We start from the raw sequence: 132,863 nt of genomic DNA on the forward strand, positions 1-132,863 counted from the left end.
GTGTTTGGGTGTAAAGTTCTGTAAATGTCTGTTAGGTCCATTTGATTCATGACCTCTGTCAGAGACATTGTTTCTTTGTTTAATTTCTGTTTTGTTGACCTGTCCTTTGTTGAGAGTGGGGTGTTGAAGTCTCCCACTATTAATGTGTGGGGATCTATATGTGCTTTAAATTTTATCAATGTTTCTTTCACAAATGTGGGTGCCCTTGTATTTGGGGCATAGATGCTCAGGATTGTGATGTCTTCTTGGTGGAATTTTCACTTGATGAGTATGAAGTGTCCTTCCCCATCTTTTTTGATTAATTTTGGTTGAAAGACTATTTTATCAGATATTAGAATGGCTATTCCTGCTTGCTTCTTGCGTCCATTTGCTTGAAAAGCCGTCTTCCATCCCTTTACCCTCAGGTAATGTCTATATTTGTGACTTAGGTATGTTTCTTGTATACAACAGATTGCTGGGTTTTGTTTACGCATCCATTCTGTTAGTCTGTATCTTTTTATTGGAGAATTAAGTCCATTGATATTGAGAGAGAGTAATGACCAGTGGCTGTTAGATCCTTTGAATTTGATGTTGGCTGTGGTCATACGGTTGTGTCCTTGGTTGCTTTTTGTTTTACTGTAGTGGAGTTATTTATTTCCTGTGTTTTCTTGAATGTAGCTAGCTTTCTTGGGTTGTATTTTCCCTTCCAGTGTCTTCTGTAATGCTGGATTTGTTTGTAGGTATTGTTGAAATTTGTTTTTGTCATTGAATATCTTGTTTTCTCCGTCTATGAGGACTGAGAGTTTTGCAGGGTATAGTAGCCTGGGCTGACATCTGTGTTCTCTTAGGGTCTGCATGATATCTGTCCAGGCCCTTCTGGCTTTCATAGTCTCTGTTGAAAAGTCAGGTGTGATTCTAATGGGTTTGCCATTATATGTTACTTGGCCTTTTTCTCTTGCAGCTTTTAGTATTTTTTCTTTGTTCTGTATACTTACGGTTTTGATTATTATGTGGCGGAAGGATTTTCTTTTCTGGTCTAATTTATTGGGTGTTCTATAGGCCTCTTGTATTCTTATTGGCCTCTCCTTTAAGTTGGGGAAATTTTCTTCAGTGATTTTGTTAAAAATATTTTCTGGGTCTTGGTGCAGGGAATCTTCTTTTTCCTCTATTCTTATTATTCTTAGGTTTTGTCTTTTTATGTTGTCTTGAATTTCTTGGACGGTCTGTGTCAGGAATTTTTTAGATTTCACATTTTCTTTGACAGATACATCTATTTCTTCCATTGTATCTTCTACACCTGAGATTCTTTCTTCCATTTCTTGTAGCGTATTGGTTATGCTAACCTCTGTAGTTCCTGCTTTCTTCCCTAAGTTCTTTCTCACCACACTTTCTTCCATTTTTTTTTTTTTAATTTTTCCAATTCTATCTTCAGGTCTTGAGCTATTTTGTTGGTTTCCTTCCCCTGTCTGACTGTATTTTCATGTTTTTCCGTCAATTCCTTCAGCTGTTTGTTTGAACAATCCACTGTTTCTTTTATTTCGTTCAGTAATTTAAGCATTTCCTCTCTAAAGGCCACATACTGTTTGGCTGCAGCTTCCTCTATTTCTTTTCATATTTTATTTGTTTCCTCTGTTATCATCTTCTTGAGCATAGAAGTTAGGTCGTCTCCTTGAACTTCATTTATGCTGGGGTGTCTATTTGCCCCTGGATAACTGGGTTCTGGGGATGCCATAATGCTCTGGCTTTTGTTGGTTGAACTTTTACGCTGTCCTCTATGGGCTATCTTAGTTGTTTGAATTTAGTTTCTGGTTGTTCCTGGACTGTTGTAGTGGAGAGAATCCCTTTGGCAGGAAGATGGTTTTTAAAAATATGGAACGCTTCACGAATTTGTGTGTCATCCTTGTGCAGGGGCCATGCTAATCTTCTCTGTATCGTTCCAATTTTAGTATATGTCCTGCTGAAGCGAGCCCGAATATGTACATATTAACAGGAATATGTTTCTGGATAACTGGATCAGCTGTTAAGAGTGCATACAGCTCTTGCACTGAAATATGAGTTCATTTCCTGACACACATATTGGGAAGCTCATATACATTGTTTACAGAAATGTCTTGTGTCCAAATCCGTAATTTATTAATTATTTATGCTAGCTCACAACCTTGTAAAATTATTGATACGCTTGAGTATGAGTTTTGTAAATGGAAGGATGCTTGAGCATCAATCAGCTACCCTTTATAATTAACATGTGGAAATTTACATAAGTTTGCATGCATGTGTGTGTTTACATATAAAAACACACATACATGCCTCTAACGATGAGCACTCAGTCATTCAATCACTGCATTATGAATGAACACAAACATCCAAATTCAATTCATCTAATTCTAGCTAAAGAATTATCTGACATTATGTGTACATTTGTATGTACATTTATATGTATATGTACATATACATATATGTAATTCTAAAGTATTGTTTCATTTCTGATTTAAAATCATCAAACATAACTAAAGACATGTTTTAGTATTTAACATGCTTGCCACATAAGCAGGGAAATGTGAATTTGATCATGATAAAATGATGGAAGAAATGTTGGGTGCAGAAAAATAGGCCTGTAATCCAAACTTTATGATCATGAAGACAGAGAGAAGGTATGTAATCCTGTCCACTGATTTCAGCAAAATCAGAAAGTAAAGGTTTCATAGAGATAAAAATAAAGTTGACAACTGAAGAAGAGAACCACAGTTGACTGGGACTTAAGAAGCACATGTGCTTATGTGCATGAACACCCACACACAAGCTCACAGTCACAATAGAGCTAAGGAATTAAAAATTCACAATTATTTTAAAAGTTCAAAGAATCATACCACAAACAATTTTTATAATTCTTTCTAAATAATTCTCTTCATATTAAATATTGAAAAATTTTCAGACCTGTTTGAAGTTGCTTGGCCATTGAATCAGAACTTCATTGATGAAAAAGCCTTGATCTTGTGCACTCTTGAAGACAAACTCTCCCACTTTAAGTAGTAATACATTTCGAAAACTATATGCAATAAAGTTTTGTATATCATACATTTCCATAATATTCGTATTCTCATCAAAGCTTATTTCATCTCCAGCAGCATTTTTTTTTCAATGCAGTTTATTCAGGAACATTGAACAATCCTCGGCCCCGGGGAAAGCCAGCCCACAGCTTAAATAGCCTCTGGGTAGCCAACCCAGGCGTGCCACGGGGGCAATGCAGATAGGTCCACATACATGGAAGCAAGCCAGATCCTCGGCCTTAGCCAAATGTGGAGTTGTTCGTGACAGAGAGCACTCACCATCGGGAAGGTGGAAGGCGGAAACCAGCTCCATCTTTAAGGCATAGCATTCCGCAGCTCTCTACAGTTCCCCCTTTTTGTTTTAGACACATCAGGCAAGAGTAGAGGTCTGATCTCTGATATTAGAAATAAATTGGGACTTTGTACAGATGTTCATTTAGGTGTCATCCACCCAAAGAGCATCAGACCCGTCCGATACCTTTTTCTCAGAGGCGGGACCTGGGGCATCAACCCGCATGCAATCAGACATGCTCTTCTCTGGGTCCAAAGCGGCTGACCCTGAGTGCAGTGCTTAGCCTCACATCCTGTGTGTCTAGTTTTATGTTGAGTTCTTTTATCCAGGTGGACTATAGTTTTCTGTAGGGTGAAAAGTACAGATGTATTTGCATTCTTCTACATGTAGACATCCAGCTAGACCAGCACCAATTCTTGAAGATGCTATCATTTTTCCATTGTATGGTGGTGTTTTCTTTGTCAAAAATCAAGAACCTGTAGGCATATGTGTTTATTTCTGGGTGTTCTTCTCGAGTCCACAGATCCAGCAGTATGTTTCTATGCCAGTACCAAGCCTTTTTTATTGCTGTTGCTCCATAGTACAGCTCAAAAACAGGGATGGAGATAGCTCCAGAAGATCTTTTATTGATTCTATTTCACCAAAGTCTATGAGTCTGTTTTTTTTTTTTTTTCAGGGTATTTAATCCCCTTGAGAATCCCAAAATTGAGAATTGTAAAACCCTGTTTACTATTGTTTGAGCCATAATACACACCTTTAATCTGAGAACTTTCTGTTAATTGTAAACCTATGATTACACTGTGGTTCACCTAGCCCTAGCACAGATCTTTATTCTGGGAGTCCTCTGTATCCTGGATCTAAACCTCAAGATTATAAAACATTCAGAAAGATGATCAGAACTAGGTTTGCAACCATATATATGTAATACAGAAATCAGCACTTGAATTACACAATAACCTTATGCCTAGGAAAAACATAGATAAGAAACCTGTGAGCTTCATATAACTCTTTTTATATTTTCATGTATACTGCAGATAATAATTACTTTACTCAGTTCATACACTGTTAAACAGCTAGTTTGTTCACCAAGGTTTTAATACTTTTAAAATAGTTCTGGATAGTATTATAGAATGCTTTCTAAACATACACTTAATTTTCAAGATTATACCAATTAAATTGTTTTGAATTCTGCTTTAATGACAATCTCTTTGAAACTCATCATGATATTCAAGGTCCTTGATCCTAACATTAGAGTTAAATTTTATTTCTTCCATGGTATAGAATTTTACCTTTCAAAATTATATAAGACATATATGTATTATATATATATACATGTATATATATATATATATATATATATATATATAGAGAGAGAGAGAGAGAGAGAGAGAAAGCAAGAGAGACAGAGAGAGAGAGAGTGCCTGGTTATTGTGTAATAAGTTGTTACTGCATTTTAATAATTGTCATGTTTCATCGGTCTTCTATGAGGAAGGCAACAGATACAAAGTTTGTAGAAATGTAGAAATCAGAATGCAGTCAATAATTATGGTGGCTTATTAAGTTGAACAAGTTAGGTTCTTTTTCTAAAGTCCATGACTTCACTCTCCTGGAGTACTTGGCTGGGTTTCTAATACCAGACATGTTTTCCATTTTCTTGGTTGAGTTTTAAGTTCCATTGAACAGATGTTAGTTACCACCAAACTATGAGTGCCGCTATGGAAACCATAGGGATATCTTGCCATGGTAATCACTGCTGTAGTTTATAGGTACAGCTGTGTAACACTGTTGGTTGCTTGCTGACATCATAAGCCCACATAAAAACATCCAGTCCTGTGAAATCTAGTCTGCATGCAGGAGGCTTTCAGGTCAAATCCAAGATGGATTCTCTGAGGCCTGTTTCTGAAGTTCATGTTGGCTTCAAAAAGTGGGGGCTTGCCTTCAAACTCTGGAATAGAATCAAAGGTCACAGCAGCAACCTAATGGTTTTTCACATGCTTTGGACACTGTTCATCTGAAAGAGAATTTTTTCCATGCATAGCACTGGTGCTTTTATTACATAGTAGTCTATGTCCTCTGTGGGGAGCATTGGCGGCCCATGTGTCATAACTTTTTTACAAACTATGTGTATGTTTATATAGACACATACACATGTCTTAGAGATGTCTTATTAATGAAATTCTTTCTGCCAGGGAATGGCCTGAACTTTCTCAAGGTCACTATAGCTATGCATTTTTCAGCCTTATTCATCTTTTCAAAAAGGCAACTCTTGGTTTCTCTCTTTAAATTGCATTTTCTTTAAATGCATCATAGATCTACTCTCTTATTATTATTTAGTCCCTAGTGTTTCTTAGTAATTACAAAGGTATTTTTTATTTTCTCAAGTTCTCTGTATTATTTACTTCCATAGAGAACATTGTCTCCTATAGCCCAGGCTTTTCTCCTGCAATGTAATTACAAATAGTCTTGAATACCAAGACCGGTGTCTGCCTCCTAGTGCTGAGAAGACAGTCCTGAAACTCCTTCCAGGCTGGGCCTTACTGGTCAATGCGAAGATAAATTAGGCCAGTGAATGAGACTTCCAAACATTCTGGCCTTTATTGGAGACTTACAAATGAAGAAGAAACTGTGTAAGAAGTGAGATAACTTATCAGTATTGGAGTTTTTGTATTCACAGCACTGAAAAGGATGGGCAAGAAGAGGGAGGAAGCTTTCATGCTTTGACAGTAGTTGACATTAACAATATGAAGTGAGGTAGTCAATCATAGATGATCAGTAAATGTCCTGATTAGACATTTGTGTGTTCTAGAGCACAGGCATTCAAGAATCAGAATAAAAAAATAACCTTCTGAAGAGGAAGACATGACTGCTCTAAATTGTGTATCACCTGGGTTTTTTGTTGTTGTTGTTTTGGTTGTTTGTTTGTTTGTTTTTGCTTTTCTCCCAGAGTTGTTTGATAACTACCAGGTGAAAAGTAGCTGCAGTTTCACTGACCCCACTGTGAAGTCACACAATAACAATTTCATTTGTTTTCCTAAAATTTCTCTTTAATTGTCAGCATTTTTGGCAGGCTTCCTCCTGTGGACAGATGGTTAACTGCACTGCAAGTTGAATACTGGGCTGTTCAAGCTATCCCACTTGATTTCAGGAGGAGGAGAAGTCCCTGCTCAGTGCTGGAAGACAGAAGGGTAGGCTATTAGACAACAGGCACAATTCTACTGACAAAGAAATCTCCGCAGATCTGGAAATGGTGTGGCCCTTATTCTCCACATATGTACCCAAAGTTCAAGTCATGGAACCAAGGTCCCTGCCGTGAGCATAGCTTCCTCCCTAAGCCAGGCCCTAGTTGCTCTTTGTAATTAGCAAACATGCATTCATTCCTCCTGGGCCAGGAAGCACTATGCTTTGTCTCTTCAGTACACTGTGAGCCTAGGGGAGGTGCCCAGGTCACTCTAGACTCACTGGCCAATCAGAACTTCCAGACCAGGCCTGTAATCAGAGGAAGAGGAAGGTTCTTCCGGGTGCCAGGTTTCAGGTTTTTTTAGGAAGCTGAGCTGGCTGGAATGTTGGGCGTGCTGTAGTCTGAGCTCAGCTGCTGGGTCCTGTGAGGGGATTTCAGGCGACTTCCAAAGAGGCGACATGGTGAGTGTGTGACCGCTGCCCCCAACATGGTGGTGGAGTAGGAGGCTGAGCAGCAGAAGCTGGTGTGGTTTTTCCTTCCTGGGCTGGATGGAATTCTGCAGCCATCAGCTGCTTGTGAGGTCCTTTGTCCTGGCCTTAGGAATGCTGAGCTGTCTTAGTCCCACATGTTACAAGTGGGATGGACTGTGACCAGACTGCATGTGGCGACCTGGGCACTGTTAAGACTCAAATCCGGGGACAAATGGCTGAGGGGCCTATTTAACAGTTCAGAGCAGAATTAGCTACCATTTTGCCCAGAATCCCCGAGTCCCTACCTGGTTACAGGACATGGCAGGCATACCTTGTGCTGTAGCCAAAGGCTCGGACCCTTAACCCACCTGCCCTTCTTTCTGTTATCTATCCAATTTGGTTACCTGCTCTATTTCATCTATTATTTACTGTCATAGTCTCATGGTTTGGCGTGCTCCTCTCCTCTCTCTCCTCACATGGCTCACAGGTGCCTTTCTCTCTATAATAAACTTTCTCCCCACCATATCTAGGAAGAGTCATGTCACTTAATTTAAATTTTTTTATTCACCTTCCATATTCCACTCCTTTCTTTCAAATCCATAGGTCCTTTAGGCTTCAGTTGTTGTTACTGTTTGTGTTGGATTGAGGGGTGCTGCAGGAATTCTCAGCTGTGAGGTAGAGATGACTGCATTGGACAGTGAGAGGGTAATTAAATGTGTACATGCAGGACCCTGTGACGTGTAAAATAAACATGTACCCTGGGAGAGTGGAAACATTTATTAAACTACTACTTTACCAGGCTAAGGCTCTGTCTGCCCCTAGGATGGAAGGGCAGAGCTGAGATTGTTTGTGCTGTGTGAGACACCTGATCTCTCATCCTCCAGTAGAGGATCTGCCAGAGTCCTGAGGCCCAAATGCCTGGTCTAAGCTAATGATGGACTCTGGGAAAACTTCACAACCTGGAAGGAGGAACAGTATAAATTACCTTGCAGAGTCTTTCCAAGATTCATCTCTGGTTCTTCTGTAGTGATGAATATGCAGGACCAGCAGCTATGCCATGGATATCATGGGGTTCGTTGTTGCCAGTCCCGGAAAAGCTGGTCTGCTGAGCTAGGAGAGTCCCATGTGTTAGAGGTGGGATGGACTTTGAGCCAGACTGGATGTTGTGACCTGGGCAGAGGTCCTTGCCCTGTCAGTCTTTCTGAGTGTGGATTCCCTGGAGAGGAGGAGACTCTGCAGCTCTGGCCTCTAAAAGGGACTTTCATTGTCCTGTTTTTGTTGTCCTTGAGGCTTAGTACTGTCTTCTGTGTGTCTTTCTGGGTCTGTGTTATTTCACTCAGGAAGATCTTGTTGCACCCATTTGCCTGCAGATTTCATGATTTTCAATGGCTGGGTAATATTCTTCTGTGTAAATATATCAGTTTCTTTCCCATTCTTCGGTTGAGAGGCATATAGGTTATTTCCAGTTTCTGGTTACTAGAAATGAAGCTGCTATTCACATCGTTGAGGAAATGTCCTTGTTGTATGTTGGAACATCTTTCATATGTATCCCCTGGAGTGGTATAGCTGGATCTTTAGGTATGTCTTTTCCCAGTTTTCTGAGAAAGTGCCAGATGGATTTCCAAAGTCGTTGTAAAAGTTTGCTCCCCTGCCAGCAATGGAGGACTGTTCCCCTTTCTGCACATCCTTGCCAGCATGTTTTGTCACTTCAGGTTTTGATCTTAGTTATTCTGACAGGTGTAAGATGGAGTCTCAAAGCTAATTTTGATTTGCATTTCCCTGATGAGTAAGGATGTTGAGCATTTCTTTAAGTGCTTATGCACCATTCACAAATTCTCTGCTGAGAGTTTTCTATCCCTGTGTCCCATTATTAATAGGATTATTTGGTTTGTTGGTGTTTAATTTCTTGAAATCTTTAATATGATTCTGGAAATTAGCCCTTTGTCAGACGGAGGATTGGTCAAGACCTTTTCTCAATCTGTAGATGGCCATCTCCTGGTAATAATAGTGCCCATTGCTTTACAAAAGCTTTTGAGATTCAAGATGTTCCATTTATTACTTGTAGATCTTAGAGTCTGCACTGCAGGTGTTCTGTTAGGAAGTTGTTTCTTGGACCAGTAAGTTCAAGGGTGTTACCCACTTTCTCCTCTGGCAGATTTTGGGAATCTAGCTTTATGTTTAAGTTGTTGATCCACTTGGTCCTGACTTTTGTGCAGGGTGAGGAGTATGGATCTCTTTGCATTTTTCTACATGTGGACATGTATTTGGAGCAGCACTATTTGTCGAAGACGCTGTGTTTTTCCATTGTATGGTTTTGGCTCCTTTGTCCAAAAGCAATTATGCATAGGTGTGTGGGTTTATTTCTGGGTCTTTGATTTGTTTCCATTGATCACCCAGCCTATTTCTATGCCAGTACCATGCAGTTTGTATTACTATTACTCTTAGTATATCTTGAAGTCAGGTATGGAGATACCTCCAGTAGTTCATCTCCAGACTTTGGAACAGTCTTACATCTGATGAAATATGTCCAGGAGAACCCAAATGGGTTTTGGCTTTCAGATGTAGCCTCACAGTAGTGGGTATTTCAATGTAAGGGCACAGGCACAGGTGACCTGAAGGTTGAGGCATGGGATTTTTTTTGGTAGCAAAAGTATTGCTTTGGAATGAAATGTGCAGGAATGCCACAATTTAAGCAATGGAAAGAACACGAAATGTGACAGTTTTTTTTCAACTAGGAATTATATTTGATATTACTGAGAGCAAAACTGTAAGCTTTCCTTTTTCAAATACCTACTTTATACTTGGTTCTTAAATACCTCTACCTCCCTTTCACTCACCACCCCTTGTTAGGAGAGAAAACAGTTAGTACAGACAAGGAATGCAGATTTCCATCTACTTAATGCTGATTAGGGTTCATTGGGTTCTTTAGTGCAATAACTGTCTTACTTGTGTGGATTCCAGAACCCCACTGAAACAGCAAACAACAAATGGCACTGTTTGTTTAAATCTCATTGATTTGGGTTTTTTTGGAAGAGCAGCCAGTGCTCCTAACCTAAGACATCTCTTCAGCCCTTTATTTGGATTCTTAAACCTATACCCCCCTTACAACCCTTATTCCTTCCAAAACCCCCAATTGGTAAAGGGGAGAGAATGCTAGAGGGGAAAGAAACAGAGGTCTCTTTAACTACTTCCTGTGGATTAGGGTGGTCAGGATCTTTGGGGCAATACCTCTTAGTCACCAGGATATCCAGCAGCCTATAAACCAGCAATGACAAACAGAGTAGCAGTGTGGGTGAACAGCATCAGGAAGAGCAGCAGCTTCTTTATTCTTCCAAGACCCAGTGTCCTCTCATGGCTCTGCATGTGTACCCTCTCCAGAAGACTCAAAACTAAACTATGTGCAGGTGGCAAAACCACAGCCCTGCTAGAGCACGAGACAATCATAAGTAACAGCTGTGGGCAAACTGAAGCAGCTTCTTGCTCCACACCTGGGGATAATAGAAAAAAAAATTCACATAACATGAGTGGGATTTTAAAGAAACAAAAATATTTAATACAATTGCTGATGCTATTAATTTGGATATTTCCTCTCTGTCTTTTATTTAGTTTAGGTAAGGGTTTATCTTGTTTGTTTTTCGCAAAGAACCAACCCTTTGTTTCATTGTTTCTTCATCTTCTCCTTCTACTTTATTGATTATAGGTGCAAGTGCTATTTTCTTTTGTGGGGATTTTGTTCTTAGTTTTCTGTTAGTTATCTCAAATTTCAGAAAGTGTGTTGGCAGAGTGTTACTTTTTTAATGACGTGCTTGACTAGTGTATTCATGGTGTTAGGCTTGCTGGGATGGTATGGAGTGGATGGTGCCATATGTGTTCTGTTGGAACACTCGGGAAGATCCTGAGAATTGAGAGTGATGTAACAAAGGTAGTGGAGAAGATCCCTGGTACACTGCCTTGGTCTCTATGCAAGCATGGCCTATGGTTTACCTGAAGACTTGGGAGTGGGATCCCGGAAGCAGAACAGAGAGTGAGAGTGTGTAATCCACGGGAGACTAGGACACAGGAAAGGGGAGCTGCCACTGCTGTTCTTTTGGAGTGCTAGGGGCATTGAGAATTGAGTCTTCAGTAACAGAGAGTGGAAAAGGTCCACAGAATCAAGTAGGAGAATATCATTGAACATTTATTTCTTCTTTGTGTGCTTCTTTGGAGGAAGGTATAAAAGGTTTTCTAGGAGGAAATTGTCTAGATTCCTTACTGGAGATTAGATTTGAGTGTCTATGATCTCAAACCAATTCCTTTTGTTTCTGTCTACTGTCTTATGATTGAAACTGATCATTCTGTTTCCTTCAGTGCTCACATGGTCTTCATTGTTATCCAGTCTTACTCTAAATCACAAGAAAGAGTCAAAGAAATTGCTATTCATTGCTAACCTATTTTGGTATCGTGAGGTTTTTACATTTTTAATTTTATTGTTTTTGAAGACCAAGTTTTTTTTGTGTTGATTTGGCTGTCCTAGATGTAGGAATGCAATCTATCCCAGCCTCAAACTTAGAAGTCCACCTCATATTGGCTCCAGAGGGCTATGATTCAATGTGGCCCAATATGCCTGGCAGTTTTTCTTTTGCTATGTTGGCTGATGTGGTATGCAGCTTTTTGTACATGTCAAGCATATGATACCATCCTGATTGATCTTCATCCATATCCACTCTTGAATTCTTTATTTTTATTTTTATTTTATTTATTTAGTTTTTATTAATATTTTTTTATTTTTTAATAATTTTATACATTCACTTGTATCCCAGCTGCATCCCACTACCTCTTTCCCTCCCAATCCTCCCCTCCCTCCCTCAACTTCTCCCTTCCCCCTTCTGAGTCCACTGAATTCTTATATTTGGCATAGAGTATATTCTGTTTCTCAGGATGTCTTGTATTCATAACATTAATACTGACTGAGATTTGTGAGTCATTGGATTGCAGGTGTGTCTCGTTCTTCCTGTCTCATGTATTTGTTTTGTTTTAACTGAGTGAATATGAGTAGTATTTTGTCTGTATGTGTTACTAGGCACCTCATATGTACATGATCCTAAAAATAGTCAGCAGATGGCCTCAGAATTTCAAAATTTGGAATAATGGGTAGTTGTGAGCCTCCATATAAGCACTGGCAATTGAGCCCAGTTGTTGGTAAGACAAACAAGAGCTTTTCATTGCTGATCCACCTCAACTGCCTTATGTTACTCATTTATGACCAACTATTCCAGGACTAATGTTTTCATCCATCCATTTGTACCTGTTTGAACAAGCATTCCCTTTTAGTAAGCTCTCATTAATATTACAGTTTAACCTCGGACACTTCAGGTTTATGGAAGATAGATACAGAAATATATTGAATAAATAATTCTTTGTGGGAACTTCAGATATATCACAGAGTTTGCAGTATTTTTTTTTATTTGAATGATTTTTTGTGGTGGATTCAGGTCTTAAATGTACCTCTGCATGTCATGAAACTTGTTTCAGAGACTAGGCTGGCCTTTGACTCAATGAGATACACATACCTCTGCCTCTTGAATGCTGGAATTAAAGTTATGAACCAGTACTTCCTGTTTGCCCCTGTTTTTAGGTAGTAATTTTGCATGCAATGTCTGTGATCTGTGTTCCGTAGTTTTCATCTATTTGCATGTCTTGCTTTCTTTACGTCTGTTAATTTTCATTTCTCTTGAAAGGCTGAATTCTATTCAAAGGTTGCCCAAATGAGGTGAACCTCCTCATTTAATTTCCTTTTAAAATGACTTGGTGAGTACATCGAAACTTCTGTGTCAGTAGATGTCAGGGAAGCACCAGAATTATATGAATATATTGTCAATGAAGTATACATTTACACTGTTGTCACCATTGTGCTTTCTGTTCTACTCATGTATGGGATCATTTAGAATTCAATTACCTATGCTGATGTGAATGTGAACTTCACTCGGGAAGAATGGGCCTTGCTGAATCCTTCCCAGAAGTGTCTCTACAAAGATGTGATGATAGAGACCTTCAAGCACCTTACAGCTATAGGTAAGACAGTGAGTTTTCTTTCTCTATTCAGGTAAATGGGACAACTGTTGTTACTGTTGACTTTTCTTATTGATGTTCTTATATAAGTTCACTTGGAATGAGGAAGAAAAAATCAGGCATGTTTCTAAGGTTCACTGAATATAGAAACTTAAATTTTGCCTAATTTTTAATCCTCTCTCATTGACTTTTTGGTCCATATTTCAGGCTACAATTGGGAAGAGCATAATACTGAAGAACATTATCGACTATCTACTAGATATGGAAGGTAATTACTCATGGAAGCTTATATAAATATGCCTATGAAAAATTTTTAAAGATGATTTATTTATTCATTATTTATATATTATTCTGCCTGCACATGTGCCTGCCCACCAGAAGAGGGCATGGGATTTCATTGTAGATGCTTGTGAGCCACCATGTGGTTTCAGGGAATTGAACTCAGGACCTCTGTAGGAACAGCCAGTGCTCTTAACCTCTGAGCCAGCTCCCCAGCGCTGAGAAAAAAAATTTAATATGTCCCAGAAATTTTAAAGAAAAGCAACTGTGGAAAATCAAACACCATTTTAAGAGTAGTAAGGAACATTAAATTCTCCCAAACTCATGTTCCTCACCGTAAGGTATATTATATTATTTATGTTTGCCAGGCATTTCAATGCAAAAGAAGACAGTGAAACCCTTGCTGAATAGATACTGCTGTACAAATGACATTTACTCAATCTAGAAATTATGATCTCTGAAAATGACTGCCCCTCTGTCTGCCACCCTAGGCCTGGGCAGGGCAGCTTCTAGGTTCCATACACTCTTTCTTTGGCCTAGAAGATTTTCTGTCCTTGAGAATTCCTGCTCAATCTGGCTTTTGTCCTGACCTCTAAATTGCTTTGTTTAGTCTCAAACTAACTCCATCAGTCTTTTCTAATCTTTAGCTCTTTTTTATTCTCTGCTTCATTTGATCTTCACCTTAGTTTTCTCTCTCCAACCTGCCTATTACTGCACAGTAAAACTCCCTTCTCTTTCCTGGTAGCGCCAGCCACTTTTGGGTGATTCATTTCCTCTCTCTTCTCATGAGAGATACATGTATCTTATGCAGTCAATTATTTTTCTGAATTTGTCACCTTTCCTGAAACTGAATGAGACAGCATTTTCAAATATGGGTGCTTCCTTCTACCAGCTGTTTTTACACCCATAGTTTGGGATTAAAAGCATGTACCACCATGCCTGAATCCAAGCTTTTCTTTACTGGACATTGCTCTATACCAGGCTGGCATTGAAGTCAGATCTGCTTTCCTCTGTCTCCTGGATTAAAGGCGTGTTTGTATTCTAGCCAGATCACATTGACATAGAAGGTATTTGAATGGGGTCTTTTGACAGAGCAGCCATGTTCTAAATTAAAATTCCTCTGTAAATGATAAATCATTAATCATATCCATGTTGAGATACTCTGTAGAAATCCCTATCTGTTGATCCTCTCTCGCCACTCATATTGTAAACAGCATACTCATAAAATAGGTGATAATTTTCTGTACAAAACCTACTGATGAGCAAATATTCCATAACAAAGGTTATGTTACTCAAATACCTGAAGCAAAGTTGTGAAGTTTAATCAGATGGAAATTATGAGGGTCAAGAATACTGTTGTGGAGGAACCATAATAACCATGTCTTTGAAGAACAAAAAGCAAAATTGTGTGTATGTGGAAATGTTTCATTTGTTGTTCTTCCGTTTTTATTTATATTTTAATATTAATTACTGTTTATTCACATTGTATCCCAGCTGTACCCCATTACCTCCAAATTCTCCCTCCCTTCTTCATATCCTCTCAATCCCCTCCTCAAGTTCACTGATATTTGAGTCCCTCCTCCTCTTCAGTTTGACCTTAGCTTGCCAGGTTTCATCAGGACAGGCTACATAGTCCTCCTTTGTGGCCTGCCAAGGTTGTTGTGCCTGCAGCAACGGTTAGTCAAAGAGCTAGTGACTGAGTTCATATCAGAGACAGTTCCTGTTCCTATTACTAGGGAATTTCACTTGGACACTGAGGTGTCATGGGCTATATCTGAACAGGGGTTCTAGGTTATATTTGTGAATTATTCTTGGTTGGAGTATTAGTCTTAGAAAAGACCCCTGTGCCTAAATATATTGATTCAGTTGTTCTCCCTGTGGAGCTCCTGTCCTCCCCTTGCTATCTTCCCCTTCATTCATAAAATTCCCTCCACTCTGCAGAGAATTGTTAAAGAGTATTTATTGTCTCCTCAATAGAAGTGATGATCGTGTAGATCTCCATCATTACCTCTGTGTAGAGATGCCTTTGGGAAGGATCCAGCAATGCCCACTTTTCCTGGTTGAGTTTTTCCAGATGCACATTATCATAGACTATTGCATTCTAAACTATCCTGTACATGTGTACAGTAGAAAGCATGATAGTGACAACACTATAAATTTATATTTGTTCATGTGTTCATTCATCCATTCATGATTAATAACGAATGAATTATGAACTCCTATCACCTTCGGAAAGTCTGCTCAAAAGAGAGGACTGTTAAAAATTAAACTAATAGACTTAATTAGATTTCCAAGCTCAATGAAAATATAGCCAAAGAAATCACATTACAAAAATCCATATGATTACTAGCCCTGTGGAAATTGTTGTGTTTATTTTGGTTCCCTTTATGAATGCAGTGTGATTACAACTATAGGAAAATTTATGAATGCAGTCCCTGTGTTAAAGCTGGCTCCTTCTAGTTCTTTTTAAATATGAAAAATCACTCATAGAAATGTGATGCTGTCAGTGAGCCATGTAATGAAGTTTCTTACCATCAAAGGTATCTTGTAAGGTACAGAAACCCACAATCAAGGGGGAAACTATGAATGTAAAGAAAGTGATAAGAGGTTAAGATGTAATTTCAGTTTATTATTAAACCAAATTGCAAACATAGTTTATACGGACATAAAGATTCATCAGTGGCTGGAGAGATGGCTCAGAGGTTAAGAGCACTGGCTGTTAATCCAAAAGTCCTGAATTCATTTTCCAGCCAACCACATAGTGGTTTGTAACCCTCTATACTACGATCTGGTGTCCTCATCTAGCATGCAGTCAGAACACAGTATAAATATTAAGTAAATAAATCTTTAAAAAAAGATTCATGAGGGTAAAGAATATGGTAAAGCTTACACATATCTGAATTATCTTTGCAGAAAGAAAATAATACATATTTATGACAAACCCTATGAATGTAAACAGTGTGGGAAAGCCTTTTCCCAACCTAGTAGTCTCCAACTGCATAAAAGAACACATAGTGGAGAGAAACCCTACAAATGTAATCAGTGTGGAAAAGCCTTTTCACGAAACGGACATCTCCAAGTACATAAAAGAACACATACTGGAGAGAAACCTTACAAATGTAATCAGTGTGGGAAAGCCTTTTCACACCCCAGTACTCTCCATTGCATAAAAGAACACATACTGGAGAGAAACCCTACGAATGTAATCAGTGTGGTAAAGCCTTTTCACGACATGGACATCTCCAAGTACATAAAAGAACACATACTGGAGAGAAACCCTACAAATGTAATCAATGTGGTAAAGCATTTGCATATTGTAGAAGTCTCCAAAGACATAAAAGAACACATACTGGAGAGAAATCCTACGAATGTAATCAGTGTGGTAAAGCCTTTTCAGAAATCGGTAATCTCAAACTACATAAAAGAACACATACTGGAGAGAAACCCTACAAATGTAGTCAGTGTGGTAAAGCCTTTTCACGACACGGACATCTCCAAGTACATAAAAGAACACATACTGGAGAGAAACCCTACAAATGTAATCAATGTGGTAAAGCCTTTGCATATTGTAGAAGTCTCCAAAGACATAAAAGAACACATACTGGAGAGAAACCCTACGAATGTAATCAGTGTTGGAAAGCCTTTTCAGATAACAGTACTCTCAAACTACATAAAAGAACACATAGTGGAGAGAAACCCTACGAATGTAATCAGTGTGGTAAAGCCTTTTCAAAAAAAGGAAATCTCCAAGTGCATAAAATAATACATACTAGAGTGAAACCCTACAAAAGTAATCAGTGTGGGAAAGACTTCACAACACGGACAACTCCAAAGGCATAAAAGAATACATCCTTGAGAGAAACCCCATGAATGTAATCTATGTGGTAAAGCCTTGGAACATTGGTGCAACCTTTACAGACATGAAAGAATTCATACTGGAGCCAAACCCTACGAATGTAATCAGTGTGAGAAAGCCTTTTCACAACACGGAAATCTCAAAAAGCATAAAAGAACACCTACTGAGGAGAAAACGTATGAATGTAATCAATGAGGGAAAGCCTTTCCATTTTGCTGCTACCTCCAGAGGCATGAAAGGATTCATACTGGAGAGAAACATTTTCAATGTAATCAAGGTGGTAAAGCCTTTTCACAATTCAGTAGTCTTCAAGTAAATAAAAGAACACATACTGGAGAGAACCTCTAAGAATGTAATCAGTATGGTAAAGCCTCTGCACATTGATATGATATCTGAAGGCATGAAAGATTTCATACTAGAAATAAACCATATGACTATAACTAGTAAAGCCTTTGCATGGCACAAATTTTCAAAGCCATAAAAGAAATCATACTCAAGAGAAATCCTTATGAATATATTTACTGTGATGAAGCCTTTGTAAATTTCTATAGGCTTCACTTTCATGAATGAAACATACTGAAGAGAAACTGTAAGAATGTGTCCATTTTGTTAACTCAGAGCTTTGTGTTTTGAACTATCCTGGAGATGTAATAAAGTGGTCTAATCATCCATCAACTGCATCTCACTACATAGCTTGATGTGATATGAATGTATACATAAGATTGGATTCTGTGAATCCATATGTTCTTCCGAATTATCCATATGTCATTTCATCTTAAAGTACTGCATTCTATAGGAAATATGTAATATAAAGGTTATAGATAAAGTAACAGAAAGGATATTTACTTAAAAAGAAACATTTCTAGTGTGTGTGTAAGGTTATTATGGGTTTTAGGCCATGACTGATATGTACAGAGTGGGAGACAAGTTTGTTGGAACTCCTTTGGCCTTCTTAATATGATGATTGAGGACTGATTGCCAGCTTTGGACACCAAAAGCCTTTCCTACAGCTCTGTTTCCCTGATGCTCAAATTAGATTAGTTGAGATATTACATCAATAAAATACTGTCTTCTTTTTACATTGTAAACATACTGTCATGTAATAATTGAGGGATTCAGGGCAATTTGAAGGATAAAATTTGTTTGAAAATGATAGTGTGCAGCCAGTTCTCCTAGGTGCTGAGCCATGTATTTGGCCCCATAAACGTGTCATGAATAGCCTTTTGAGGAGTGAAAGGTTAATCCTAACTTCATCTTTAACTCATCCCTGATGACCCAGAAGAAAGAGAAAATTGAGAGCATAAAAAGTAACTTAGGCTTGGTGCTGAAAGAAGTTTCTAATCCAATATCTTCACAAAAATATGGAAGTATCCAAAATTATCAGGATAGAGACTGAGACTACAAGTGTTTAAAAAGTGCATGACCACTTGACCAAAACCACCAGACTGAGTTTATCCCATACGTCGTAAATAGGCAGCAATGAGAGCCCACAAGGACACCTGCTTGAGATGATACCTAGTGTAAAAAGTGAAGAAGAATTTGAAGGCATGAAGACCAACTTTTCTGAAGTGGATTGTATTCTGCTTCCCTGATGCACACAAACATTCTCTTAGGAGCCCTGAGTGCTGAAGACTGCAGGTGCTGTGAAGGTTGTTGTCAGGGGAGCCTGAGATTCAAACAGATGTCCATAGAAGGCTAGAGAAATCAGGCATTTACAGAGACCTAAGAGACATGGAGAAGGAGATTTGGGTGTTAAAGAAAGGGAAGTAGATTTGGATGTTAAAGAAAGGATAAAATTCCCAGAGAGCAATTAATTCTAGGTCTGTACCTGAGCACAAGCTGCCTCCTACTGTAGTCTCTGTATCTACTCAGCTATGGTGGGTCAACTTTCCAGTTCTTTCACTCTTTCCTTGTCTTCTCAGATAATGTATATGTATGTCAGTCAGAATACCATATAGGCTACCAGTTGGTGGTCTCAAATTGATTTTAAATCTCTTTCCCCCATCTGTCATCACTGCAACCTCTCTGCGTGGCAGGAATAGGGATATTCTGAATGAACATTCCTATATCTCCCTTAGGTGAACATGTAATAAATCAATGGACTCTTTGAATTTCTAATCTGGTCTGGACTGTCATTGATGAAAAGACCTATTCCCCTAGATGAGATATTTTCTGCTCAATAGCATTATGTCATTCTTTGAATACCTTGCAGGAGAGAAATAAGCTGAGAATGAGGGATCAACTTATAGGCAGGAAGATTTTAATGTATGGCTTGGAGAGATTACTTAGTTGTGTATCTCTGCTCTCTAAATCTATTAAATCTAAAGGATGAACGTTTAACCATATGTTGTACTTCACACATAAGACAAGCTGCTGAGGTGCCTTTTTGACAGAAGGTTTTCTGGCTTCCAGGTTCTCCCAGGATCCTTCAGTCCCTACCTTCTAAAGGGTAAGATTGTTGTTCCCCACCTCCACCCTTAAATTTTCAGTCCAGTAGAATCGGTCTGCCCTCTCCCAGAGGTACCCAGATATTTTATTTTCTTCTATATGCTTTTCTTCTCTTTCTCTGTTTTCTGTTTGTTCTCTCTCTCTCTCTCTCTCTCTCTCTCTTTCTCTCTCTCTCTCTCTCCACCCTTCTCTTTGCCCACATTTAGGATTCCTCCATGGTAACTTCCATGGCCTTATTCCTTGGGAACTGGGAACCCTCTGAGAACTGTTTGCATAAGCTTGCAAGTAAATATTTACCATGTCTTCAATTAGCAAATATTACCTGTGGGAAGAAAGAAACAGCATAACATTATATAATCATCACTGGTCAAAATTTGTCACACTGAATAAATATGTGAATATGTTTCCAGTTTTTATTAATAATTTGTGTTTTAACCATTGTTTTTGATTTTTCCCTAGCCCCCTATATGAGGACTAGGGAAGGTGCATGGGGGAGATTGGGAGGCTGGCTGGAAATGGTCAGAATTGTAAGTGGATACAGCCCTGATACAAAGAAAATAAACTGTAATAAACAAATAGCTTAATTAAATGTATTTTCATTTTCAAACATTGTTTTCTCTCTTTTTTATTTGAAATAATAGTCTCACTATAAATTCTAGGCTGACCTTGAACTTAGTGTACATAATAGATCTGCTTACCTTGCCTCCCTAGTACCTGCAGGATAGTTGGGCATGGTCTACCTCAATAATTCAGTTTTTTCTGTGGGCTTATTGAGAGTAAATTGTTGGCTTCAAATGGTCATGGTAGGCAGCACACAGACTCTGTTCCTAAGTCCAGTAATGGAAAAAAAGCATTGTTCAGATGCAGTTGTTTGGCTTAAAATCCTCTCCTTTAAGTATAAAGAAAATTATTGTTTTTTTCTTTAACATTGCGATTTTATGACACATCAAAGTAGATTGGAGTTCTGTTCTTAATTCAACAGATAGTGAAAAGTAGCCTCACAGACATAAGGAGATTCTCAATATAGTTAAGTGTAACAACACATTACACTTGCCCCAACATTCTAGCAAATCACTGAGGTTAAAACCATCCAAGCCAGGCATGGTAACACAGTCCTGTAGTCATGGTGTTTAGAAAGAGAATGCAGAAAGTTCAAGATGACAAAGTAATCGATGGAAATATCCCAGGTCAATGGTATAATGGGAGGTCCACAGAACAAAGGGGACTGATTGGCTAAGACCAATGTCCATAGTCTTCCCCACAGCTCCAGAACATCAGGGCCATTCCAGCACCATGTGTTATCTAAGGAATTTGTCACCCTGTGCTTTCTAATGTTTCCTGTCCAAGATAGCTTACCTCAATTCAGGGTTAGACTCCTGTGGACATTGGAGACTAGAACTCCATCCAAGTTGTGGGATTAGCAGGGATACACTCCATAATTATATATCCTACATAAAGGGTTCAGCACAGAAACCTTAGACCTTATCCTCACAACCAATAGGAATAGAATTAGTTATATATATATATAATTAGTAATATATATATTACTACTAATGTAGTAATATATATATATTTGCAGGTCCACACTTATTCACACATTCTTTTTTAAGACATTGGAAGGAGAGAATTCAGAAAGGCATGGAGAAAAGAGAAGGAAGGGGAAATGGTGTAATATATTTTAATTAACATCTGTAGGAAAAGTTTTAAATAAATGGTGGCTGGAGATAGCATGGAAGATATCAGAACTGGGTGTTGTTACAGAAGACAAGTTCCATTTCAGATATCACTTCCTAGCCAGCAAATATCCTCTAAATGTGTTTCCATGGATCTGGTGCCCACTTTGGCCATTTCAAGTAGGGTACATCTACACATGAACACAAATCATCCGTATATCTGAAAGACATTTAAAGCTTAACAAAGTGGCTTTCTTAGGGTCAGAGTGCTCAGTGGTTTGAAGCAGTGATTGGTCTTCCAGATGACCTGGGTTTTATCCCAACAACCACATGGCATCTTACAGCTGTCTAGAACTCCAGGGTCCATCACTATCACAATACATCAATGCACATGAAATAAAAGGAATTTGAAAGGGAATTTTCTATATTGATGTCACAGTTCTGAGAAAGAAAGCAGACTTGGGTAGCTGCAATGAACTCCTTTTCCTTTATTGAGTCAATCTACCTAAAGGCAAAGGCAGCCTTATTCCGAGGTTAGACTACCTCTGCATAGCTGTCCATCTAAGAAGTGGTGTTAGGTGTCATTACCCTGATTTCTGTATTTGTGATCTCTCCCCTTGGTATGTGAGAGAATTGTGGCTTTGATGAATCTTGTTAATGTACCGTTTATATCATACATGATGAACTTAAAGGTACTTTTGCTCAGTATATCTCCACCTGCTTTTGGAGCTAGACTTGCAGTCTTCAATTTCTACTGAAATTGTTCTAAGTGTGATCTGTGCAGGGGGGATTCCAAGATGGTGGTGACCAATCTGCACTGTATTAGATGGGGCATAGCATTTGGTTGAGGCAAATTGGACGCAGGCCTCCAGGGCCATCTCCTTAGTTTGAAAGGAACAAACATTGGAGCTCCTGCACTTTCTGCATATCCAGCCAGTGAGGAGCCCCAGGTCAAGGAACCTCCACTCCAGCAACCAGACATCAGATGGTCCATGCTCCCCTCAAGGGAGCTTTAGTATTCCTGGAACAGTTATGGTCAATTGCATCCAGGCCCCTCCATGACTGTCTCCCAGGTCTGAGAGTAATAAACCATGGGGGCCCTAAACTTTAGGCTTATGCCAGTGACTGTGGACCCCCAGGCTTAGGGAACCTCCATTCTTGCAGCCACATATATGATACCTCCTGCTCCCCTTCAGGCATCTTCAGGATTCTTGGGACATTTGGGTATCAATAGATCTGGTACCCCTACAGCTGTTTCCCTGGTCTGACAGTCAGGAAACCTGGACCCCCAGCACTTGACAGATATGCCAGTGAATGGAGATCACCAGGTCCAGGCACTTTCCTCTCCAGCACCCAGACATTGGATCCCTCCTGGTCCCCTGAAAGCAGTATTGGGGTTCCTGGGGATGAGTTCCCAACATTGAAGCCACAGTTCACTGGTCACCCAGACCAGGCAAACAGTGGAAGCACCTGGATCATGGTGCTTCCCATAGGATGGCCAAGCCCAAATGAGTCTGAGTGACAGGGACACAAAGTATGACACAAAATCCCTTGCATTTTCTTCCACCTAACCCCCTCAATTAACCTCCTGTCTTCTGTGTCTGGCCTGCACCATCACCATCTCCAAGGACACCAAAGATCAGAGCCTTGTACTCTTTCCTTTTCCAGAAACTAGTGCCTTGCCTCGTCAGTGTGAAAATTACCAACTGAATCCACAGACATCAGCTCAACCTGCTCCCTGGCACCACTTCTGGTCAAGGACACCACCAAACACATCACTTACAGTCTTCTGATGGGATCACATACTGTTGCTGATCTTGACCCATCTAGATACCAACTTCCTGAAGAAATGAACATTCAGACTTCCCAAAAGATGATGCTGAATCCCATGCCCCATAGACCAACCCTACCCATTCATCTTAGTGATATATACACACAGACTAGGGTCACTTCCATACCCTTAACACATACATCATCCTAGGGATGGACACAGACCCAGTCACATGGACTGCTAGTGTGTTCTCTTTTTTAATGTTCCTTTGAAATATATACACCTTACCCTTGTTCATTCCAATGCTGATTTCTCTTCTCCCCTCCCCCAACTCTCTGGCTTCAATTTGGATATTGCATTGTGATATTTATTCTAAGCATCCTGTCTCAACTTTGTGTAAACAGGCCAAAATAAAGCAACTAGACACAATGTTGAGCAATGGGAGGAGTCAGAGGGCAGGAAAGTGGGGAGGAGCTAGAGGACAGTAAATGAGTGGGAGGAGAAAGTGTGAGAGGAGAGCTAAGGGAGGAGAGAGCTAGGGGAGAGATTTTGAAACTATGTGGAGATGTAATGGACCTAAGTTATCACTAAAAGCAAGTATAATGTGGTAAATCTAAATGTTAAGAAACTATGAAGGCATGGAGGTTTAGGATGGAGTAAATATTGCCCAGCACTGTGTTCTAGGTTAACTAAAGAAATCCCCGTGTCTGTGTGGTGATTTTCTTGCACAGCAGTTTAAGATTAACAGCCAGCCTGACTAAAAGATAATTAATAGTACATTTTAACAGCAACTTGCAACAAATGATGCCCAACTAATCTAAGTATCCACACCCTTTAAATCACACTTTCTCATAACTTGGTGGTTGTAATAAGCTCCCAGTGATAAAACCCAAACTTAAAACCTAAAAAGTCCCAGGTCAATTACTGTCTCTTTAAGAGATACTCTTAAACCAGCCAAGGAGCAAAGAATAGCCTCCTGTGGGCAGACCTGAGACTTCCATAACAAAACTGACTGCTGCAGCAGTTTAACTGAGGGGTAAACATGCATGGCTTCCTTATGTTGTGGCTGGCTCAGCTCAGCTCAGCTCAGCAGCCATGGTGGGAAGTAGAGGCATTGGAGGCAGAAAAACTTCTAGACAGAGTTTGGCCTGAACTGCATCTTAAATTTTTAAAAATGTCATGGCAGAGGGTGTTTTACCCGCTTTTGGCTTCATTTTGGCTGTCATAGTCATGGACCTAGTTACAATATGTTTAATTGTGATGGTTCTTCTCCTGCCTTCTCCAAGAAAGTTCAAGGAGAAAAATGGGAAAAAAAAACAAACAAAAAAACAAGGATTGGAATACTAAGTTACAGACAAGAAAAAGGGCACTCTTCCTAATAATTAGATTAATAAAAGCTAAAATTCAAAGCTCTCTGGCTGCAAGATACTTGTCAGCTCTTTCAGGTAAGGGTCCATCAATTCACTAAAACTTCAACTAAAATAACCAACTGAGCTTTGTTAGTTACAGCATAAATTGGCACAACTGAACCTAAACTTAAATTTCCTTGTCTCTTTGTTTGATTTTTATTTAAGGGCTTTGAGTTACAATGATAATGATTTGGATAAGGTAGTAAAGGCACATGCCTTTCTTCCCAACATGAAATAAAAAGAAACAGGCAAGTCTCTGAGTTCATGATCAAACTAATTTACATAATAAAAGCCAAGATGGCAACTCCTGCTGTTTAGCCACTTGCAGAGATACTCTAAGGTTCAAAATGACAAGATTTTCCTCTAGGTTACCATGTAAATTCTTTTTTCCTAATAATAGATGTTATGTACTTACTGATCTAAAGGTTGGATTCACATATATTTTAGGTTTATGTAAAGAGAGATAATGTCACACTGCTCTGGAAACTGCCTTATCCTTTTAAACATGAGATATTTTCACAGGGAAAAAATACTGGCCATGCTTATGTAAAAAAGACACAAGAGGCTTAAAGATGGCAAAGTACATGCCAACCTACTTTAGTCAAAAAAATGAAAAATTATATTCATATGTTTAAAAAAATAAAACTGTCCATCTCATATCAAAAAGATGGGAAGCCAAAGAATAGCCCAAACCAATGTAAAAACCCAGGTACAAGATGCTTAGGATATACTAAAATGCTAAGGGTAAGAGAGTTTATATGCTTAATGGTGAGAGTTTATATAAAGTGTGGCTATAAAGGCTGTCCACTCTGTATAAAAAAGGGGCAAGCTACAAAATAGCCATTATCAATGTAAAGCCCAGGTACCAGATGCCTAGGGTATGCTTAAATGCTTAAGGTAAGAGGGAGTTTATATAAAGTTTGGCTGTAAAGGCATAACTACCCATTCTGTATAAAAAAGGGAAAGGACACATAGCTACACCATCTAAAAAAATCTGGGGCTAAACTTCTAAACAGATACAAGCCACTTAATTTATGCTTATATTCTCAATTAAAAAGGAGTTTATATAAAGTTTACTTAAAACATGGGTTTTCTATTGATCAAGACAACCAGCTTCTCTCTGTAATGGGAGGATTTTCCAGGGAAATAGGTAGCAACTTGGCCTAATACAACAGGCATGCAAGAGCCCAAAAAGCTATTTTAACTTAGCCAACCTTGTTTTGATTTCAACAGGATAATGACTCTATGTTCAATAATAATGGTAATTTGAATTGCTCTGATCCCTTTACACGGGAACAACTCTAAAACTAACTGAGAGATTTAAAAAAATGTCTCTAGCCAGAAATTCAACAATACTTGGCCAATAAATCCTTGGCTAAAATGTCCGTAAAATATACTATTCTAATATTTTAATTTGCATAGATAGAATTGCCTTACAATTTAGTTGCATCCTACACATCTCATACATTCATAATTTTAGAACTCTATAATGCTTGTGTGAAATTATGTATTTGCAGAACAAAAGAAATGGACACCAGAGATGATGGATCAAACCTAACAGAATCATTCTTCAGCATGCTGAGACATTGACACATCTGTTCCAGCATCTTGCATGTCCCAGCATTCTGCTTGTTCCTGCCTCAACTGCTTCAACTGCTGTATCTCATCAAAGCCTGCTCACAAAAGAACATTGAAGAAAGCTACTAATCTTAATTGGTCCAGTATTTTAGACTGGTCCAAAGAGAACTTTTATTAAGCCTGAAATTTCTCAACATTCAAAGACTGGACCACAAATGTTATTGTTTGCTTAATTAACCATTTTTTTTCCCAATTTTACTTGGGCCCCCTACAGGATTTCTACATGTCCAAAATGTCAGCTAGAAGAAATCCATGAGAACAACGTCTGATTTTCCTTAAAGGGGGTTGGGTGTGTATTTGGTTGTTTGCTATGGCTATGAAATTTTATTGTCATTGGGAGATGTTTATAATTAATAATGGTCATATTCAGAGTGAAACAAGGTTATACTCAGGGATTTCTGTCTTTTCTTTTTTCTATCTTTCTTAGATAAGGAGAAAAGTGGTTAAAAAGAAAATAGTAAACAGGGATATCATATAGGAATAAGATAAAAGGTATATTATTGAATCTACTCAACTTAGGGTTTTATTTGTTATTCTCAAGTAAGGTTAATTTTAACTCTGGTATAGAAATTTGCATACTGATACAAAAATAAGTATTTTTGATACATTGGTATAAGCTTTACTATATTGATACAAATTCAAAGTTACTTCCAATACTTTTAAACTGCTATTAAAAACTGGTTAGGATATTAGGTAATGCAAGTTAATTGCTAGTTATTTAATTCATAGTCATGTCAGACACTAGTCTAATTTATCACATGAGCTTACATCTGAGCTTGAACAGATAGATATGATTTTGTAGACAGATTGATGATATAAAGATAGGTAGTCTTCAAAAACTTCAGAAACCTACAGAACATGGCATTTTAAAATGTCTTTATTATTTTAAAGATTCTTTGACAATGAGACAGGTCATTTCCTGACACCACCCCACCTACTTGAAAGAAGATAATGAGCATTGAAGAACCTCCATATGGAAATGGCTTCAAATGTGGCAAACAAGCCACTCAGGTAAAGATATAACCCTTTCTTCACAACATACAAATTCTGCCCAAAATGGGCAAGCTTAAGCAGAACAAGTTGACTGCTGAACTCTGCCAAGACAGGGTAAGCAAGTCATAAATAGTTCCTGTTTCACATATATGTCTGTAAAATATTCTGAGCCAGAAGGCTGAAGATGATGCTCCAACCTTACAGAGAGTTATGGATGACTGTTCAGTCAGAAAACTGTTTCTGTCAATTTTTAATTTTTGGAAGTTGCTGACATGCACTTCCTATTTACTCTAATACCTAATTTTATTCCTTCTCAAGTCTCTGATGGGGTTGAAGATCAAAGAGTTATAGTGCCACAATTAAGCTTAAGTTGTTTAGAAGTTAAGAAATGCTTTCATATAGGTAATAACAATATGGATAAAAGTTAATTTAGGTATAGAACGTTAAACTTGTCAAGATAGATAGGATTATCAGATTCTTTCTCCTATGTTGCTAAATACACATGCACTGGACATTGCACATGTAGATTTTACCTAACAGTTTTCATAATTTCAAAATTATTATTGTATTGAAAGAAAAGGAGCATTTTATTGGACTTAGAGTGGGAAATGTTGGTATAATGTTCTTTTGAAATGTATATACTTTACCCTTGGTCATTTAAATGCTGCTTTCTCTCCCCTACTGTCTTGTTTCAATCCAGACATTGCATTGTGATACTTATTCTAAACATCACCTGTCTCAACTTTGTGCAAACATCCAAAATAAAGTAACTAGGCACAATGTTGAGCAGGGAAAAGAAGCACGCAGAAAGGGAAGAGCCAGAGGACAGGAAGATGGGAATAGAGCTTAGAGCAAGGCTTGAGGAGAGCTATGAGAGAGACGTGGAGGAGAGATCTTGGAACAGCATGGAGAGAATGAACCAGACCTAAGATTTAAAAAAAAAAAAGCAAGTTTAATGGGTAAAATCTAAGTGTTAGGAAACTATGAGGGTTTGGAGGTTTAGGAGAGTGTAACTATTGCCCAGCATTGTGTTCTAGGTTACCTAAATAAACCAGGTCTATATGTGGTGATATTTTATACAGCTGAATAGGATTAACAGCAAGCTTTAATAAAAGATAATCAATAGTAAATATTAATCACTGCTTACAACACAGGTGCCACAGGGAGACACACCTCACCTAGTACTAAGATTTTCAGAGGAAACACCCTACACAGGAGAGGAAAGGAAAGCCAAGAAACCTTGTTGGTAAAAAGAAAAAAAAAAGATTCAACCAAGGGAGGGCATTTGTGTGGGGGTCCGCCAAAAGGGAGGATTCCTCCTTTTCCCAGGAAAATGGAAAGATACCCATCAGTCTCTCAGACAAATGGGAACATTTCTGCAGAACATGGAAAGAAAAAGCATCAGTTAACTGGTGTTGGATATGTGGATATAGCAACTGGGTAGCCAAAAAGGAGGAGTTCCAAAACCAGGGAAGGGAGAGGGAGGAATCCCACATTTTAAGATAGAAAATAGGTCCAGTACTTATCTGGAGCCTAATTGTTCTGAGAGGTGGGTTCAGGTGGCTTTTCTGCAGCTTACAAGGATCCCTCTTAAGTTTTATAAAGGAGATAAAACTTTACACATGGTAGCATCTCCAGTGTAACATGCATTGAAATACACATTTTTGAAAAGGTGGTAGACATACACCTTTGTGTTATCTGCATCAACATTTTTGAAGGTGAGATTCGGAAAGGCAGAAGCCTTTCATGAAGTAGAAGGGACAAAAGCTCACTTGGTCTTAACTTTTACTACGCTTATACATTATGGCAAACAGGCTTAACCCATTTTTAAGTTTATATTTATCAATCTTAAACACTTTCTTAGACCCTCAAACACTTATAATTTGTCTTTTCCAACTTTAAAAGACTTTCTTAGACCCTCAAACATTTATAACTTGCATTTACCAACCTTAAAACACTTTCTTAGACCCTCAAACATTTTGTAGAAGCTTTATAACTTAAACTTCTTCTCCATAGGCCTTTGTATCTAGTTACTTAGCATGAGACATATGTGAGACTTTTGTGAACATTTATTGTTCTTTAGCCAAAGGGATGGCAAAAGGTTACATCTGAGGCTTCTTTTTTGAGCCTGAAGCAAACTAGACTACCTAGACCTTACAACTCTACCAGTGAGGCTTAAGGCCTGGTCTCCTGCATATGAAGAGAACTGAGAAGGCATCTGAAGTCTCCCAACACAGAAATTGACAATATGACCAAGGAACTCTAGTGTGAGATCAAAACAGACCTGAAGTGTTACCGTGGGCTGGGCAAGGGTGGTAGGGTTTGATGAATCTAGGAGCCATTTGTTCTCTACCAGGCCAAGGAGCAGGAAGGCTGGAAGTATCTGTGGCTCTTGTACTGGTTGAGCCTCCATGCCTACGCATAGAAAAAAAGCATGCATGGGAGCATTCTGACTACCAGAAGCTAGTCTGCTAGCAGGTAGTCATACCTTGTTGAGGCAGCCATGGGACCAGTGTCTCCTTTGGCTGTATTTCAAGCAGTCACCTGGCAGAGTTGACTTTTGGCTATACCCCCACAAGATGGGGCACTGAAGAACTCTTGTTTTCTGTGTGGGAATGCCAACAGTCTCATAGCAGCATCCAAGATCTTGAGCACAGTTTAAGCCATAGATGAGCCTGTCAGGAAGGCACCTCTCTTATTCTTTTTACCAGATCCTATATGGTGACTCAGGAACCATCCTTAGATGTTTAATTAAGATTGCAGTGAGACCATGTTTGCACCTGTAGGACTATAAATATAATTTTGGACATGTTTGAACAATTGATCCTGTGTGATCTGTTAACTTGCATTTGTTATCCATCAAATATTAAGGCTTTAGGTTTTGTCCCTGTCAAGGTAGAGCCTTAAAGGTCATAAACATAGTCTATAACTTATACAAGTTTAAGGCTGTATTGTAGATCAATAATGTTTTTATATTTAGAAAATAAGAAAAAGAATATTTTAACCTTGATAGTGAAGATATAGCATAATGACCAAGTTTTAAAATGAATAAATAAATGACTCTCAAATTAACAGATATTAATTTATAGTATGCTTGGAACTATATCATATAGTTTAAAGGTATTTTGGCCAAAACTTTTACTTACTAACCCTCAAGCTGTGCGATTTAGAATAAACAACACTATAGTAGGACATGATTAAACAATTTTAAAATTACCTTTGAATTAATTTTACCAAATGCATTAGCCAGAAAGCCTAGTGGTATATCCGGATCGCAGGCAGCTCATGGCAGGAATAATAGCATTTATTTATTAATTTAGGAATAGATAAAGTCACAGGCAGTTAGACATACATTTTAAATTAGCTAATTTGAATAGACTTTTGTAACCTTGAAATTTTAGCATCATATAAAAATTATGTTGGACCAGGTTTGGAGAATATTGTAGAGCATGTTGTAAAATATAACTTGGAATTTTTAGAAAAATCCATACCAATTTAAAATGAGAGTTTTTCCTGTCCTTATCTAAAAGGAGATAAAATAGAGAATTAATTATGATTAAAATTTTTCATACCATGTCATCACCTTACGGTTTACAGTTTAATTTTCACATTTCTTTTGAGAGTATAAAAAAAAAACAAGAGAGTATTTTTATTTAGTGGGCTAGCAGGAAGAGAGAAAGACACAGGAGTTTGAGAAAAGAAATACGGGGAATCGCTTTTACATTCTGATCACTCTTAGTGTTCCTTGGTATGAGACATTTGAGTAGGGCAAATATCAGTGGAGAAACTAGATGTTTCCCAAAGAGAAGAGAATATGAAGAAGCCATTCCTGTGCATGAGAAAGGGGAAATGGAACTGGACCATGTGGCTAGTGGTTCATCAACCAAATAGGACTGCAGGTCAGGGACTTAGCCCAGGTAAAACCAGGAACCTCCTTGCCTAGTACCAGGGCTTTATGGGCAGAAAGTCCAAGTTCTCATAGGGAGAATATCATCTGTGGGAAAGGCTGGGGTAGATGGGCAGCTTTAGAGTAGAGATAAGAAGGGGTTCAGTGGTTTTTAGGACCTATAAGGGACTGTAGTTTTTCCAACCTCTCTGACTTTTATTGGTGCCTTACAAATAAAGGAGGAACTGTGTACAAAGTGAGAACTGACCAGTATTGGAGCTTTTAAAGTCACAGCACCGAAGGGAATGGGCAAGAAAGAGGGAGAAAGCATTCTTGCTGTGACAGGAGTTGACAGTAACAATGTGAAGTGAGGTAATCAGTTGTACATGATCAATAAATGTCCTGTGTGGCCTATAGAGGAACAAATCAGGAGTCAGAACAAAGAACTAACCTTATCATGAGGATGATACACATGCTCCAAATTATTTATCATCTGTTTCCTGCTTTTCTCCCAAGGTTATCTCATACCAACCAGGTGAAAAGTAGCTGTAGTTAACCTGTACCAGTGTGAAGTCACAAAAAAATCTCCTTTGTTTCCTAAAATCGCTCTTTAATTGTTAATATTCGTGATAGCCTTCTGCCTGTGGACAGATTGTTCACTCCGCTGCAAGTTGAATAACTGGCTATTCAAGCTATCCCAATTGATTCCAGGAGGAGGAAGAGCTTACAGAGAGCTGAAATGTGGAAGGGTAGGTTATTAGACAACAGGAACAAATCTACTGAAAAATCTCTGCTGATTTGGGAAAGGTGTGACCCTGATTCTCCACATATGAACCCAAAGGTCGAATCATGGATCCAAAGTCCCTGCCTGGAGCAGAGGATTTTCCTCAGCTTCCTCCCTAAGCTAGGCCCTCACTACTCTTCGTAATTAGCAAACATGCATTCATTCCTCCTGGGCCAGGAAGCACTATGCTTTGTCTCTTCAGTACATTGTGACCCTAGGGTAGGTGCTCATGTCGCTCAAGGCTCACTGACCAATCAGGAATTCTGGGCGGATCCTGCACTCAGAGGAAGAGGAGGGTTCTTCCATGTGCCAGGTTTTAGGTTTGGTTTGGAAGTTGAGCTGTCTGGAATGTTCGGGGTGCTGTAGTCTGAGCTCAGCTACTGGTTCCTGTGAGGGGATTTCAGGCGACTTCCAAAGAGGTGACATGGTGAGTGTGTGGCCGCTGCCACCAACGTGGTGGTGGAGCAGGAGGCTGATCAGCAGAAGCTGGTTTAGTTGGTCCTTCCTGGGCTGGATGGAAACCGGCAGCCATCAGCTGCTTGTGAGGTCCTTTGTCCTGGCCTGCTGAGCTGAGTCCCACGTGTTAAAAGTGGGATGGACTGTGAGCAGACTGCATGTGGCGACCTGGGCACTGTTAAGACTGAAATCCTGGGACAAATGGCTGAGGTGCCTATTTAACAATTCAGAGCAGAATTAGCTACCAGGTTTGCCCAGCATCGCTGAGTCCCTCACTGTATACAGGCTATGGCTAGCATACACTGCCCTCTAGCCCAGAGCTCGGGCCCTTAATCCAGCTGCCTTTCTTTCTGTTATTTAAGCAATTTGGTTCCCTGATCTGATTCATCTATTTACTGTCATAGTCTCATAGTTTGGCGTGCCCCTCTCCTCTCCTCCCTGTCCTTCCATGGCTCAGGGATGTGTTCACCTTGGGCTCTCCCAGAAGTACTTGCCGGTGTGTGTGCCTTTCTAGGGATAATAAATTTTCTCCCCACCATACCTAGGAAGAATCATGTTATTTAATTTTTAGTTTTTCATTCATCTCTTATTTGCTACTCTTTTCTTTCAAATTCAAGGCTCCTTTAGGCTTCAGTTTTTGTTACTGTTTGCATTTGACTGAGGGGTGATGCAGGAATTCTCAGCTGTGAGGTAGAGATGGCTGCATTGGACAGTGAGAGGGTAATGAAATGTGTACATGCAGCACCCTGTGACTTGTAAAATAAACATGTACCCTGGGAGAGTGGAAACATTTATTCAACTACTAATTTACTAGGCTGAGGCTCTGTCTGCCCTAGGGCAGAGCTGAGATGGTTTGTGCTGTCTGAGTCCCCTGATCTCTAATCCTCCAGTAGAGGATCTGCCAGAGCCCTGAGGCCCAAATGCTTGGTTTAAGCAAATGATGATGGACTCTGGGGAAGCTACACAACCAGGAAGGAGGACCATTACAAAGTACCTTGCAGAGTCTTTCCAAGATTCTTCTCTGGTGCTTCTAAATTGATCAATATCCAGGACAACAAGCTTTGCCATGGAGACCATAGGCTTCATTGTTGCCAGTCCCAGAAAAGCTGATCTGCTGAGCTAGGAGACTTCCACGTGTTAGAAGTGGGATGGATTGTGAGCCAGTATATATGTGGTGCCCTGGGCAGAGGCCCTTGCCCTGTCAGCTTTTCTGAGTGTGGATTCCCTGGTGAGGAGGAGACTCTGCGGCTCTGGCCTCTAAAAGGGACTCTCATTGTCCTGTTTATGTTGTTCTTGAGGCTTACTACTGTCTTCTCTGTGTGTCTTTCCAGGTCTATGTCATGTCACTCAGGAAGATCTTTTCTAGTTGCATCTATTTGCCTGAACATTTCATGATTTCCTTGTGTTTAATGGCTGGGTAGTATTCTATTGTGTAAATATCAGTTTCTTTACCCATTCTTCGGTTGAGAGGCATAGAGATTGTTTCCAGTTTCTGGTTAGTAGAAATGATGCTGCTATGAGCATGGTTGAGGGAATGTCCTTGTTGGATGGTGGAGCAACTTTCAGGTGTGTGCCCAGGAGTTGTATAGCTGGGTCTTTAGGTGTGACTTTTCCCAGTTTCCTGAGAAAGTGCCAGATTGATTTCCAAAGTGGTTATATAAATTTGCTCCCCCTCCAGCAATGGAGGAGTGTTCCCCTTTCTGCACATCCTTGCCAGCATGTGTTGCTACTTGAGGTTTTGGCCATAGTCATTGTGACAAGTGTAAGATGGAGTCTCACAGACAGTTTTGATTTGCATTTCCCTGATGAGTGAGGATGTTGAGCACCTTTTTAAGTGTTTAGGCACTGTTGAGAATTCTCTATCCCTGTATCCTATTAATAATTGTATTATTTGGTCTGTTGGTGCTTAATTTCTTGATATCTTTAGCATAATTCTGGATATTAGCCCTTTTTCAGATGTAGGTTGGTGAAGACCTTTTCTCAACCTGTAGATAGCCATCTTCTCATCTTGATAGCTTTACAAAGCTTTTGAGATTCAAGATGCTCCATTTATTAATTGTAGATCTTATCGCCTGCATTGCAGATGTTCTGTTAGGGAAGTTGTCTATTGGACCAATGAGTTCAATAATGTTACCAACTTTCTCCTCTTGCACATTTTGGGAATCTGGCTTTTTTGTTTACATTTTTGATCTACTTGGTCTTGAGTTTTCTGCAGAGTGAGAAATATGGATCTGTTTGCATTTTTCTATATGTGAACATGTATTTGGAGCAACACTATTTGTTGAGGATGCTATCTTTTCCATTGTATTTATTTATCTGTGTCTTTGATTTGTTTCCATTGATCACTCAGCTTATTTCTATGCCAGCACCAGGTAGTTTTTATTACTATTGCTATTAGTATATCTTGATGTCAGGTATGGAGATAACAACAGAAGTTCATCTTTCTAGGCTGAAGTAGTCTTTCCTTAAAAAAAATATGTCTAGGAGAACACAAATGGGTGTTGGCTTTCAGATGTAACCACACAGTAGTGGGTACTTTGATGTAAGGACACAGGCATAGGTGACCTGAAGGATAAGCATGTGAACAGATGCCTTGAAGGGATGGGCCACAGGTTGTTTAGTATTTTTTGTTTTTGTTCTGTAAGAAGCAAACGTTTTGCTTTGCAATGAAATGAGCAGGAATGCCACAATTTAAGCTGTTGAAAGAGAACACAAAATGTGTTAGGCCAATTGACTTCTTTGGGGCATTACCAGTCTCTGTCATCTGGATTCTAGAAGTCCACTCAAACAGCAATTGGAACTGTTTTATTAAATTTCTTTTATTTATCCATTTCTTAATCTCTACCTATCTTCAAAACTTTATTCTTTCCAACACCCTGACTCGGTAAAAGAGAACAAAAGCTAGAAGGGAAAGATTTATAAGTCCACTTAAGCTGCTCTGTGAGGTTTAGGGTGGCCAGGTTCTTTGGGGCAATACCTCTTAGTCACCAGGATATCCAGCAGTCCAACAAACCAGCAGTGACAAACAGAGCAGCAGTTTGGGTAAACAGCATCAGGAAGAGCAGCAGCTTCTTCCTTCTTCAAAGACCCCTGGCCCTCTCATGGCTCTGTCATGTGTACCTTTTCCACAAGACTAAGAAATAACTATATCCAGGTGGCAAAACCTCAGGCCTGCTAGAGACAATCATAAGTAACAGCTGTGGACAAACTGAAGCAGCCTCTTGCTCCATGCCTGGGGTTAAAAGAAAAACACATTGACATAACATGAGTAGAATTTTAAGGAAACAAAAATTCTTAATACAATTACTGATTTTATGATTTGATATATTCTCTCTCTTTTAGTTAGTTTGATTAGAGTGTTTCCATCTTGTTGATTTTCTCAAAAACCCAAAACTTTATTTTTTGGATTCTTTATCATCTCTTTATATTTTTTTTTCTGCTCTCAGTTTGATAATTTCTTGATCTCTACTCCTTTTGTGTGCTAACATATTTTGTTCTAGACTGTTCAGGTCTGCTGTTACCTTGATGGCATGAATCCACTTTAATATCTTTATGTAGGCACTTTGTGCTATGAAGTTTCCTCTTAGCATCTCTTTTCATTCCTCATTTTTTCCATGAGTTTGCAAGTGATATGTATTTATTTTCTATGAATTTTATGCTTTTCAATTTTTTTTTCTGTTTGAAACCATTTATTTTTCACTTGGTCAAAGTTTATTCACTTTCCATGAGTTTGTAAACTTTGTGTTCTTTCTGATGCTATATATATATATCCAGCCTTAAGCCAGGGTGGTCTGATAGGATACAGGATGTTATTTCAATTTGCTCTTAGGACTTACATTGTGTCTGAGTATGTGGTCAATTATAGAGGATGTTTCATGAAATGATGAGAAGATACATTCCTTTATGTTTCTGTAAAAAGTTTTGTAAATTTCAGATAGTTAGTCCCTGCTGTGGTAATATAGCTGAGCTCAGGTGGTGACATATTCCCTGACTGTTCTTGAATCTATTCCTAAACTGGTGTCTAAGCATCTGGGTTTGGGGCAATTATAGGACTAAGTGCTGATCTGATATGTGGGAGTTTTGTTCTTGGGGTTCTGTTAGCACTCTGAAGTTTCAGAAAGTGTGTTGGATGAGTGTTGCTATTTTAATGACCTGCTTGGCTAGGGTGTTCATGTATGCTGGATGGTATGGAGGGGAAGGAGCCACACGTGTTCAGTGTTGGAGCACTAGAGAAGATCCTGAGAATAGGTTTTGCATTAACAAAGATATTGGGAAGATCCCCCTTATACCGCCTTAGTCTCCATGCAAGCATGGCCTAGCATATGCTCTTGTGTTGATCCACATCCACCTTTATGTATTAATATTTGCCAGAGAATATATTCTTAGTCTAAGGATGTCAGGTATTCATGATATTAACACTCCCTGAGACTTCTGAGTCATTATATTGCAGGTGTGTGACATTCTTCCTGCCTCTTGTTCTTGTTTTGAGTTTTTAACTGGGTGAATATGAGTAGTATTTTGCCTTTATGTGTGACTATGCAGCTTTTGTGTACCTGATCCTTACAATAGTCAGCTGATGGCCTCAGAAGTTCAGAATTTGGAGTAATGGGTAGTTGTGAGCCTGAATGTAAGCACTGGCAATTGAGGCCAGTTATTGACAAGACCAACAAGTGCTTTTCATTGTTGATCCACTTCAGCCGTCTTATGTTGCTCATTAATGGACAAATATTCCAGGACTAATGTTTTCATCTGTCCATTTGTACCTGTTTGAACATGCATTCCCTTTTAGTAAACTTTCATTAATATTAGTTTAAACTGGGACACTTCAGGTTTCTGGAAGATAGATATAGAACTGTATTGAATACACAATTCTTTGTTGGAACTTCAGAAATACCATGGAGTTCTTTGTATCTTTCTTAATTGAATGATTTTTTTTGCAGTGGATAAAGGCCTTAACTCTACCTCATCTGGATGTCGTGAAATTTGTTTTGGAGGCCAGACAACCTTGCAGCACAATGAAATACACATACCTCTGCTTCCTGACTACTAGAATTAAAGTCATGAGCCAATACAAGAGCTTGTCCATAATTATTGTACTTAGTAATTGTGCATACAATTTCTGTGATCTGCAGTCTGTACTGTTCATCACCATCCTTGACTTTCTTACTTTATGTCTGTTACTTGACATTTCTCTTGTAAGACTAAATTCTATTCAAAGGTTTCCGATTGAGATGAACCTCCTCATTTAGTTTACTTCTAAAATGACCAGGTGAGTACATCAGAACTTCTCTATCAGGAGATAACTCAGGGAAGAACCAGTACTATATGAATTTATTGTCAATGAAGTATACTTTTACATTGTTGCCACTACTGTGCTTTCACTTATACCCATATTTGGAATAATTTAGAATTTTATCACCTATGATGATGTGAATGTGTACTTCACTCAGGAAGAGTGGGCTTTGCTGGATCCTTCCCAGAAGAATCTCTACAAAGATGTGATTATAGACACCTACAAGTACCTTACAGCCATAGGTAAGACAGTAAATTTTCTTTCACTATTTGGTTAAAGTGGACATCTGTTGTTGATTTTTCTCAATGATGCTCTTATGTAATTTCAATTGGAATGAGGAAGAATAAATTAATCATGTTTCTAAAGTTCCTTGAAGAGAGAAAATTAAATTTTCCCCAATTTTCAGTAAAATATCAACTCTTTCTGGTATATATTTTAGGCTACAATTGGGAAGACCATAATATTGAAGAACAGTGTCAAAGTTCGAGAAGATATGTAAGGTAATTATCCCATGGAAGCTTATATAAATATACCTGTGAAAAATTTTCAATGTGTCCCAGGAGTTTTAAAGGAAAGCAATAGTGTAAAGAATCCAGTATTCTAGAGTATTAAGGAATATTAAATTCTCCCAACCTCATGTTCCTCAATGTAAGCTGTTATTTTGTTTTCAAGGCAGTTTGATATGAATGAAGACAGTGAAACCTTTGCTAAACAGATATTACTGTAAAAAGGACTTTTATTCAATCTAGAAATCATGGTCTCCAAAGATTACTGCCCCTCTGTCTGCTACCCTACGCCTGGGTAGGGCAGATTCTAGGTTCCATACAACCTACCTTAGGCCTAGGAGTTTTTTGGCCTCTGAGAATTACTGCTAAATAGACAAATCCTGTCTTATTCTTTCTGAGCTCATAAATGGTTGATTCAATTCACCTGTTCTTACTCAAACTCCTCTCCTAGCTTCCTTGTTAAATCTATCTTTTCTACTGTCACCTAATTGCTTTGTATAGTCTCAAACTAACTCCATCCGTCTTTTCTAATCTTCAGGCTCTTTTTTATTCTCTGGCTCATTTGATCTTGACCTCAGTTCTCTCTCTCCAACCTGTCTTTCTATTACTGTCCCAGTAAAACTCCCTCCTCTCTCCATGTAGTACCCCTTAAGAAGCTCATTTCCGTTCTTGTCTCCTGAGAGATGCATGTATCATATTCTGCCAAATATTTTTCTGATTGTGTCGGCTTTCCTGCCATTACTTTTTCTTCTAAAGGATTAGAGTTTAAACTGGGACACTTTTATGTCTGGTTTTATGTTGATATCTTTGATGTACTTGGACTTTCGTTTTGTGCAGAGTGAGTAGTATGGATTTATTTTCATTTTCCTGCAGGTAGATATCCAGTGAGACCAGCATCATTGAAGGTGCTGGTCTTTTTTACATTGTATGATTTTGGATTATTTGTCAAAAACCAAGTGACTGTAGGTGTGTGGGTTTTTTTCTGAGTCTTCCATTTGGTTCCATTGATCGACTATTCTGATCTTATGCCAATATCATGTAGTTTTTATTACTATGGCTGTGTTGTATAGCGTGAGATCAAGGATGTTGATACTTACAGACTAATTGTTGTTGTACAGAATCGTTTGGGCAATTTTGGGTTTTTTCTTTTTCCATATGTAGTTGAGAATTGTTCTTTGCAGGTCTTCAAAGATTGATGTTGCTATTTTGAAGGGAAATGCCTTGAATCTGTAGATTGCTTTTAGCAAGATGTCCATTTTCAGTATGTTAATACTATGCATCCATGTGCACAGAAGATCTTTTCATCTTCTGTTATCCTCTTCAATTTATTTCTTCAGGAATTTGTAGTTTTTTTTTTTTTTTGTTTGTTTTTTTTTTTTCAAAGACGTCTTTTGCTTGCTTGGTTAGAGACACACCAAGGTACTTCATGTCATTAGTAAAGGGTGTTGTTTCCCTAATTTCTTTCTCAACCCTTTTGTCTTTGGTATATAGGAGTGCTTCTGATTATTTTAACTTAATTTTGTATCCAGCCACTTTGCTGAAGGAGTTCTCTGGTGAATTTTTGGGGTCACTCATGTGTACTATCATATCATCTGTGATTAGTGATACTTTATCTTCCCTTCTTAGTTGTATCCTCTTCTCTCCTTTAGTTGTCTTATTGCTCTAGCTAGGACCTCAAGTACTATGTTGAAGAGATAGGAATGAGTTGGCAGCCTTGCCTCATCTCTGGGTTCAGTGGGATTGATTTAAGTTTCTCTGGGTTTAGTTTGATGTTGGCTAAATGCTTGCTGCATATTGCCTGTACTATTTTTATGTAAGTGCCTTGTATCTCTGATCTCTCCAACACTTTAACATGAATGGGTGTTGGATTTTGTAAAATGCTTTTTTGGCATCTAGATGATCATGTGGTTTTTCTCTTTCACTTTGTTTATATGGTGGATTACATTGATGGGTTTCCCTCTTTTGAACCACCCTTACATGCCTGGGGTGAAGCCTACTCAGTCTTAGTGGATGATATCTTTTATGTGTTCTTGGATTCAGATTGCAAGTATATTATTTAGTATTTTTGCTTTTAATTTCATAAAAGAGATAGGACTGAGGTCCTCTTTTTTGGTGGGCCTTTGTGTAGTTTAGGTATCAATGTGACTGTGGATTCACAGAATGTGTTTGGTAATGTTCCTTCTTTTTCTGTTTTGTGGGATAGTTTGAAGAGAACTGGAGTTAGCTTTTCTTTGAAGATCTGCTAGAATTCTCCACTGAAACCATGAGACCCTGGGCTCTTTTTGGAAGGGAGACTTTTGATGACTACTTCTATTTGGGGAGGGGGAAACATAGGACTGTTCAGTCTATTTACCTGATCTTGATTTAATTTTGGCAAATGAAGTCTATCAAGAAAAGTGTACATTTCATTTAGATTTTCAAATTTTCTGGCATATACGCTTTTGTACTTCCACGTAATGATAGATTGGATTTCCTCTGTGTTTGTTGTTGTCTCCATTTTTGTTTCTGATTTTGTTGATTTGGATAGTTTTTCTCTGCCTTTCAGTTAGTTTGGCTAAGGGTTTGTTTATCTTCTTGATTTTCACAATAGAACAAAAAACAGCTCTTGGTTTTATTGATTCTTTGAATTGTTTTATTTGTTTCTAATTTATTGATTTCAGCCCTGAGCTTGTATATTTCCATTCATCTACTCTTCTTGGGTATGTCTGCCCCATTTTTTCCTAGGGCATTCTAAACTATAGTATACTTCTATATGACAGAATGCATGATACTGATTACCATATGAATTAATATTTTTTCATGTGTTCATTCATTCGTTCCTAATAACAACGGGATCATAAACTCGCATCATTTTAAGAAAGTCTAGTCAAAACAGGGGACTATTAATAAATTAAACTAATATACTTAATTACTTGACCAAACTCATTGAGAATATAGCCAAAGAAATCACACTACAGAATATCTCTATGAATACTGGAACTTTGGAAATTGTTCTGTTCATTCTGGTTCACTTTACAAATGCAGTGTTAAAATTCCTCTATAAAAATGATAAATCATTACTGATATCCCTTTTTAGATACTCTAAAAATTCAAATTTGTTGAGTATCATACCACTTATACTGCAAAAGGCATATTCTTTGAATAGGTGATAATTTAATATTCAAAACCTCCTTGTGAGAAAATATTCCATAGCAAAGGTGATTTTACTCAAATCCTGGAAGTTGCTAAGCTAATTTACACAGAAGGTAGGAGAGTCAAGAATATTGTTGTGGAGGAACCATAATCACAATAGCACATGTTTTTGACAAGCAAAGAGTCAAACTCTGTGGATTTGGGAATCTTTCATTTGTTATTCTTCTTTTAATAGGTATCTCTTTTGTCATAATTCATACAAGTCATGTGAGGGTATGGATATGGAAAGAAGAAACATACCTCGCTCTTCCAGAACAATTAGAAAATATGTAGTAGTCCTTACTTTGAGTAGACTTTCTGAATGTGGTGCAACTTTACATTGAATTTATTAATAATTATTCACAATGAAATTATTAGTTAATTGTTAAAGAATATTCATCATGTCCTCCATAGCTATGATGTTCTTGTAGATCTCCGTCATTGCATCTTTGTTGAGATACTTTTTGGAAGGATCCAGCAAAGCCTGCTTTTCCTGAGTAGGCATTTTCCAGAAGCACATCACCATGTGCTTCTAAGTTATCCTATACATGCATACAACAGAAAGCATGATGGTGACAACACTATAAGTTTATATTTTTTCATGTGTTCCTTCATTCATTATTAATAAAAAATGAATCATAAACTTGTATCACATTCAGAAAGTCTAGGCAAAGCAGGGGACTATTAATAAATTACACTAATATACTTGATTAGTTTTCCAAACTAATTGGGAATATAGCCAAAAAAAAAAAAGAAAGACTCACTAGAGAAAATCCCTATAATTTCTGGCCCTGTGGAAACTGTTGTTTCTATTATGGTTCATTTACAAATGTAGTATGAATCCAACTACAGAAAAATTTATGAATTCAGTCACTGTGGTAAAGCTGACTCTTTCAAGGTCTTTTTAAATATGTGAAAACCCACTTACATAGAAAATTATGCTAAAAGTGAGCCATGTAATAAAGTTTCTTGCCACCAAAGATATCTTGGAAGGTACAAAACACCCACAGTCAAGGGGGTAACTATGAATGTAAGAAAAGTGATAAAAGGTTAAGAGGCAACTTCATTTTACAATTAGACGAAATTGCAAACTTAATTTACACCGACACAAAGATTCATCAGTGTAATGACTATGGTAAATCTTACAGATGCCCAATTATCCCTACAGGAATGAAAGAAGACATATTTATGAGAAGCACTATGGATGTAAGCAGTATGGTAAAGCCTTGTCCCAACCCAGTGATATCCTAATGCACAAAAGAACACATACTGGAGAAAAACCCTATGAATGTAATCAGTGTGGTAAAGCCTTTTCACAGGATAAAAATCTCGAAAGGCATAAAAGAACACATATTGGAAAGAAGCCCTTTAAATATCATCAGTGTGGGAAAGCCTTTTCACAATTGATTAACCTCCACATTCATAAAAGAACACATACTGGAGAAAAACCCTACGAATGTAGTCAATGTGGTAAAGCCTTTTCAAACCTCGGTACACTACAAGTGCATAAAAGAACACATACTGGAGAGAAACCCTATGAATGTATTCAGTGCGGCAAAGCCTTTTCTCAACAGGGAAATCTCCAAATGCATAAAAGAACACATACTGGAGAGAAACCCTATGAATGTATTCAGTGCGGCAAAGCCTTTTCACAGCACTCTAGTCTACAAATGCATAAAAGAACACATACTGGAGAGAAACCCTATGAATGTAATCAGTGTGGTAAAGCCTTTGCATGTTGTAGTGCTCTCCAGAGACATGAAAGAATTCATACTGGAGAGAAACCCTACAAATGTAATCATTGTGGGAAAGCCTTTTCACAAGTCAGTAATCTCCACAGTCATAAAAGAACACATACTGGAGAGAAACCCTATGAATGTATTCAGTGCGGCAAAGCCTTTTCACAGCACTCTAGTCTACAAATGCATAAAAGAACACATACTGGAGAGAAACCCTGTAAATGTAATCAGTGTGGTAAAGCCTTTGCATGTTGTAGTGCTCTCCAGAGACATGAAAGAATTCATACTGGAGAGAAACCCTACAAATGTAATCATTGTGGGAAAGCCTTTTCACAAGTCAGTAATCTCCACAGTCATAAAAGAACACATACTGGAGAGAAACCTTATGAAGGTACTCAATGTGGTAAAGCCTTTTCATACCTCCGTACACTCCAAGTCCATAAAAGGACACATACTGGAGAGAAACCCTACGAATGTAATTACTGTGGTAAAGTCTTTTCACAATCCGGTAGCCTCCATGTGCACAAAAAGACACATATGGAGAGAAACCCTAGGAATGTAATCAATGTGGTAATGCCTTTTCAAAACCAATAGTCTTCAAAGGCATAAAGGAACCCATAATGGAGAGATACCCTACGAATGATATCAATATGGTAAAGCCTTTGCATGTTGTAGTGGTCTTCAGAGGCATAAAAGAATTCACACTGCAAAGAAACCTTATGAATGTAATCAGTGTGTTAAATGCTTTTCACAACCCAGTTCTTTCGAAGTGCATAAAAGAACACATACTGGAGGGAAGCCATAAAAATGTAATCTGTGTGGGAAAGCCTTTTCATGACACGGAAATCTCTAAAATAATAAAAGAACACATATTGCAGAAAAACCCTGTGAACATAATCATGGTGGTAAAGCCTTCACACATTGTAGTGATGTCGAAAGGCATGAAAGATTTCATACTGGATTGAAACCCAATGAATATACTCAACGTTGTAAGGCCTTTGCACATTGCTGTGATCTCCAAATGGATGAAAGATTTCATACTGGAGTGAAACCCTATGAATATAACCAGCAAACCCTTGTCACATTTTTTCAAAGCCTTGAAAGAAATCATATTGGAGAGAAAACCTTGTGAATGTTTTTAGTATAACAAAACCTTTGCACATTTCTATAGGCTTCACGTTCATGAATGAATGATACAGAAGAGAAGCCCTAGGAATGTGTTTCATATGGTAACTCAAGGCTTTGTTTTCATGTTTCATAGAGGTGTAATGAAGTGATCTAATCAGTAATCAACTGCACCTCACTGCATAGCTTTATGTGATATGAACATGTATATATGATTGGACGTTCTGTAATTCTGTATGTTCCTCCAAATCATCCATTTGTCATTTCATCTTGAATTACTGCATTTTATAAGAAATATATAGCATAAATATTCTAGATAATGTAACAGCAAGGATTTTACTTAAAAAGAAACACCTCTGGTGTGTGCATGTGACAGGATTATGTGGTTTTAATCCATGTCAGATTTGTAAAGAGTGGGGGACAACTTTGTCACATATCGTTTGGTCATCTCAATATGAGGATTGAGGTCTGGTTTCCAGCTTTGGACACCAAAATCCTTTCCTACAGCTCTGTTTCCCTGATGCTCCATTAAGATTAGTTGAGATATTGTATCGCTAAAACATTGTCTTTTTTCACATTATAAACATATTGTTATGTAATAATTGATGAATTCATGGCAATATCAATGATAAAATTTCTTTGAAAATGAAAATGTGCAGGCAGTTCTCCTAGGCACTGAGCCACATGTTTAGCCCCATGAAAGTGTGATGAATAGCGTTTACGTGTGAAAGATTGATCCTAACTACATCTTTAACTCAGCCCTGATGACTCAGAAGAAAGAGAAAATTGAGAACATAAGAAAGTAACTTAGGCTTGGTGCTTAAAGAAGTTTCTGAGCCACTATCTTCACAAAAATATGGAAGTATCCAAAAAATGGCCAGGAGAGCAACTGACAATACAAGTGTTTTAAAAGTGCCTGACCACTGGACCAAAGCCACCAGACTGAGTTTATCTCACAGGTGGTAAATAGGTATCAATGGGAACCCACCAAGACATATGTCAGGTATATTCTTTCTGGAAATTATGCCTAGTGCAAAGAGAGAAAATGAACTTGAAGGCATGAAGACCAACTTTTCTGAAGTGGATTGTATTCTGTTCCCCTGATGCATGCAAACATTGAGTTAGGAGCCCTGAGTGGTGAAGACCCCAGATGCTGTGCAGGTTGCTGTCAGGGGAGCCTGAGGTTAAAACAGTGGTCAATAGAAGGCTGGAGAATTCAGGCATTTACAGATTCCTGTAGAGCATAGAGGAACTATAAAGGAAGGAGATTTGGATGTTAAAGAAAGTCCCAGAGTGCAATTAATTTTTGGGCTGTACCTGAGGACAAGCTGCCTCCTACTGTATTCTATGTATCTACACACCTATGGTGTGTCTATTCTCCAGTTCTTCAATGCTTTCCTTTTCTTCGCAGATACGTGTAAGTGTTAGTCAGAATGCCATGCAGGCCACCACTTCGTGGTCTCAAATTGGGTTTTAAATCTCCTCAGTCTCCACTCTGTTATCACTGTAACCTCTCTGCTTGGCAAGAATAAGGATATTCTGAATAAACATTCCTATATCTCCCTTAGGTGATCATCTAGTAAATCAATGGATTCCATGAAATTCTAATCTGGTCTGGAATGACATTGTTGAAAAGACCTATCCCATTAAATGAGATATATTCTGCTCAATAAGATAATGTCATTCTTTGAATACTTTGCAGGAGAGAAATAGCTGAGAATGGGGAAAGAGTTTACAGGCAGGAAATTTTTAATATAGAGCTTGGTGAGATTACTTAGTTGTTTATGTCTTCTCTGCTGTCTAAAGCTATTAAACCTAATGGATGTTTTACTTATCATATGTTGTGCTTTACACCTGAGACAAGCTGCTGAGGTGCCTTTTTGACAGAAGTGGATTCTCCCAGCATCCCTCAGTCCCTACCTTCTCAATGGCATGATTGGCATTCCCCACCTATACCCTTAACTTTCCAGTCTAGTAGAATCGCTTGCCCTCTCCCAGAGGCTCTTCCCTATGTAGCCAGATATTTTGTTTTCTCTTTCTATATTTTTCTACTCTCCCTCTTTCTCTCTCTCTCTCTCTTTCTCTCTCTCACTCTTTCTCTCTCTTCACATACTTGTCTTCACCAATGTTTATGTCTCCTACATGGGAGCCTCCATGGCCATATTCCTTAGGAGCTGGGAACCGTCTTAGAACTATTTGTAATAAGCCTGCATTTATATGCTTTATCATGTCTTCACTTAGCAAATTTCACCTGTGGGAAGAAAGATAAAGTATAACCTTATATATTAATCACTGGTCAAAATTATTCACACTGACTAAATATGTTAATTTGTTTCTAGTATTCACTAATAATTTGTGTTTTAACTATCTTTTTCTTTTTTCCTACTCCCTTATCAGTGGACTAGGGTAGGTGCACAGTGGGAGATGGGGATGGTGGGAGGGGATGGGTGGATTTGGAAGTGGATACAGTCCAGGTACAAAATGAATAAATTGTAATAGATAGTTAAAAGGAATTTCATTTTCAACCATTGTTTTCTTTTTTCTTCCAAAGAATATTCTTAGTATGAATCTCAGGCTGACCTTGAACTTAGTGTACATACTATATCTGCTTACCTTGCCTCCCTAATGCCTGCAATATATTTGGGCATGGTCTACCTCAGTAACTCAGTACTTTTAATGTGCTTATTGAGAATAAGTCACTGAGTGCAAATGGTCATGGTAGGCAGGACACAGGCTCTGGTCATAACTACACTAATAGAAAAAAAAAGCTTTGTTCAATTGCAGTTGTTTGGCTTAAAATCCTCACCTTTAATTATTAAGAAAATTAATTTTTAACATGATTTGTTTATCACTCATCATAGTATGTTGGAGTTCTGCCATTATTCAACAGATAGCAAAAAGCAGCCTAACAGACATAAGTAGATTCTCAATATAGTTAAGTGTAAGTACTCATTACACTTATCCCAATATTCTACTAACTCACTGAGGTTGAAACCACCTAAGCCAGGCATGGTAACACAGGCCTGTAGTCATGGTGTTCAGAAAGAGGAGGCAAGAACTTCAAGATTTCAAAGTAATCAAAGGAAATATCCAAGGTCAATGGTATAATGGGAGGTCCACAGAACAAAGGGAGACTGATTTTATAAGTCCAATATCCATAGTCCTCCCTACAGCTCCAGAACCTCAGGGCATTCCAGCACCATGTGTTATCTAAGGAATTCACCACCCCATGCTCCCTATTGTTTGTGTCCAAGACAGCTCAGGTCACTTCAGGGTAAGACACTTTTTGGGCATTGTAGAGTAGAAGTCTCTTGCAATGTGAGAATTAGCGTCAGGCAAGGATGAGCTCCTTAATTATATATCCTATAGAAAGGGTTCAGGACAGAAACCTTATCCACAAAAGCAATAGGAATAGACTCAGTATGTTTTGTTTATATATGCAGGTCCATACTTACACATTCTTTTTTAAGGTATTGGAAAGAGAATCTGGACAGGCATGGAAAAAAGAGACAGAAAGCAGAAAATCCTGTAATATGTTTTAATTAACATCTGTAGAAATAAGCTTTAAATAAAAGGTGGATAGAGGGAGCATGGGAGTTAACAGCACTGGGTGTTGTTACAGAAGACAGATTTCATTTCAGATATCACCTGATAGCTAATTGTCTATACTGATATCATAGCCCTGAAAAAGATAGCAGTCTTGGCTGGTTGAACTGAACTCCTTGTCCTTTATTGAGCTAACCTTCCTAGAGGCAAAGCAGCCCCATTCTCAGGTTGGACTAGCTTAGCATAGATGTTGACCCAAGAATTGCAAACCACCACATTGATCTTAAGCACAATGGAATCATGTGTTTTGATCCTCCTTTGGTTGGTGACCTTACCACCGTGGAAGCAACCATGAATTAGCCATGTTCTTTTCTAATGATTTCATTAAGAGATAAATGCCATGTGACTTCTTGGTTACTGTCACATAGAAGAACATGGAGGCATCCATAAACTTCCTTCTGTCACTGAGCTCTCAGGATATCCCGTGATTTTTATGAAACAGGTGACACTGAGAGACCAAAGAATTTTGAGTATTGGTTTAAAGTTTAAAGAACAAGCCTGAAGGAAAGCCAGCCATGTGCAAACAAGTCCAGCCACCTGGCAAAAGGAACTAGCTTTACTACATTCTTTTCCTGCCCACTAGAGATTCAGTTACTAGGAAACTGCCCCACATGGCCAGGCCAGAACTGTTTGTTGTCTTGGTTCCTAAAGTAAACCAGTCATTTCACTAACACAATCATGTACCACCAAGGCATGTAACTCCCTGCTTACATTTTTTCCCGTTAAAAGTCTTGTTACCGTACACTATGGATCCATACTCCTCCTCTTCAACCAGAGAGAATGCTGTGACCCAGGCTCGATCTTGTAATAAAAAAATCCGCATGAGTTTTGCAGCAGAGTTAATTCCTGGTGTTTTGGGGGGGGGTCCTACGAACTGGGCGTAACAATACGACACTTGCATAATATATGTGTTTTGATTTGTTTTTGACACTGTATAATATATTGTTTGGTTTACAGAGGACACTGAAGAATTTTCTTAATCATGTGCCTCCAAAACTAGTCAGGAAGGAAATCTCGACTTTAGGTAGTTAGGCTTGGGAGGCTCATGTAAATTTGCATCACCATAGAGGCAGTCTTGGGAAATCATAGGCACTAGCAGCAGCAAAAGAACTGAACTCCAAGGACTAATAGAGCTGTTGACCGCAGGGAGCTATGACAGCTGCAGCCTGGTGAGGCAGGCAATTCTGGGTTTTACTACCTAGAGTCAGGTCTCTACCTGAAATCTCCCTTTTCTCTAGGAGCCCCTTGCTTTTTGTTTGTTGTCCAACTTTGCACCATCATGCCCTAGAATATCATGAACTGAACAGAACTTTTGTTTTCATTTTCTAGTATCCTCACACCAAAAGAGCAGCATCTAAAGATGATGATCAAAACTTAATGTCTTTCCTTCACATTTTGGGTACTACTGATGTGCCCACACACATATAGACATGCATAAAAACAATCATGCATTTTACACAGAAATGAACAAAAAGAAGCAAGAGGAGATCAGATGACTACTCATGTGTTCAGGAGCTTTTGTGCTCCCTTTTCTACTAGCCACCATCTCCCGTCCAGGGAGCCCTGTCTTTTCTCAGAAAAAAAGTATCAATACTTCTGTTATGAACCTGTTCATATTCCAACTACAGGACCAATAGCCAGACAGCAACTATGCATGTTATTTTTCCTGTTCATGAAACATTTCCAAAATCTCATTTGTAATAATTCTGTGAAATCTTGAACTACTAATAAAAAAGAAGTTTGCTTCATCAAGCCTTAGAGATCTTTATAATTATGCATTTGCAATGACTAAAGTGAACCTATAACAGAATAATATTAATATTTAGCTTATAATAGAAAATACAACAGCCACACTAAATGGTGCCTGCAAGAAGTTTTACCAAGGCAAAACTAAATTTGCAACCAGGAACAGTGGATCATGTCTGTAAGTGCAGCCACTTGGGCAGCAGAGTCTATCTAGTACAGCCCCTGTGGAGCAAATGTGAGTTCTAACCTGTATGCTGCAAACAGAATACCTTCCATCTTTGTAAGGTGAATCTCCTCCTCAATGCCATAGTCAGTGAAAGTTACACCATCTTAGAAGAAACCAAGAAGGAAATCATGAAAAGGATGGATTTCAGGATCTGAGTAAATAAAGACCGCCAGTTTATCAAAGATATTCGCATAATTCCAAACCTAGGATGCTAATTTCTTTATCTACTTATTATTAATGAATTGCTTAATTAATTTGTGATTGAGACAGGGTTTTTCTGTATAGCCATAGTTTTCCTGACACTTACATTGTAGGCTATACTGATCCTGATTTCACAAATATCTACCTGACTCTGCCTCCTGAGTGGTGGAATTAAAAAAAATCAAAACACCAATACCTGGCTTAGGGTGTTATTTGGTGTTTTGTTTGTTTGTTTGTTTGTTTGATTGTTTTGGGTTTTTTTGTATTGTTTTTCAAGACAGGGTTTCTCTGTGTGGCCTTGGCTGTCCTAGACTCCCACTGTAGACCAGGTTGGACTCACACTTACCAAGATCTTTATACCACTGCCTCTCTGAGTGCTGACATTACAGCCGTGATCCACCATGCCGGCATTTAGGAAATTGTTTTATGAATTATTGGCTATGTGAAATGAGTTGCTTTCAGTTCTGTTATAACTGGCAGATATTTTGATCTTTCCCTGTTCTGTATCCACTTACCAGTTGAAAAGATATTTGATTTTCTCAATAACAAAGCTCCTCTGTCCAAGTATGGCAGCTAAGGTTATAAAATTCTGGTAGTCCAGAGGCTGAGAGAAGAGGATCCTAACATGGTTGACAACAGTCTGGGTTGTAGCCCCAGACTGAAAACCAGGAGGCCTCTACTAATCCATCACACTTTCACTGTTCCCTTGTTCTACTTTTAATCTGTCAGCTTACTTGACTTGAGGTGTGACATGAAGTGCAGTGGACAGGGGAGACCAAGGAGAAATGAAGACAGCTGAAGGAGGTTGGAAGAGACAGGGGGAAGACCTGAGTGGCCCCAGAACACAGAGAAGAGAAGTCTGACCATGTAGTGCTGAGCCAAGGAATTCACTCCAGCAGCCTTTCAGCCACACTAAGGACATGGATCTAAGCCTCAGCCTCAATCACAGACAGGCATGGCCTGATCATCACTATGTGAGCTAGGGCTCCTGTGTTCCCTTAGACCTTCATGCCCCTCCTGTGGTCCTGTGATACAGAGATCCAGCTGTCTTTGCCTGGCAAGTGCAAAGATTAGCAGTGTGCAGCAATATGTCCTTCATAATGATATTCTTAGCCCAGTCCCTGGTTTTCCTGTTTCTCTTTCATTTAATTTACAGGGCATTTGTTTGGCTTATATCTGTGCCTCTGAGATGTGTGTGGAGAAGAGCCAGGTGAAAATCCACCCTAACCAATGTGCTGCCATCCCACAGATCTCTGTCCTTGCCACCCCCATGCACATATCAAGAGACATCCTCTACTGTGTACAAATATGCTGGGCTCAAAATACAAGGGTTGTAGGTCTCAAATATTCCAGGCTACTAAACTGGTGTCTCAGGCTGCCAGGAATAAGAGGACACTGCTGAGGGGAGAAAAATGGTCCCGAGTCTCAGTGTTAAAACTTTCTGGTGCCATAACACTTGAAGGCACAGAGCTTTGGGGAAGACTATTGATATTGGCCTGAGATAATAACAGCCTCCCTTGGTTCCATGGGCCTTGTAAAACACCCCCTTGACCAATCTGAACTTAAATTTTAGTGAAATCCAGAATTCCTGCCTCTGCTTCCTAAGCATCAAGGTTCCAGGTCTGTGTCATCATGCCTGGCTGAAGTGGCTTTAACTTCATTTAGTGATTTATTAGAATGATGGGATAAGTATGATGAACAGTTACACATAATTGTATTTCAAAGCCACTTATCTCTGTGAGCCTGCATTTCACCATCTCTAGATTAAGGGCAGACACTCCCATACTCCAGAGATGAGTTATGATAGACTTAATGATAAATAATAACAATATTGTTCATAGTTGCAAGGCAGTGGAGTTTAAGGGATGAGGGCTTTATTTGATGGGAGCCTTCTTCTGTTACTGAAGTTAGGACCAGAACTTGTGTCATGGGTACCTAAGCAGCCAGGCTCATGCACTCATCCTCAATAACTGAATTAAAAGAGCCCAATTTGCTGGCTGTGATGTGCCCAACTACAATACAGATCATCTGCAAGCAAGAGGGCAAATGTCTCTGATGTTCTAGAAAACTCATATACTGAGTTCTCAGCCAGCCAGCGATTTCTGATAAGAGACATCATCAACATAATAGAAGATGAGAACAGAAGAGAAAAAAAAGAATGCTAAAAGTCAGAAAAAAGATACTTATTCATTGTGACTAAAGTATAACAGTGAAGATAGAAGCTAACTATTTCTTCTTTTTTGTTGTTTTTTAGAGCATTTTTTTAATTTTTCATCAATTACACTTTATTCATTCTGCATACCCCATAAGCCCCTCCCTCCTCCCCTCCCAACCCCACCCTCCCTCCTCCCTCTGCATGCATGCCACTCCCCAAGTCCACTGATAGGGGAGGTTCTCCTCTCCTTTCTGATCTTAGTCTATCAGTTCACATCAAACGTGGCTGCATTGTCCTCTACTATGGCCTAGTAAGGCTGCTCCCCCCCAGGGGGAGGTGACTAAATATGGGCAACTGTTGGGCAGAGTGAAGGGAATTTTATGTAAGAACTGGGAAATATTAAGAGCTGGAGAGGACAGGGTCTCCACAAGGAGAGCAACAGAACCAGAAAATTTGAACACAGGGAACTTCCCAGAGACTCATACTCCAACCAAGAGATAACCCAGAACCCCTGCACAGATGTAGCCCAAGGCAGTTCAGAGTCCAATTGGGTTACATACTAATGTGAAGAGGGACTGCCTCTGACATAATCTGATTGACCTGCTCTTTAGAAGCTAACTATTTGATCCTGGGTGTAATAACATATTTAGAAAGAAGAAAAGAAATGTGTGCACAACTCAGTAATCTAACCATGCAGTATAAGAAAATTCTACCCATCCCTGAAGCAGGACCCCATGCTTAGCTCTTCTGTCTCCAGCAAGGTATTCATTCAGATGAGGTGCAAATGCTTCCTCAGAAGAATCATTCTTCTCTGGATGATTCAGTTGTTCCCAGCATGTGATTCCCAGGGAAATCTGACTTTCATGCAGCCTACTGTTCACTAATTCATCCTAAGGGAGACATATAAATATCTCTTAGCATATCCTTATGCTTCCCAGGGAGGCAGGGTACAGGAATGACAAGGTGAGAACAGTCAGAGAGGGAGTACAGGGTGCTGTCACTGGCAGCTCCATTGGCGTTTCCAAGAATAAGGAGAGAGTGAAAGACCTGGAGAAGGTTATCCCAGCATACGTGGGTGGATCCTATGAGTACAGAATGAGTCAGCTTGTCCTAAGGTACACCCTCTAGTCTCAGTTTACTGAACAATTTTCCAAAGGAACCAAAAGATTCTGTTAGCATTGCAATGTAAATTTCTCTCAAAAACCAGGAATTGGCCTTATAGACTCACTTCATTATTGTGCTATATCTGAACATCATTATCTCTGATCCAGTTATGCACTGATTTAGAGTAAGAAAGTTCCTCAAATTTATCTCAGTTTTGGAATTCAACATTCCAATATTTGTTGATGGAACTGGTGAATGCTGTTATAAATTCTCACTTCCTGCAGCACAGCTGAATCTCTTTAGTTGACCCAAGAATTGTAGAGATTGCCACCACAAGAAGAAAAGGAGCTTTGTAGATTGGAAGAATGTTGAAAAGATGTAGTCAGGTATATGGGCTTCAAACTGAGTATACTGTTTGGCTTGTGTTGTCTTCTTCGAAGGTGTAAGAAGAGTTGAGGAAGAAAGAAGACACAGAACATTAACACGGGCTCAGAGATGAAAATTCTCACCTATGTGGGTACTATATTTGGAAAAGTTTCCAGAAAACAATGACTTTGAAGGAGGCATGAATGCATGTTTGCTAATTACTAAGAGTACTGGAGGACTTGGAAAAGCCTTCACAGGCTAGCTACTGAAATTCCTGATATTGATTCCAGACAGATGCTGCCTCAAGCGGAAGGGCTATAGAACATAATCGGTAGTCAAAAGTACTGAAGATGACAATAGGAAAACAAGAATTTACCAATTAAAGTAATTTGATAACAGTGCAGGCTGAAAGTAGAGCCAGGCATCAAGAATCAGGTCTTCCATAGACTGAGGCTGTGCATGGCATTGTGGTGCACTGCTGTCTGGAATAGGGAGGAAGTTGACCTGGGTGAAGCCTATGTTAAGGGCAGGGACCTTGAAGGTATGATTTGGCCTTTGGGTCCATCTGTGAAGAGTCAGGAATTCTCTCTGGCGATGGTTATTATTGCGAGTATGTCAGTGATCTATGCCCCAAGTTGTTCTGCAAATGATACTAGACCTGGCATACCAGGCCACTGACCCTACCTGTTAAGACTGACAACTTAGGGCTGATGGGAACTTGCATAATGAAGAACAGATGAAGGGACCAGATGCTTGGAATTTCCTATGATGAGATCTGTCCTGGGCCAAGAGATAGCCACAATCTAACCACATTTCTCACCAGTTTACATCACATGCTAAGGAGTGGTTTATGTAACTATGGGAGAGTTGACTAGGCCTTCTTTAGGGCCTATGAGGTAGAATAGCAGCATGCATTTTTCATAGGCTGACTTGGGGGTTGGCCTTCACCTGAATCACCAAAACACCAAACACAAAACAGCAAAAATAAAAGGTCAAACCCCAACAAACAAACAGACAGACAGACAGAAAAATTCTCAGGTCCTTCTAAAGCTCTCAAAAGGTCTAGAGCAGGTCATGAACCTGTTAGTCCTGGGCCAGGATTTCCAGGGCAGGTTCCAAGTTTCCATGCAAGTACCTGAAAAACTTATTACCAAGGATGTAAAGTACAGGAACTGTAAAATGAAATCACTGAACTAGACCACTTTGTGTGTCCAAAGAAAACTTCCCTTGGGTAAACAATCTGTTGAATGTTTTTACATGGCAGAGAACTGTACATGGCTGTAAAATCCATGTCAGTTTTATAAGGAGAGTTTGCAGGGGAAGAAGAGTCCATCCCAGGACTACTTTGGAGTTAGCTTGGCAAATTTGGTCTGCTGTAGTCTCTTTGGTCTCATCAGCACCACATGACCCTTTGGGTTGACAAAGGAAGGGGTGACTTTTCTACCAAACAGAGATCTGCTGAACAAATCTCTGAGAAATGCTGAGTTTCAATTTCTGTTTCTCTGACAGCAGTCCTTCTTTTTCCTGGTCCGAAGTTCTTCTGGACTGTCAGTGAAGACATTGTCAGCAGCTCTGCCACTTATGAGGCCAACTTTGAAACTAACAAGGAGCAAAAAGCAGGACACGGAGGAAAAGAAAGATTCAAAACATAACAGCACTGAAAACTGATAAACAATTTCTTTAGCTGCTCGACTAAAGATCACTATTTCTATCAAATTATAAGAGATTTTAAGCCATGATGAGGCTTATTACAATAAAAGTACCACAGATTAGTGAAAATTTCTGGGTTTGAGAAAAATCTTTTCATAGGTTTGATATTGTTTAATGTATTGACATGGTATTTCCATACTTTTGTTTTCTCAGTTCAAGGATAATTTATAAGGCATAATTAAACTGCTGTCAAACCCTTACTTTCAGGCATCAGTGGTAGTTCCAGGATGGATTAGGGTTAACGGACAGCAGTCCATACAAACTATTACAGAGTTATACAGCTACTAAGTGTGTGATCTATTTTCACACATTTTAGCTACAATCTATTAGAAATGTTTGCAAAGCCACACCATCTTTTGAGATAGAATTTATGATATGTACCTTATTGATACTAATTTTGAATCTTTGCTCCCTTTTTATTTTCCCTCTTGTTTTACTTAGAGTTTGTTCCAATGTATCATTTTCAGTTAAATAACCTTTTTTGCATAATATATGCAAATGTTTAATGTGCTATTTTGTACATATTTATGAATACATATATATTTATAAACAACAAAAGAATAAAAGAGACAACAAATCCATGAATAGTTGTTGTATGTAGTATCTGGAGGGATCCAAAGGAAGGAATTATGAGTATAATATAATTTCTTTAGCTGCTCGACTAAAGATCACTATTTTTACAAAAATGGAAATATTTGAAATTCATTTCATGTTTAGATATTAACACATCATATCATAGATGTCCACCTAAGCACAGGATTTGTACATGGTTCATGGTTTCTGTCTTCAGACCAGTGTTGGAGGCATAGTTCATTGTGTAAACTGCACAAGACACAGGCAGGCAATCAGCTGCTGGGAATCCCATTAAGAAAATGGAGTCAATTATGGCAGTGTGATTGATTTTGTAATATCACAGCATGTCTTAATTTATATCATATAATGAAGAGAGATAAGATTAGGGGTTGTGCAGTTTGTGAATGTTAGGTTGAGTCAATGGATATTGAATTTACAATAAGGGCTCTCTCCTGAAAATATATATGGTAATCTGGTTGACCTTGTTCAGTCTATTCAAATTTTGAGACACAGGTCACTGGCTAGAGCTGTGTGTGTTAGGTTATAGATCTCATCAGCTGACATTGCACATAGGGTCAAGGTTGATGAGTATCTTATTAATCACATTTGGTCTACCAGGAAATGGTCTGAACTTTGTCAAGGTCACAGTATAGCTGTGCATTCTATAACTTTACTCATTTTGAAGGTGCAGCTGTTGGTTTTTCTCTTTAAATTTGACATCTTTAATGCATCATAGCTCTGAATTCTTATTATTTTAAGTCCCTAGTGTTTCTGAGCCATGACAATTTTTTTCCATTTTCTCAAGTGCTATTTATTGAACTTGATTTTGTTTTTATTCATTTTTATTTTTATTTTTTGAGACAGGGTTTCTCTGTGTAGCCAAGCATGTCCTGGAACTCCCTCTGTATACCTGGTGGGCCTCTAAGTCACACAGATCTGCCTGACTCTGTCTTTGGATTTCTGATATTAAAAGCCTGTACCACCACCACTAGGAGATTAATCTGCATCTTTTAAGGTTATAAGATCCTTCTTTATTTTAAGACATATTTCTGATGGCAACCTACACATGAAAAGGCCAGTGAAGATGATACCTCTGTCTATTTTTTGTTTGCAGGAACTCTGGTTAGAAAGTTCATATTTTTTGTAACTGGAAGTATAGCCTACTTCTTTGGAATTCTGGTATCTACTGAACACCAGGTGAGACATTCAGCCACATGGTATGAGCAACTACTGGATTCTTCAACATTCCATTTGTCCACAGGTACAGGCAATTTTTATAGATCCACTTTCTTCATCAATATAGAGAGTCATTCTGTTGTGTTCATCTACACCACATTTGTGATAACACAGTGTGTTTCTTTTTTTTTTTAATTCCAGAATCCCACAGAGGAAGACATGCCTGGTCCAAATTGTGTATCATCTGTTTCCTGATTTTCTCCCAGGGTTGTCTGATACCTACCAGTTGAAAAGTACCTACAGTTTAGAGGACCCCAGTGTGAAGTCACAGAACAACAATCTCATTTTGTTTCCTAAAATCTTTCCAAATTGTTAATATTCGTGATAGCCTTCCTCTTGTGGGGGGTTGTTCACTCCACTGAATTTGAATAATGGGCTGTTCAAGCTATTCACCTTGATTCCAGGAGGAGGAGGAGGGGAAGTGTCTACTGAGTGCTGTAAGATTGAAAATGAGGCTATTTGACATCAGGCACAAGTCTGTCAAAACACAAATCTCTGCAGATCTGGAAAAGGTGTGGCCCTGATTCTCCACATATGAACCCAAAGTTCAAGTCATGGATCCAAGGTGTCTGCCCGGAGCATAGGCTTCTCCAGAGTCAGCTTCTTCCCTAAGCCAGGTCCTCATTGCTCTTTTAATTAGCAAACATGCATTCATTTCTCCTAGGGCAAGAAGCACTATGCTTTGTCTCTTCAGTACACTGCAATCCTAGGGGAGGTGCTCATGTCGCTCAAGACTCACTGGCCAATCAGGACTTGCAGACGAATCCAGGAATCAGAGGAAGGGGAGGGTTCTTCCGGGCGCCATGTTGCAGGTTCAGATCAGTAGCTGAGGTGTGTGGAATGTTTGGCATGCTGTGGTCTGAGCTTAGCTGCTGGGTCCAGTGAGGGGATTTCAGGCGACTTCCAAAGCGGCGATATGGTGAGTGTGTGGCTGCCGCCCCCAACGTGGTGGAGCAGGAGGCAGAACAGAAGGAGCTGGTGTGGTTTGTCATTCCCAGGCTAGGTGAGAACCCGCAGCCATCAGCTGCTTGTGAGGTCTTTTGTCCTGGCCTTAGGAATGCTGAGCTATCTGAGTCCTACGTGTTAGAAGTGGGATGGATGGTGAGCCCTACTTCATGTGGCCCTGGGCACTGTTAAGACTGAAATCCTGGGACAAATGCCTGAGGTGCCTATTTAACAGTTCAGAGCAGAATTAGCTACCAGGTTTGCCCAGCATCCCTGATCCCTACCTGTTCACAGGACATGGCTGGCATACACTGCCCTCTAGCCCAGAGCTGGGGCTGCTCTTTTTTCTGTAGTCTACCCATTTTGGTTACCTGCTCCGTTTTAGCTGTTATTTACTGTCATTGGCTCTGGGTTTTGCGTGCCCCTCTCTTTTCCTCCCTGTCCTCCCATGGCTCAGGGTTGTGTTCACCTTGGGCTTCCCCAGATCTTCCTGCCTGTGGGTGTGCCTTTCTATCTATAATAAACTTTCTCCCCACCATACCTAGGAAGAGTCATGTCATTTAATTTTTATTTTCTTCATTCACCTCCCATTTACTACTCCTTTCTTTGAAACTGATATCTCATTTTAGCTTTAATTGTTGTTACTGTTTGATATTTTGTCTGGTCTGCTGCAGGAATTCTCAGTAGCAGTGTGGGTGAACAGCATCAGGAAGAGCAGCTTCTTCCTTCTTCAAAGACCCCAGGCCCTCTTATGACTTTGGCATGTGTACCTTCTCCAGAGGACTCAACATTAAACTATGTGCAGGGGGCAAAACAAAATGCTTGTTAGAGCACAAGACAATCAGCATCATACTCCCCATATTGGGTTAAAAGAAAAACAGAAAGACATATTCACATGACATGAGTGGGATTTTAAAGAAACAAAAATTCTTAATACAATTTCTGATTTTATTAACTTGGGTATTCTCTCTCTCTCTCTCTTCATTAGTTTTGATAAGAGTTTGTCCATCTTGTGATTTTCTCAAAGAACCAACCCTATGTTTCATTGATTCTATACCTTCTCTTTATATTTCTTTGATTTCTGCCCTCAAGTTGATGCTTTCTTCATGTCTACTCCTTTTGTGTGTGCTTACATGTGTTTGTTTTAGATTATTCAGGTGTGTTGTTAAGTTGATAGCATGAAATCTCTCCAATATCTTTATGTAGGCACTTTGTGCTGTGAAGTTTCTTCTTAACACCATTTTCATTCCTCATTGTATTCCATGAGTTTTCATATGGTGTGTATTTATTTTCATTGAATTTTATAGTCTTTAAAAGTTTTGATTTCTGTTTTAACTCATTTTTCATTCAGTAGATGATTCACTTTCCATGAGTTTGTAAGCTTTGTGCTTTTTACGATGCTATTTATATCTTCCTTTATACGATCGTGACTGATAGGATACAGGATGTTATTTCATTTTTCTATTAAGACTTAGATTGTGTCTGAGTACGTGGCCAATTGTAGAGGAAGTTTCATGATATGATGAGAAGGTATATTCTATTGTGTTTCTGTACAATGTGTTGTAATTTGTCAGCTGTAGGGTGGTAAAGATCTTTTCTCAATCTGCAGATGACCATCTTATATTATTGATAGTGTTCATTGCTTTACAAAATATTTTCAGATTCAAGATGTTCCATTTAATAATTGTAGATCTTACAGTCTGTGCTGTTGGTGTTCTGTTAAGGAATTTGTCTCGTGGACCAATGAGTTTAAGGCTGTTGTTACCCAGGTTCTCCTCTAGCAGATTTAAGGAGCCTGGGTTTTTGTTGAAGTCTATGATCCACTTGGACTTGAGTTTTGTGCAGGGTGAGAAAAAAATATGGAACTATTTGCATTTTTTACATGTGGACATGTATTTGGAGCAGCACTATTTGTTGAAAATGCTGTCTTTTACCATTGTATGGTTTTGACTCCTCTGTCAAAAAGCAATTGTGCACAGCTGTGTGGGTTTATTTCTGGGTCTTTGATTTGATTCCATTGATCAAACAGCCTATTTTTATGCTAGTACCATGCCATTTTTATTACTGTTTCTCTGTAATTTATCTTGAGGTAAGGTATGGAGATAGTTCCAGAATTTCATCTCTGGAGTCTGTAGTACTCTTCTCTATGACAATAGTGGGTGTTGGCTTTGGGAATGGAGACATGCAGGGGTGTGTATTTCAAAGGAAAGAGAATGGGCACAGCGCCCTGAAGGGCGAGGCATTGTAATGGAAGCCTTTGAAGGGTAAGGGACATGGATAGAGTTCAGTTTTCTTTTCTTTTTGAGAAGCAAAGGTATCGTTTTGGAATGAAATGAGAAGGAACCTCTCTAATGCCACAGTCCAAGCTAGTGAAAGATAACATAAAAAAAATGACCTGAGCATTTTCCTCAAGGATACACATTTCATATTGCTGAGAGCAAAACTATAGGCTTCATTTTTTCAAAAACCTAATTAATTTAGGGTTCTTAAATGCCTCTACCTCCTTTCTATCCACCACCCCTAGTTAGGAGAGAAAGCAGGTTAGTACAGACAAGGAACTCTGACCTCTTCAGATTCTTAATGTTGTGTAGGGTCATTGGCTTCTTTTGAACAATGCCAGTCTCATACATCTGGAGTCCGGAATTATACTCAAACAGCAAACAGCAAATGGCACTATTTGTTTAATATATTTTATTTTGGGTCTTTGGAAGAGGAGCCAGTACTTTTCACCTCTGAGCCATCTCTGCAGCCCTTTATTTGCGTTCTTAAATCTATACCTCCCTTACAACCCTTATTCCTTCCAACACCCCCACTATGTAAAAGAGAAAGAAGAGTAGAGGGAAAGGAGATCTAGGTCCCTTCAAGATGCTTCCTGTGGATTAGGGTGGCCAGGTTCTTTGGGGCAATACCTGTTATTCACAGGCTATCCAGCAGTCCAATAAACTAGCAATGACAAACACAGTAGCAGTGTGGGTGAACAACATCACATAGAGCAGCAGCTTCTTTCTTCTTCAAAGAACCCAGGCCTTCTCATGGTTCTGGCATGTGTACCCTCTCCAGAAAACCCAAAATTAAATTATGTGCAAGTGGAAAAAACCTCATGCTTGCTAGAGCATGAGATAATCATAACTAACAGCTGTGATTTAATCATAATCAAACTGAATCAGCCTCAAGGTCCACACCTGGGGTTAAAAGAAAAACACATTCACATAACATGAGTGAAATTTTATTTATTCATTTTTATTTTTATTTTTTACTGATTTTATTTTTTATTTAAGTTTTATTAATTACACTTCATTCATTTTATATCACCCCATAAGTCCCTCCCTCCTCCCCTCCCCCCTTTCTGCATGCATGCCCCTCCCCAAGTCCACTGATAAGGGAGGTCCTCCTCTCCTTTCTTATCTTAGTCTATCAATTTTCATCAGAAGTGGCTGCATTGTCACAATAAACTCTTAATAAAATTTCTAATTTTCTTACTTTGGATATTTCCTCTCTGTCTTATACTTAGTTTAGATAAGGGTTTGTCTTTCTTGTGAATCAACCCTTTGTCTCATTGATTCTTTAACTTCTGTTTCTATTTTATTGATTTCTGCCCTCAAAGTGATTCTTCCTTGATGTCTACTCCTTTTGTGTGCTTACATATTTTTGTTGTAGACTTTTCAGGTGTGCCATTATGTTGATAGTATGAGATCTCCCCAATATCTTTATGTAGGCAATTTGTGCTATGATATTTCCTCTTTGCATCACTTTCATTCCTCATTACATTCCATGAGTTTGAATATGATTTGTATTTATTTTCATTGAATTATTTCAATTTTCTGTTAAGACTTACATTGTGTCTGAGTATGTGGTCAATGTTAGAGGAAGTTTCATGAAATGAAGAGAAGGTATATCCTTTGTGTTTCTGTAGAAAGTTTTGTAATTTTCAGATAGCTGTAGTTCCTGCTATGGTATTATAGCTGAGCTCAGGTGGTGATATATTGCCTGACTGTTCTTGAATCTGTTTCTAAGCTGGGATCTAAGCATCATTTGGTGTGATTATAGGTATAAGTGCTGATTTGATGTGTGGGAGTTTTGTTCTTGGGGTTCTGTTAGTGCTCTCAAGTTTCAGAAAGTTTGTTGGCGGAATGTTGTTTATTTAATGGCCTGCTTGGCTAGTTTGTTCATGGTGTTAAGGTTGCTGGGATGGTATGGAGTGGATGGTGCCATATTGTTCAGTTGAAACACTAGTGAAGATCCTGAGAATTGGGCATGCTGTAAGAAATATAGTGGGGAAGATGCCCAGTATACCACCTTAGTCTCCATGCAAACATGGCCTAGAGTTGAGTTGAGTACTTTCAGTTGGGATCCCGGACGCAGAACAGAAAGTGGGAGTGTGTAATCCACAGGAGACTTGGACACAGGAAAAGGGAAGTTGCCATTGCTGTTCTTTTGGAGTGCTAGGGGCAACCGTAAGAACTGGGTCTTCAGTAACAGAGAGTGGAAAATGTTCACAGAAACAAGTAGGAGAATATCATTGAACATTTATTTCTTCTATGTGTGATTCTTTGGAGGAAGGTATAAAAGGTTTTGTAGGAGGAATCTGTCCATATTCCTTACTGGGGATTGGATTTGAGTGTCTGTGATCACAAACCATTTCCTTTTGTTTCTGTCTACTGTGTTGTGATTGAAACCGATCAGTCTGTTTCCTTCTCATGCTCATGTGGGCTTCATCATTATCCAATCTATCTCTAAATCACAAGAAGGAGTCAAAGAAATTGCTATTCATTGCTAAGCTATTTTGGTATCCTGAGGTTTTACATTTTTAATTTTGTTGTTTTTCAAGACCAAGGCTTATGTGTAGATTTGACTGTCCTGGATGTAGGTATGCAATCCAGCCAGGCCTCAAACTTAGAGATCCACCTCACTCTGGCTCCAGAGGACTGGGATTCATTGTGGCCCAATATGCCTAGCAGTTTTTGTTTTCATATGTTTGCTGATGAGTGTGGTATGTAGGTTTTTGTACATGTCAAGCATATGCTACTATGCTGATCTTCATCCATATCCACACTTGAATTTTGATATTTGGTAGAGAGTATATTCTGTTTCTCAGGATGTTTTGTATTCATAACATTACTACTGCGTGAGTCTTCTGAGTCATTGGATTTCAGGCAAGTCAGGTTCTACCTGCTTCTTTTTTTTTAAGTGATTGAATATTACTAATATTTTTTTGCTGTATGTGTGACTATGCAACTCTTGTGTACCTGGTCCTCACAATAGTCAGCAGCTGACTGGCCTCAGAACTTCAGAATTTAAAGTAATGGGGAGTTGTGAGCCTCCATGTAAGCACTGGCAATTGAGCCCAGTTATTGGCAAGACCAACAAGAGCTTTTCATTGCTGAGCCCCGCAACTGCCTTATGTTGATCATTTATGACCAACAATTCCAGTACTAATTTTTTCATCTGTCCATTTGTACCTGTTTGAACATGCATTCCCTTTTAGTTAACTTTCATTAACATTACAGTTTAAGCTGGGACACTTCAGGTTTCTGGAAGATAGATACAGAAATGTTGTGAATATATAATTCTTTGTAGGAACTTCAGAAATACCATGGAGTTCTTTGTATCTTGCTTATCTTTCTTATTTGAATGATTGTGGTGGACTCAGGTCTTAAATGTACCTCTGGATGTCATGAAACTTGTTTCAGAGGCTACGCTGGCCTCTGACTCAATAAGATACACATACCTCTGCCTCTTGAGTGCCTGAATTAAAGTCTTGAACCAGTTCATCGTGCTTGCTTCTAAATTTTGTAGTTAGTAATTGTGCATGCAGATCTGTGTTCTGTACTTTTCATCTACTTGCTTGTCTTGCTTTCTTTTATGTCTGTTACTTTTCATTTCTCTTGAAATACTGCATTCCATTTAAAGGTTGCAGAAATGAGGTGAACCTCCTCATTTAGTTTCCTTCTAAAATGACTTGATGAGTATATCGAAACTTCTGGTTCAGGAAATGTCAGGGAATCACCAAAATTATATGAATATATTGTCAATGAAGAATGCATTTACACTGTTGTCACCATTGTGCTTTCTGCTATCCTCATTTATGGGATCATTTAGAATTCAATTACCTATGCTGATGTGAATGTGAACTTCACTCGGGAAGAATGGGCCTTGCTGAATCCTTCCCAGAAGTGTCTCTACAAAGATGTGATGATAGAGACCTGCAAGCACCTTACAGCTATAGGTAAGACAGTGAATTTTCTTTCTCTATTCATGTAAAGGGGACAACTGTTGTTACTGTTGACTTTTCTTATTGATGTTCTAATATAAGTTCACTTGGGATGAGAAAGAAAAATTCAGGCATGTTTCTAAGGTTCACTGAATATAGAAACTTAAATTTTGTCTAATTTTTAATCCCCTCTCATTCACTTTCTGGTCCATATTTCAGGCTACAATTGGGAAGAGCATAATACTGAAGAACATTATCGACTATCTACTAGATATGGAAGGTAATTAATCACGGAAGCTTATATAAATATGCCTATGAAGAAATGTTTAAAGATGATTTATTTATTCATTATTTATATATTATTCTGCCTGCACATGTGCCTGCCCACCAGAAGAGGGCATGGGATTTCATTGTAGATGCTTGTGAGCCACCATGTGGTTTCAGGGAATTGAACTCAGGACCTCTGTAGGAACAGCCAGTGCTCTTAACCTCTGAGCCAGCTCCCCAGCGCTGTGAAAAAAAATTTAATGTGTCCCAGAAATTTTAAAGAAAAGCAACTGTGGAAAAACAAACACCATTTTAAGAGTAGTAAGGAACATTAAATTCTCCATAACCCATGTTCCTCACCGTAAGGTATATTATATTATTTATGTTTGCCAGGCATTTCAATGCAAAAGAAGACAGTGAAACCCTTGCTAAATAGATATTACTGTACAAATGACATTTACTCAATCTAGAAATTATGATCTCTGAAAATTACTGCCCCTCTGTCTGCTACCCTAGGCCTGAGCAGGGCAGCTTCTAGGTTCCATACACTCTTTCTTTGGCCTAGAAGATTTTCTGTCTTGAGAATTACTGCTTAATCTGACTTTTGTCCTGAATTCTAAATTGCATTGTTTAGTCTCAAACTTAACTCCATCAGTCTTTTCTGATCTTCAGCTCTTTTTTATTCTCTGCTTCATTTGATATTCACCTTAGTTCTCTCTCTCCAACCTGTCTTTCTATTAATATCCCAGTAAAACTCTCTCCTCTCTCCATGTACTGCCACATTAAGGAGCGTCATTTTTCTCTCTCTTCAAATGAGATATGCATGAGAGATACATGTATCCTATTCTGTCAAATATTTCTCTGAATTTGTCCCCTTTGCCACTGTATTAGACAGCACTTTCAAATATGGGTGCTTCCTTCTACCTGCTGTTTTTACACCCATAGTTTGGGATTAAAAGCATGTACCACCATGCCTGAATCCAAGCTTTTCTTTACTGGACATTGCTCTATACCAGGCAGGCATTGAAGTCAGATCTGCTTGCCTCTGTCTCCTGGATTAAAGGTGTGTTTGTATTCTAGCCAGATCACATTGACATAGAAGGTATTTGGATGGGGTCTTTTGACAGAGCAGCCATGTTCTAAATTAAAATTCCTCTATAAATGATAAATCATTAATCATATCTACATTGCAGATACTCTGTAGAAATCCCTATCTGTTGAGCCTCTCGCCACTCATATTGTAAACAGCATACTCATAAAATAGGTGATAATTTTGTGTACAAAACCTACTGTTGAGCAAATATTCCATAACATAGGTTATGTTACTCAAATACCTGAAGGAAAATTGTGAAACTTAATCAGATGGAAATTATGAGGGTCAAGAATACTGTCTTTGAAGAACAAAAAGCAAAATTGTGTGTATGTGGAAATGTTTCATTTGTTGTTCTTCCTTTTTTATTTATATTTTAATATTAATTACAGTTTATTTACATTGTATCCCAGCTGTACCCCATTACCTCCCAATTCTCCCTCCCTTTCTCATATCCTGTCAAGCCCCTTGTCAAGTCCACTGATATGTGAGTCCCTCCTCCACTTCCGTCTGACCGAAGCTTCCCAGGTTTCATCAGGACAGGGTACATTGTCCTCCTTTGTGGCCTGCCAAGGCTGTTGCATCCTCAGCAGGGGTTGTTCAAAGAGCAAAGGTTGTTCAGAGACAGTTCCTATTACTAGGGAATTTCACTTGGATACTGAGCTGCCATGGGCTACATCTGAGCAGGGGTTCTAGGTTATATTCATGAATTGTCTTTGGTTGGAGTATTAGTCTTAGAAAAGACCCCTGTGCCCAAATATATTGATTCAATCGTTCTCCTTGTGGAGCTCCTATCCTCCCCTTGCTATCTTCTCCTTAATTCATAAAATTCCCTCTACTCTGCAGAGAATTCTTAAAGAGTATTTATTATCTCCTAAATAGAAATGATGATCTTGTAGATCTCCATCATTACATCTATGTAGAGATGCTTTTGGGAAGGATCCAGCATTGCCCACTTTTTCTGGTTGGGTTTTTCCAGATGCACATCATCATAGACTATTGCATTCTAAACTATCCTGTACATGTGTACAATAGAAAGCATGATAGTGACAACACTATAATTTTATATTTTTTCATATGTTCATTCATCCATTCATGATTAATAACGAATGAATTATGAACTCCTATCACCTTCAGAAAGTCTACTCAAAAGAGAGGACTGTTAAAAATTAAACTAATATACTTAATTAGATTTTCATGCTCAATGGGAATATAGCCAAAGAAATCACATTACAAAAAATCCCTACGATTACTAGCCCTGTGGAAATTGTTGTGTTTATTTTGGTTCCCTTTATGAATGCAGTGTGATTACAACTATAGGAAAATTTATGAATGCAGTCCCTGTGCTAAAGCTGACTCCTTCTAGATCTTTTTAAATATGAAAAACCACTTATAGAAAAGTGATGCTGTCAGTGAGCCATGTAATGAAGTTTCTTACCATCAAAGGTATCTTGTAAGGTACAGAAACCCACAATCAAGGGGTAAACTATGAATGTAAAGAAAGTGATAAGAGGTTAAGATGTAACTTCAGTTTATGATTAAACCAAATTGCAAACATAATTTACACTGACATAAAGATTCATCACTGGCTGGAGAGATCAGAGGTTAAGAGCACTGGCTGTTATTCCAAAGGTCCTGAGTTCATTTTCCAGCCAACCACATGGTGGCTTGTAACCCTCTATACTAAGATCTGGTGTCCTCATCTAGCATGCAGGCAAAACACAGTATAAATATTAAGTAAATAAATCTTTGAAAAAAAGATTCATGAGGGTAACGAATATGGTAAAGCTTACACATATCTGAATTATCTTTGCAGAAAGAAAAGAATACATATTAATGAGAAACCCTATGAATGTTAACAGTGTGGTAAAGCCTTTTCCCAACCTAGTAGTCTCCAACTGCATAAAAGAACACATAGTGGAGAGAAACCCTACAAATGTAATCAGTGTGGGAAAGCCTTTTCACAACACAGAAATCTCCAGAGGCATAAAAGAACACATACTGGAGAGAAACCCTACGAATGTAATCTGTCCCAACCCGCGGGACCTAGTTATTTGTGGGGGCAAAGGGGGTCGTACCTGTAGGAGATGAGGGAGAGAGAGAAATGAGCACAAGTAGATGAATGCCTTTCAAGTGCTGACTTTATTGTGCAGCAGTTTTATTTTTATATGGCAGTTCTGGCAGGGAGGGGGGTTTTGAGGAGGAGGAAATAACAGTGGAAAATCACTAAGACTATTGTAAGAAATCACTTGATTCATGTGATTGTTACAGTGGAGGCTCACAAGGTTATACAGTCACTAAAAACAACATCTATGGTTTTGGGACATCTGTTGTTTGTCCGGCAGGGCTATTAACTGAAAGGTATGATTCACAGACCTCTGTTGTTTGTCCGGCAGGATGTTACAAATCAGAGTCTGGGGGCTTTGCTGGCTCTGGACATCTCCTCCCTTTTTATCTTTTTAGAAGCGAGGGGACTTTTAAGACTCTCAATGAACATGTAAAGAATAATTTTGATCAGCCAATTTTTGTAGCCTACCTGGGTAACCCACATAAACAAGCCATGGAGGTTGCGTTCCCCAGAGAGACTTAAGGACATGATTACTTTCGTTGATAGGTCTATGCCATTTTTGGTGCAATGGGACAAAGCCCTCAGAGTGCAAAGGCCATAGACGAATTGAATCAACAGAAAGGAGAGGCAAGAGTCCTTATAAAAACAGGAGCACAAACGGGGTCTGAGCCTGTTGGAAGGGCGGTGCTGGACCCTTACCCGTTATGGGATCGGCCTCCTCTAGGCGAGGTCGTGCTGTCTTAGGCGGGGCGAGACTTACCCACTCATTCCGTCTCTGACTTACCAGACCACGCACTTTGTGGAAATGTAACGCATTAATCCTCCCCAAAGACTTGTAAGGAAGAGAATTATGAGGGTGTACCCAATATGACTAGAAGACAGCGGTTAAATCTGTCTTAGTTAACTAATGAAGAAATTTTATTTTTGGTCAGCCAATTGTGAGAGTCGTAAAAGTCCAAATTTAGCTACGAGGATGGCCCCAAAACTTCCATCTCGGGGCAGGGGAGAGCAGGGAGGAAAAATCTAGGGGGCGGGAGGCTGGGGCATCAGGTGGAAGCTCTATGGCAAATTCTTCTTTCCCAGCCAGGCGATGGTAGTGGACTTGGATGGGTTTGATTGCAGAATCCACCTGTCTTTTAATAAAACTTGAGAGACGATTAAAGGCCCAAGGGCCAAAGGAGAGGAGCAGAAACAGACCCATAAGGGGGCCCAAAAGACTGGGAAGAAGAGTGGAAAGCCAAGGAGAGGTGGCAAACCAATTTTGGTACCAAGACTCCTGTTGTTCTCGATCCTTTTTACGTTCTTCCAGGTTCTTTTTGACCTTATCTAAGCTATTCTGTACCAATCCAGTCTTGTCAGAATAAAAACAGCATTCTTCTTTAAAGGCGGCACAAAGGCCTCCCTCTTTTAAAAAAACTAAGTCAAGGCTTCGCCAGTTTTGAAGAACTACTTCAGAAAGGGAAGCCACAGAGTCTTTAAGATTTTGTACTCCTTCTCGGAGCTCACTCAAATCTTTATCAATGGTTGCTTGGAGCTGAGAAAAATGTTGTTGAGAAGTGACCATGGAAGCAATACTGGTTCCAGCCCCCACGGCACTTAAGCCCAAAAGCACAGTAAGAGTAATGGCCATTATAGGTTCTCTTTTTTGAATAGGAATACCACCATCATAAAAGGACAGAAAGCTGTCGGAATCATGAATAAAAAACAGGGAAGAATAACAACAATAATACAGTAGTCTCTTTTTTTCTAAAAAAATCCTTATTAGTAATAAAGGAAGTAAGTCCAGTAGAACAAGCAAAATAAGTATTATTGGGAGCCTTAGTGAATAAAAATGTTTGATTAATAATAGATGTCTGGTTGCAGATCATCTGTAATGGTCGTGGGGGAATCATATTCGGTCCCAGGAGGCAATGGCCAAAACCTGAGACTGAGCTAAGAGTAAGGCCTCCCTCAGGGGAAGCATGCCAAAGCAGGGACTTAGAGTCATTGGCGGGGATAGGATCACCCATTATTGCTATGCCTTCATAAAACGGAGGAGTGGAAGAAAAGCAGATCCAACATTCCTCATAGGCAGGGTTACTGGTGTTACGAATTGCCTCTAAAGAAGCATTAACCAAAGAAATGATGAGATCTGCGGAACTCATATATCCTTCTGGGAGAGTAGGCTGAAAAAAGAGTTGCTCCAGAAGGGTGCGACAGGGTAGAACTAGGGGTAGTAAAACTGGAAACAGCAGGGAGCTTAGGTTTTGCTGGTTGGAGGGTGGGATTAGGTCCAACAGCAACAGGAGTTTTATGGGGAATGGTTTTAAGTAACTTAATTTTGAAGGTGAGCCCAATATGTGTTTTATAGGACCTAAGTCCCCATTCAAACCCCCGACCAGTCCAAGTTTGTTGCTTGGCCTGGGAAGTAAATTGAATTAGCAGGGGGTTACACCATCCTTTAGTAATAGGATCATTAATTTTACATGATAAGGGCAATGTCTGAGGATTGAGTTCGGAATAGGTGGAGGGAACACAGCCCAATGAAGGGCAAGCATAGGTAAGAGTCCTTTCTGGAGGGGTGTATTTTTGTTTAACAGTAATATAATCCCAACTGGAAGTGGGCTTCCAGTAGGTATCTCCGGTAGTCTCACAGCCCCATGAAGCACAAAAATAATCATTTGCCCATCCGCATTTATAGTTGAGAGATCGGTCCCTATGGGCCCCTGGACAGACATAAATACCATGCTAGTTTTGAAGAATCCTTCTATCAAGAGCATTTGCACAGCCAGGATTGGGAGGAAAATGCGGAGACTCAGGTGCTGTACCTCTGGGCCGAGGCCAAAGAATCTTGGCAACACCCCAATCAGGGTGTACACCAAGGGCAAGGGCACAAAGGTCCACTTCTAAATCGGGCCAGTGAGGCTGAGTTCCGACTGAAGAACTAGAATTAACAATATATCTGGCCTGATTTTCAATAACCCAGGTATAATTATAAATCTGATAAGGGGAGGGGGCACTTACCGCCAGCCGGACTACAAGCAGGAGCTAAAGAATGGCAAGGCCGAACATCCTTCTGTAATTAAACACAATTAGATTTTTCCTCAGGGGTTTCCCTGGGGGGATTAATTAACTTTATTAATCTTTCAGGGAGCCATCTGGCATTTTGTTGCTTGGAGTCAAATATGCATGCATGTCCTTTTCCCCAAATTAATACGGGGTCTGGACCAGACCACTTGTAAGTCAATGGGTCTTTCCACATTGCTTGAGCATAGGTATCCGATGTGGAAGAGTGCCAGAATCTGTCAGCTGCAGTCTTGCCATTATTATCAAGAGTAAGGAAATTTAAGACAAATAAAGCATGATTTAAAAGGGTTTTGTAGTTTCCTGTTGGAGGGTATAAAATTCCTCCAGAATGTTGTAATTTTTGAAGCATATTTTTAAGGGTTTGATGTGCTCTTTCTACAATGCCTTGGCCCTGTGGGTTGTAAGGGATCCCTGTGATATGTTTGATTTTTAATTGAGCACAAAATTGTTTAAAGTTATTACTGGTATATCCAGGGCCATTGTCTGTCTTTATGATTTTAGGTAAGGGCATGCAGGCAGAACATGCAAGAATATGGCTTATAACATGTTTAGTAGCTTCTCCCGATTGGAGAGAGGCAAAAATGAATCCACTGAAGGTATCTATAAACACATGAATGTATTTTAATTTTCCAAAAGGGGAATAATGTGTAACATCCATCTGCCAGAGCTCTCCCAGTGTCAGACCTCGAGGGTTGACTCCTAGGTGAGGCTCGGGCAAAAATATTAAGCAATTTTGGCATTGGTGGACTATTTGTCTAGCCTGCTCCCTTGTAATAGAAAACATCTGATGAAGCGTTTGGGCATTGAGATGGTGTAAGCGATGAGCTTCCTGGGCTTGTATCAGGGGGTCAGGTTGTTCAACAGATGTCATAAAAAGGGCTAACTTAGGCTGGGTGGCCTGGTCTACCAAGTCATTTCCCTCACTCAGGGGTCCCAGAAGGCCAGAGTGAGCTCGAATGTGTCTAATAAAAAAGGGTTCTAAGCGTCTTAGCATTAAAGCTTGTAATTTGGCAAAAAGAGGAGAAGCATTGGTAGAAGGCCTAATATAAGGGACAGTCTCAAGCAGCGGAACAGAAGTAGCAACATAAGCACTATCAGTGTAAAGATTAAACGCTTGGCTTGCGAGATTCTCGAAGACTTTTATGACTGCAACCAGCTCCACCAGTTGATCAGACGAGAGATCTGTCTGAGATTGAAAAATCCTCCCCTGAATACTAAAAGCAGCAATTCCTGAAGAGGAGCCATCAGTAAAAACCAATGTAGCTCCGGGAATGGGAGAAGTCTTGGTTCGCGTTAGAAAAAAGACAGATTGTTTATGCAAAAACTGAATAAGTTTATCAGCAGGATAATGATTATCAAGTTGTCCCTGAAAGGAAATGCTATTAACAGCCCAATCATCCAAAGTTTGAATTAACCACTGTACTTGAGAGGAATTATATGGTGTACAGACGATATCTGGGTCCTTTCCAAAAAGTTTGAGAGATGCCTCCCTTCCTAATTTGAAGATTTGAGCAACCAATGAGGGATATGTGGGAAGTATTTTAGAGGGGGACACTGGGAGATGAATCCAGAACAAGGGCTTAGTTTGCCATAAAAGTCCAGTAGGAGTAAAGGCTGTGGGGAGAATTAATAGCCAAAGCGACAGGTCTGGGGAAAAATATCCAACGTTTTGATTTTGTATAGCTTTTTCAACTATACCCAAGGACTCAATGGCTTCTGGGGTGAGCTGTCGGGCGGACACTGGGTCAGGATCCCCTCGTAAAATATCAAAGAGAGGTTTAAGTTCCCCAGTTGTAAGTTTTAAATAAGGCCTAAGCCAATTAATATCTCCCAGAAGCTTTTGGAAATCATTTAAAGTAGAAAGTGAATCTCGTCTAAGTTGTATCTTTTGAGACAGGATATTATTGGGAAGGAGTTCAAAACTGAGAAAGAGATAGGGAGGGTGAAGCTGCACTTTCTCGGGGGCTATTTGAAGTCCCAGTTGTTGGAGTGAAATAGTTAAGTTCTGTCCAATAGCCTGTAGTTCAGTAGCATCGGGTCCTGCCAATAAAATATCATCCATATAGTGGATGAAATATATTTTGGGGTATTTTATTCTAAAAGGGTCAATAGCTTGGGCAACATATTTTTGGCAAAGGGTGGGACTGTTGGCCATCCCTTGGGGCAGCACTCTCCACTGGAAGCGGGGTGACGGACCGATACAATTAACAACAGGAACACTGAAAGCAAAGCGCTTACAGTCATCAGGATGGAGTGGAATACAAAAGAAACAATCTTTTAAATCAATAACCAATTTTGTATAGCCTTTAGGAATGGCAACCGGAGAGGGGAGTCCTGGTTGGAGTGCCCCCATTGGTACCATAGTCTTATTAATTTCTCTGAGGTCTTGGAGAAGTCTCCATTTCCCCCCTTTCTTTTGAATAACAAATATGGGTGTATTCCACGGGGAAGTGGAGGGTACAATATGTCCAGCCAAAAGCTGTTCCTGCACCAACTGCATGGCTGCTGCTAATTTTTTCTGAGGAAGGGGCCATTGGTCAACCCAGACAGGGGAGTCACTTTTCCATGTTATTTTATCTGCCTGGAGTGCAGGGGGAGCAATGGCCCTTAAGAAAAATGTGATTCATAACCAAGTCCTGTACATGAAAATTTTGGAACAAACGAAATAGGTTTGGGTGGTCCTTGATTATTTTTTCCTAATCCTTTTCCTGGTATAAAGCCTTGTTTAAGCATTTGTTGGGTGACTGCCTCAGAGGGGCTAAACATGAGGACTCCCATTTGAGAAAGAATATCTCTCCCCAGAGATTAACAGGGAGCCCAGGGACTATAAATGGATGCACGTGTCCGCTATTTCCCTCAGGGTCCTCCCAGGTCAGCAATTGGGAACTCTGTAGGGTATTAAGAGATTGACCTATGCCTTGTAGCTGAGTTAAAGTTGGCTGGGAGGGCCAGGAAGAAGGCCATGCTCTTTGAGAAATTACTGTGGAATCTGTTCCTGTATCCAAAAGGCCCTCAAATGTTTTTCCATTGAGTTTAAGTTTTAGAGTGGGTCGCCCTTGAGTCATTTGGTGAATCCAGAAAATGTCCGAGGATCCGGGAGTAGATGGTCCTCGAGGAGGGCCTAAATCGGGAGCGGTTAAATCTAGAGGTAGGGGGAGTGCTTGAGCCAATCGCTGTCCCTTAGTAATTGGGAGGGGTCCCCGCGTGCTGCTAGCCAAAATTTTTATTTCCCCAGTATAATCGTTATCAATTAAAGAGGGGAAGACATTAATGCCTTTTAATGTACTAGATGCCCTACCCAAAATTAAATAGTAAGTCTGTGGGGGAGGTGGCCCAAAAATTCCTGTGGAGATAACTTGTACCCCGTCTTCAGGGGTTAGAATTGAGTCGGTGGAGGCACAGAGGTCCAATCCTGCGCTCCCGGGAGTGGCCCTGCGAAGGCAGGCTGTTGGTCTGGCGCTGGCTGTGTTAGGGTCTGATTGTGGCATGGCTGGCTTACCCCCGAGGCCGGCATGAAGTTGATAGGCTGAGGGACCCGGGGCTGGCCCCTCCTCATGTTTCCCTGTGGGGGAAGGAGAGGATTTCCCGCGGCATCCGTTTTGGAGTGGCAGGCAGCGGCCCAATGTTTGCCCCGCCGACAACGTGGACAAACAGTAGTGGGCAAGGGACGAGGAAGCCCTCCATTTTGTCCTGAAGGGGAAGAATTTTGTTGAGAGCATTGCCGTGCAAAATGTCCCACTTGTCCACATTTAAAACAAGAGAATTTTGAACTGGGGCCTTGTGCGGCTCCCATGACTAGACTTATGGCCTGAGACATATTATGAGTAAAGGTGTCAACATCTGAGCAGATACGGATCATCTCAGGAAGGTCCTTATCTTTATGTTTGCCCCGCAGGGCTGCCTTACAGGCAGAGTTAGCATTTTCGAAGGCCATCTGTTTAAGGAGTTTACTTTCTTTTTGTTCTATTTTATCGGATCCCAATGATCGCTATGCCGCCTCAAGGAGGCGCCCCACAAATTCTGAATAGTCCTCATTATTGCCTTGGATAATCTTTGTTAAGGGTGAAAGAACAGACCCCTTAACTGGAATTGCCCGCCATGCAGCAAGGGCAGCCCCATGGGCCTGAGCTAAGAGCCTGACAGGGAAAGCACGCTGTACTTGTTCTGGAGCATATTTTCCCTGTCCTGTTAATTTATTAAATGTCCATATTGCTGAGGCTTTGTCAGGATTTTTTAAATTGTTATTAGCCAGATTGCGGCAGCAGTCATACCAGTCAGCCTGCCATGAGAGAAATTGGCCTCTTGTGAGAACCGATTGGACAACAGTAAGCCACTCACTGGGTGTCAGGAATCCGCCCCCAGCCATACTTTCAAGGAGGGAAACAGTAAAAGGAGCATTAGGGCCATAGGTGCGGACGGCTGAGTTAAGTTTTTCTAATTTTTTGAAGCGAAGGGGATGAAAGTCACCAGGCTCCTCGGAGGAGGATTTTGTTTTGACTTTAGCGGAAGAACTAGCAGGGGCGCTAGAGGAGTTGGGAGACTGGGGCCCCTGTTTGCTATCACTTTCGCTATTTTGCTCATCGGAAGCCTCATCATCAAGGATTCTAATGCTAACATGATCAGGGCGAGTCGGCGTGGATTGAGAAGGGCCAGAAATACGGCTTGCCTGCGAGTTAGTAGTAACAGGAAAAGTAAGTTGAGACGGAGTGGACAGATGAAAAACTGGATTTATGAGCGAAGAGTTGGATGGAGGAGAACGCTCAGGAATAGCGGAGGCAGGATTGGATGTAGGGAGGGCAGAACAGCGAGTTGTAAGTCACGAAAGTTGTCATTGGAGATGGAGGATCTCGGTCAGGTCACGGACTTGGGCAGAAAGACGAGACCGGGTCTCTGAGAGGATATCTGTAGGCAGTGTAGGGAAGGATGGGAGGACAAAAGGAGCAGATGGCAGAGGTGCGGAGGCGAGTGGAGGGTCATCATTATTATGATATTGAGCGGCCTCGTCCTCAAGCGTAGCGGCATCTCCAGGATCTAGGGGTTCAGGATCTTGTGTAAATGAGACGGGTGGGCCGAGGGATTTTAAAGATTCTTTGTGATTAGATGTCCCAGAGTATGGTGGCAGGACATCAGCAGTGGGAAGAGGCAGATAAAGTCGAGGGAGGCTAGGAAGAGGAGAGGCGTTAGCCAAAGAGAAGGAATCAGAAGCACGAGAGGGAGGACGAGAAGCGGCGGGTGAATTTTGCTTGGATGAAGAAAGACAATATTCAGCAACCGAAAGTAACTGTCGTTTGCCAGCATCATTGTCGGCATCCTCAACAATATCTCTTGTAATGCCCCAAAAGGAAAAAACTGTAGGGGAGAGTGATTGATCTCCTTCCTCAGTTAATTTTTGATTGAGCTCACGTCCTACCTTTTGCCATTTTTTGGGATGAATGGTAGGGCCATCCAACATAAACCAAGGACAGGCCTTGTCAATGTAAATAAAGAAATTTATTAAATCTTTTTTCTTGACCCTAATTCCTCTCTCTCGAAGGGAGGCTTTAAGATCCTTAATGAAGGACACCTCCTTAGACAAAGAATGCCCCATCTCGATAAGACGGAAGTGTAAAAACTCACCAGGTCATGCAGTCTTCTCCGGGCCAGAGGAGTGTGACCAATCTATTGATGTCGCAGGCCTGCTCTTTTATCGAGCTCTTTTATCGTACTTCGGGCCCCACGTTGGGCCCCACATTGGGCGCCACTCTGTCCCGACCCATGGGACCTAGTTATTTGTGGGGGAGAAGGAGGTCGTACCTGTAGGAAATGAGGGAGAGAGAGAAACGAGCACAAGTAGATGAATGCCTTTCAAGTGCTGACTTTATTGTGCAGCAGTTTTATTTTTATAGGGCAGTTCTGGTAGGGAGGGGGGTTTCAAGGAGGAGGAAATAACAGTGGAAAATCACCAAGACTATTGTAAGAAATCACTTGATTCATGTGATTGTTACACTGGAGGCTCACAAGGTTATACAGTCACTAAAAACAACATCTATGGTTTCGGACATCTGTTGTTTGTCCGGCAGGGCTATTAACCAAAAGGTATGATTCACATACCTCTGTTGTTTGTCCAGCAGGATATTACAAATCAGAGTCTGAGGGCTTTGCCGGCTCCCAACAGTAATCAGTGTGGGAAAGCCTTTTCACAACACGAACATCTCCAAAAGCATAAAAGAACACATACTGGAGAGAAACCCTACGAATGTAATCACTGTGGTAAAGCCTTTTCAGAAACTGGTACTCTCAAACTACATAAAAGAACACATAGTGGAGTGAAATGCTATAAATGTAATCAATGTGGTAAAGCCTTTGCATGTTGTAACAGTCTCCAAATACATAAAAGAACACATACTGGAGAGAAACCCTACAAATGTATTCAGTGTGGTAAAGCCTTTTCAAATAACAGGAATCTCAAACTACATAAAAGAACACATAGTGGAGAGAACCCCTAAAAATGTAATCAATGTGGTAAAGCCTTTTCACAAACCGGTAATCTCAAAAAACATAAAAGAACACATAGTGGAGAGAAACTCTATGAATGTAATCAGTATGGGAAACCCTTTTCACACCTCAGTAGTCTACAAAATAATGAAAGAATACATACTGGAGCCAAAACCTATGAATGTAATCAGTGTGGGAAAGCCTTTTCACAACACGGAAATCTCCAGAGGCATAAATTAACACATACTGGAAAGAAACCCTAGGAATGTAATCACTGTGGGAAAGCCTTTTCACAACCCAGTAGTCTCCAATTACATAAAAGAACACATACTGGGGAGAAACCCTACAAATGTAATCAGTGTGGTAAAGTCGTTTCACAACACGGACATCTCCAAACGCATAAAAGAATACATACTAGAGAAACCCCATGAATGTAATCTATGTGGTAAAGCCTTTGCACGTTGGTGAAACCTCTAGAGACATGAAAGGATTCATACTGGAGCCCAATCCTACGAATGTAATCAGTGTGAGAAAGCCTTTTCACAACACTGAAATCTCAAGAAGCATAAAAGAATACATACTGGGGAGAAACCTTATGAATATAATCAATGAGGTAAATAAAGCCTTTGCATTTTGCTGCTACCTCCAGAGGCATGAAAGGATTCATTCTGGAGAGAAAAATTATGAATGCAATCAAGGTGGTAAAGCCTTTTCACAATTCAGTAGTCTTCAAATACATAAAAGAACACATACTGGAGAGAACCCCTAAGAATGTAATCAGTGTGGTAAAGCCTCTGAAGGCATGAAAGATTCCATACTGAAGTAAAACCCTATGAATATAACTACTAAAGCCTTTGCATGTCACATTTTTCCAAAGACATAAAAGAAATCATACTCAAGAGAAAACCTTATGAATATATTCACCGTGATGAAGCCTTTGTAAATTTCAATAGGCTTCACTTTCATGAATGAAACATACTGAAGAGAAACTGTAAGAATGTGTTCATTTTGTTAACTCAAAGCTTTGTGATTTCAAGTATCCTGGAGATGTAATGAAGTGGTCTAATCATCCATCAACTGCATCTCACTACATAGCTTGATGTGATATGAATATATACATAAGATTGGATTCTGTGAATCCATATGTTCCTCCGAATTATCCATATGTCATTTCATCTTAAAGTTCTGCATTCTATAGGAAGTATGTAATATATAGGTTATACATGAAGTAACAGCAAGGATATTTACTTAAAAGGAAACATTTCTGGTGTGTGTGTAAGGTGATTATGGGCTTTTAGGCCAAGACTGATATGTACAAAGTGGGAGACAAGTTTGTTGGATCTCCTTTGACCATCTTAATATGATGACTGAGGACTGATTGCCAGCTTTGGATACCAAAAACCTTTTCTACAGCTCTGTGTCCCTGATGCTCAAATTAGATTAGTTGAGATATTACATCAATAAAATATTGTCTTCTTTTTACATTGTAAACATTCTGTCATATAATAATTGAGGGATTCAGGGCAATTTAAACGATAAAATTTGTTTGAAAATGAGAGTGTGCAGCCAGTTCTCCTAGGTGCTGAGACATATATTTAGCCCCATAAACGTGTCAAGAGTAGCATGTTTTGGTGTGAAAGGTTAATCCTAAATTCATCTTTAACTCATCCCTGGTGACCCAGAAGAAATAGAAGATTGAGAGCATAAAAAGTAACTTAGGCTTGGTTCTGAAAGAAGTTTCTAATCCAATATCTTCACAAAAATATGGAACTATCCAAAAATGAACAGGACAGAAACTGACAGTACACATGTTTAAAAAGTGCTTGACCATGTTTCCAAAGACACAAACTGAGTTAATCTCACATAGGCAGCAATGGGAGCCCACAAGGACACATGTCAGGTGTACCCCTTCTTGAAATTTTGCCTAATGTAAAGAGAGAAAAAGAACTTGAAGGCATGAAGACCAACTGTTCTGAAGTGAATTATAATCTGCTTCCATGATGCAGGTACACATTCATTTAGGAGCCCTGAGTGGTGAAGACTCCAGATGTTGTAGAGATTGTTGTCAGGGGATCCTGAGATTCAAACAGATGTCAATAGAAGGCTGGAGAAATCAGGCATTTACAGAGACCTGTGGAGCCTGGAGGAACTGGAAGGGAAGAAGATTTGGATGTTAAAGAAAGGATTAAAGTCCCAGCAATTAATTAAAGCAATTAAATCTTAGGTTGTACCTGAGGACAAGCAGCCTTCTATTGTATTCTCTGTATCTACTCAGCTGTGTTGGGTCAATTCTCCAGTCCTTTTCTTCTCAGATAGGTTTACATGTCAGTCAGAATACCATGCATGCTGCCACTTAGTCGTCTAGAATTGCACTTCAAATTTCCTTAGTCCCAACTCTGTCATCTGTGTAACATCTCTACCTGGCAGGAATAACAATATTCTGAATAAACATTCTTATATTTCCCTTAGGTCTAATAAATCAATGGACTCCATGTAATTCTATTCTACTCTGGAATGTCACTGTTGAATATACCTATTCCCCTACATGAGATATTTTCTGCTCAATAACATTATATCATGGGAGTACCTTGCAGAAAAGAAATAAGCCGAGAATCGGGGAGGAATTTACAGATGGGAAGTTTTTAATATATGGCCTGGTGAGATTACTTAGTTTTGTGCATCTCTGGCCTTCTATGTAAACCTATTAAACCTAAAGGATGATTTACTTATCATATGTTGTGCTTCACACCCATGACAAGCTGCTGAGTTTCCTCTTTGAAAGCATCCCTCAGTCCCTACCTTCTAAAGGGCCTGATTGTCATATCCCACCTCTACCCTTAACTTTCCAGTCCAGTAGAATGGTCTTGCCCTCTCCCAGAGGCTCTTTCCTGTAGAGCCAGATTTTTTTTTGTTTTCTTCTATGTGCTTTTCTTCTCTCCCTCTTTCTTTCTATGTTTCTTCTTTTCCTGTCTTTTTTCTCTTTGTTCTCTCTCCCTCTCTCTACATACACTTCTCTTTGCCCACACTTATGTCTCCTACATGGGAGCTTCCATGGCTCTGTTCCTTAGGAACTGAGAACCGTCTGTGAACTGTTTTAAAGAAGTCTGCATTCAATTTTTTTTTCATGTCTTCAATTAGCAAATTTCACCTGTGGAAAGAAAAATAAAGTATAACCTTATATATTTATCAATGGTTGAAATTAGTCACACTGAATAAATATGTTAATACGTTTCCAGTTTTCATTAATAATTTGTGTTTTAACCATTATGTTCGAAGGAAAAATATTCCTTAGTCACCTATCAGAGCACTATGGAATGTGCACAGGGGGAAATGGGGAGGGTGGGTGGGAATGTGTGAATATGGAAAGGGATACAGCCAGGATATGAAATGAATAAATTGTGATAAATAAATAATTTTTAAAAAATTGATTTTAACCTTTGTTCTCTCTCTCTTTTTTTTTTTTAGTTGAACGAATAGTCTCAGTATGATTCTCAGGCTGACCTGGAACTTAGTGTACATACTAGATCTGCTTACCTAGCCTCCCTAGTGTCTACAGGATATTTGGGCATTGTCTACCTCGATAACATAGTTCTTTAAATGGCATTATTAAGAATGAATTACTGAGTCCAAATAGTCATGGTAGGTAGGGAACAGGCTCTGGTCCTAACTAAAGTAATAGAAAGAAAGTGTTGTTCAATTGCAGTTGATTGTCTTGAAATCCTCTCCTTTAATTTTAAAGAAATTATTGCTTTTCTTTATCATTGAGTTTTTAATCCTCATCATAGTAGATTGGAGTTCTATCGTTATGCAACAGATAGTGAAAACCATCCTCACAGACATAAGTATGTTTTCAATATAGTTAAGTGTAACTATGTGTTAGACTCATCCCAACATTCTATTAAATGACTGAGGTTAAAACCACCTAAGCCAGGCATGGTAACACAGGCCTGTAGTCAGGGTGTTCAGAAAGAGGAGGCAGGAACTTCAAGATGTCAAAGTAATCCAAGGAAATATCCTAGATCAAAGGTCCACAAAAGAAAGGGAGACTGATTGGCTAAGATCAATGTCCATAGTCCTCCCTACAGCTCCAGAACACCCAGGCCATGCCAGTAACATATCATCCAAGGAAACATCCTAGGTCAATGGTCCACAAAAGAAAGGGAGAATGATTGGCAAAGATCAATGTCCATAGTTCTCCCTACAGCTCGAGAACACCCAGGCCATGCCAGTAACATATCATGCAAGGAAACATCCTAGGTCAATGATATAATGGGTGGTCCACAGAACAAAGGGAGACTGATTGGCTAAGATCAATGTGCATAGTCCTCCCTACAGCTCTGGAACTTCAAGGCTATGCCAGCACCATGTGTTACCTAAGGACTTTGCCACCCCTTGCTTGCTAATGTTTCCTGTCCAGGACAGCTCAAGGCACTTCAGAGTCATTCATTTTGGGCCAACACAGTACCAGTACCCTCAACTGGCTCTGTAACTCAGAAAATAGCAGATTGTGTGGTGACAGCTCTTTCACCAGGTTGTCCCTCTCACCATATTTTTTGAAGTGGTAAGATGGGGGCTGGAGAGATGTCTCAGTGCTTATGAGCACTGTCTGCCCTTCACAAGGTCCTGAGTTCAATTTCCAGCAACGACATAGTAGATCATAACCATCTGTAAGGAGATGTGGTACCTTCTTCTGGTGTGCTGGCAAACATGCACACAGAACACTTTATGTATGTATAAATAAATAAATTAATAGATAGATAGATAGATAGATGATAGATAGATAGATAGATAGATAGATAGATAGATAGATAGAGCCACACTTAGAACTCAGAGGGTGACAAACCCCATCCAATGATGCCATTATCTCTTATTTTTCCTCAGTCAGTTCCTTTAGCTGAGCAGCAAGCTTTCAATTACATAAGCATATTGGGCCATCATCATTCATATCATCATGTAACCCCTAGCCAAGTTTTTCACAGAGTATATTTTCTACTGAATCCTCTTTACCTTGAACTCCATGACCTGTATTTCTCTCGCCACTCTCTTCTTTCAGTACTTCCTGGAATGCAACATTAAGCCCCATGTTAAGCATAAAGTGGCTTTTGATATCTAGATTTCTTATATATTGTGTATTGGTCCAAACAACAATATTCGGATTTTCTGACAATGACAAGCATATTTTGAGGGTATAAGTTTTGTTCTTCCTTTCTTCTCTGTTGCTGTCATTAATGACAATAACAAAAAATGACTCAGGTGATAAGTCAGCTTCTTTGGTTAATTCTGGTAGGCCCCAAACATTGAGGGAGCTCAAAAAAGAAACTCAGGCTGTCAAATGAAGACATGGATTATGGTAGAACACTGTATGTTGCTATGTTCTTTTACAAGGTCACTGTATACTTCTCTGTAAATTTTCTTAACCAGTCCAGGCCACATGTTGAGATAAATTTCCACCATCAGTGCCTGGGGTTTACCACTGAATTCACAACCACTGTAGTCACCCACAAACATCGCCAAAAGTGATTCTCATCTGGGGAACCCCCAGTTGGTACTCCAACAGATCATGCTAAGCTATGTAACATTGACAGCTAAAGCCAATGAGCACACACAGACAAAGTATAAGAATTTTTAACAATTTAAAACCAATGTATTAGAGATCTCAATCATTAGTAAGAAAACCAAAAGCTAACACAACAACAATTGAAAAATACAGATATGCAAAGAAATGGGTTACTGACTTTCCAGGAACTGAGATTTTTTGTCCAGATAGAGAGGCATCCCTCTCTAGAGTTTTCTCCAGACATGGGACAGATCAGAATAGCCTGCTATGCTTCTCCAGTTAATCTCTGGTTTCTACAGATGCAGCCACACAGATGCTTGTAAGAAATAAGGGCTGTCTATGACATAGACTGTGTAGCCTGATTTTCACTGCTTCATCTTTACCAGGCTGCTTTGCCTGGCCTGAGGATGAGGAGGAGTTCAGTCTTGATATGAATTGATGTGTCAGTGCTGGAAAGAGGCTCCCTTTTTTGAGGACAAGAAGAAGGACAAATAGGGTGAGAAGGAGCCACAGGAAGGAGAAGAGGGAGAGGACTGTGTTTGGGATGTAAAATGAATATAAAAATTAAAATTAAATATAAAAAATATCAACCATAAGTCTTTTCTCTCAAAGAGTGTAAAACTTGTATTTAACACATGGAATTCAAATCTCAACATGTCCTCCATTCAGCATAATATATTTTCTTCCCAGGAACATGTCTAAATTATAGCTGTTTGATGACCAGGATCAGTGACCTTTCTTTCCCTGGAGTAGTGTCTTCCTTCCCCTTCCTCCTTCTTTCCATATGCACCAGTTCCTTTCATACTCACATTGTGAAGGAGATTGTGAGCTCTGACCACAAATTTTGGAGAAAAAAACGCAGTCACCACCACATTCCTTTGGATAAAACCAAGTGTGGTTGCTATTGAGGAACTGTTCTTCTCCCAACTAGGTAAGTTCCCTTTTAACAAGCACTACCTCCTGATGAACAGAAAAGGCAATCTTGTCTGGGAAATTATTTGTAGCAATTCATATTTTAGTCTCAGAAGGTAAGTCCATTAAGGAACCACCTGAATCATCCTCTGAAGATAAATGCCTCCCACCAGCTTCTGTAATGGCCTTGTACCTTGAGAATTCTCCAGCTGAGTAAAAGAACCCCTGGGGTGCAGGTCTTGAGACATTACAGTGACTGTGGTCCAAGGAAATTAGCAGGGCTAGAAGAACCATCTGTGCATACACCAAAATTAAGAAATGCTGTGGAGAACCAAAAAGTACTGCTTTGGTAATTGGGTCATCTCAGGGTTGAGACATGTGTTTGATATGATATTTGGGTGCAAGAAATCTCATAAAAGGATATTGAGCAAAATGTAAACCAACATGGGTGAGCCACCAAGGTAGAGATAGCTCTAGAGAAAAAGAAAGTAGAAACAAACTGAAGAGAGAAATCATTTCCTGTTAGCACAGGGGAGCCAACTCCTCCTGCTCTGTGACATGCTTCCTTCATCTCCCCTGCCCTACCCTGACTAGGGAGAGATTGAACACTGCAAGTGTTCCAACATAGGTTTTTATCCAGGCTTCATACTTTAGTTCAAGTCTCTATCCTCTGTGTGTGTGTCATTATCTGTAATTTCCCTCCCTACCAGTCCTCACAGAAAAAGATGGCAACATTTAGGTCAGCTCTGCAGTCAATGGCAGTCTCTTGGGGTGGTTAATTTTGACTGTCTTCAATGCCATAAGGCAATGCTTTTCTGAGCAAAAGTGACACACACACACACACACACACACACACACAAACTGCCAATATTTTACTTATGATAAACTATTTCAGAAAGCGTGTTTCCCAAAGTATTATATTCCAGATCATATAAAAGGTCCCAGATTTATCTGAGCTCAGCCCTGTCACAGTCAACCACAATACAGTGGGGTCTAGAAACCTCTTGTACCTGGGGACTGAGGAGGTAAAACCCCTGAATGACAAGGCTTTGCTTCCACAGTTGCAGTTCCTGTGCTAAAATATGTGGACTCCACAGTTTCTGATTGAGACAACAGAATTCTTTCCTTTGTTCGTTGCCTAATTACCCCAGCCATAGAAATCTTCTCCTCCTGTATCCAGGACAAACTCACATGGTTTTATAAAGAAAGGGGAGTCTGACTGGACTCATCTAAACCATGTATCCCACAGTGCCTTGTGCCTACTGAGTGTTGAGCTCACCATCCATTGAAGGTGAGCTAACTCTTCTTATGGTTTTGTTGCTATGAAAACATGCGACGACCTTGTAAGCATATAGAAAGGAAAAAGATTGAGTAGGAGCTAGCTGCATTTGCAAAGGTTTAGTCCATGATTACCATGGAGGGAAACATGGCAGTGAGCAGGCAGACATGTGGCTGGGGAAGGAGCTGACAGTTCTAAATCTTGAATCTTGCAGAGTCACCCTAGGCATGCGTGAGCATATGAGAAGTCAAATCCCACTTTCCCAGTGACACAATTCCTCCAACAAGGCCATACCCCCTCCAACAAGGCCCCACTAATCAACCTTGGCACTGTCAATTTGTCAAACATTCAAATACATGAACATGTCTGGGCCATTCTTTTTCAAACCACCCCATTGACCTTGAGCACAATGAAATCATGTGGTTTGATCTTCTTTTGGCTAGTAACCTTACGACCATGGAGGCAACCATGAATTTGCCATGTTCTTTACTAACGATTTTATAAAAAGGTAAATGCCATGTGACTTCTTGGTTATTGTTGCATAGAAGAAAATGGAGGCATCCATAAACTTCCTGCTGTCACTGAACTCTCTGGGTATCACCTGATTTTTATTAAACATGTGACCTTGAGACACCAAAGAATTTTGGGCATTGGTTTAAAGTTAAAGCACAAGCCTGAAGGAAAGCCAGCCAGGTGCAGACAAGTCCGGCCACCTGAGAAAAGGAACGAGCTTCACTACATTTTTTTCCTGCCCACTAGAGATTCCGTTGCTAGGAAACTGCCTATGCATTCCTTTCTCTAACCCAGATTCTGATGCCTCTAAAGGTTGACTTAAAGACTTTTTCTTCATCATGAATTGGCTCGTGTAACAAGAAGCAGGCATGTAGGCTTGATGTCAGAGAGAGTAATCCTTCTCAGTTGGTGGTGTCATTTGGGAAGAATTCAGAAATGCTGTCCTGCTGAAGTAATATGAGGTGGGCTTTGAGAGTTTACATCCCCACAGCATTTCCAGTTTCCTTCTCTGCTTCATGCCTCAAGATGATGATGTGAGTTCTTCAGCTGCCAGATCTGAAAATTGCTGTCACATCACTTTCATAGTGATCCCATATCCCTCTGGAACCAAGTTAAAAAGTTGCCTTAGCCACTGTGTTTCCTCACAGAAAAAGAAAAGGCAATACTAAATACCCACAAAAAAATAACTGGGGCCTACGTCCTCTCCATGTAGAGTCCTTGGTTGATTCATCAGTCTCTGCAGGCCCCCAGCCCATGATTTTTTGGCTCTGTTGATCTCCTTGTGGATCTCCTGACACCTCCAGGTCTTTCTCTCTCTGCCTTCTTTCATAAGATTCCCTGCACTCTGCCCAAAATTTGGCAATTAGTCTCAGCATCTGCTTTGATACCTTGCTGATTAGAGTCTTTCAGAGGACCCTATGGAGGGCTCCTGTTCTGTTCCCTGTATTCTCCTATTTCCTATGTCTATCCTGTTTTCTCTTTTGAATGAGGATCAAGCCTCTTTCCTAGGGTCCTTGTTGTTGTTTACCTTCTTTAGGAATCTGTGTTTTAGTAAGTTTATCCTATATCATATGTCTAATATCCACTTATAAGTAAGTATATACCATGGTGTCTTTCTGCTTCTGGGTTACCTGATTTAGGATCACCTTTTTTTTGTGCTCTCCATTTGCCTGAAAATTTCATGATTTTCTCATTTTTAATGGCTGATTAATATTCCACTGTGGAAATGTACCACAATTTCTTCTTCCATTTCTCTATTGATGGACAACCAGGGTATTTCAAGAAACTTGCTATTATGAATAAAGCTGCAATGAATATAGTTGAACAAAATGTCCTTGTTGTATGGTTGAGCATCTTTCAAATATGTACCCAGGCATGCTCTAGATGGATCTTGAGGTAGCACTATTGCTAATTTTCTGGGAAAATGCCAGAATGATGTCTAAAGAGGTTGTACATGTTTACATTCCTACCAGCTTTGTAAGAGAGTTCTCCTTTCTCCACAACCTCTTTAGCATATGTTCTCACTTGAGTTTTTAAACTTAGTCATTCTGATGCATGTAAGGTGGAATCTCAGGATTGTTTTGATTTGCATTTCTTTGATGACTAAGAATGTTGAGCATTTCTTTAAGTGCTTCCCTGCCATTTGATAGTCCTCTGTTGGAATTCTCTGAGTAGCTCTGTACCCCATTTTAAAAACTGCTTTGCTGTTGTTTAACTTATTGAGTTCTTTATATATTCTGGATATTAGCCCTCTATCAAATATAGGTTGGTGAATATCCTTTCCTTGTCTTTAGCTTGTTGTTTTGTTCTGATGACAGTATTCTTTGCTTTACATGAGATTTTCAGTTCCGTGATGTCCCATTTATTGACTGTTGCTCTAAGAGTCTGTGCTGATGGTGTTCAGTTCAGGGAGTTTTCTCCTTTGCCAATGAGTTCAAGGCTCTTCTCTAACTTTCCTTTTAAGAGATTTAGTGTGTCTAGTTTTATGTTGAGGACTTTCATCCAGGTGGACTATCGTTTTGTGTAGGGTGAAAAGTACAGATGTATTTGCATTCTTCTACATGTAGACCTCCAGCTAGACCAGCACCAATTCTTGAAGATGCTATCTTTTTTCCATTGTATAGTGTTGTTTTCTTTGTCAAAAGTAAAGAATCTGTAGCCATGTTGGTTTATTTCTGGGTCTTCTACTGGATTCCACAGTTCCAGCAGTGTGTTTCTATGCCAGTACCAAGCCTTTTTTTTATGGCTGTTGCTCTATAGTACAAAACAGGGATGGAGATATCTCCAGGAGATCTTTTATTGATTCTATTTCACCAAAGTCTATGAGTCTGTTTTTTTTTTCTTTTTTTTTTTGACAGGGTATTTAATCCCCTTGAGAATCCCAAAACTGAGAATTGTAAAACCCTATTTACTATTGGTTGAGCCCTAATACACACCTTTAATCTGAGAACTTTCTGTTTATTGTAAACCTATGATTATAGTGTGGTTCACCTAGCCTTAGCACAGATTTTTATTCTGCGAGGCCTCTGTATCCTGGATCTAAAAATTTAGATTATACAAAATTCAGAGAGATTCTCAGAACAAGGTTTGCAACCACATATGGGGAATATAGAAATCAGCACTTGAATTACACAATAAACTTATGCCTACCAAAATCATAGATAAGAAACCTGTGAGCTTCCCATAACATTTTTTTTTATATTTTCATACATACTGGAGATAATAATTATCATTTTACTCAGTTCATACATTCTTAAACAGCTAGTTTGTTCACCAAGTGTTGAATACTTTTTAAATAGTTTTGCCTAGTATTACAGATTGCTTTTTACACATACACTTAATATTCACCATTATCCCATATTTATTGCATTGAATTCTACTTTAATGACAATCTCTTTAAAACATAGTCATATTATTCATGGTTCTTGATCCTAACATTAGAGTTGATTTTTATGTCTTCCGTGATATAGAATTTTACGTTTTATAGTTACATATGACATATTTATAAATAATGCTATATTTATGCTCATCTATATATGTATATATATATATATATAGAGAGAGAGAGAGAGAGAGAGCCTGGTTATTGTGCAATATGTTGTTATGGCATTTCAACTAATTTTCATGTTTCAATGATTTTCTATGAGAAAGGCAGTGGATATAGAGAAGTAGATAGAAGTGTATAAATTAGAATTAGGTCAATAGTTGTGGTTTATTAAGTTGAATGCTGTAGGTTCTTTTTCTAACATCCATGACTTCACTCTTCTGGAGTACTTGGCTAGGTTTCTAATACCAGACATTTTTTTTTCCATTTTCTTGGTTGGGCCTTCATTTCAACTGAACAGATGTTAGTTACCATCAAGATATGAGTGCTGCTATGACAACCATAGGGATATCTTGCCATGGTAATCACTGCTGTAGTTTATAGTTACAGCTGCGTAACACTGTTGGTTTCGTGCCTACACTATCAAGCTAAATAAAACCATCCAGTGCTATGAAATCTAGTCTTCATTCAGGAGGCTTTCAGGTCAAACCCAACTTGAATTCTCTGAGGCCTGTTTCTGAAGTCCATGTTGGCTTCAAGAAATGGGGGCTTGCCTTCAAATTCTGGGATAGAACCAAAGGTCACAGCAGCAACCTAAGGGTTTTTCATGTGCGTTGGACACTGTTCATGTGAAAGAGAATGTTTTCCATGCATGGCACTGGTGCTTTTATTACATAGTAGTGTATGTCCTCTGTGGGGAGCATTGGCGGCCCATGTGTCATAACTTTTTACAAAATGTATGTATGTTTATATAGACACATAAACATATCTTAGAAATGTCTTATTAACAACATTCTTTCTACCAGGGAATGGCCTGAACTTTCTCAAGGTGACTATAGCTATGCATTTTTCAGCATTATTCATCTTTTCAAAAGGGAAACTCTTGGTTTCTCTCTTTAAATTGCATTTTCTTTAAAGGCATCATAGCTCTAATCTCTTATTATTATTTAGTCCCTAGTGTTTCTTAGTAATTACAATGTTATTTTTTTTTTTATTTTTTCATGTGCTCTGTATTATTTGCTTCCATATAGAACATTGTCTCCTGTAGCCCAGGCTTGTCTCATGCTATGTAATTGCAAATTGCCTTGAGTACCGAAACCTGTGTCTGCTTCGTAGTGCTGAGAAGACAGTCCTGAAACTCCTTCCAGGCTGGGCCTTACTGGTCAATGAGAAGATATATTAAGCCAGTGAATGAGTCTTCCAAACATTCTGGCCTTTATTGGAGCATTACAAATGAAGAAGGAACCGTGTAAGAAGTGAGATAACTGACCAGTATTGGAGCTTTTGTAGTCACAGCACTGAAAAGGATGGGCAAGAAGAGGGAGGAAGCTTTCATGCTTTGACAGTAGTTGACATTAACAATATGAAGTGAGGTAGTCAATTATAGATGATCAATAAATGTCCTGATTGGACATTTATGTGTTCTAGAGCACAGGCATTCAAGAATCAGAATAAAGAACTAACCTTCTCAAGAGGAAGACATGCCTGCTCTAAATTGTATATCACATGGGGATTTGTTGTTGTTGTCGTTTTGTTTTTTTGTTTGTTTGTTTGTTTTTGCTTTTTTCCCAGTGTTGTCTGATACCTACCAGGTGAAAAGTAGCTGCAGTTTCACTGACCCCACTGTAAAGGCACACGATAACAATGTCATTTGCTTTCCTAAAATCTCTCTTTAATTGTCAGCATTTTTGGCAGCCTTCCTCCTGTGGACAGATGGCTCACTCCACTGAAAGATGAGTAATGGGTTGTTCAAGCTATCCACCGTGATTTCAGGAGGAGGAGGAGGGGAAGTGATTCCTGAGTGCTGGAAGACAGAAGAGTAGGCTATTAGACATCAGGCACAAATCTACTGACAAAGAAATCTCTGCAGATCTGGAAAACGTGTGACCCTGATTCTCCCCATATAGACGCAAAGTTCAAGTCATGGATCCAAGGTGTCTGCGCGGAGCATAGGCTTCTCCCGAGTCAGCTTCTTCCCTAAGCCAGGTCCTCATTGCTTTTGTAATTAGCGAACATGCATTCATTCCTCCTGGGCCAGGAAGCACTATGCTTTGTCTCTTCAGTACTCTGTGACCCTAGGGGAGGTGCTCATGTCGCTCAAGTCTCTCTGACCAATCAGGACTTCCAGGCGAGGCCTGTAATCAGAGGAAGGGGAGGGTTTTCCTGGTGGTTTGTGGCAGGTTCGCTTTGGAAGCTGAGCTCTGCGGAGTGTTTGGCATCCAGTGGTCTGAGCTCAGCTGCTGGGTCCTGTGAGGGGTTTCAGGCGACTTCAAAGTGGCGACATGGTGAGTGTGTGGCCGCCGCCGCAATCGTGGTGGTGGAGTAGGAGGCTGATCAGCAGGAGGTGGTGTGGTTGGTCCTTCCTGCGCTGGATGGAAACGGGCAGCCATCCTCTGCTTGTGAGGTCCTTTGTCCTGGGAATGCTGAGTCCCACGTGTTGGAAGTGGGATGGACTGTGAGCAGACTGCATGTGGGGACCTGGGCACTGTTAAGAATGAAATCCTGGAACAAATGGCTGAGGGGCCTATTTAACAGTTCAAAGCAGAATTAGCTACCAGGTTTGCCCAGCATCGCTGAGTCCCGACCTGGTTACAGGCTATGGCTGGCATACACTGCCCTCTAGCCCAGGGCTCGGGCCCTTAACCCAGCTGCCCTTCTTTCTGTTATCTACCCGATTTGGTTACCTGCTCTATTTCATCTATTATTTACTGTCATAATCTCATTTTGGGCGTACCCCTTTCCTCTCCTCCCTCTCCTCACATGGCTCACAGGTGCCTTTCTCTCTATAATAAACTTTTCCCCCACCATACCTAGAAAAAGTCATGTCACTTAATTCTTATTTTTTTATTCACCTTCCATATACCACTCCTTTCTTTCAAATTCATAGGTCCTTTAGGCTTCAGTTGTTGTTACTGTTTGTATTGGATTGAGGGGTCCTGCAGGAATTCTCAGCTGTGAGGTAGAGATGGCTGCATTGGACAGTGAGAGTGTAATGAAGTGTGTACATGCAGGACCCTGTGATGTGTAAAATAAACATGTACCCTGGGAGAGTGGAAACATTTATTAAACTACTACTTTACCAGGCTAAGGCTCTGTCTGCCCCTAGAATGGAAAGGCAGAGCTGAGGTGGTTTGTGCTGTCTGAGACACCTGATCTCTCATCCTCCAGTAGAGGATCTGCCAGAGTCCTGAGGCCCAAATGCCTGGTCTAAGCTAATGATGGACTCTGGGGAAACTTCACAACCTGGAAGGAGGAACAGTATAAATTACCTTGCAGAGTCTTTCCAAGATTCTTCTCTGGTTCTTCTGTAGTGATGAATATGCAGGACCAGAAGCTATGCCCTGGAGATCATGGGGTTCATTGTTGCCAGTCCCGGAAAAGCTGGTCTGCTGAGCTAGGAGAGTCCCATGTGTTAGAGGTGGGATGGACTTTAAGCCAGACTGGATGTCGTGATCTGGGCAAAGGCCCTTGCCCTGTCAGCCTTTCTGAGTGTGGATGCCCTGGAGAGGAGGAGAGTCTGCAGCTCTGGACTCTAAAAGGGACTTTCATTGTCCTGTTTTTGTTGTCCTTGAGGTTTAGTACTGTCTTCTGTGTGTCTTTCTGGGTCTGTGTTATTTCACTAAGGAAGATCTTTTCTTGTTGCACCCATTTGCCTGCAGATTTCATGATTTCCTTGTTTTTAATGGCTGGGTAGTATTCTTCTCTGTAAATATATCAGGTTTTTTACCCATTCTTCGGTTGAGAGGCATATAGGTTGTTTCCAGTTTCTGGTTACTAGAAATGAAGCTGCTATGAACATCGTTGAGGAAATCTCCTTGTTGTATGTTGGAGCATCTTTCATATGTATCCCCTGGAGTGGTATAGCTGGGTCTTTAGGTATGTCTTTTCCCAGTTTTCTGAGAAAGTGCCAGATGGATTTCCAAAGTGGTTGTAAAAGTTTGCTCCCCTGCCAGCAATGGAGGAGTGTTCCCCTTTCTGCACATCCTTGCCAGCATGTTTTGTCACTTCAGGTTTTGATCTTAGTTATTCTGACAGGTGTAAGATGGAGTCTCAAAGTTAATTTTGATTTGCATTTCCCTGATGAGTAAGGATGTTAAGCATTTCTTTAAGTGCTTCTGCACCATTCACGAATTCTCTGCTGAGAGTTCTCTATCCCTGTGTCCCATTATTAATAGGATTATTTGGTTTGTTGGTGTTTAATTTCTTGAAATCTTTAGTATAATTCTGGAAATTAGCCCTTTGTCAGACGGAGGATTGGTGAAGACCTTTTCTCAATCTGTAGATGGCCATCTCCTGGTAATAATAGTGCCCATTGCTTTACAAAAGCTTTTGAGATTCAAGATGTTCCGTTTATTACTTGTAGATCTTAGAGTCTGCACAGAAGTTGTTCTGTTCAGGAAGTTGTCTCTTGGACCAGTAAGTTCAAGGGTGTTACCCACTTTCTCCTCTGGCAGATTTTGTGAATCTAGCTTTATGTTTAATTTTTTGACCCACTTGGTCCTCACTTTTGTGCAGGGTGAGGAGTACGGATCTCTTTGCATTTTTCTACATGTGGACATGTATTTGGAGCAGCACTATTTGTCGAAGACGCTGTGTTTTTCCATTGTATGGTTTTGGCTCCTTTGTCCAAAAGCAATTGTGCATAGGTGTGTGGGTTTATTTCTGGGTCTTTGATTTGTTTCCATTGATTACCCAGCCTACTTCTATGCCAGTACCATGCAGTTTGTATTACTATTACTCTTAGTATATCTTGAAGTCATGTATGGAGATACCTCCAGTAGTTCATCTCCAGACTTTGGAACAGTCTTATGTCTGATGAAATATGTCCAGGAGAACCCAAATGGGTTTTGGCTTTCAGATGTATCCTCACAGTAGTGGGTATTTTGATGTAAGAGCACAGGCACAGGTGACCTGAAGGTTGAGGCATGGGATATTTTTTTTTGGTAGCAAAAGTATTACTTTGGAATGAAATAAGCAAGGATGCCACAATTTAAGCTATGGAAAGAATACAAAATGTGACATGAGGTTTTTTTTTTTTTTTTTTCAACTCGGAATTATATTTCTTATTACTGACAGCAAAACTGTAAACTTGCCTTTTTCAAATACCTACTCTATTCTTGGTTCATAAATACCTATACCTCTCTTCGACTAGCCCTAGTTTGGAGAGAAAACAGTTAGTACAGAGAAGGAATGCAGATCTCCAGGTACTTAATGCTGATTAGGGTCATTGGGTTCTTTAGTGCAATAACTGTCTAAGTTGTGTGGATTCCAGAAGCCCTCTGAAACAGCAAACAACAAATGGCACTGTTTGTTTAAATCTCTTTGATTTGGGTTTATTGGAAGAGCAGCCAATCCTGAGTCACCGCTTCAGCACTTTATTTGGATTCATAAACCTATACCTTCCTTACAACCTTTATTCCTTCCAAAACCCCCAATTGGTAAAGGAGAGAGAATGCTAGAGGGGAAAGAAATATAGGTCTCTTTAACTGCATCCTGTGGATTAGGGTGGTCAGGATCTTTGGGGCAATACCTGTTAGTCACCAGGATATCCAGCAGCCCAACAAAGCAGCAATGACAAACATAGTAGCAATGTGGGTGAACAGCATCAGGAAGAGCAGCAGCTTCTTTCTTCTTCAAAGACCCAGGGCCTTCTCATGGCTCTGCATGTGTACCCTCTCCAGAAGACTCAGAATGAAACTATGTGCAGGTGGCAAAACCGCAGACCTGCTAGAGCAGGAGACAATCATAAGTAACAGCTGTAGACGAACTGAAGCAGCCTCATTCTCCACACCTGGTGTTAAAGAAAAACACATTCACATAACATGAGTGGGATTTTAAAGAAACAAAAATTTTAATACAATTGCTGATTCTATTATTTTGGATATTTCCTCTCTGTCTTTTATTTAGTTTAGGTAAGGGTTTATCTATCATGTTTGGTTTTTCCCAAAGAACCAACCCTTTGTTTCATTGTTTTTTATCTTCTCTTTCTATTTTATTTTTTATAGGTGCAAGTGCTCTTTGTTGTGTGGGAGTTTTGTTCTTGGGGCTCTGTTAGGGCTCTCAAGTTTCAGAAAGTGTGTTTGCGGAGTGTTACTTTTTTAATGACCTGCTTGGCTAGTGTGTTCATTGTGTTAGCCTTGCTGGGATGGTATGGAGTGTATGGTGTCATATGTGTTCTGTTGGAACACTAGGAAAGATCCTGAGAATTGGGTGTGCTCTAAAAAAGATAGTGGAGAAGATCGCTGGTACACTGCCTTGGTCTTTATGCAAGCATGGCCTATGGTTGAGCTGAGGACTTGGGAGTGGGATCCAGGAAGCAGAACAGAGAGTGGGAATGTGTAATCCACAGGAGACTTGGACACAGGAAAGGGGAGCTGCCACTGCTGTTCTTTTGGAGTGCTAGGGGCAACCATGAGAATTGGGTCTTCAGTAAAAGAGAGTGGAAAAGGTACACAGAATCAAGTAGGAGAATATCATTGAACATTTATTTCTTCTTTGTGTGCTTCTTTGGAGGCAGGTATAAAAGCTTTTGTAGGAGGAACCTGTCTAGATTCCTTACTGGGGATTGGATTTGAGTGTCTATGATCTCAAACCATTTCCTTTTGTTTCTATCTGTGTTGTGATTGAAACTGATCATTCTGTTTACTTTTCATGCTCACGTGGGCTTCATCCTTATCCAGTCTATCTCTAAATCACAAGAAAGAGTGAAAGAAATTGCTATTCATTGCTAAGCTATTTTGGTATTCTGAGGTTTTTACATTTTTAATTTTGTTGTTTTTGAAGATCAAGGTTTCTGTATAGATTTGGCTTTCCTGGTTGTTGGTATGCAATCCAGCCCTATTCTCTATCCTGCTCAGCATCTGGTTATAGCTGCTTTATTGATGTATCAGTGGATCACTGGGGAGCAAAGTTCATACTACAATAAGACAGGAGATTCTCAGAACAAGGCTTCCAACCACAAAAGAGGATAGAGAAATCAGCGTTTGAATTACACAATAACATTATCCCTACCAAAAACATTGGTAAGAAACCTGTGAGCTTCACATAACTCTTTTTATATTTTCATATACAATGCAGGGAATAATTATTATTTTACTCAGTTCATACACTGTTAAACAGCTAGTTTGTTCACCAAGTGATGAATACTTTTTAAATAGTTTTGCCTGGTATTACAGATTGCTTTTTACACATACACTTAATATTCACCATTATCCCAATTATATTGCATTGAATTCTACTTTAATGACAATCTCTTTAAAACATAGTCATAATATTCATGGTTCTTGATCCTAACATTAGAGTTGATTTTTATGTCTTCCATGGTATAGAATTTTACGTTTTATAGTTACATATGACATATTCATAAATAATGCTATATTTATGCTCGTCTTTGTATATATATATATATATATATATATATATATATATATATATATAGAGAGAGAGAGAGAGAGAGAGAGCCTGGTTATCATGCAATATGTTGTTATGGCATTTCAACTAATTTTCATGTTTCAATGATTTTCTATGAGGAAGGCAATGGATACAGACAAGTAGATAGAAGTCTATAAATTAGAATTAGGTCAATAGTTGTGGTTTATTAAGTTGAATGCTGTAGGTTCTTTTTCTAAGATCTATGACTTCACTGTCCTGGAGTACTTGGCTAGGTTTCTTATACCAGATATGTTTTCCATTTTCTTTGTTGGGCCTTCAGTTCAACTGAACAGGTGTTAGTTACCATCAAGATATGAATGCCGCTATGGAAACCATAGGGATAACTTGCTATGGTAATCACTGCTGTAGTTTAAAGGTACAGCTGTGTTACACTGTTGGTTGCTTGCCTACATTATAAGCCCACATAAAAACATCCAGTGCTTTTGTAGTCACAGCACTGAAAAGCATGGGCAAGAAGAAAAAGGAAGCTTTCATGCTTTTACAGTAGTTGACATTAACAATATGAAGTGAGGTAGTCAGTTATAGATGATCAAAAAATGTCCTGATTGGATATTTGTGTGTTCTAGAGCACAGGCATTAACTAATAGGAATAAAGAACTAACCTTCTCAAGAGGAATACATGCCTCTTCTAAATTGTATATCACCTGGGTTTTTTGTTTGCTTGTTTGTTTTGTTTTTTTCTATGTATGTTTGTTTGTTTGTTTTTGCTTTTCTCCCAGGGTTGTCTGATACCTACCAGGTGAAAAGTAGCTGCAGTTTCACTCACCCCACTGTGAAGTCACACAATAACAATGTCATTTGGTTTCCTAAAATCTTTCTAAATTGTTAGTATTTTCGGTAGCCTTCCTCCTGTGGACAGATTGTGTACTCCACTGCAAGTTGAATAATGGGCTGTTCAAGCTATCCCACTTGATTCCAGGAGGAGGAGGGGAAGTGCCTGCTGAGTGCTGGAAGACAGAAGGGTAGGCTATTAGACATCAGGCACAAGTCTACTGACAAAGAAATCTCCGCAGATCTGGAAAAGGTGTGGCCCTGATTCTCCCCATATAGACCCAAAGTTCAAGTTATGGATCCAAAGTCCCTGCTCTGAGCATAGCTTCCTCCCTAAGCCAGGCCATCATTGCTTTTGTAATTAACAAACATACATTCATTCCTCCTGGGCCAGGAAGCACTATGCTTTGTCTCTTCAGCACACTGTGGCCTAGGGGAGGTGCTCATGTCGCTCTAGACCAAACAGGACTTCCAGGCGAGGCCTGTAATCAGAGGAAGGGGAGGGTTTTTCCTGGCGGTTTGTTGCAGGTTCAGTTAGGAAGCTGAGCTGTGTGGAGTGTTTGGCCTGCAGTGGTCTGAGCTCAGCTACTGTGTCCTGTGATGGGTTTCAGGCGACTTCCAAAGAGGCGACATGGTGAGTGTGTGGCCGCCACCTCCAACGTGGTGGTGGAGTAGGAGGCTGAAGAGCCGGAGCTGGTGTGGTTTGTCCTTCCTGGGCTGGATGGAAACCAGCATCAGCTGCTTGTGAGGTCCTTTGTCCTCGCTTTAGGAATGCTGAGCTATCTGAGTCCCACATGTTAGAAGTGGGATGGACTGTGACCAGACTGGATGTGACGACCTGGGCACTGTTAAGACTGAAATCCTGGGACAAATGGCTGAGGTGCCTATTTAACAGTTCAGAGCAGAATTAGCTACCAGGTTTCCCAGCATCGCTGAGTCCCTTCCTGTTTACAAGGTATGGCTGGCATATACTGTCCTCTAGCCCAGGGCTCAGGCCCTTAACCCAGCTGCCCTTCTTTCTGTTATCTACCCAATTTGGTTACCAGCTCTATTTCATCTATTATTTACTGTCATAGTCTCATAGTTTGGCGTGCCCCTCTCCTCTCCTCCCTGTCCTCCCATTGCTCAGGAATGTGTTCACCTTGGGCTCTCCCAGAAGTACTTGCCGGTGTGTGTGCCTTTCTAGGGATAATAAATTTCCTCCCCAACATACCTAGGAAGAATCATGTCATTTAATTTTTAGTTTTTCATTCATCCCTTATTTGCTACTCTTTTCTTTCAAATTCAAGGCTCCTTTAGGCTTCAGTTTTTGGTACTGTTTGCATTTGACTGAGGGATGATGCAGGAATTCTCAGCTGTGAGGTAGAGATGGCTGCATTGGACAGTGAGAGGGTAATGAAATGTATACATGCAGCACCCTGTGACTTGTAAAATAAATATGTACCCTGGGAGAGTGGAAACATTTATTCAACTACTAATTTACTAGGCTGAGGCTCTGTCTCCCCTAGGGCAGAGCTGAGATGGTTTGTGCTGTCTGAGTCCCCTTATCTCTAATCCTCCAGTAGAGGATCTGCCAGAGCCCTGAGGCCCAAATGTTTGGTTTAAGCAAATGATGATGGACTCTGGGGAAGCTACACAACCAGGAAGGAGGACCAGTACAAAGTACCTCGCAGAGTCTTTCCAAGATTCTCCTCTGGTGCTTCTAAAGTGATCAATATCCAGGACCACAAGCTATGCCATGGAGACCATGGGGTTCATTGATGCCAGTCCCAGAAAAGCTGGTCTGCTGAGCTAGGAGAGTTCCACGTGTTAGAAGTGGGATGGATTGTGAGCCAGTATGTATGTGGTGCCCTGGGCAGAGGCCCTTGCCCTGTCAGCTTTTCTGAGTGTGGATTCCCTGGTGAGGAGGAGAATCTACAGCTCTGTCCTCTAAAAGGGAATCTCATTGTCCTGTGTATGTTGTCCTTGAGGCTTACTACTGTCTTTTCTGTGTGTCTTTCTGGGTCTATGTCATGTCACTTAGGAAGATCTTTTCTAGTTGCATCCTTTTGCCTGAAAATTTCATGATTTCCTTGTTTTTAATGGCTGGGTAGTATTCTATTGTGTAAATATCAGTTTCTTTACCCATTCTTCGGTTGAGAGGCATAGAGATTGTTTCCAGTTTCTGGTTAGTAGAAATGATGCTGCTATGAGCATGGTTGAGGGAATGTCCTTGTTGGATGGTGAAGCAACTTTCAGGTGTGTGCCCAGGAGTGGTATAGCTGGGTCTTTAGGTGTGTCTTTTCCCAGGTTTCTGAGAAAGTGCCAGATTGATATCCAAAGTGGTTATATAAATTTGCTTCCCCACCAGCAATGGAGGAGTGTTCCCCTTTCTGTACATCCTTGCCAGCATGTGTTGCTACTTGAGGTTCTGGCCATAGTCATTCTGACAAATGTAAGATGGAGTCTCACAGACAGTTTTGATTTGCGTTTCCCTGATGAGTAAGGATGTTGAGCCCTTTTTTAAGTGTTTATGCACTGTTGAGAATTCTCTATGCCTGTGTCCCATTTTTAATTGGATTATTTTGTCTGTTGATGTTTAATTTCTTGATTTCTTTAATATAATTCTGGATTTTAGCTCTTTGTCAGATAAAGGGTGGTGAAGACCTTTTCTCAATCTGTAGATGGCCATTTCCTTTTGTTCACAGTGTCAACTGCTTTACAAAAGCTTTTGTTCCATTTTTTAATTGTATCTTTTAGAGCCTGAGCTGCAGGTGTTCTATTCAGGAAGTTGTCTCGTAGACCAGTGAGTTCAAGGGAGTTACACAATTTCTCCTCTGGCATTTTTTCGTGATTCTGACTTCATGTTTAAGTTTTTGTTCCACTTGGAATTGAGTTTTGTGCAGGGTAGAAATATGGATCTGTTTGCATTTTTCTACTTGTGGACATGTATTTTGAGTAGCACTATTTGTTGAACATGCTTTCTTTTTCCATTGTATGGTTTTGGCTCCTTTGTCCAAAAGCAATTATGCATAGGTGTGTGGGTTTATTTCAGGGTCTTTGATTTGTTTTCATTGATCACCCAGCATACTTCTATGCCAGTACCATGCAGTTTTTATTCCTATTACTCCTAGTATATCTTGAAGTCAGGTATGGAGATGCCTCCAGTAGTTCATCTCCAGACTTTGGAACAGTCTTACATCTGATGAAATATGTCCAGGGGAACCCAAATGGGTTCTGGCTTTCAGATGTAGCCTCACAGTAGTGGGTATTTCGATGTAAGGGCATAGACACAGGTGACCTGAAGGTTGAGGCATGGGATTTTTTTTGGTAGCAAAAGTATTGCTTTGGAATGAAATGAGCAGGAATGCCACAATTTAAGCAATGGAAAGAACACAAAATGTGACATGAGGTTTTTTTTTTTTCAACTAGGAATTATATTTGATATTACTGAGAGCAAAACTAAACTGTAAGCTTTACTTTTTCAAATACCTACTTTATTCTTGGTTCGTAAATACCTCTACCTCCCGTTCACTCACCACCCCTTGTTAGGAGAGAAAACAGTTAGTACAGACAAGGAATGCAGATTTCCAGCTACTTAATGCTGATTAGGGTTCATTGGGTTCTTTAGTGCAATAACTGTCTTACTTGTGTGGATTCCAGAACCCCACTGAAACAGCAAACAACAAATGGCACTGTTTGTTTAAATCTCATTGATTTGGGTTTTTTGGAACAGCAGCCAGTGCTCCTAAACTAAGCCATCTCTTCAGCCCTTTATTTGGATTCTTAAACCTATACCCCCCTTACAACCCTTATTCCTTCCAAAACCCAAAATTGGTAAAGGAGAGAGAATGCTAGAGGGGAAAGAAACAGAGGTCTCTTTAACTACTTCCTGTGGATTAGGGTGGTCCGGATCTTTGGGGCAATACCTCTTAGTCACCAGGATATCCAGCACCCCACAAACCAGCAATGGCAAAAAGAGTAGCAGTGTGGGTGAACAGCATCAGGAAGAGCAGCAGCTTCTTTCTTCTTCCAAGACCCAGTGTCCTCTCATGGCTCTGCATGTGTACCCTCTGCAGAAGACGCAGAACTAAACTATGTGCAGGTGGCACAACCACAGCCCTGCTAGAGCACGAGACAATCATAAGTAACAGCTGTGGACAAACTGAAGCAGCTTCTTGCTCCACACCTGGGGATAATAGAAAAAAAAATTCACATAACATGAGTGGGATTTTAAAGAAACAAAAATATTTAATACAATTGCTGATGCTATTAATTTGGATATTTCCTTTCTGTCTTTTATTTAGTTTAGGTAAGGGTTTATCTTGTTTGTTTTTCGCAAAGAACCAACCCTTTGTTTCATTGTTTCTTCATCTTCTCCTTCTACTTTATTGATTATAGGTGCAAGTGCTCTTTTCTTGTGTGGGGATTTTGTTCTTAGTTTTCTGTTAGTTATCTCAAATTTCAGAAAGTGTGTTGGCGGAGTGTTACTTTTTTAATGACCTGCTTGGCTAGTGTATTCACGGTGTTAGGCTTGCTGCGATGGTATGGAGTGGATGGTGCCATATGTGTTCTGTTGGAACACTCGGGAAGATCCTGAGAATTGAGAGTGATGTAACAAAGGTAGTGGAGAAGATCCCTGGTACACTGCCTTGGTCTCTATGCAAGCATGGCCGATGGTTTACCTGAAGACTTGGGAGTGGGATCCCGGAAGCAGAACAGAGAGTGGAAGGGTGTAATCCACGGGAGACTTGGACACAGGAAAGGGGAGCTGCCAGTGCTGTTCTTTTGGAGTGCTAGGGGCATTGAGAATTGAGTCTTCAGTAACAGAGAGTGGAAAAGGTCTACAGAATCAAGTAGGAGAATACCATTTAACATTTATTTTTTCTTTGTGTGCTTCTTTGGAGGAAGGTATAAAAGGTTTTCTAGGAGGAAATTGTCTAGATTCCTTACTGGAGAATAGATTTGAGTGTCTGTGATCTCAAACCATTTCCTTTTGTTTCTGTCTACTGTCTTATGATTGAAACTGATCATTCTGTTTCCTTCAGTGCTCACATGGTCTTCATTGTTATCTAGTCTATCTCTAAATCACAAGAAAGAATCAAAGAAATTGCTATTCATTGCTAATCTATTTTGGTATCCTGAGGGTTTTACATTTTTAATTTTATTGTTTTTGAAGACCAAGTTTTTTGTGTTGATTTAGCTGTCCTAGATGTAGGAATGCAATCTATCCCAGCCTCAAACTTAGAAGTCCACCTCATATTGGCTCCAGAGGGCTAGGATTCAATGTGGCCCAATATGCCTGGCAGTTTTTCTTTTGCTATGTTGGGTGATGTGGTATGTAGCTTTTTGTATATGTCAAGCATATGCTACCATCCTGATTGATCTTCATCCATATCCACTCTTGAATTCTTTTTTTATTTTTATTTTATTTATTTAGTTTTTTATTAATATTTTTTATTTTTAAATAATTTTATACATTCACTTGTATCCCAGCTGCATCCCACTACCTCTTTCCCTCCCAATCCTCCCCTCCCTCCCTCATCTCCTCCCTGCCCCCTTCTGAGTCCACTGAAGTCTTATATTTGGCAGAGAGTACATTCTGTTTCTCAGGATGTCTTGTATTCATAACATTAATACTGACTGAGATTTGTGAGTCAGTGGATTGCAGGTGTGTCTCATTCTTCCTGTCTCATGTGTTTGTTTTGTTTTAACTGAGTGAATATGAGTAGTATTTTGCCTGTATGTGTTACTATGCACCTCATATGCACGTGATTCTAACAATAGTCAGCAGCTGGCCTCAGAACTTCAAAATTTGGAATAATGGGTAGTTGTGAGCCTCCATATAAGCACTGGCAATTGAGCCCAGTTGTTGGCAAGACCAACAAGAGCTTTTCATTGCTGATCCACCTCAACTGCCTCATGTTGCTCATTTATGACCAACTATTCCAGGACTAATGTTTTCATCCGTCCATTTATACCTGTTTGAACAAGCATTCCCTTTTAGTAAGCTCTCATTAATATTACAGTTTAACCTGGGACACTTCAGGTTTCTGGAAGATAGATACAGAAATATATTGAATATATAATTCTTTGTAGGAACTTCAGATATATCACCGAGTTTGTAGTATTTTTTTTATTTGAATGATTTTTGTGGTGGATTCAGGTCTTAAATGTACCTCTGTATGTCATGAAACTTGTTTCAGAGACTAGGCTGGCCTTTGACTCAATGAGATACACATACCTCTGCCTCTTGAATGCTGGAATTAAAGTTATGAACCAGTACTTCCTGTTTGCCCCTGTTTTTAGGTAGTAATTTTGCATACAATGTCTGTGATCTCTGTTCCGTACTTTTCATCTATTTGCATGTCTTGCTTTCTTTACTTCTGTTAATTTTCATTTCTCTTGAAAGGCTGAATTCTATTCAAAAGTTGCTGAAATGAGGTGAACCTCCTCATTTAGTTTCCTTCTAAAATGATTTGGTGAGTACATTGAAATTTCTGTGTCAGTAGATGTCAGGGAAGAACCAGAATTATATGAATATATTGTCAATGAAGTATACATTTACACTGTTGTCACCATTGTGCTTTCTGTTCTACTCATGTATGAGATCATTTAGAATTCAATTACCTATGCTGATGTGGATGTGAACTTCACTCGGGAAGAGTGGGCCTTGCTGAATCCTTCCCAGAAGAATCTCTACAAAGATGTGATGCTGGAGACCTTCAAGCACCTTACAGCTATAGGTAAGACAGTGAGTTTTCTTTCTCTATTCAGGTAAATGGGACAACTGTTGTTACTGTTGACTTTTCTTATTGATGTTCTTATATAAGTTCACTTGGAATGAGGAAGAAAAAATCAGGCATGTTTCTAAGGTTCACTGAATATAGAAACTTAAATTTTGCCTAATTTTTAATCCTCTCTCATTCACTTTTTGGTCCATATTTCAGGCTACAATTGGGAAGAGCATAATACTGAAGAACATTATCGATTATGTACTAAATATGGAAGGTAATTAATCACGGAAGCTTATATAAATATGCCTATGAAGAAATGTTTAAAGATGATTTATTCATTATTTATATATTATTCTGCCTGCACATGTGCCTGCCCACCAGAAGAGGGCATGGGATCTCATTATAGATGCTTGTGAGCCACCATGTTGTTTCAGGGAATTGAATTCAGGACCTCTGTAGGAATCAGCCAGTGCTCTTAACCTCTGAAGCATCTCGCCAGCTCTGTGAAAAAATTTTAAAGTGTCCCAGAAATTTTAAAGAAAAGCAACAGTGGAAAAACAAACACCACTTTAAGAGTAGTAAGGAACATTAAATTCTCCCAAACTCATGTTCCTCACCGTAAGGTATATTATATTATTTATGTTTGCCAGGCATTTCAATGCAAAAGAAGACAGTGAAACCCTTGCTAAATAGATATTACTGTCCAAATGACATTTACTCAATCTAGAAATTATGATCTCTGAAAATTACTGCCCCTCTGTCTGCTACCCTAGGCCTGGCAGGGCAGCTTCTAGGTTCCATACACTCTTTCTTTGGCCTAGAAGATTTTCTGCCCTTGAGAATTACTGCTCAATCTGGCTTTTGTCCTGACCTCTAAATTGCTTTGTTTAGTCTCAAACTAACTCCATCAGTCTTTTCTAATCTTCAGGCTCTTTTTTATCCTCTGGCTCATTTGATCTTCACCTTAGTTTTCTCTCTCCAACCTGCCTATTACTGCCCAGTAATACTCCCTTCTTTCTCCTGGTAGCACCACTTTTGGGAGATTCATTTCCTCTCTATTCTCATGAGAGATACATGTATCCTATGCAGTCAATTATTTCTCTGAATTTGTCACCTTTCCTGCCACTGAATTAGACAGCACTTTCAAATATGGGTGCTTCCTTCTACCTGCTATTTTTACACCCATAGTTTGGGATTAAAAGCATGTACCACCATGCCTGAATCCAAGCTTTTCTTTACTAGATGTTGCTCTATACCAGGCTGGCATTGAAGTCAGATCTGCTTGCCTCTGTCTCCTGGATTAAAGTCATGTTTGTATTCTAGCCAGATCACATTGACATAGAAGGTATTTGGATGGGGTCTTTTGACAGAGCACCAATGTTCAAAATTAAAATTCCTCTGTAAATGATAAATCATTAATCATATCCACGTTGCAGATGTTCTGTAGAAATCCCTATCTGTTGAGCCTCTCGCCACTCATATTGTAAACAGCATACTCATTAAATAGGTGATAATTTCGTGTACAAACCTACTCATGAGCAAATATTCCATAGCAAAAATTATGTGACTCAAATACTTGAAGTAAGGTTTCAAAGTTTAATCACATGGAAATTATGAGGGTCAATAATACTGCTGTGGAGTAACCATAATCCCCATGTCTTTGAAGAACAAAAAGCAAAATTGTGTGTATGTGGAAATGTTTCATTTGTTGTTCTTCCGTTTTTATTTATATTTTAATATTAATTACATTTTATTCACATTGTATCCCAGCTCTACGCCATTACCTCCCAATTCTCCCTCCCTTTCTCATATCATCTCAAGCCCCTTCTCAAGTTCACTGATATTTGAGTCCCTCCTCCACTTCAGTCTGACCCTAGCTTCCCAGGTTTCATCAGGACAGGCTACAGTGTCATCCTTTGTGGCCTGCCAAGCCTGTTCCGCCTGCAGCAAGGGTTAGTCAAAGAGCTGGCGACTGAGTTCATATTAGAGACAGTTCCTGTTCCTATTACTAGGGAATTTCACTTGGATACTGAGCTGCCATCGGCTATATCTGAGCAGGGGTTCTATATTATATTTGTGAATTATCCTTTGTTGGAGTATTAGTCTTAGAAAAGACCCCTGTGCCCAAATATATTGATTCAATTGTTCTCCTTGTGGAGCTTCTGTCCTCCCCTTGCTATCTTCCCCTTCATTCATAAAATCAACAAGATCGACAAACCCTTAGCCAGGCTAACTAAAAGGCAGAGAGACACCACCCAAATCAACAAAATCAGAAATGAAAAGGGGGATATAACTACAGACACTGAGGAAATCCAAACAATCATTAGGACTTACTTCAAAAGTCTATATGCCACAAAATTTGAAAATCTAAATGAAATGGACAATTTTCTTGATCGATTTGACTTACCAAAGCTGAACCAGGACCAGGTAAAGCAACTAAATAGACCTATATCCCCCAAAGAAATAGAAGCGGTCATCAAAAGTCTCCCATCCAAAAAAAGCCCAGGACCAGATGGCTTCAGCGCAGAATTCTACCAGACCTTCAAAGAAGAGCTAACACCAATTCTCTTCAAACTATTCCACAAAATAGAAACAGAAGGAATATTACCAAATTCATTCTATGAAGCCACAGTCACCTTGGTACCTAAACCTCACAAAGACTCAACAAAGAAAGAGAATTTCCAGCCAATCTCCCTTATGAACATTGATGCAAAAATACTTAATAAAATACTTGCAAACCGAATCCAAGAACACATCAAAGATATTATCCACTATGACCAAGTAGGCTTCATCCCAGGTATGCAAGGGTGGTTCAATATACGGAAATCCATCAATGTGATCCACCATATTAACAAACTGAAAGAAAAAAACCACATGATAATCTCCCTAGATGCTGAAAAAGCCTTTGACAAAATCCATTCATGTTCAAAGTATTGGAGAGATCAGGGATACAAGGCACATATCTAAACATAGTAAAGGCGATATACAGCAAGCCTATAGCCAACATCAAACTGAAGGGAGAGAAACTTAAAGCAATCCCACTGAAATCAGGGACAAGACAAGGCTGCCCACTCTCTCCACATCTCTTCAACATAGTGCTGGAAGTCCTTGCTAGAGCAATAAGACAGTTGAAGGATATCAAGGGGATACAAATTGGAAAGGAAGAAGTCAAATTATCACTATTTGCAGATGATATGATAGTATACATGAGTGACCCCAAAAACTCTACCAGGGAACTCCTACAGCTGATAAACACCTTCAGCAAAGTGGCAGGATACAAAATTAACTCAAAAAAATCAGTAGCCCTCCTGTATACAAAAGACAAAAGGGCTGAGAAAGAAATTAAGGAAACAACACCCTTCACAATAGCCACAAATGACATAAGGTTCCTCGGAGTAACCCTAACCAAGGAAGTCAAAGACTTGTATGAAAAAAATTTCAAATCTCTGAAGAAAGAATTAGAAGAAGATATGAGAAGATGGAAAGATCTCCCATGCTCATGGCTTGGTAGGATTAACATAGTAAAAATGGCCATCTTACCAAAAGCAATCTACAGATTCAATGCAATGCCCATCAAATTACCAACACAATTCTTTACAGACCTGGAAAGGAAAATTCTCAACTTCATATGGAAGAACAAGAAACCCAGAATTGCTAAAACAATCCTCTACAATAAAAGATCTTCTGGAGGTATCTCCATCCCTGATCTTAAGTTGTACTATAGAGCAACAGTTTTAAAAACTGCATGATATTGGCATAGAAACAGAATGGTGGATCAATGGAACCAAACAGAGGATCCAGAAATAAACCCACACACTTATGGACACCTGATCTTTGACAAAGACGCCAAAACCATACAATGGAAAAAAGATAGCATCTTCAACAAATGGTGCTGGTCTAACTGGATGTCTACATGTAGAAAAATGAAAATAGATCCATACTTGTCACCCTGCACAAAACTGAAGTCCAAGTGGACCAAAGACCTCAACATAAAACCAGACACATTAAATCGGCTTGAAAAAAAGTGAGGAATACCCTAGAACTCATTGGTACAGGGGGAAACTTCCTGAACAGAACACCAACAGCACAGGCTCTAAGAGCAACAACCAATAAATGGGACCTCATGAAACTGAAAAGCTTCTGTAAAGCAAAGGACACCGTCATCAAAACAAAGCGACCACCTACAGATTGGGAAAGAATCTTCACCAACCCTTTATCTGACAGAGGACTCATATCCAGTATATATAAAGAACTAAAGAAGCTGAAAAGCAGCAAACCAAGTAATCCACTTAAAAAATGGGGAACAGAGCTAAACAGAGAATTCTCTGTAGAGGAATACTGAATGGCAGAGAAGCACTTAAAGAAATGCTCAACCTCATTATCCATTAGGGAAATGCAAATCAAAACAACCCTGAGATTTCACCTTACACCCATGAGAATGGCCAAGATCAAAAACTCAAGTGACAACACATGCTGGAGAGGTTGTGGAGAAAGGGGAACCCTTCTCCACTAATGGTGGGAATGTAAACTTGTACAACCACTCTGGAAATCAATCTGGCACTTTCTCAGACAACTAGGAATAGCGCTTCCTCAAGATCCAGCCATACCACTCCTGGGCATATATCCAAAAGAGGCTCAAGTACACAAAATGGAGATTTGCTCAACCATGTTTGTAGCAGCTTTATTTGTAATAGCCAGAAGCTGGAAACGACCCAGATGCCCCTCAACTGAAGAATGGATGCAGAAATTGTGGTACATCTACACAATGGAATATTACTCAGCAATGAAAAATAAGGAAATCATGAGATTTTCAGGTAAATGGTGGGATCTGGAAAGGATCATCCTGAGTGAGTTGTCCCAGAAGCAAAAAGACACACATGGTATATACTCACTCATATAGATATACAACATAGGACAAACCCACTAAAACCTGTGCATCTAAAGAAACTAAGCAAGAGAGAGGACCCTAACTAAAATGTCCAATCCACATCCGGAAAGGCAAAGAGGATGGACATCAGAAGAAGAAGAAAACAGGAAACAACACAGGAACCTACCACAGAGGGCCTCTGAAAGCCTCTACCCTTCAGACTATCAAAGCAGATGCTGAGCCTAATGGTCAACTGTTGGGCAGGTGAACGGAATTTTAGGTAAGAACTGGGAAATAGTAAGAGCTGGAGAGGACAGGGTCTCCACAAGGAGAGCAACAGAACAAGAAAATTTGAACACAGGGAACTTCCAAGAGACTCATACTCTAACCAAGGACTATTCATGGAGATAACCCAGAACCCCTGCACAGATGTAGCCCAGGGCAGTTCAGAGTCCAATTGGGTTACATAGTAATGTGAAGAGGGACTGCCTCTGACATAATCTGGTTGGCCTGCTCTTTGATCACCTCCCTCTGGGGGGGAGCAGCTTTACCAGGCCATAGTAGAGGAAAATGCAGCCACTTTTGATGTGAACTGATGGAATAAGATCAGAAAGGAGAGGAGAACCTCCCCTATCAGTGGACTTGGGGAGTGGCATGCAAGCAGAGGGAGGAGGGAGGGTGGAATTGGGAGGGGAGGAGGGAGGGGCTTATGGGGGGATGCAGAATGAATAAAGTGTAATTGATGAAAAATTTAAGAAAAAAGGGAAAAAATAATTTAAGAACCTTAAATGACTTTCAAAATTGGAGGAAAACATGGAGTTATTCAATTGGCATGGAGCAAGTCTTGCCCCTGGGGGCAATGGTCTCCTGAACCTACTCAGACCTCGGACACCACCACTGCTAGTTCTAGAACTGATGCAGGATGTTCCAACGAGGGGTTAAGGCTTCTCATAATATTTCCTATAAGCCCACACCTATTTGTCTATATTCATTATTAGCCAGATAGAGCCAAGTAATTGTGGTAATGATACTTGCTTTTTTGCCCAATGCTGGAATGCTAGTAAATTTAGGTATGCCCTGGTTACTCGCATGCCTCACTGGGTGCCTGTGCCCATTGATGCCCCTCACACTATGACTCTCTTCAGACAGAAAAGGGATCTTGGAACTACAGCCACCATTGTTACTACCATCTCATTGGCGGCTGTTGGAGCTACCACCAGGGCATTAGCCATGAGTCATACTGGGCAGACTGCTCAGACCCTGAATAATCTTTTAGCCAATGTAGCTCATGCCTTAGTTGTACATAAAGGAATTAATGCTCAACTAAAAGGAAGCTTGATGGCGTTCAATCAGAGGATTGACCTCTTGCAGGAGCAAATTGATACCCTATGGCAAATCGCTCAACCTGGCTGTCAATGAAAGTATGCTGGACTTTGTGTCACTAGCATACAACATGAGAATTTTTCCTGTGCTGCAAATCTGTCTAAACAATTGTCGAGCTATATTTTAGGTAATTGGACTGGAGAATTCGATACTACGATGGAGCAGCTGAGAGTGGCCATTGTCACAGTAAATTCTACCGGAGTGGACGCAGGACTAGCCACAGGATTATCAACATGGATTGCTGCAGCCATGAATCATCTGAAGGAATGGGCGGGCATGGGAGCGTTAGCAGGCCTTCTGGTGTTGGTCTCCTTGGTTTGCCTGTGGTATATATGCAAAATTAGAGTCTCACAACAGTGTGATGCAGCCATGATCATTCAGGCCTTTACAGCCACTGAAGCAGGACATTCTCCCCAAGCATGGTTGGATACCATAAAAAGCTAAAATGATACGCTCAGGATGCGAGGATAAGCACTGCACTCAGGGTCAGCCGCTTTTGACCCAGAGAAGAGCATGTCTGATTGCATGCGGGTTGATGCCCCAGGTCCCGCCTCTGAGAAAAAGGTATCGGACGGGTCTGATGCTCTTTGGGTGGATGACACCTAAATGAACATCGGTACAAAGTCCCAATTTATTTTTAATATCAGAGATCAGACCTCTACTCTTGCCTGATGCGTCTAAAACAAAAAGGGGGAACTGTAGAGAGCTGCGGAATGCTATGCCTTAAAGATGGAGCTGGTTTCCACCTTCCACCTTCCCGATGGTGAGTGCTCTCTGTCACGAACAACTCCACATTTGGCTAAGGCCGAGGATCTGGCTTGCTTCCATGTATGTGGACCTATCTGCATTGCCCACGTGGCACGCCTGGGTTGGCTACCCAGAGGCTATTTAAGCTGTGGGCTGGCTTTCCCCAGGGTCCGAGGATTGTTCAAGGTTCCTGAATAAACTGCATTGAAAAAAAAAAAGTTACACCAGGAATCAAGAACAATGCCATATGGACCCATCCCCGGGCAGCCCAGAAAAGTTTGTGTGTGTGTGTTAAATTTCTGAAATCTTACTATTAATTTTAAAGGACAAAAGGATCTTTGAGCCAAGTGTACATCAAATCATTTCTCTCCTGTTTTCTTTTCTTTTTTTAAATTTTTTTTCTTATCAATTACATTTTATTAACCCTGTATCCCAGCTGTATCCTGCTCCCTCATTCCCTCCTACTCCCACCCTCCCTCCCTCATCTACACCCTGCCCCTTTCCAAGTCCACTGAGGCGGGGGAACCTCCTCCCCATTCATCTTCTCCTGTTTTATCAGGTATCTTCAGGACTGGTTGCAAAGTCCTCCACTGTGGCCTAACAGGACTGCTCCTCCCTTGGGTGGTGGGGAAGTCAAAGAGCTCGCCATTGAGTTCCTGTTAGAAACAGTCCTTGTTCCCCTTACTATGGGAAAACAATTGGTTACTGATCTATCACGGGCTACATCCGAGCAGAGGTTCCTGGTTATATCCACACATGGTCCTTGGTTGAATGTCAGTCTCAGAAAAGACCCTGTGCCCATATATATTTGGTCCTTGTGGAGCTCCTATCCTTTCCCCATCATACTAACTCCCCTTCTTTCATATGATTCCCTGTACTCTGCCAAAGGTTTGGTTATGAGTCTAGTCTTTGTATCTGCTTTGAAAACACTGCTAGTTAGAGTCTTTCAGATGCCTTTTCTCTCCCCCTTGTTTGAAAACAAGGGGTTTTCAAACCCCTTGTCTTAGTTACTTTTCAATCACCATGATTGAAAAGTATCATGACCAAGGCTGCTTATAGAAGAAACAGTTGGTTGGGTACCTAGAGTTTCAGAGGGTAAGTCCATGACCATCACAGCAGGGACCATAGTAGCAGACAGGAATGGCAGGCAGAACACCTGAGAAAACAGTGGCTGTGAACCTACATCCTGATCAACAAGTATGAGGCAAAGAGCTAACTGAGAATGGTGTCGGATTTTAAAACCTCAAAGCCCACCCACAGTGACACACCTCTTCAACAAAATCACACTTCCTAATTTTTCCAAAATAGTTCCTCCAACAGGGGACCAGATTTTCAAAGATATCATTCAGACAGCACACTCCTCAATAGCTTCCTATGTAGCCAGGAATTAAGATAAAAAATTTCAATGTCCCAAAGCATCCCAGACACTCAGCTTCTTGTGCAGTTTTGTTGTTACTGCTGCTGTTTTGCTTCTGAGACAAAGTTTCATATAGTCCAGGTTGACCATGATTCCTGACCTTCCTGATGCTCCATTTACAGGCATGTGTCACCACACTTGCTTTATGATCTTTTTTGTTTGTTTATTTTTGTTTTGTTGTTGTTTTGTTTTGCTTTTCAAGAAAGGGTTTCCCTGTATAGCTTTGCCTGGACTGGACTAGCTCTGTAGACCAGGATGACCTCGAACTCACTGAGATCTGCTGTGAGCTGTCACACCCACTGACCATTTTTTTGAGGGGGGTATTTTTATCTTTTCATAGATGAGTGATAAGAGTATTTTCTTGTATGTATATAAGTGTACCACATGGGTGCTTTATACCCCAGAAGGTTATATGGCATCAATTTCCCTGAAACAGGAACTACAGAAGATTGCCAACCACCATGGACATTCTAAGAACTCTGCAAAAAAAAAAGAAAAAAGCAGAGAATGATATTTTTTGTTTTAAGATTTATTATGTATACAATACTCTGCCTGCATATATACTTGAACACCAGAAGAGGGCACCAGATTTCGTTATAAATGGTTGTGAGCCACCATATGGTTGTTGGGAATTTAACTCATGACCTCTGGAAGAGCAGCTGAGCCATATCTCCAGCCCCAAAGGAGGTATTTTTCATCACTGAGTCATCTCTTCACCCCTCTGGCTTCCTCTTTAATCTTTTATTGTTATTATTATTATTATTATTATTATTATTATTATTCCTTTCTTCTTCCCTAGTATATTCCAAACAAATTCAGCTTCTTTCATTTTCCCTACTGAAATAAAATGTTCTCACCTCTCAGCCTTTGAATATGTATGTTCTTTATCCCTCCTGGGGTTTTAGGTCCCTCTTCCTTTCTTTTAGATTTCATAGTGGAATGTATAGTGATGTATACATTTCTATGCATGGTCTATGGTTTTGTTTATGGTGGATTACTCCATAAGACTGTAAGCTTATAGAAAAAGAGTGGTGTTTGCATCAATCATTTTTGTGTGTTCAGGACTTAGCACAGTATTGGGTACCTAATTCACAAATAGGAACTATCTGGGGAAGGACAAATAACATTGTAAACAGTAAATTCCTTTAACAAAGTCTTCAGAATCTGATAGTAATGCAGAATTTCCACCTAGAGGATGGGAGCACATAGGATTTTATTTGTTAATGCCACCCGTTGTGCCATCTGTAATAAACTTCTCTTTGAAGTATTTTTATCTTGATCCATTACTGCTGTTAATAGGACAGCCTCCTGTATGCCTGTTGCCTTCTCTGTATTCTCTTTCATTTATCCCATAACAAGTTACTTTCTTTAAGCTTTAGTGATGTTTCACATCTGCTTTATCATATGCAAAGACTATTTGTATCTGCCTGTTTTGTACAGAAGCTAAGAACACAGCTCAGAGGTAGAACATTTGCTATATGTGATGTGATGTAAAGAAGAAGAAGGATGAGTTGGAGAAATAAAAAGATCAGGAGAAGCAAAGTATTGCTTTTCTTTATGCAGATGCTCTGCCTTAAATACAGGGGTTAACAGTCTTCCTTTCTGTCTTCCAAATGAGATAGAAATTACAGATACAGCAACAGTTCTACTTATTTGGTATTAGTTTTTAACCTGGTCCCTCTCCTGACATTCACTTTATACCTGCTTTATACATAGTTGGTTTCATGTAAATGTTAATTTTCTAGAAAGAATCTATGTTTTCATTAAGTTTTATGAGAGGTCAGATGCGCTGAAAATGTCCTGGGCTTTGCATCCTGCCATACTTATGCTGACCATATCAGCAAAGCTGATTATGTCCTCTCTGTACATCATTTGATTTTATGACTTCAGGATTCATCTTGAACCTTGTTTTCAAGAGAATGTTGTAAACAATCCCTAAGCTTAACAGGCATTTTTTGCCTCATGAAAAAAACTTTCACAATAAAATGTCCTGTCTGAAAAGAGCATCTGAAATCATTGTACAATGCACTCAGTTACTTTCATTTTATACATTAACATTATTAGTATTATTTATTGTTATTACTTTTTTAGAGATCCAAGCATGATGACCTTGGTGTAAGGGACTGAGTACACACTGTTAATGAAGAAAATAAAACCACACATTCAAAACAAGAGAAACCTCCAAATATTGATAAGGTTTAGATTTGGGCCCAAACATAATTCAGTTGAAATATGAAGAAGACATTGAAACACCACTATTCAGCAAGCTTTTAGTATATTTAGTATATTCTAAATATGGTGAAAGGATGTACAAATAAACACAACTTAAGAATTCTTGAGCATACACACAAAAGGTGGAACTTCATTAAGCAGGATTTTTTCTTTCTGTTTTTTTGTCAGAAAGATTTTGAAAATGTTCCTTCCCTGCCCTCCCTTCCTCTCTCCTCCCCTCCTTTTCCCTTCCCTCCCATTTTCTTCCTTCCTTGCTCAGTGTGAATTTACAATCATTGCACTTGAATGGATGAAATTCTGTGGAAGCATTGCTAAAAGGACCCCTGCTGCCTCACTTCTAGACTTTGAACCCAAAATGCATTCGAGCTATTTTTTTTTCTTGCACCAGTGGTTAAGTAAAGCAACTCATTTTCTGGGTGAGGAGGGGTAGATACCCAGACATGGTGAATGCCTCATCTATCCCACCCCCGAATTTAGCACTTTGGGGAGCATATTGACAGAGTTTCTCCACCCATACAAACCACAATCATGCATGTGCTTCCTAAGATTTTCTAACAAAATTCTTCTAGTTGCCAGACTGAGACCTCACCTAAAAAAGATTTGGCTTGGTTCTCAAGCAACAATCTCATAAGTGCAGCCAGGCTAATAAGTCACATGTCAAGGTGCTCAGGTGGGTATTCTTGGCAAAGTGCCAGTATACTGGCACAGACCCAGGAGCTCAGTGGAGCCAAGCCTTCTCTTTTTCAATTCTGTCCACTTCCTTGTTGAAGCCACCTATGGTTCAAAGCAAGAAGTTTGGGGGATTGGGGCGTAGCTCAGTTAATAAGAGTTGGAGCAGAAGGATCAGAATTTCAAGGTCATCTTAGAGCTGTTTAATTTCAGGCCAGGCTGGGCTACAGAGGACTCTAACCAAATAATAATAACTCTAATAACCACAATACGTTTCGGTTAAGAGCATATTTGGTAATCATTGTTCCAAGTCAGAGCTAACCTCGGTTAGGTCAGCTCTCAGTAAAGTTACTGACTTTCCTCAGAGAGGAAGCAAGGAGGTAACGAGGGCCAGGCCAGCAGGATTTTCTGCACACAGACACCTCTCCAACTGAGTCTTCCCAGTCAACCATGTGGAAATGTGTGCTCCCACTGGCAACTAGAGGTTCCCCAGCTTGTAGTGCTGAGAGCATGAGGCAGGCAAAGTCACCATGGAGCATAGCTGTTTGGTCACTGGCCCACTAAGACCATCAAAAGCAAACAAAACCATGAAAGGACAACACAAGAAAAAAATGTACTGGGTACAATGTGCGGAAAGAGAATGGAAGAAGAAAATAACAAAACTCACAACAGTGGCCTGTCTCTCTATGGGCCCTCTATCTTGTTCCATTAGTGGTGGCCTACCCCCAAATTAGGATCCACCCAACTACACCAGAGTTTGGAATGGTGACCTGCATTCAGCCAGACCAGAGAATGGAGCAGCAACATATCTGTTGATCTCTACCAGACCAGAGGCCAAAGCACCAGTCAAACTGCCAGACCAGAGACCACAGCAGCAGCAAACCTCTGCCAGATCAAAGTCCAGAGCAGTTGCCAAGATCTTCCAGACCCAAGGCCAGAGTAGTGAATAAACTCTGCCAGAGGAGAGACAAGAGCACATTGGCAGAGGTGCCAAACCTGGGGCTCCACATACTGTATCAATCCCTTGGCACCTCCTCGCCACTCTCACTGGAGCCTGTGGAGAACAGCTCAAGCCTCCCTGAAATGCAAAAGAATCAAGTCTAAAGGGAATAGAAGGATTCTGTCCCATGGCCTCAGTCAGTCCCAGAGACAAAAAAAAAAAAAAGGCAGTGAGAGTAAAAACAGTTAAACAAGACACAGACAGCTAGATCCCATTGCTTGTGCAGCAGAAAAAATACACAGATCCAGACAGCATATCCCACCACTCCTGCAGTGGAAAAAATGAAAGTAGGATATCAGCGAATCTCTGATGCAACAGCTACCTGCATTGTCATTGTCCAAAGATCCAGAGATCACAGAAAACTGGGTACTCTACCACCCTTTACAGATAGGGGCACATTCATCCTCTCTGAGGTCTAGAGATCACAGAAAACTCAGTGCTTAACTCCCTTTACAGATGTGCCCCTTCTTTCCAGGCTTCCTCTGGCCCACAGCTGTCCAGAGCATCGGCTCTAACCTTTCTGACCACATAAATTACACATTTTGCCTCAAGGTCCAAAAAAAACCTAGAGAAACACAGATACAGACAGAGTGCTCACTTATTGGCTGTTGTTCAGTTCCCTGTGCCAGGGGTGTTTGGGAGCCTTGAGGATCCAATATGAGACCCCACATGTTATGGCCAGGAGCTAGAACACATATGCAAGATCAAAGAGTTTTATTTGGGCTTAAGCTGGGTCTCTCCAACATCACCAACACAGTGGATCAGAGAGGAGAGCCCTGAGCAGCTGCATGGCAGGGTTTTGACTGGGGTTTTAGGAAGGACCAGAAAGTTCTGATTTAACAGTTACAGGATTGGGTGACGTTCAGCAAGGGCAAGCTTTTTACAAAGTGATTGGCTAGCTAACATAACTAACATTGAGAGAGCTATCTCTTGGCCTCAGGAATGTTAGGTATTTTCTGTGTCATTGAATGTCCTACTACAAGGTTGGTGGGTTGCTCAGGACAAATGCCCCACTTTGAGATAAGATACCTTCCCATCCTTGTGGTTATCCTCAGGCTGTTCCTTGGGTAGGGAATCTTATGACCTTGTTTTGGGAAATGGTGACCCATGGCTTTGTTCCTGCTGGCCTTATGGTAGAGTCACTATTCTGTGACTCTTTTTTAGTCATAGTTCTTGGTGATCTTTGGGGGTGTCAGGTAGGTTCTCTAAGTTCTAAATGATCCATTTGGATTTTGTGGGGGTTGTAAATGATAAGTCCCGTGTCAGAGAGCACCCCAATATCAAGCTGTCATATAGAAGAGTAGAACTGATGATGTAAAGGATTTCCTATTCCTGAGAAACTAGTGGACCAGTTAGAATTTGGCTGAGGGAGGACTGCCTGTAAAACAATCCACTGATAAGTAGTCTGCTAACCAGGCCTGCTAGATAATAGGATCCTGAGATACACATGTTTGCTCACCAGGATTGTCTAGAAATGTGCCAGGGTGATGTCCTTTTAATTTGTAAATTCCCAACATGTATTTATTAATTCATGAATGCAAATGAAAGCAGACCAAATTTGTGGGTGTACAATTTGGGTCAGGTACCTTGATCCAGTAAATATTGAATTTCAAATTAAGGAACTGTCCTATGCTTATATGTACAATCCTCATTGACACAGTACTGTCAGTTCTAATTTGAGACACAGGTTATGGGATAAAGCTGTGTCTGTCAGGTTACAGGTTTCAGCAGCTAATATTCAACACAGGGACAACATCAAACAGTATCTTATTAATGGCTTTCCCTCTGCAAGAAAATGGCCTGTGTTTTTCAAAGTCAGTATGCCTATATATTTTTCAAGAGTTTAAGAGTTTAAGAGCACTGGCTGCTCTTCCAGAGGTCACAAGTTCAATTCCCAGCAACCACATGGGGCACAACCATCTATAATCAGATCTGGTGCCCTCTTCTGGCATGCAGGTGTAGATGCACACAGAACATTATATACATAATAAATAAATAAATAAATAATTTTTTTAAAAAGTCAGTTGTTGGTATTATTAAATTTTATTTTGTTGATGCATCACTGCTCTAGTCCCTTATTAATATTCTCTGATAATCCCCAGTCATTAAGAATTTCATTTCTCTTTCTCTAGTGGTTTGATATTCATTTTTGTTGAAAGCAATGTCTCCTGTAGATCAAACTTTCACATGTTAAGTAACTGAGAATTTCTTGAGCACTGAATGCTGCCCCTACTGCCCAGTGCCTAGAACATTGTCCTGCAGCTTGTTTTAGGTGGACCCTGACTGGTTAGTGTGAAGTAAAACACACCAGTAAATGAATATCCATTGAGCACTCTGATATTTTTTGGAGGTTAGCAATTACAAATAAAGAGGTACCTGTGTAAGAATTGAGTTCACTGACCTACTTTGAAGCTGGTTTTGTCACAACACAGAAAGGGAGGGGGAGGAGGGAAGATAGTAATGAGTCAGGTAATAAATTTTAGACCTTCAATAAAAGTAAAAACTGTACATTTGTGGGGAGTCAGACAAAAAGGGAATCAAGAATATGGATTAGTTGCTGAACTTGTTTCTGGGAAGGAAATTTCTATAGTTACACGAATTCAAACAACACAGAAATTCTGGATAAACTGCTGTGGTAGGGACTAACAGGCATGTTTTCCCTCCCCCCATTTGAAAGTGCACAACCTGAGAAAAAAAGTTGTGAGTAATACTTATTTGAAGTCTTTGAAGAATATTGGACCATAAGGCCATTTTCAACTTTTAAAAATAATTTTAAGGTTATAATTAAATCATTTTAACCTTTTCATTCCTCTCTACTCTTAATGCTGGGATGAATGGTTAAGGTGCCTACATAACAATCAAAGCAGACGTGGCTGTCAGGTTCTCCCAGCATCCCTCAGTCCTTACCGGTAACAAGTTATGGGTGTCATATCCAGGTCTCTAGCCCAGGAGCTGAGCTGCACTCCTCCCAGCTGTCCTTCCTTATGTATTCCAACCATTTTGGTTATCTGGTCTTTTTCATTTATCATTTACCCTCCTGACCTTTTGTTCTGGATCTCCACTTCCCTCTATCCTCTCTTATCACATGGCCCAAGGTCATGTCAACTCTAGACTGTTCCAGATATTCCTGTGTCTGACTATGTTCTCTCCTCCATCTGTATTAAAATTTCTACTCCAACATACTTAGGACCTGCTACATGCTTTTTGTTTTATTTGTCATTTTCATTTAGCTCCCATTAACTACTTCTTGTTTTCAAATTCATGGTCATTTGTTTCTTTAATGGTTGTTACTGTTTGGCTTTGACTGAAGGTTGGCTGATTGACTTCACAACTATGAGGTAGAGATGACTGCACTGGACACTGATCATGTAATGGGATGTGCAACATAAATGACCTGTATCTTGGAAGATGAGCAGGTGCCCTGGGAAAGTGGAAGATTGTATTTTAAAACATTTCCAAGATGAGGATATTGCAGGATACTTGATCTCATTGTGATCCCTTAGATTGTGAACTGTAAAACATGTGCTTTGTTTGGTGTGGGTGAGCCCTAACACAATCCTTAATTCCATGATCTTACAATTTATTGTAAACAGGTGATTACAGTTTGGTTCCGTCAACCCTAGAACATACCTTTAATTCAAAAGATCTCTGTGCACAGGATTAAATAATGTTAACCCAGGTCAAGAGGCAAAGCAAGAAAACAGCTGACAGGAATTAAAGGGTAAGTGGAACTTTCAGCTGAAATGTATTTAAGATAGAGTGTAAAAGTGGAAGGAGTTTTAGCGTGGTAGATTTTGGACTTTTTGAGCTTTGAGCTAGAAAGCCTTTGTCCTTGGGTTCCTTTGGACTATTCCCTCTGAGCTGTCATCTGAACTGGTGAGCTTTTGGGGCTTTTTCCTCTTGGAGGTGAGGTGAGTATCAGGGTCAGATGGGTGCTTTCTCTGCCTCTCTGTGCTAGCAGGTTTTAAAATCGAATAATTGGGATTTCCATTCTTTTGTAACAAACAACACTAGGGTTCTGTGTGCCCCTAGGGGTTGGGACAAAGTTAGAATACCTCTGCTATCTTCATCATTTTATCTTCGATCCACTGGTAGAGGAGCTACCACTGATCTGAGACTCAGCTCTATTGTTCAAGCTAATGATGTACTCTGGGCAGGCCTAGCAGTCAGGAGCAACAGTGGGAGGTAGTTTACGGGTTTGTTCTGGGATTTTCCTCTGATGTAGCTCTAAAGCGCTGTGAGAGAGTCCAGAGGCCATGTCATGCTGAGTGTGGGGCCATTTTCTCCAGGCCAGGAAGAGCAGGCTGCTGAGCTAACAGAGCCTCATTTGCTTTGAATGAGATGGACTGTAGTTCAGACTTTGGTTCAGGCTGTTGTTCTGTTGGTCTCCATGTGGTGATCTCAGCAGAGACCCTTGGCCTCCAACCCTTCCTGAGTGTTGATTGTCCAGAGAAGTGAGGATTTTGCAGTCTGGGCAGTAGAAAGTTGTGGTGCTTATAATATCAGTATCTAGTGTGCACACACAGGCATTGTTTTGCAGTGGACAGATTGGAAAACTGAAGGTCTCATTTCTAGAAATGATGAGTGTTGTATTTCATATACACTCTGTGTACCAAATTTTACAAATTGTTTTTGAAACTGGAAGAAAAGAGGTGGTGTTGGTCACCTTTCAGCAATACTTGCTTATGTATTTTTAAGCTTTCAAATACCACCAGTCACAATGTCATGATTTAGAGAAATTCAATTCCAGGGTACAAGAGGAATTTCTGAGATGCAGAATTTTGTCAGGTGTGCCTGGTTTTAAATAAGTGGATAGGGCAGATTGCACATCCTGTGACATAATTCATGCAACAGAAAACAGATACTAAATTATTCTCCAACATTTTTTGTGTGTGAGTGTCGGGAAGGGCTGGGCTGTGCCTGAACCCACAGGGGGACATGAGCAACTGCAAGCTGTAGCTCATCTTTATGATCACCTCCATTTTCCAAGAGACTTCCAGAGCAAAAGAATTCTCTGTAAAGGAGGTTAGTAGTAGCTGGAGGGCCAGAAATATAACAGTTTAGGTGTCACTTAGTGTTTGTCTTGTAGCAGTTGTGAACTCTGTGTTTATTTAATTTGTATCAATTAGAAAATCAAAGGTATCTCTGATCCAGTGCACATTTTTCATGCTAGAGTTTCCTTAGGTCTTTTCATGTAAACTTGGTTATATTTTAGGCTTATGTTTTTTGGCTTTTTTTCTCACCCCCTCATTGTTTTATAAACACTGTAAAAATTCTTGATTATTGAAGTTTGTGGTAAGTACAGAAGTCACATCATGCCAGAAGATTATGAGATTTGTGACAATAGAATCATCCCTTATTTTTCTGTTTTCCTCTGTTTCTTACCAGTTGGCTTTTCTTATATGAGATAGGAATTTTGGATTGTTCTTTAGTAATCACATAAAGACAATTTTCACTTATGTTTGTAGAAGGCAGAAGATGCAACATGAAGGTGAGTAATACCAGTTGGCCTGTTTACTCCTTCTCTTTTGACATTTTCTTTTGGTGATCTGTCATTTTCTTCAGAACTTTCACCTGTCCAGTGGTCTCCATATTCGCTAGTTGGATGATTTTATTCTCCTGAACAGATTAAATCAAAACCCTGCCCCACATAGAAACAGAATGGTTGATCAATGGAACCGAACAGAGGACCCAGAAATAAACCCACACACTTATGGACACCTGATCTTTGACAAAGACGCCAAAACCATACAATGGAAAAAAGATAGCATCTTCAACAAATGGTGCTGGTCTAACTGGATGTCTACATGTAGAAAAATGAAAATAGATCCATACTTGTCACCCCGCACAAAACTGAAGTCCAAGTGGATCAAAGACCTCAACATAAAACCAGACACATTAAATCTGCTTGAAAAAAAGTGGGAAATACCCTAGAACTCATTGGTACAGGGGAAAACTTCCTGAACAGAACACCAACAGCACAGGCTCTAAGAGCAACAATCAATAAATGGGACCTCATGAAACTGAAAAGTTTCTGTAAAGCAAAGGACACCGTCATCAAAACAAAACAACTGCCTACAGATTGGGAAAGAATCTTCACTAACCCTTTATCTGACAGAGGACTCATATCCAGTATATATAAAGAACTAAAGAAGCTGAAAAGCAGCAAACCAAGTAATCCACTTAAAAAATGGGGAACAGAGCTAAACAGAGAATTCTCTGTAGAGGAATACCGAATGGCAGAGAAGCACTTAAAGAAATGCACAACTTCACTAGCCATTAGGGAAATGTAAATCAAAACAACCCTGAGATTTACACCCATCAGAATGGCCAAGATTAAAAACTCAAGTGACAACACATGCTGGAGAGGTTATGGAGAAAGGGGAACCCTTCTCCACTGCTGGTGGGTATGTAAACTTGTACAACCACTCTGGAAATCAATCTGGCGCTTTCTCAGAAAACTAGGAATAGCGCTTCCTCAAGATCCAGCCATACCACTCCTGGGCATATATCCAAAAGAGGCTCAAGTACACAAAAAGGACATTTGCTCAACCATATTTGTAGCAGCTTTATTTGTAATAGCCAGAAGCTGGAAACAACCCAGATGCCCCTCAACTGAAGAATGGATGCAGAAATTGTGGTACATCTACACAATGGAATATTACTCAGCAATGAAAAATAAGGAAATCATGAAATTTGCAGGTAAATGGTGGGATCTGGAAAGGATCATCCTGAGTGAGTTCTCCCAGAAGCAAAAAGACACACATGGTATATACTCACTCATATAGACATACAACATAAGACAAACCCACTAAAACCTGTGCATCTAAATAAACTAAGCAAGAGAGAGGACCCTAACAAAAATGTCCAATCCCCATCCTGAAAGGCAAAGAGGATGGACATCAGAAGAAGAAGAAAACAGGAAACAACCTAGGAACCTACCACAGAGGGCCTCTGAAAGCTTCTGCCCTTCAGACTATCAAAGCAGATGCTGAGCCTGATGGGCAACTGTTGGGCAGAGTGAATGGAATTTTAGGTAAGAACTGGAAAATAGTAAGAGCTGGAGAGGACAGGGTCTTCACAAGGAGAGCATCAGAACAAGAAAATATGAACACAGGGAACTTCCCAGAGACTCATACTCTAACCAAGGACTATTCATGGAGATAACCAAGAACCCCTGCACAGATGTAGCCCAGGGCAGTTCAGAGTCCAATTGGGTTACATAGTAATATGAAGAGGGACTGCCTCTGACATAATCTGATTGGCCTGCTTTTTGATCACCTCCCCCTGGGGGGAGCAGCCTTATCAGGCCATAGTAGAGGACAATGCAGTCACTTTTGATGTGAACTGATAGACTAAGATCAGAAAGGAGAGGAGAACCTCCCCTATCAGTGGACTTGGGGAGTGGCATGCAAGCAGAGGGAGGAGGGAGGGTGGGATTGGGAGGGGAGGGAAGGGCTTATGGGGGGATGCAGAATGAATAAAGTGTAATTGATGAAAAATTTAAAAAAAAGGGAAAAATAATTTAAGAACCTTAAATGACTTTTAAAAGTGGAGGAAAACATGGAGTTTGTCAATTTACATGGAGCACGTCTCGCCCCTGGGGGCAATGGTCTCCTGAACCTACTCAGACCTCGGACACCACCACTGCTAGTTCTAGAACTGATGCAGAATGTTCCAACAAGGGGGTTAAGGCTTCTCATAATATTTCCTATAAGCCCACACCTGTTTGTTTTTATCCCCCATTTTTATTCATTATTAGCCAGATAGAGCCAAGTAATTGTGGTAATGATACTTGCTTTTTTGCCCAATGCTTCAATGCTAGTAAATTTACTAGCTGGTTACTCGCATGCCTCGCTGGGTGCCTGTGCCCTTTGATGCCCCTCACGCTATGACTCTCTTCAGACAGAAAAGGGATCTTGGAATTACAGCTGCCATTGTTACTGCCATCTCATTGGCGGCTGTTGGAGATACCACCGGGCATTAGCCATAAGTCATACTGGGCAGACTGCTCAGACCCTGAATAATCTTTAGCCAATGTAGCTAATGCCTTAGATGTACAAAAAGGAATTAATGCTCAACTAAAAGGAGGCTTGATGGTGTTCAATCAGAGGATTGACCTCGTGCAGGAGCAAATTGATACCCTATGGCAAATCGCTCAACTTGGCTGTCAATGAAAGTATGCTGGACTGTGAGTCACTAGCATACAACATGAGAATTTTCCCTGTGCTGTAAATCTGTCTAAACAATTGTCTAGCTATATTTTAGGTAATTGGACTGGAGAATTCGATACTACGATGGAGCAGCTGAGAGTGGCCATTGTCATGGTAAATTCTACCAGAGTGGACGCAGGACTAGCCACAGGATTATCATCATGGATTGCTGCAGCCATGAATCATCTGAAGGAATGGGCGGGCATGGGAGCGTTAGCAGGCCTTCTGGTGTTGGTCACCTTGGTTTGCCTGTGGTATATATGCAAGATTAGAGTCTCACAACACTGTGATGCAGCCATGACCATCCAGGCCTTTACAGCCATTGAAGCAGGACAGTCTCCCCAAGCATGGTTGGCTACCATAAAAAGCCAAAATGTTACGCTCAGGATGTGAGGCTAAGCACTGCACTCAGGGTCAGCCACTTTGGACCCAGAGAAGAGTATGTCTGATTGCATGCAGGTTGATGCCCCAGGTCCCGCCTCTGAGAAAAAGGTATCGGACAGGTCTGATGCTCTTTGGGTGGATGACACCTAAATGAACATCGGTACAAAGTCCCAATTTATTTCTAATATCAGAGATCAGACCTCTACTCTTGCCTGATGCGTCTAAAACGAAAAGGGGGAACTGTAGAGAGCTGCGTAATGCCGCTCCTGAAAGATTGAGCTTGTTTCTGCCTTCCACCTTCCCGATGGTGAGTGCTCTCTGTCACGAACAACTCCACATTTGGCTAAGGCCGAGGATCTGGCTTGCTTCCATGTATGTGGACCTATCTGCATTGCCCATGTGGCATGTTGTGGTTGGCTACCCAGAGGCTATTTAAATTGGGCTGGCTTTACCCAGGGTCAGATGATTGTTCAAGGTTCCTGAATAAACTGCATTGAAAAAAAAAACACATACTAGAAAAAAAAACTTATAAATATACTGAACATGATAAAGCCCTTGCACAACAGAGTAGTCTCCGAAAACTTGAAAAAACACACAGTGAAGAGAAGCCTTGTGAGGGTAATTAGTGTGATAAAGCCTTTGCATGTAATAGTCATCTCCTAAGACAACAACACATTCTGGAGGGAAACCATATGAATACAACTATGTGGCAAAGCCTTTGCACATAACATCTCCTAATACATAAAAGAACACATACTGGAAAGAAGCTGTCTGACTGTATCCAATGTAAAAAAAAAAAAAAAAAACAACTTTTGCCTAATGGATAGAATTCCTGTGAGTGTTTTTAACATGGTGAAACCATTCCACATTTGTGTAATCTTCATCATCATGAAATGATTCATACTGGAGAGAAAACTTATGAATGTGTTAAAATGGTGAGGCCTTGCACAAATCTACAGTCATTATCATCATAAAAGTATCCTTACTGGAGAGTAATTCTGTAACTATAAGCAATGTGGAAAGGCCTTTGTGTTCTTTGGTCCACTGAGATCCAACAGAAGTGAAAAACTAAGTCAATGGAAATGACCTCCCCTTTCTGAAGGGGAAGGGGAAATAGGAAAAATAGGAGTGGGGAAGAGAAGGGAGGGGGGATTATGATTGGAATATCAAGTAAATAAACTTATTTTTTAAAAGAATACAATGAATGGTAAATATAAATTACATGCAAAAGTATTATAAAATGTGTTTAGGAAAGACTTATTGATAAACCTGATTCTCAGATTTACTGTTTTCAATTGCCTCACTTTAGACAAGGAAAGTTTAGTCCAATGGATGAATATGTAGGTAATGGTAAACTAATACCACCGAGAAAGTTCTCTGAAAGTAACACAACAGTGGTAGCCTGTAGAAGTTTCTTTGTGTAAACATACCTACTGTTCCAGGGGTTCTATTGAAAACCATCACAACCCAGACTGAATTTTGAGATGTGAGGAAGGAGGCTTTCTCTTCCTTGGATGACCCTGCTGCTGGCCTGGTTGTATAACCATGGCAAGGGTGAGTTTTCTCTGCCTGACTTCATCTGGAGAGTGTCTTTAGACATAGATGCCACCAACCAAATTTGATACATGGCCTTTGACACAGATCCCTGATAACTCTCCCCTCCCTTCAAATATAGGATAAGTTGGTTCTGTGTTCTTGTTCTTCTTGTTGATATGATAGGAATGTGCTGTTTAATGCAAATCGAGCATCCTTGAATTGCCTAGTATTAAACAGTAATCTACACCTATGCTTGGAACATCCCAGTCACTCCCCAAGGGGTATAAGCTTCTGTTTTCTGGAATTAAAGTTGAACTTACTTTCTGAGGTGGTTCCCAGAGTGGCTGATCACTCTTAATGCTTGCGGGCTTTCTAACCTTTATACCTCATCTTCTGCCCTCCCTGCCTTCCTGGGCTGGTGGGAAACAGCGCTCCAGGCAGCAAGAGAATCACGTCTCTGAAATGCTTGTGATAAAATGTTTCAGACTTTATAGCATTTCAAATTTCACATGTTTTTGAATGTGAGATGGTAAATCAAACAGTGTCTTTAGGGTGAGACTCTTTAAAAAGAGTTATACCTAGTGTTTAGTTCACAGTAAGGTTGCAGGCAAGCTTCATGGTATGAAATCTTCTGAGGTGAGCACAGTGGCCTATGGAGAAAAAATAAGAGCAGAAATTTTATTTCCCTGTTTTTAATAGATGAGTAGTGTTCCGATAATGTATGGGTGGATGGCAGAGGAGGGGAACTCCTCTTCTGAATGGACTAGGGGAAGCGAATAGGGGGAAGATGGAGGGAGGGTGGGACCAGTAGGAGTTGAGGGAGTGACCTTTAATAGGGATATATAATAAGTTTTGAAAAAATAAAATGAATTAGAAGAACAAAACTTGACAGCAAAAATTTGAGTCCAGTCTGGGTACCCACCCTCCCTCAAAGAATAGGAAAAAAAGATATAAAGAAAGATATATCTTTGTCTTTGTCACCTTTCTTCCTTGTCAGCTCATTTTTTTTAAATCATTACCTAATGGAGACCATACTGCTCTCTCTGAAGTTTATATTTCCATAGATGTAGGTTTCATACCTGGAACAAATGGCAGAGGTTCATATTTAACATATCAAAACAGACATAGCTGCTAATTTTCTCTTAGCAATCCCTCAGTCCTTCCATGTTATATGGTCCTCCAGGCTGGCATAGCACACCCAATACCCTGAATTCTTCCCAGGGCCTGAGCTAACCTCATTCCCCCCTTCCCCATATATAGGCAAACTATTTTGGCTACCTGGTCCTGTTGAAAGCCATGCAGGAGCAACAGCAAAACATCTGTAGTACTCATGGAATTTGGCTCCCCTGTTAGCATAGGCATGATGAGTTTGTCTTGGAGAAGCATAATCCCAAGAACTACTTATACTGAGGACTTTGGGCTGTTGTAAAACATAGCTCTGTTTGATGCTGTTATGATGCCCATATTCCTCATAACATGAGTTGTATGAAAACTGTAATGATGCTTCTAGCCCCCTCACTGGGCAGTATCACTGGCATTTATTTTTAAAAATGCTTGATCTCTTTTCGTAGATCAAGCTAAGCAAATTAATGAATTAACCACTGCTCTTAAAAGGGACCATAGTTGTAGGTTTTTAGCAATAACCATTATACTTAGAAAGAATTTGGAAAAAGATTGTTTAACAAGGTTGGGGAAGATGTTTTTGCTAATGTCTGCGATGTACAAAACCTTAGAGAATAATTTAAAGTTAAGAAAAGTCCACTTTTAATAGTAAAGCCAGGGATGCTTTAAGGTTGATGAGCAGAAACCATAGCCCAAAGTAGCATTGGCTGACTGGACACCCTCAAGCTGGGTCTGAATCTGAGACAGCAGGTGATTCCCCTATATGTGTTTTTCCCCTCAGCTTATTAATATGATTTAATAAAACTTATTAATGAGTAGATGCACACCCCTTTAAGATTTAAAGTACAGGTGCCAGTACCATGCCACTTTTTATTACTGTTGCTCTATAGTACTACTTGAAATCTGAGATGAAGTTACCTTAAGAAAATCTTTTATTGTACATACCTGTTTTTATCAATTCTGGGTTTTTGGTTTATCCACATGAAATTGAGAATTGTTCTTTCAAGGTCTGTAGAGAGTTGTGTTGGTATTTTGATTGGAATTGCATTGAGTCTGCAGATTTATTTTGGTAGAGTGGCCATTTTTACTACGTTAATCCTATCAATCTTGGAGAATGGGAGATCTTTCCATCCTCTGATATCTTCCTTGAAGTTTTTTTTTTTTAATACAAGTCTCTTATTTGCATGATTAGAGTCACACCAAGGTACATTATGTTATTTGTAGCAATTGTGAAGAGGTGTTTTTTTTCCCTAGGACGGCTTTTTTTTTTATTTTGTATCCAGCCACTTTGCTGAAGATGTTTAGCATCTGTAGAGTTCCTTGGTTAAATTTTTAGGGTCATTCATGTGTACTCACATCATCTGCAACACAAGCTGGACTGGATGTGGAGAAAAGGGAGCCCTCTTCATTGCTGGTGGGAATGTAAACTTGTACAACCACTTTGGTAATTAATCTGGTGCTTTCTCAAAAAATTATGAATAGTGTTTCTTCAAGATTCAGCTATAGAACCTCTGGGCATATATTCAGAAGCTGCTCAAGCATACAAAAAGGATATTTGCTCAACTATACTCATACCAGCTTTTTTCATGATACCCAGAATCCGGAACCAACATAGATGTCCCATAACTGAGGAATGGATTTAGAAATTGAGGTATATTTATGTTGGGCCTGATAAGGCCTGCTGCATCTACCTGAGCCTGGCTTGAGTTTGGAGAACTGTCTTTAGCTTCTGATTAAAGAGGTGCCACTTCTGGAAAAAAGTGACTCAGCATATCCTGAGTCACTTAAAATTAACCTTGCCTGGTAATTGTTACATGGAGTTTTGTTGCTGGCCCACCTCTCCTTGCACCAGTTAACCTCGACTCTACCTCACTTCCTTAACCCTGCCCCTTGACTCAAACCTTTAAAAGGGACAACTTAATTCAATAAACTGAGTTCCTGCTTCTGCAGATCTCCTAGCTCGGTGGTGTTTTATTCCTTGGGGCATCTGGGGAGGTTCAGGCCATCAACACTCATCATCCCGCTCAGCCAGGGAGGGCATCCAGCTGGACTGGCCACCCTCCTCCCAGCTCCACCTGTCAAATATTGACCTGGCACACTGGTGCCCCATGTGAGTATTCTGCTCCAGGGGAGAATGCTGACAGGCCAACTGGTCTGCCAGTGAGTGTACCCCCATTGAATATGGGGCAGTTCTCTGGAATCCCTACAAATTTTGCTTAAAAGTAGGGTTTTCAATCTGCTTGATACTCAAGCCCTTCAAGTATGGAAGTATGTTATAAAGGTTGCTCTATGGCTGCAGGATGAGGGCACCCTGTTTGACTGGACACCTGGGACAAAGTAGAAACCCTGGTCAACAGATCACAGGTTTGGGAAGGGGATATCCCCCCTCTGGGAGTCATTCCCCTGGTCACAACCCTTAAGTGCTGCTTCCATCCAAAACTGCCCAAAGAACATAAGGATACATGTAGGAGACAGGAAAGTGGGGCTGAGGAGGACCTGGCTCCCCCCAAAAGAAGAAGGTGCTGGGGCCAAAACCAGCATTAAGTCAGATGATGAGCCTATTCCTCAGAGACAGAACATGTATCCTTCTTTAGATCCATTTAAGAATGCTGCCTGGCCAGCCCCTACCCCTCCGGCTGTGCCACTGAAACAGGGCTCACTTACTACCCCTTCCCTGACTCATCTACACCCCCTCCATATTCGGAGAGACCCGTGGAACTTTCCCTGTCACCACCATTCCTGGGGCGGCCGGTCCCCCTGACTGGGATCCTTAGGGGGCTCTAGACCTCAAGGAACGCCACAGTGGCGGAGGATGGGGCCAATTCGCCTTGGGCTGAGACCATTCTTGAGGGGCTGGTGCATCAGTCATGCACTACAGGAGACTGGATGGACCTTACCAAGACTGTCCTTTCTGAGCTGGCCTTCCTTAAATGGTTGGCCTTTTACAAGGAGTAATGCAGGGTCCAGTGGGAATGCAATCAATGAGCTAACTCCCAGATGCCAATAACTTATGGAATGCTTTCTGGCACAGCTGACCAGTATTCCACAGGCCTCCAGCAGGCTGTTCTCCCAGCCCCTTATATCAGGAGCAGATTAGAGCAGCAGGCTTGGCAGCCTAGAGAAAGCTAGATGAGGGGCCTACAGAATCTCCTGTTTCAGGAATTATACAAAAGGCCTAAGAGGACCTACCTTCCTTCATAGACTGGGTAGATAAAAGTCTGAGGAGAAAGTTTCCCCGGGGGAGTTTCATGATCAGTTTGTTAAGTCGCTAGTGTGGGATGGCATGAATTCAGATCACAAGCTGGCCTGTGCGAGGATGTGTAATATGGGGATGGGTAAGTGGATTGTCACCACTAAAGATGTAGAGACCACCTCCTTTCAGGCCAGAGAAATGGCTACTGCCATGCCAGGTGGAAGTGACTGCCTTAGTCAACACCCTTCATCAGGTCACTAGGACTCAGGGGCAGACATGCTTTGGCTGTGGACACAACGGCCATTTTAAATAAGAATGCCCCAACAGGTCTCAAAATGCTCCTGGTGCCAGCACAACAGGCACATTACCAGGCAATCCCTGTCCCAAATGCAAAAAGGGTTTTCACTGGGCCAAGGATTATAGATCCTGATTTAACCTTAAAGCTGAACCTTTACACTCTTCTCGGGGGCCATCCCCACCCCCATTAAATAAGGGGAAGAGAGGGAACAAAGTTCATTGGACTGTCACCCTGGTCCCTGGTATGAGACCTAAAATGACACTCACAATTGGGGACAGGAGCTTTCAGTTCCTAATTGATGTGGGGGCAGACCGTACTGTGAGAAGAAAGTAAGAGGCCCCTCACTCCTGGCAGCTGGTTCCTGGCCCCTCCCTAATGGGTGTGGGTGGACAACCAAGTCATAGGAGACTGCCAGCTGGTGGCCTTGGGTGGATCCTGATGGGAACCAAGGAGAAGTGCTCCCCCTTGTGGTCCCTGGTCTTACTCCCAACCTTTTGGGACAGAATGTTCTTGGTGAAGCCGAGGCCTATATTACCACTGATCATAAGGCCCTCTACCAAGACATATTAGACCATGAGGAATATGAACAGCGATTTGAGCAGGGATGAAATGTCGATTCTAACTAACGGGATGATCCTTATTTTGAGCAATTAAGAAACAAACATTCTCAGATTCACCCCCAATTCTAAAGGCCACTGCTCGCCCTTCAGTCACAAAAATCTGATGGACAACTGGGGACCCAGTCTGGGTTGAGCAGTGGCCTCTACCTTTTGCTAAGAAAATGAAACAGCAACTCGATGTGGGACATATAAGGCCCTCTATTAGCCCTTGAAATTCACCTGTTTTTGTGATTAAAAAAAAGGTCAAAGGCTCTTGGAGACTTTTCATGATCTAAGAAAGATTAATGGGAGGATGCTATCCTTTGGGACTTCTCAAAGGGGATTGCTCTGGACACCTGCCATTCCTTGTGGTCTCCATTTGACTGGAATTGATATTAAGAATTGTTTCTTCTTTATCCCAAGGATACAGAAAAGTTTGACTTTTCATTACCCTCAATAAATTTTCAGGGGCCAGATAAGAGGTTTGAGTGGACAGTGTTGCCTCAGGGCATGGACAATAATCCTGCTATGTGCCAATATTATATGCTGCACTTTTTTACTCCTTTAATAAATCAAACAGATGCCTTATTTTATATCTATATTGATGATATTATTTGGGGGAGTTCCAGCCCTGCCGGGTTGCAAGACTTGATGACTAAGTGTCTTACTATTCTTAAAGACAGTAACTTTAAGGTGGACCCTGAAAAAATTCAGACACTCTCTCCCCTTTTAAGATCTTGGGATCCACATTGTTTCTTGAGGGGGTTCTCCGTAATGAAGCCACAGTTATATTTTCAAGATTCTTACTCAATTCCCTAATTCAATTCCAATAACTGAGAGATTAATTGGATGCAGACATGGATTCCCATTTCCACAGAGGACCTATCCACACCTTTTGACATTTTAAAGGGCTCTGATCTTACTACAAAATTTGTTTTATCCTCACGACATCAACAAATTTTGTGAAAGGTTCAATAAGCTATAGTTACAGCAACTTTAAAGAGGTTTGAGTCTGAAATTCCTGTCACCCTGTATCTTTTTCTCGGTGACACGCTCTGCACTGCTTTATTAGCCCAAGATGAAAAACCCATCAATTGGATTCATATTTCAGTTGGAGGGACCCCACAGGTTTATCCCATGACTCACCAAATAGCAGATTACATTATTAAAGGAAGAGATATTTCAGTAAGAGTGTTTGGCATGGAACCACACTCTGACAATTCCCTACAAAATAGGTGACATTACATGGCTTCAGAGAAACAATCCTAGGATTGCCTTAGCCTAGGAAGGGTTGGGGGTAGGTATTATTAATTGTCACTATGGTCACCATAAGTGTAGGAGCTCCTTTTCACGTTTATCCTGGAGACCACCAAGACTTTTTCTCCCCCAACCAAATCCCAAATTTCTAACAATATTTATGGATGGTGGAAATAGGGGAGCCTCATTAGTGATTTATTCACCCCACGGGCCCAATATTAAAATGACACCTGTCCAACCCATTTCCCAGGAAGTTGAATACTCGGCCCAGGTCAAGGAGCTTTATGTAGTTGTACTTGCCTTGGATAAGGTTAGGGAGCCCTTTAATTTGTTTTCAGATAGCCTTTATGTTGTAAATCTGCTACCTTCCTTAGCTGAGGCCCATATTAAATTAGATGCAAATCCCATAACTCCTCTTTTGATTCAGGCCCATTTTTTTTCTCCAACAGTGAGTTTACCCCCTATACCTACACCATCTCAGAGGACATCAAAACATTCCCAGATTCCTGTGAGAGGTAAATGAGCTAGCTGATAGTTTGGCATCTGGGACACAACTAAATACAGTGACTGAGGCTTCAGACTTCCATTATTGACTCATACTAATTGAAGAGGCCTCAA

General features: G+C 40.1%; 1 protein-coding gene, 1 long non-coding RNA gene, 1 other non-coding gene and 1 pseudogene across 3 annotated transcripts; 3 read left to right on the forward strand and 1 right to left on the reverse strand.

Moving 5' to 3' along the window:
* Positions 1-1,842: 1,842 nt before the first annotated feature.
* On the reverse strand, positions 1,843-1,947 carry LOC132651021 (U6 spliceosomal RNA). The gene has a single exon (XR_009588972.1). It is a non-coding gene; the product is annotated as a U6 spliceosomal RNA (small nuclear RNA).
* A 14,335-nt stretch (positions 1,948-16,282) lies between these two features.
* LOC132651014 (zinc finger protein 120-like) lies at positions 16,283-17,308 on the forward strand (annotated as a pseudogene).
* A 14,867-nt stretch (positions 17,309-32,175) lies between these two features.
* LOC132650951 (zinc finger protein 431-like) lies at positions 32,176-43,730 on the forward strand. The gene is made up of 4 exons (XM_060376272.1): positions 32,176-32,292; positions 37,616-37,742; positions 37,940-38,000; positions 42,346-43,730. Exons 1-4 carry the CDS (start codon positions 32,176-32,178, stop codon positions 43,508-43,510), a joined length of 1,470 nt encoding a protein of 489 aa, XP_060232255.1. The 3' UTR covers positions 43,511-43,730.
* An 18,028-nt stretch (positions 43,731-61,758) lies between these two features.
* LOC132650986 (uncharacterized) lies at positions 61,759-79,500 on the forward strand. Its single transcript, XR_009588964.1, has 3 exons — positions 61,759-64,135; positions 64,340-64,400; positions 79,092-79,500. It is a non-coding gene; the product is annotated as an uncharacterized LOC132650986 (long non-coding RNA).
* Positions 79,501-132,863: the final 53,363 nt, after the last annotated feature.

Source organism: Meriones unguiculatus (genome assembly GCF_030254825.1).
Source record: "Meriones unguiculatus strain TT.TT164.6M chromosome 13 unlocalized genomic scaffold, Bangor_MerUng_6.1 Chr13_unordered_Scaffold_37, whole genome shotgun sequence".
Lineage (NCBI taxonomy): Eukaryota > Metazoa > Chordata > Mammalia > Rodentia > Muridae > Meriones > Meriones unguiculatus.

Bases quoted from the DNA above. Each gene is read 5' to 3' on its own strand.
- LOC132650951 (XM_060376272.1), top strand. From the start codon at position 32,176: ATGGTGAGTGTGTGGCCGCTGCCACCAACGTGGTGGTGGAGCAGGAGG. The intron at 32,293-37,615 runs GTGAGGTCCTTT...GGAATAATTTAG, and splicing joins CCGGCAGCCATCAGCTGCTT to AATTTTATCACCTATGATGA. The intron at 38,001-42,345 runs GTAATTATCCCA...TTATCCCTACAG, and splicing joins AGTTCGAGAAGATATGTAAG to GAATGAAAGAAGACATATTT.